This window comes from Anomaloglossus baeobatrachus, chromosome 9, assembly GCF_048569485.1.
Source record: "Anomaloglossus baeobatrachus isolate aAnoBae1 chromosome 9, aAnoBae1.hap1, whole genome shotgun sequence".
Taxonomy (NCBI): Eukaryota; Metazoa; Chordata; class Amphibia; order Anura; family Aromobatidae; genus Anomaloglossus; species Anomaloglossus baeobatrachus.
In genome coordinates, this window is record NC_134361.1 from 64,696,182 (window position 1) to 64,818,077 (window position 121,896).

At 46.5% G+C, this 121,896-nt stretch overlaps 1 protein-coding gene across 1 annotated transcript; it reads left to right on the forward strand.

Annotated features, from left to right (window-relative positions):
• The first annotated feature begins 10,636 nt into the window (after positions 1-10,636).
• Positions 10,637-117,090, forward strand: F9 (coagulation factor IX). The gene is made up of 8 exons (XM_075322671.1): positions 10,637-10,703; positions 20,264-20,427; positions 32,361-32,385; positions 44,768-44,881; positions 48,183-48,317; positions 51,931-52,157; positions 107,588-107,705; positions 116,540-117,090. The coding sequence occupies exons 1-8, from the start codon at positions 10,637-10,639 to the stop codon at positions 117,088-117,090; spliced, it is 1,401 nt and encodes a 466-aa protein (XP_075178786.1).
• The last annotated feature ends 4,806 nt before the right edge of the window (positions 117,091-121,896 follow it).

Below are 121,896 nucleotides of genomic sequence, written 5' to 3' on the forward strand. Positions count from 1 at the left end.
GATTTATGAAATGAAAATTAAAATGAAAGTTACGCTTTAAGAATTTTTCTTATGTTAGTTTTTGTCTCACAATTCCCCATTATTGTTCTGATCAGCAAAAGTGATCGTAGTTTACAGGCATAAAGTCCTCTACGGGGACTAGTAAAATCAATTAAAGTAAAGTTTAAAAAAAAATGAAAACTTAAAAAAACCTAATAGTTCAAATCACCCCCTTTCGCAACACTGAAAATAAAACAATAAAAAAAATTAAAAATTGGTATCACTGCATTCAGAAATGCCAGATCTATCAAAATATAAAATAAAGTAATCTCATTGGTACACGGCGTCGCGATAAAAAAAATTCAAATATCAAAATTATGGTTTTTGGCAGCCACAACATTCGTTGATGATCAGGTGATCAAAACATTGCATCTATGCAAAAATGGTATCAATAAAAACGCTAGCTCAGACACAAAAATTAAGCCCTAAGATTCCAAAAAATGAGAATGCTATAAGTCTCGGAAAATGGCGCAAAAACGCTATTCTTTCGTGGGACAAGCTTCTGAACTTTTTTTCACCCTTAGATAAAAGTAAACCTATAGATGTTGGTATCTACGAACTCGTACCCACGTGAGGCACCATACTGACATGTCAGTTTTACCATATAGTGAATGTGGTAAATAAAAGACTCTCAGAACAATTGTGCAAAAGTACTTGTTTTGCAATTTCACCCAATTTCACTTGGAATTTTTTGCCATTTTCCAGTACACTATATGGTAAAACTAATAGTTTCATTCAAAAGTACAATTCATCCCACAAATAACAAGCCCTCACATGGAAAGATTGATGGAATAAAAGTTATGGCTCTTGGAGGAAGGGGAGGAAAAATGAGAAACAAAAAATTGACGGTGGGTGAAGAGGTTAAAGCAGCTGCCTTGGTAAATCGTTTGTGGACAAGGGAATATGCAGACTGTGGTAGGATTGCATGCATTGCTAGTCGGGTTTGCATTTTTCTGCACCAATGGTTTTGCACAGGGCACTTGTATAATACTGTTCATTGACTCCTGTCTTACCAGATTATTGATTGTTTTACTTGATTTAGTGACTACACTCTGTTTGGGGGCACATTTGTTTTATATATTGCATATACACATATATACTAGTATCCCAGCCTCCACTCACTGCCCCCAGTCAGTACATGCAATCCCTCTCTTTGAGGTTCCTTTTTGGAGGAGTCACAACCCCCACACACTGGCCATGTGTCAAACACCCAGTCTCCATTTTTACACATGAGACACACCAATGGGCAGACGTATGTTGACAATAGCAGCACACGTGGATGACAAGGGGAAGTGCGGGGGAGGATGCAATCTGACTGGGATGGTCAGTAAGTCAGCGTCTTCTACAAGAATAAATACACAATATCTAATTATTTGGCAATCAATGACGGTCCACTGATGTGAAGGTTTGTCCATGTTGACTTCTGTCATCTTTCTCCAACATTTCAAATTTCTTTTGAAACCATTGTCCAATACTATTGATGTCCAAGCTCGGACTGGCTTACAGGAGAGCAGGGGTATCCCCCGTCGGGCCTAAGTGCAAGAGTTATCCTCATAAGGGTGCTTTACATGCTGCGACATTGCTAATGATATATCGTCGGGGTCACGTCGTTAGTGACGCACATCCGGCGCCGTTAGTGACATAGCAGCGTGTAACACCAAGGAGCGATGATCAACGATCACAAAAATGTGAAAAATCGTTGATCATTGACACGTCGCTCCTTTCCTTAATATCGTTGCTGCTGCAGGTACGATGTTGTTCGTCGTTCCTGCGGCACCACACATCGCTACGTGTGACACCGCAGGAACGACGAACATCTCCTTACCTGCGTCCACCGGGAAAGAAGGAAGGAGGTGGATGGCATGTTACGCCCGCTCATCTCCGCCCCTCCGCTTCTATTGGACGGCTGCCGTGTGACGCCGCACGAACCGCCCCCTTAGAAAGGAGGCGGTTCGCCGGCCAGAGTGACGTCGCAGGGGAGGTAAGTCCGTGTGATGAGTGTAAGCGATGTTGTGCGCCACGGGTAGCTATTTGCCCGTGACGCACAACCGACGGGGGCGGGTACGCTCGCTAGCGATTTCGGTACTGATATCGCAGCGTGTAAAGTACCCTTTAGCCCCAAATATGACTACTAGTTGGCCCAATACATTTGATTTACTATATACAAACAAAGCTTCATCTTATTACCCATTCAACTACCTAGTTTATTAATACATAAGGGCATAGATAAATTTGTGAACGAGGGTATTTTAATATTCGCATGTAGCCGGACAGTGGGTCATGGGGGTCAATATTACCGGTGGACCCTTGCACCCCACTTAGACACTGTTGGTGCTATAGAGAGGTAACTTCTTATGGGGGTTGAAGTTAAAGCTAGATTTCATATTCTTTTATTTTGTTCATATTCATAATCCTATACCATTGTCCATTATATATGTATAACTTTCTCCTATGTATATTAGTAGATAACTTATAATAATATCTTCCCTTTGGCAGATATTCCTTTTTTCCCAGTTGGTTATAGCAAAAAGATCTGGTGCTTGATAAATATTAAAACCATTGTGTATCCAGATACTCTACTTCACTTCAATTTGCCAATCATTGTAAAAAGGCTTGAGGTTTAGTATATAAAACAAGTATATAAACTATATATATAGCCTATTTTATTACCAGTACTATAAACCTCGCCTGGAGGCTGAGCACCGTCCTGAAAACTGAACACGCTATAGTTCGGCTTCTTATTACCAAACCACAGAGGAGGTTATGAACTGCAGCCAATTACATCTTCTGTACATCCAACACGCTGCAATTTTACACAGTTGATCTCTATGGCCTTTTATAGTTATAACGAAAGAAAGAAAAAGAAGCTGTTTGTAGTGTTTAGCTTGAAATTTTTACATGCTCAACGCCATGAAACTTTTTATTTTTATTTATTTTATTTTTTTTTATTTTATCAGCTATAGTATTAAAGAAAAAGCCTTAATCCAGATGAGATATATTTAGAAATGTACCAGCCATTAGCCTCACAGCTGACACTTGCGATCTCTGGATTCTGACATCATGTGAATAAAATTGATAGTGAAATACTGTATATTGCTTCTCCAATAACAGAGAACTTGGGGGTGATGTGGACATGACATGACATGAAATGAGATTCTAGACATCATCAAGTGAAGATAGCATTGGCTACAAGTGATGAGTGCATCGATCTGCGCCAACATTTCCATAATGTCCTGCAGTCATGACATCTTACGGATTATCATATTGCGTACAGTGGTGGTCAGTACTGGGCCATCACAGATCAGCAGTTCCCAGTGGGGTACAGTTTGTAAAGCAAATTAATTTTCCATTGCAAGAGTCACTGGGTAATTCTCTCTCTCTCTCTCCTGTAGAGTGTAACCTCTTATGTTCAGCATGGTCTTCTCTTTCTCCTGTTGAGTGTTATCTCTTATATTAAGCGTGGTCTTCTCTCTCCTGTAGATTGTAACCTATGTTCAGCATGGTATTCTCTCTCCTGTAGAGTGTAACCTCTTATGTTCAGCGTGGTCTTCTCTCTCCTGTAGAGTATAACCTCTTATGTTCAGCATGGCATTCTCTCCTGTAGAGTGTAACCTCTTATGTTCAGAATGGTCTTCTCTTTCTCCTGTTGAGTGTAACCTCTTATGTTAAGCGTGGTCTTCTCTCTCCTGTAGAGTGTAACCTATGTTCAGCATGGTATTCTCTCTCCTGTAGAGTGTAACCTCTTATGTTCAGCGTGGTCTTCTCTCTCCTGTAGAGTATAACCTCTTATGTTCAGCATGGCATTCTCTCCTGTAGAGTGTAACCTCTTATGTTCAGCATGGTCTTCTCTCTCCTGTTGAGTGTTAGCACTTGTGATCAGCAAGGTCCTCTTTCTTCTGTCGAGTGTAAGCTCTTATAGTAAGTGGGGTTCTCTCTCCTATAGAGTGTAAGCTCTTATGGTCAGCAGGGTTCTCTCTCCTGTGGAGTGTAAGTTAATATGGTCAGCAGGATCCTCTCTCTCCTGTAGAGTATAAGCTAATATTGTCAGCAGGGCCCTCTCTTCTGAACAGTATAAGTTCTTATGGTCAATGGGGTCCCCTCTTTTTCTGTAGTGTGTAAGTTGTTTTGGTCAGCAGGGTTCTCTCTCTCTCACTTTCTCTCTCCTGTAGTATGTAAGCTCTTATGTTCAACAGGATACCTCTCTTTCCTGTTGAATGTTAGTGATAGTGGTCAACAGAGTACTCTCTTTTCTGTAGTGTTTAAGCTCTTAAGTGGGGTCCTCTCTCTTCTTTATACTGTACGCTGTTATCGTCACCTCTTTTCTGTAGAGTGTAAACTCTTATGGTCATTGGGGACCTCTCTCTCACCTGTAGAGTGTAAGCCCTTATCATCAGGGGAGCCATCTCTTCTGTAGTGTGTAAGCTCTTATGGTCAGCAGGGTCCTCTCCCTCCTGTAGAGTGTAAGCTCTTATTGTCATTGGGGCCAGCTCTTTTCTGTAGTGTGTAAGATCTTATGTCAGTTGGGACCTCTCTCTCCTGTAGAGCGTAACCTCTTATGGTCACTGGGGTCCTCTCTCTCCTGTAGTGTGTAAGCTCTTATGGACAGTGGGGTCCTCTTGCTCTCTCCTCTTCTCTATGTATGTTTTCTGAGCAATTGCAATCTTTTTTGTTTTGAATTCTCACAATTTTGTCGAAAATGAAATTTTCTGTGAAGCCGGCGAGTTTCCCTTTCAAAAGATCTAATCATCTCTACCACTTCTGTCACTACAACTTGGGGCGTAGACAGGGAGTATTTTAATAGAGGCACAATGTGAGCGGAATTTGAAGAAGGGAAAAAGAACCTGTCTTCCCCTTCCCACTATTACCCCTCAATGAAGATGGAATTGCTGTCTGCTGATACTTTTCTTTACCAGAAGTGTCACGATTCCTCTCTGCAGAGCATCTTGCCTTTGGAGATGTTCTGCTGCACTTTCCTGTGTTACTAGCTAGCAGTTTGTTTCACAGCACAGGATTCCATGTTGGTGCTGCTGATTACTCAGGTGTTCCACCTTCCTGGTAATTGCTCAGGCTTCTTTACTGAGAATGCTCGCCTACGACCTCGCCAGTTGTATATTCTGGTTCTGCAGTTGTGCTGTTGGCTTGTGTCTCTGATAGTGTTCTGATCTTTGCTCTCAGATCCCGGACTGTTTGACTCCTCTCTGCCTGTCCCCTCTTCCTGCTGTGACCACCTACATTTTTGACTTCAGACCGTTACCTGACCACGTCTCTGCTTCTCCCCTGAATCTATTACGTAGTCTCCTGGATTTCTGACCTTCGGATATTGACTAGACTGCGCATTTGTTTTCTCCATGTGCTCATACGCGTCCTCCTGTTACCAGACCCCGGCTTCCCTGACTACTTCTCTTTCCATACTTCCCGTAAGTAGTGGCTAGTGTCACAAGAAGTTTCCATAGAGATAGGTTTAACTCTGTCACACTGAGACACGTTCTACGGCTCAGACGCCTCTTGGGAGAAGGAGGAGGCAGTTTTGTCCAAGGCCTTTGGAAGTACAGTGGATGGGGAAACGTGATCCAGTGTTTGGGGGTTGTGGTTGGAGCAAGGAAAGGTTTCTACTTTCTTCTTGTTAGCTTACTGTCTGGTGTTATTCAGAACAATTAGGGCAGAATAGGTCCATAAATAAAGCACCCAAGGAGTCTCAAATCTAATCTCAAATGCTAACCAAAATCTGAAATAGCTCGATTATTAACTGACTTCTATTATTCTTACTACAGTTAGGTCATTATAGTCACGCGTAAACCAATATGAAGCGTAAAGTGGCAAGTCAGGAGAAAACAATGTTATTTTTGTAATTCTTAGGACTTTTTGTAACCATCCACCTAAAAGCTTACTAATAGCGTCACCGAGCCAAGTCTCTGAATAGATGGACTAACCTGAGTCACGTAGACCATTACCTTATAAACATAATAGATTTCTCTCTTGTTTACCCCAGGAAATCTTTGTTAAAAATTAAACATGTCGTCTCTGGGAAACTCACATTTTCCATTAACAGAACATCAAACAATAGCGACAAATAAGGAAGCATCATTCTATGCAATAATACAGTAAGTGAACACATAGCATAGTTTAATCTATAGCACGTCCATTCATAAGAACCAATATACATTTTTTTTTTACATTTTATATATTAGATATTTCTGTCCTGTTTTTGTTACTTATTTTATCATTATATTTTAGTAGTTTGGTGTCAAGTCTCTAGGAGCTTGACTAATATGTCTTAATGAAAGAAGGAATTTACAAGACTGATAATTAAAGTATGATGTATGACAAGGTGACAAGGTTTTTAGTGACTTGAAAAGCAATAAAGAGAGTCTAGGAATCATGGAAACATTTGTGCAGTGTAAGGTTGATATAGTGTACAAAGAACAAGAAGTGGTAAAGACACTATACTTACCATTCTTATAATGAGCAATGAAGAGGAGCAGCGAGAATAGGTAAAGTAAGTTTACTTTCCGTTATTAATTTAAAGCATTTACATGGTTTTGAAAATATTTTTGGGGTGGACATCCCCTTTAAAGACAATCACTAACAGTTTGATGCTTGATGGTAACAGTCTTGTACAAAGGAAAGATGCTTGTTAGGTTCAACATGTTCTTAATAGAAAACAGCTGAATGTGAATAGAGGTTGGCAACAGCCAGATATAATGATCAACTGACACTTGTGATAGTCTGCTGTCAATTTTCTCAGCAGCATTTCCTCCAGTGTGAGAGTCTGCTGTCAATTTCCTCAGCAGCACTTCCTCCAGTATCACATTTTGCTGTCAATTTCCTCAGCAGCACTTCCTCCACTGTAACAATTTGCTGTCAATTTCCTCTGCAGCACTTCCTCCAGTATCACATTTTGCTGTCAATTTCCTCAGCACTTCCTCCACTGCTACAGTCTCTGTGTCACTCTCCTTGCTGTTCAACACATACACTCAATGCTAGTCACAGCCTTTCTCATGGTCACTTCTTGTAACAGCGATGTCCTGCAACAACTTATTTCGCAATTTAGTCACCCTTGCACCCTGCTTACTTATTTATTTCTTCATAGTTCCTAACGCTTTGACATTACTCTCCTAGCCTTCCTGGTGTGTCAATCCTCTTCCTGCACATGTATCTGCTTCCTAATACCATTAGATGCGGCAATCTCCTGGCCCTATCGGCAGTAACTTACCACATTATCTGGCTGCTATTTCTTTGCCTTGTCAATGGGTCACTGCACACCCACTCCTCATCCAGAGCCCAATAGAAACTTTTGGAATATCCCACCCATTTCTTCCTTGCCACCCCCTACTCTGGAAAAAAAAAAAACACTTTCTTGCCACATTTAAAAAAAATTTATATATTAAAATTTTAATAAGCACCAATCTATAGGGATGTCACATGATCCCTACTTGGACATGTTCCAGATATGTCTGCTGCTATTACCAGGAGCCACCATATTTTTTCTGCATGGTGCTGAAGGAAACATCACTTCCAAGATCTTTGGGTGGTGCATGTCCTGTCCAGCCAGAGAAACTTATATTGCTGAGACCTGTGATGACACCCTGTCAGGCAAAATAGGTGTGTGTTCTGTCCAGCTGCTTTGGAGGAGTAAAGAACTCCAAACTGTGCCCGATAGGGTACTACCATACCACACGTAAACTCCAAGTATACTGCTGGATTTAGCCAGTTATTGTTCTTGAAGCTCTTATCCTGCTTCTGGATGGGAACTTGACCTGACTCGGTTTGTTCTGCCACCATCCTGACTCTGACCTCAACTAGTTTGACCTCTCTATCTGACTTCCCGGTATCTAACCCCAGTTTACTCCATGGCTATGTTTTTATATATTAATTTTGTCTTGAATCTGCTTTGTCTTTTGATCTGGCTAATTGACTGTTCACTGCCAGCGCACGACATCATTCAGCAGCTAGTCCATAGACTAGCAAGCTAATAGTCTCTGTTGGAAGTCCAGATCCTTATACAGGGGTAAAAAAGTGAAGGCAGGCCAGGGTACCTCTGGGATGTTTTCAACAAGTGAAGTTCAGACAGCTCTGACCAATTGCTCAGTATAATGCAGCTGCGGTGCTCAGAACTACAGGCCAGTTCCTGGATCCATGGATAAGTCAAAAAAGATTTGTATCTGGCATCCGCAAATAAAAATCTCACCTTTATTAAATCAGTTTAAAACATGATAAAATCAAGCATAGACAGTATAGACAGACCAGTCTATGTGTTTCGGGCAAAGCCCTTAGTCAAGACTAAAGGCTACTTTACACACAGTGACATTGCTAGCGATGTCGCTGGTGAAAGTACCTGCCCCCATCGGTTGTGCATCACTGGCAGATTGCTGCCCGTGGCGCACAACATCGTTAGCCCCCATCACACATACTTACCTGCCTAGCGACGTCGCTGTGGCCGGCGAACAGCCTCCTTTTCAAGGGGGAGGTTCGGTCGGCATCACAGCGGCGTCACTAAGCAGCTGCCCAATAGAAGTGGAGGGGCGGAGATGAGCGGCCGGAACATCCCGCCCACCTCCTTCCTTCCTCATTGCCGGTGGCCGCAGGTACGATGTTGTTCCTCGTACCTGCAGTGTCACACATAGCGATGTGTGCTGCTGCAGGAACGACGAACAACCTGCGTCCTGCAACAGCAATGATATTTGAGATTAGCACAACGTGTCAATGATCAACGATATGGGGAGTAACTTTGTTCGTTAGCGGTCGTTTGTGCGTTTCACACGCAACGACATCGCTAACGAGGCCGGATGTGCATCACAAATTCCGTGACCCCAACGACCTCTTGTTAGCGATGTCGTTGCGTGTAAAGCCCCCTTTAGTCCTACGTTATGCACACTCACCGGCATTGAGATCCTGCGCAGGTGCACTTTGATCTGCCATGAGAAGGGCAGATGAGAGTATTATAGTGCACCTGCGCGGGACCTCAATGTTGGCTAGTGTGTATAATGTAGGACGTGCCATGCTCTCAGGCTTCAGAAGAAGGAGGACAAAGATGGCCTAAAGAGGAAGCACCAGTACCAGAGAATGGAGACGCCCATCCAACCAATCTGCACCACACTGCCCCTTAGGTGAGTATTATAAAGTGATTTTTACGTTCTACACAGCGGCCTGGGCTCTTATATACAGCATGTTAGATTGCTGTATATAAGGGCTCACTGGTGGTGGCCGCAGTTTATAGTCATCAAATCTAGTAACAGTTTCCCTTTAAGCCCTGAAGTAATGAATCTTAATCATTTAAGTGATACTCACCCCCGCTTGATAGCTAGCTGTGGTGCAACTGTTTCTATTTACTTCACAGATTTTCTAGCTGTACTGCAACCTACAGTTGTCTATTGTTAAATCTAACATCTATGGAATTTACTTATTTTATAGAGTTTAATATACTATTATAATATTAATTAATAGTTAATATAATATAATAATAATATTATAATTTAAGTATTAAATAGAACGCCTGACAGATTAATTACAAATGGAAGCAAACATTTAGTTGTAATATGTAACAAGTTTAAAACTATTATATCTTCACTAGAGCTAAAAGGAAGCCATGTCTTTTGCTTGGGCGTGCGGTGGCTCAGTGGTTAGCACTGAAGTCTTGGGGTCCTGGGTTCAAATCCCACTAAGGACAACATCTGCAAGGAGTTTGTATGTTCTCCCTGTGTTTGTGTGGGTTTCCTCCAGGTACTCCAGTTTTCTCCCACACTCCAAAAACATACCGATAGAGAAATTAGATTGTAAGCCCCAATGGGGACAGTGTTGCCAATATATGTAAAGCGCTGTGGAATTAACAGCGCTATATAAGTGAATAAATAATATTATTATTGCTTGCTAATGTTGGACATTTTTTTCATACTTTTTGCATGTGTAATATTGTAATATAATATAATGTCAATGTAATAGTTGCATAAATTGCACACATTTTACCACCATTTAATGCAAATATAAGAAGCAGAATCCAATCAATAATTTCTTATAGAGCCCACGTAATTCTGTTTTATGAACTCCGTGTATAATTGTAAATTAATTACCCTTCACTGTAGAATCTTTTTTATTTATCACTTTCTCTTTAGGTTCTTCTTCTCAGTGGCCCCCTAGGGAACATTAGTAGCAGAAAATTGACTAGTTTGTTCAGTAATGAAGCTATATTAAATTAAAATAATAGGAAAAAAAGGTATAAATAAATGCAAAAGGAAGTTTTGCTTGGTTATGACTTTTCGAGCTTGCATATAAATATTCATGTAATGCAATGATATAAAGAAATTCAGAGGTTTTTCAATGACAGCTCCAAAATTTCCGATTTTCTCGAAATGATAAATAGCAATGTTCCTGTTTGCTACCCTAATGTAATATATTGCAGATATTCCACCATTACCTGTCTAATGCTTTCCTAATAATACAGAAGGTACAACCAATGTGGTTTTTGTAATCTTGTTTCACCTTCAAAATAGAAATTTCAGCTGTAAACTAAGGTAAACAGAGGGAGTCCGTGGACTTCGGAATCATTGATCCTATCCTGGCTCCGGACTAATGTGCCAGTCAGTTCCTTCAAAGTAAAAAGATGGCATCTATTCCAATCCTTCTCATTATTTTTCTCCTGGGTTATTTCGGCAAGGCGGAAAAAGCAGGTTGGTTACCTTTCATTGTATCCCAATGTGTCCTTTTTTCCATGATCAAACATATGCGTTGAAATGATGATGTCCGGACAAACTGCCGGTATATTATGTTCTATCTAGTCGAGAAGTGTGCGTTCTAATGATTTAACATGGTCAAAATCTATTAAATATTTAATTCCCGGAAAAGCGTAATTTTCCATTTCCAGATAATGTTCTGTTCTAAAATAAGCACAAGTCAATTTAACCTTGCTCCGAGCACCTATAGTAATATTCATGTGTGTGACTGTGCTGCTCTCACTGGCTTGGAAACAAGAGAGCAATAATTAATAATATGGTACTAGTACAAGTATAGAGGCTATAAACTATATAGCTATTGTGATTGACCACAAAGTATATTTGTTAACCAATCAGAGTAAAGTACATCCGGAAAAATTCCCCAAAAAATATCCATAACCTTGACTAATCGTTTCTAAGGCGTGGAAGATCCTTCTACGTACTACTGATAGATGTCCCTATAGCGTGTTGCATTTTTCATGTTTCATACATGTGTGCTGTTGGGTTTTTATTAGTGATGAGCGAGTATGCTTGTTACTACTCGGTACTCGCACGAGTATCACTGTACTCGGGCTACTCGGCGGGGACCGAGTAATCTCGCGATACTCGTGCTGTACTCGTGGTCTTCATCCCTGCATGTTGGCGCTCTTTTGAGAGCCAGCCCTCATGCAGGGATTGGCTGGCATACCACTGCAATGCCACAGCCCTGTTAGTTGTGGAATTGCAGTGATTGGCCGGCCTGCACAGCGTGACCGAGCCTTTATACCGGCGGGCGCGCTGTGCTCTGCTCACAGCCATCCAGACAGTCAGTGCAGGGAGAGGGTCGCTGCTTCAGGGAAAGGTTTGCGGCCCTTTATAGCTATTTCCGTAGCAGGGCTGCAAACAGTGTGACCAGAAGTCCTTCTCAGGACTATTTTAGTTGTATTCAGGCAGGCAGGGTATAGCCAGGTCGGAGTACAGTAGCAGAGTCCTTCTCAGGACTATTGTTGCTATATACAGGCAGGGTATAGCCAGGTCGGAATACAGGCTAGTGACCAGAAGAGTCCTTGTCAGGACTATTGTAGCAGTATACAGGCAGGCAGGCAGGCAGGCAGGGTATATAGCCATTCCTAGTGGTGACCGTATACCAGCCTTCATCATATCTGGGGCTGGTGTACACAGTCTAAAACAGTCCAGATAGTGTCAGACTTCTCAGTAATTTTTTCTCCTAAAAACCTGTTAGGTTCTTAGTGCGTCCGTGCTTGCATTTAAAAACCGCACGTGTGTGCCTGTCGGTGGCAGCGTACAGGTGCACTTGTGTGCGTTTTTCACAAACTATTATCTAACGCACAAGTGTAGTGAATACACGTCAGCACAGCATTACAAAATGTGCAAGGGCGTTGGCAAGGAACAAGGAAGTGGACGTGATGGTGGTGCAGGCAGAGGCCGAGGTCGTGGGCAAGCTCTAATTTCGCCACAACAAAGGGCCACATCTAGTCGCTCGCACGTCCTGTCCCAAATTCTTGGGGACCGCAGCAGTACACCACTCTTGAACCAAGACCAGTGTCAACAGGTTGTTAGTTGGATAGCGGATAATGCTTCCAGTCAGATTGGCACCACCACAAACACTCTGTCTTCCACACGGTCAAGTGTCAGTAGCCGTGATACTGCACTGCACATTTCAGAACCTGCTCCTCCTTCCTACCACAAGGCTGAGTACACGTCCTCGGACATTAATGATCCCACACTTGGACACTCGGAAGAGCTGTTCACGTTTCAATTTGCACATTCTGGCCTCTCGCCAGCTCATGTTGAAGTGGGTCATGAGGAGATCGTATGTACAGATGCCCAAATATTTGAGCAGCCACATTCTCACGAAGTTGGCAACGTGTCTCAACAAGGGGTGGACGATGATGAGACACAATTGTCAGGAAGTCAGGAGGAGGAGCAGGGTGCGGAAGAGGAAGACGACGTGGTGGATGATCCAGTAACTGACCCAACCTGACAGGAGGATATGCAGAGCGAGGACAGCAGTGCACAGGGGGAGGGAGGCGTAGCATCCCAACAGGCAGTAAGAAGCAGGGTGGTGGCTCCAGGCAGAAGTCAGGCAACCGTTCCCCGGAACAACAACACGACACAAGGTGCCTGTACAAATGTTAGGTCTTCCCGAGTCTGGCAGTTTTTTAAGTTAGCTCCAGATGATTCTAAAAAGGCCATTTGCAACACCTGCCGTGCCAGCATCAGCAGGGGTACCAAAACTAGCAGCCTGACCACCACCAGCATGATCAGGCACATGTCAGCCAAGCACCCGACTTTGTGGGAAGTACAACAGAGTCGAGGTGCAGTGCTTGCTGATGTCACTGCTACGTCTTCGCTGGTTGTGCATGCGAGCCAATCCCCTGTCCATGCTGCCTGCGAACAAGCCTCCTCCGGTCCTGCACCTGCAGTTGCCTACGCAGAAATAACACCATCATCAAGCACGTCCTTGTCCCAGCGCAGCGTTCAGTTATCAATTCAGCAAACCTTTGAACGCAGGCGCAAATACACTGCCAACGCCCCACATGCCACAGTTCTAAATGCTAACATTTCGCGACTGCTTGCGCTGGAAATGTTGCCTTTTAGGCTGGTGGAGACAGAAGCATTCCGCGACCTGATGGCGGCAGCTGTCCCACGTTACACGGTCCCCAGCCGCCACTATTTCTCCCGGTGTGCCGTCCCCGCGTTGCATAACCACGTGTCACAAAACATCACACGTGCCCTGAACAACGCTGTTTCACCCAAAGTCCACCTAACCACAGACACGTGGACAAGTGCTTGTGGGCAAGGCCGCTACATCTCGTTGACGGCACACTGGGTTAATATTGTGGAAGCTGGGACCCAGTCTGAGTGAGGGACGGAACACGTCCTTCCCACACCAAGGTTTGCAGGCCCTACCTCAGTCAGGGTTTCACCCACACTCTACAGCTCCGGAATGTCATGCTCTTCAGCCTCCTCCTCCTCCTGCGCATCCTCATCCACTTTACCCTCCACACCAGTCCCAAGCTGGAAGCACTGCAGCACTGCCTCGGCGAAGCGGCAACAGGCTGTGCTGAAGCTAATCTGCATAGGTGACAAACCCCACAATGCAGAAGAGGTGTGGACAGCTCTGAAACAGCAGGCAGATCACTGGCTCACACCTCTGAACCTAAAGCCAGGAAAGGTCGTGTGTGACAATGGCCGGAACCTGGTGGCGGCTTTGAGGCGAGGCCAGCTGACACATGTTCCATGCGTGGCCCATGTGCTCAACCTCGTGGTTCAGCGGTTTCTAAAGTCATACCCAGAGCTGTCTGATCTGCTGGTAAAAGTTCGCCGCCTGTCTGCACATTTTCGAAAGTTACCTACTGCTTCAGCCGGCCTTGCCGGCTTTCAGCGCCGTTTGCATCTTCCGGCTCACAGACTGGTGTGTGATGTCCCCACGCGTTGGAATTCAACTCTGCACATGTTGGTCAGGATATGTGAGCAGAAGAGGGCAGTTGTTGAGTACCTGCATCACCTAAGCCGTCGGGAAATGGGTCAAACTCCACACATAACACCTGAGGAGTGGAGATGGATGTCCGACCTATGTACCATCCTACAAAACTTTGAGGACTCCACCAAGATGGTGAGTGGTGATGACGCCATTATTAGCGTCACCATACCGCTACTCTGCCTTCTAAAACGGTCTCTGCTCAAAAACAAACATGATGCATTGCAGGCGGAGCGCGATGAGTTGCAGCAAGAAACAGTAGTGGGTGTGGGTGATAACACACAGCCCAGCCTCGTCTCATCACAACGTGCAGTGGAGGACTATGACGAGGAGGATGAAGACATGGAGCAACTCTCCGGCCAAATTGAGGATATGACATGCACACCAGTCATATCCTCGGTTCAGCGTGGCTGGCCAGAGGACAGGGTAGATAAGGAGGAGGAGGAGGAGGAGGAGGACAGCATGTTCAGTCATCGTGTTGGTCAGGCTACTGAAGTCCTGGCTGTTAAGAGTCTGGCGCACATGGCTGACTTTATGGTAAGCTGCCTGTCTCGTGACCCTCGCGTTAAGAACATCTTGGCCGACAATCATTACTGGTTGGTAACACTGTTAGACCCACACTACAAGGAGAACTTTATGTCTCTTATTCCCGAGGCGGAGAGGTCAACCAAAATGCAGCAGTTCCAGAAGGCCATAGTCACGGAAGTAGGCAAAGCATTCCCCTCACAAAACGCTAGCGGCATAGGTCAGGAATCAGTGGACAACCAAGGCGTACAACCGAGAGAGGCACAAGTCCAATCCGCCAGAGGTAGGGGAACAGTCTTTAAGATGTGGGACAGTTTTCTCAGCCCCTCACGTACCACAGCCCCTGAGGTGCGGGGTAGTGCCACAAGAAATCCTAAGTTTGCCCAGATGCTCAAGGAGTACCTTGCAGATCGAACAACTGTACTCCGACATTCCTCTGTGCCTTACAATTATTGGGTATCCAAGGTGGACACGTGGCATGAATTGGCTCTCTACGCCTTGGAAGTCCTGGCCTGCCCTGCCGCTAGCGTTTTGTCAGAGCGTGTTTTTAGTGCCGCAGGTGGAATCATTACAGATAAACGCACCCGCCTGTCAACTGAAAATGCTGACAGGCTGACTCTGATCAAGATGAACAAGGGTTGGATTGGGCCAGACTTCACCACACCACCAGCAAATGAGAGCGGAATTTAAAGTTTGTAACGGGAATTTGCCATGTACCTCCACTCACCCATGGGTACACACTTCTGGACTTTGGATAATCGCTGGACTGCTCCTCCTTCTCCTCATGCGCCACCATGATGACCGTTACAATAGTTAGGCCTTTGTTTCATGTATACCCCCAGTGGTAAATTTTTTCGCCCATTCTTTGCAGAATGGACATTACAACGCCAGGAGACCCGCTCCTTTGCAATGGGAACAATGTTTTGAGGCCCTCATGCACGTCTCTATCCAGGGACAACGTGGAGCCTCCCAATTTTTGGCTGCCCTGCCTAAGAGCTATACTATAATACACCCACTTCCTGACAATGGACACTTAATGTTTTGAGGCCCTCATGCACGTCTCTATCCAGGGACAACGTGGAGCCTCCCAATTTTTGGCTGCCCTGCCTAAGGGCTATACTATAATACACCCACTTCCTGACAATGGACACTTAATGTTTTGAGGCCCTCATGCACGTCTCTATCCAGGGACAACGTGGAGCCTCCCAATTTTTGGCTGCCCTGCCTAAGGTCTATACTATAATACACCCACTTCCTGACAATGGACACTTAATGTTTTGAGGCCCTCATGCACGTCTCTATCCAGGGACAACGTGGAGCCTCCCAATTTTTGGCTGCCCTGCCTAAGGGCTATACTATAATACACCCACTTCCTGACAATGGACACTTAATGTTTTGAGGCCCTCATGCACGTCTCTATCCAGGGACAACGTGGAGCCTCCCAATTTTTGGCTGCCCTGCCTAAGGGCTATACTATAATACACCCACTTCCTGACAATGGACACTTAATGTTTTGAGGCCCTCATGCACGTCTCTATCCAAGGACAACGTGGAGCCTCCCAATTTTTGGCTGCCCTGCCTAAGGGCTATACTATAATACACCCACTTCCTGACAATGGACACTTAATGTTTTGAGGCCCTCATGCACGTCTCTATCCAGGGACAACGTGGAGCCTCCCAATTTTTGGCTGCCCTGCCTAAGGGCTATACTATAATACACCCACTTCCTGACAATGGACACTTAATGTTTTGAGGTCATCATGCACGTCTCTATCCAGGGACAACGTGGAGCCTCCCAATTTTTGCCTGCCCTGCCAAAGGGCTATACTACAATAGACCCACTTCCTTACAATAGGCACTTCAGGTTTACAGGCCCTCATGCACGTCTCTATCCAGGGACAACGTGGAGCCTCCCAATTTTTGGCTGCCCTGCCAAAGGGCTATACTACAATAGACCCACTTCCTTACAATGGGCACTTCAGGTTTACAGGCCCTCATGCACGTCTGTATGCAGGGGCATTGGTGAACCTCACAATTTTGGACTGACCTGGCAAAGGAAAATACTACAAAGACTCACTTCCTCAAAATGGGCACATTAGACTCAGAGGCCTTTATGTACGTCTCTTTTCAGGGACATCGGAGTGCCACACAATGTTTTACGTAAAATCTTTCATGTATTAATCTCAAAAAGTAACATACATTAGCTCTATCTCACTATTGGGTATGTGCCCTTAACATTTCCGCCATGAAAATTCATTTTGGTGTCATTTTGGAAGGTTTTCTGGTGAGTCCGTAAAAATGGCGTAAAACGCGGACAAAATTGTTCACAGCTGTGACTTTTCAGTGATAAATGCTTCAAGGGGTCTTCCCCATGCTGTTGCCATGTCATTTGAGCACTCTTCTGAGACTTTTGTGCCATTTTTAGGGTTTCTACATGCTGCCAGGGGTCATTTCACAAAAATACTCGCGTCTCCCATAGGATAACATTGGGCTCGGTGCTCGGGCCGAGTACACGAGTATCTTGGGATGCTCGGCCCGAGCCTCGAGCACCCGAGCTTTTTAGTACTCGCTCATCACTAGTTTTTATTGTTATTTATATGAACACTACAAAGTTGTGTTGGTCCAGGGATGACTCTCAGTATTGGCCTCTCAAATGGTCATGGTGAAGAGTTCAGTCCACCACTATCTTCAGCCAAGGGGCCGGGTGTCACGGGTTTATCACAGGTGACAGATAATAATCATGTGTTTTTGGGCCCTAGAAAGTCACAGTATTTGGCTGCACAAAAAGCGCCCTGACTAGTATAGGTAGCTTTTCTGCTGGATTCATCCCTTCCCCTTTTGGACCCAGGAGGAGCTCACCTTCCACCCAGCTGCTAATCATCAATGTTCTTCTGGTGCTTATATACCCCCTCCTTCCTTTGGACTGGTGCTGGTTATATTCTTCAGTTCATTCAAGCCCTGGGTGCTAGCAGGTGGCTTGTACTCCTCAGTGGTATCATTGATGAAAACTTTGCTGAACTACTACTTGAGTCATCTGCAGATAAGCTGTTCATGCCTTTTTCCCCTGTGTGTCCTCCTTGTGTAGTCTATAGTGCTTAGTGGAGTTAGCTAAAGTCATCTTATTCGTTCCCTATTTAGGGTCCAACATTAGGGATACATAGGGTCAGGTATCCAGCTCGGCGCATAGGTGCAGAACCTATCTAGGGTGGTGAGATACCCCAGGGACCAGCAGTAGGTTCGGCCATGGGTCACCATCTTCCCTTTCCCTAGACACAGGGTTTCCCTTTCCCTCCCTTTCGCCGTGCACTTGATACTTTCCCGTACCTAGCATGACACTGTGGCATTGATATCCCATACTAGGCAGTGGCCCTAATCTAAAATGGGGACCGTTTTGTGCCACAGAAGTCATAGTAGCGATCACAAAAAGCAAACACTCTGGAGGTCCCATTAGGAGTCAGCTACCTATGAAGGCTCTGAGGCTAAGTAACCCAAGTCCTTGACCAAGAGAGCACATATAGGAGATGAGTTCTAAACCACCTGCTTCAGTCTATAATGAAGTTGTAAGCTGTGACTAATCAAACTATTGACTCCTAAACATCCTCGCCCACAGAGACAGTCAAATCTGAAGGCCATCCCAATAGTTAGGCCCGTACAGTTTATATATTATCCCTTTACCATTGTGGTTTTGCTATAGTTAAGAGATGGTGATTGTTATGATGACGTGTTCTGGTTAAAATTAACCCAGTTAATCCTTTGTCTTGTTTAAAGGCACTTATTCAAGCCTTTTCAAAAAACAAAATGGGCCCCAATTTCCACCTCCACATCATTTATATGTCCATAAGGGAAATTCCTCCTTCCTTGTTTTCACAGGTTTTTCTTGCTATTAAGTAATCCTGGGAATGAGACTACCTAGGAATTACCTCTTCGTAGAAGCTTCATTGTCTTACATGGAATTGTCAATGACCTTATGGAAATGTTTTTGTAAAAGCCAAATTTTTCAGCCACAATTTTACCATTTCATGCCTTTTATGTCAGCATTCACTAATTCAGATGCATCTGTATGTTGTGGTTGCAGGGGTTACCGTCAGACCTGGGTTCTGGAGCTTAAGAGAGCTAAAAAGGTCCATGTGGTCTACATGAGAAATCGGGACTATTAAAGACCTGTGACCTGTGTTAGTTGAGGGCTTTGTTGGGGATTTGCATTGGTGCTCACAAGTAGAGCGGTTCTGTCGAGGCTCGGTTCGCCACATACAGCCAGCCATAAGCAGATCACTTCCGGGGAAGTGTGGGTTGGCTTTTTCAAATTTTTTTTTTTGTTGCATACTACATGTGATCATGCCGTTGTTACCCCCAGTCTGAACTATTCAAACACTGCAAGCGTCTTACACTGGGCTTAGCACCGAGTGTACCTGAGCACAGCTTTACTCGCACGAGTTTTGTTGGTGCGTGAAGCATCCAAACCCCGAACCTTGATTTTTAAATTTGGTGTTTGGTTTGAAAACCGAACCTCAAGTTCACTCATTTCTACTCACAAGCTTCAATTTACACCACTAGTTTGTACAATAATATACTTAAGACAGACAACACCCTCTCTTCACTTATATAAAAAGCTCAACCGGTGGTATACCCATTCTGTAACTCTTCATGGAACTCAAGGAAACTGCATAGACATTCCTATGTTCTCCATCCTCTAGCCAGGAAGCTATATGGAAGATTGGTGGCACTTTCCAAAAAACGTCTATAGCAGATACAAATATGATCATGTGAGACAGAAATTAGAATAGGAGAGCATTTTTAGTTGATATGTCTTGCTCATAGAGACATGTCTACTCTGATACAGTGTAACGTACTACAGCTGTCTGAAAGGTGGGCTAGATCTGTATGGAGGATTGCCGTTGTACAATGACTTACCTAGATGACAGTAGACTTCCCCTTTAAGAAATTACAATTTTTAGAAACTAGTGTCTTAGATTTAATTGACTTTGCTAATTAGAAATCATCTGACGAAACATGACTGGTTTACAAAACGTTGGTCTTATTCTCTTCCATTATTAAACCGTGATGGTACCAAACAGGGTTCAGAGGTTGCAGCTGCTGTCACCGCCATATTTCCATGAGGCATTTCAGAATCCTTTTTTTTTAATTGGTGGAGGTCGGAGTCCACCAGTCAGGATGTTATTACCTATCTTCAGAACAGGTGAAAATGTGCAATGTTGGCAATAATCAAAGAATTTTCTGAAGCTTGAAGCTATACACCCTAGACCTGAGGCAGACAAACTCTACAGGGCTAGAGGCACTGGCGCTGAAACAATTATGGACCCGGAAGGTCCATTTGGCTATAGCTCTATATGGAACTGCCCTTCAAGAGAGTCATTTGCTATTAGGGTGGGAGTAAATCTTAAAAAAAACTACTATTAACCTTATGTCACATGGTCATGGACATGTTCCTTACAGTTGGAGGGAAAGTTCTTCCACCAGATATTTATGTGTCTAATTGTTTTCTTCTCAGTGTTCCTGTCCGATAAATCTGCAAGCAGTGTACTGGTTAGACAAAAGAGATATAATACTGGTCGTTTGGAAGAGTTCATTGCAGGAAATCTTGAGCGAGAGTGTGTAGAGGAAACATGCAATTATGAAGAAGCAAGAGAAGTCTTTGAAAACGACGAGAAAACTGTAAGATAATGGTCATCAATCATTACAATGAATACACTCTAATTGCAGAAAAATATCTACTGTATATGCACTCTGGGTTTGGGAGTAATTGGTGTTGCCCTCAGAGTCAACTGAGGAAATCTACTTGGTGGTCTTACTGATGACTGTATAATCCATGCACTTTAGGCTAGAGCTACATGATGACATGTATTGCACAAGAGCAATTCTCAGACAAGACACCCAACCAAAAAAGATTTGTGCAACGTGCTGTCACAAGTCTATTTTAGAGGTGCCATATTTCTACATCACAAAATATTGGGTAAAATGTAGGATCAAGGAATGCACTGGGTGAGAACAGCATACATGACCTTTTGTATTGCTTCCTGTCTTGTGATATGTAGCGCCAGAGTCCCTGCAGGGACGCCGACTCACTCATCACCCTGGCCAGGTTGCTTCCTCCCCCTCTGCCCTGCAGGCATGTACGTGTGCTCCTGTTTCCTCCTTCTCCTGGGGCCTGTGCATGCAGCTCATGTCTCCCAGGAGTGTGCTTAGGGCACATGCGCATGCACCGACACTCCTCTTAAACTCCACTTAAAGAGCCAGCGTGCTGTTTTCAGGAAATTTCTCTCAGCTTATGGCTGAGAGGCACTATCTATTTAAGGCACCCTCCCATTAGGGGAGGTGCCTATGCAATGTCCTTAGTTTGTATGGCTACCAGTCTGCTAGCTAGTTGTCAGGTTCTGTTCTGTTGTTTCAGTCACCTGTACCTGCCTTCCTTACCTATCTGTCCGTGCTGTGCTCACTATACCTGTCAGTACCCGCCTGCTTGTCTACCCCAGCCATCTCACCTGTACCTGAATGCACCTGTGCCTATATCTGAGTCCATCTCCTGTCCTGAGGGTCAGCTGTCACAGTCCCAGTCACTGCTCTGGGAGTGGTACCTGGTGTCCACCTCATGGTAAGCACTTTTTTAAACCCCTCTTACTAAAGGGTAAGCCCAGGTCCCCCTGCAGTTCAATGGGTCCACTACTCCCGCTCACTGTCTCCACATCGGCCATGAGCATTACATTATGTAAGATGATCAAAATAGAATCATCTTTATTGCAGTGGTTTTAAACAATTTCTGTGACATGCATGCTGCTGTATGCAGTGAAATCTCCTGGGACTTTACTTTGTCTTTGGTCTGAATCTGTGTGTTCTGCATCATCCTGCTCAGTTCATCGCTTCTGCAGGATGTGATCTGGACACATCTAATTTCATGATGACTGGGCAAGGCTGGCTTCACAACCAATTTGACCTCATATTCAAGGGTCTATCAGGACCTCAAAAAGAGGAATTCAGACAGAACCCACAGATCGAGCCTTTTACTATAGTGAGGTTGATGGAGCCACGTGATACTCCATCTGGGCTCCATACCAGCAGTATTCATCTTTTTAGGTAGACAGAAAAGCTTGGTCTATCATGCTCCTACCCTATCATGCTTTTGTGTATGTCAAAAATAGACAAAACCCACTGGAAAAGAGACAAGATGGATGACAAAGTACTTATTGTAGGGAATAGCTCCATCAGGGCTCAGTTGGGCATTCTGTCTGAATTACTTTATTTTACTTTTTTTGGGTTCCATAATAAACCCCAGCCAGAGTCACCAATGTTGGGTCAATCGAGTGTAAATAAATTCAATGAATAGAAGTTAAAGATTACATAGGAGAAAAATAGGACATCTTTATAATTGAGAGCTAAATTCAGTGGGGAAGGACATGGTTTCATGTGTCTTCTACAATTTCTTTTTAATTCTTCCTTCATACATCAGTGATTTTTTTCCATACACAAGAAACGGAGCATTTTTGATCAGTGTGCGGGAACGTGTATAGGACAATATTACTGCAAGCAAGTTATCACAAGTCATCCACCCCTACGATATGGTATTCCAATGGGACTCTGTAGATAAAAGATACCATATAAGTAAAATAAGAAAACCCAGCTAACATCCAAGAGAGGCACAGAGGGCAAGCAGCCAAACCTCATAGTCATCCCAAAAAAAACATTACAAAACCGTATTGAGTCTTTTAATCCATGCAAAGTCATTTTCAAACTTTAATTTACTATGTTAGCTAATAGTTCTGTATTAGCAATTTACGGGAGGATGTGCCTTTTAATCATCTATATCCCAATCTTTGTTTAAAGGTTTGGTCTGACTCTACCCAAATTTGCTTCCTCAACTGGCCTGTTCTACGTTATTTGTGTGTGGTGCTAAATTTTATAATGGAGTACACCAGTCCAGCAAGAGTTAATTCCTGCTGGTTTCTGAACAGTTGGTTGGACCTCAGGCTGCTAATGATCATTCACAGTCGCCTTCACCGAATATAAGGTTCTGGATCCTGTTGCTGGTTGCCGGATATAGCTTCAGCATTGCTCCTGCATAACAGTCCTTATTGTTGTGATCTAGAGCTTGGTGACCTGTTGTGTGCTGTGGAAATATCAATGTTGTTAATTTATTTCCTCCCTGTGTTTACCTCCTCCTAGGTTCAGTCTCTCCCTTGTGTCTGGTTGCAGTGTGCATGAGTTTTGGTTCTTTCCTATGTCTGTGTGATTTGTGAGGTTTGCTTCTCCAGTTCTGGCCCTTTCCTTGGGTGGGGGGAGAGGAGGTATAAGATCAGGGCTTAAACAGTAATTAGGGACACACTGGGGGCCCAGACCTAGCAACCATCAGGCTTAGCTCTGGGATAAGGGACAGCTTAGGGTCCCTAGTTTGAGGGTCCGCTTAGAGGTCCATCTTCTATTACCCTGATTCTCCATGACAATAAGTGGGCCCACCGGGAGATTTACCTGTTCTCCAGCAGGCCAGTCCAAGCCTGCACATGGATGTTAACCATTCCTTTCATTAGATTCTATTTGTTCTATATACACACTGGAATGTTTAGATATAGTACAAAAGATATGGATATATTTTAAAATGCATGATGAACTGGCATACAAGGGTACTTTTTATAGGCATATCTCTGGTATGTGAACCTATTTGAACCACAGGACAGTCAATTGCACCACTTGACGCTGTTCACATGGACCATTAAAATTCTGAACGTATTGAAGACCGTTGGAGTCTCTGTACAGATGGTTGCTGGGTTATGACTAAAGGCTACTTTACACACTGCGATATCGGTCCCGATATCGCTAGTGTGGGTACCCGCCCCCATCTGTTGCGCGACACGGGCATACCGCTGCCCGTGCCGCACAACATCGCCCACAGCCGTCACACATACTTACCTGTCCGGCAACGTCGCTGTGACCGGCGAACCGCATCCTTTCTAAGGGGGCGGTCCGTGCGGCGTCACAGCGACATCACTGAAACGTCACTGAACCACCGCCCAATAGCAGCGGATGGGCGGAGATGAGCGGGACGTAACATCCCACCCACCTCCTTCCTTCCGCATAGCGGCCGGGAGGCAGGTAAGGAGAGCTTCCTCGTTCCGGCGGCGTCACACGCAGCGATGTGTGCTGCCGCAGGAACGAGGAACAACCTCGTTACTGCTGCAGTAACGAGATTTGAGAATGGACCCCCGTGTCGCCGATTAGCGATTTTGCACGTTTTTGCAACGATGCAAAATCGCTTATCGGTGTCACACGCAACGGCATCGCTAATGCGGCCGGATGTGCGTCACGAATTCCGTGACCCCAACGACTCCGCATTAGCGATGTCGTAGCGTGTAAAGCCCGCTTAAAGGCCCCGTCACACTAAGCAACATTGCTAGCAACATCGCTGCTAACGAACAACTTTTGTGACGTAGCAGCGATGTTGCTAGTGATGTCGCTGTGTGTGACATCCAGCAACAACCTGGCCCCTGCTGTGAGGTCGTTGGTTGTTGCTGAATGTCCTGGGCCATTCTTTAGTTGTTGCTGTCCCGCTGTGAAGCGCACATCGCTGTGTGTGACAGCGAGACAGCAACAACTAAATGTGCAGGCAGCAGGAGCCGGCTTCTGCGGAGGCTGGTAACCACGGTAAACATCGGGTAACCAAGAAGCCCTGTCCTTGGTTACCCGATATTTACCTTTGTTACCAGCCTCCGCCGCTCTCACTGTCAGTGCCGGCTCCTGCTCTGTGCACATGTAGCTGCAGGACACATCGAGTTAATTAACCCGATGTGTGCTGTAGCTAGGAGAGCAGGGAGCCAGCGCTAAGCATTGTGCGCTGCTCCCTGCTCTGTGCAGCTGCACCCTGTACTCTATACCCTATATATGTACCCTGTGCAGCTGCACCCGGTGTGCGCTGCTCCCTGCTCTGTGCACATTTAGCTGCAGCACACATCGGGTAATTAACCCGATGTGTGCTGTAACTAGGAGAGCAGGGAGCCAGCGCTCAGTGTGCGCTGCTCCCTGCTCTCTGCACGTGTAGCTGCGTGCGCTGGTAACCAAGGTAAATATCGGGTTGGTTACCCGATATTTACCTTAGTTACCAAGCGCAGCATCTTCCACGTGGCGCTGGGGGCTGGTCACTGGTTGCTGGTGAGCTCACCAGCAACTCGTGTAGCGACGCTCCAGCGATCCCTGCCAGGTCAGGTTGCTGGTGGGATCGCTGGAGTGTCGCAGTGTGACATCTCACCAGCAACCTCCTAGCAACTTACCAGCGATCCCTATCGTTGTTGGGATCGCTGGTAAGTTGCTTAGTGTGACTGGACCTTAAGAATCTGTACCCACAGGAGTGTTGATTTGATTCTTGTATTCAGTAGATAGATAATAATGGATGAATGGACAGAGCCTCTCTCCATACATCTGGTTATGGTACCAGGTCCATCCATTCGTTATACTGATGTACATTCATTTGAATGGTTACCATAAAGCTAATACTTTCTCTGTAGAGGTTGGCACAGGCAAAATGTTTGTCCAGTGGTTTTTCTGTACAATATCAGTTAGTCTCCAAGGGTTGTGAAAGCAGGACCCACTGCAATCAGCTCAACGTTGTAGCGTTAGTTATTAAAGGGGTGGTTCACTACTCTGCAACAGTGGCCACATCCCTGTAAGACTGATAGGGAAGGCCTTTTCTAAATACCTTGTTCAGCCAATTCTGCCTCTGAGAGGCACTATTGCGGACTGCTCATCCCAATGAAGTGACCCCCAGGCTCCGTGACCTCTGAGATCTGGTGATGTCACGTCAACTTCCAGTTGACCTGACATCACTGAGGCTGGCCCCAATCTTCCTAATTGATTGGGTTGTGGACGGTGTTTCGTCATTCATCACATTCCAGCGTCACAACCCAGCATCACCCCTGCTTGCAGTACTCTGCAGTGAAGGAGAGTGAGCGCAACATGCTGCGCTGTGATGAGCGGTGAAACATCGCTCTCAGCCCAGTCACTCAGGAAGACTGATGCCGGCTTCGGTGATGTCAGGTTAACTGGAAGTTTACATGACATCACTGGATCTCAGAAGTCACGGAGCCCGGGAGTCACTTCATGGGGATGAGTGGACCGCAATAGTGTCGGTCAAAGGCAGAATTGGCTGAACAACGTATTAGGCCACGTTCAGACACTCAGTATTTGGTCAGTATTTTACATCAGTATTTGGAAGCCAAAACCAGGAGGGGGTGAAAAATGCAGAAGTGATGCACATGGTTCTATTATACTTTCCCTGTGGTTGTTCCACTTCTGATTTTGGCTTCCAAATACTGATATAAATACTGACCAAATACTGAGCGTGTGACTGTAGCCTTAGAAAAAGCCTTCCCTATCAGTTTAAGGCCTCATTCATATGTCAGTATTTTGCATCAGTGTGTCATCAGTATTTGGATACCAAAAGAAGGAGTGTCTCCAAAACACAGAACAGGTGTCAGTCTTTCAATTATAGTTCTTATCTGCAAGTTCCACTCCTGGTTTTGGCATCCAAACACTGATGAAACACTGACGAAACACTGATGCAAAATACTGTCGTGTGAAAGAGGCCTTACAGGGATGTGGTCACTATTGCAGACTAGTGAACCACCCCTTTAATTAAAGGGGTGGTCTTCATGAGACAGTCCCTTTAGAGTTTGAAGCTGAAAGATACATATATAAATGGATGTGCATTAATGAAATCTGGTGCTGGGTAATCGTATTTAGATGTCAGAAAAGGAATGGTCAGTAAAGTCTCACATTTTAGAGGCTCCTATCAGTTTCAGTGCTAATAGCTGCTCTTTTTCTTCATTTCTATGGTCAATTAAGCCCTTGGTCTAATTCTCTGTAAAGCATATCTAATTAAGACGGCTGCGTCAAACCTAATGAAAATGCTCTTTTACATCTGACACAAAAGCAACAGGACACAAGAGAAACACATTAGTGCTCAGTATAAATAGTTTATTTATGCAGCACATTTATTCTCTGACGTAATATACAATTTAATCTACGGTACAATTTTCTGCCACATTCTCTTATTTTGTTTATTACATGAGAAGTAATGTTCTTCATTTAAAGGGGGAGTAGCAATCTCCTCTTTACATATCTGCAACTGAGCAGTGAGACGGGGCTGCACAGCAAATCGCAGCATAAAGCGAGTGAATAGGGTCAAAATTGGGACCCCTAAGATACCTGTGACAAGCATGTCCCAAATAGTCAGAAGCAGTTGGATTTTTGAGACTTCCTTGTACATGATTGCAGTATCTTGCAGGTATATATACAAAACTGATGTTTCAACCGGTTAAGTAGTGTTTTTCAAATGGTCGTTGGTTGATTCCCATTAAGGGTGCGGGAGCGCTATTCTGCAAGCAAGAATGAGTTAACCCTTTGTGTCAGCGTTCAGCTCTACAGGGATTTCTTGTCCCATGAAACACATATAGAAATAGGAACAAAACAGCGACTATATGAATAAGACCACTTAATCGGTTGAAACGTCACCAGTTTTGTCGTTCTTCCTTCGTATATATTCCCGCATCCAGCAAGTTACTGATTTATGCACCTGCACTTTTGGATTTTCTAATTGATGCAAATCAGAAAAAGAGTGTGCAGCGGATTGTCATTGTGGACCCCCTTCCGCTTGCACCTCAACGTATCAACGAGTGCCTGCCAAAATCTTCTCGCACTAAGACTAATAAAGCCATATGCTGCTGTGGCGCCCCTGAGGCTCCGGTAGCCACAGGGTACTGCGCCTCGTTAAGGTGCGGTACCCATCTCAGGTGAGGAAGGGTTTAAACATCGGTGTTGTCACATTTCATCTTACATACAGTTAGGTGCTTTCTCATGGGGTTTGGCTTTGGGTAGATGGTGGGGGGCCATCACAAGACATGGGACTTTCCAGTCTCCAGGAAAACCACCTGGGGGGAGGGTGCCACTTGCGGTTGAGGTAGGCGCAACTATCACACAATCTTCAGTCTAGTCGGGACCACAGTTCTGGCAACACAAATCACTTGGGACTCTTCTTCTTCACGGGGCCCGAGGCTTGGAGCGGGAGCTCAGCCCGGGTTCCTCACTCTAACGGGGACACCCTGCAGAAAGGACATTCTCTCTCTCTCTCTTTCTCTCTCTCTCAAACACCGGTGGTGGCTTTCCAATTTGCCTGGGATTGATCGGAGCCCGTGACTGCAGAGGCCAGTACCTGGGGTGCAGCATCCAATCAGTAAGTAAAGAAACTTGCAAGCGCAGCTGCTGACTGATACTCTGATTACTGAGGCCGACGCCCCGCTCTTTGGCACTCCCAGGGACTGCCATCCCCATCATCCTCCCAGGGCCCGCTCTGCCTGTGGGGAGCAACAACACCTTAGCTGCATTAACACCGGCCCCAGCGAGGATCCCTGCAGCGGCGGCTACATAGCTGGCCGTATACCACAGGTGGTGTCACGACAAACCATTCCAATCACCCAACTTTTCCCTCTATTTGTGTACGCCTTGGGGCAACGGAACCGGGCAAGGCCACCCATGACATCTCCAGACCTGACCCTCAATGGCTTGGCTATGAATAGGATAAGCCCTTTCCCCGTGGGATGCTACACTGCCGTAACCACATCTACATAACAGTAGGGATGAGAGGAAAGATCCCTGGAGGATCAAGATTGAGTCAAATTCATTTAAATTCACAGTTCACATGAATTCCAACATTTTGATTGGCTTTTCGTAAAATAAAAAATAAAAAACACCTAGCCATCACTATTTCCTACACAGCTGAGGACCAATAACATTATTTTGTGTTGGCTTTTGGGCTTCCCTATATTGTTGCCAGTCAGCATGGGAGTATGAGACTTTGTGCCTGCTCCAGATTAAATCACAGAGACTACGTACGTACGTACGTATGTAGAAAGCCATGATGAGACAGTCATGTATCAAAGCAGATTCCTCTTTATTTTTTTTTAGACAAAGTGCTTTTATGACATCATCATCAGTTAGCTATATAGGCATTTTTTGGATATAAATTGGCTCAGCTTATATCTTACATAGTGCTGGCATTAGAAATGAACTGAAAGAAGTTTTCAAGAGTTTTTGAAGCTGTATTTGAGGAGAATTTGGGCAGGGATCTGTGATAATAAAAGAAAAACTTCTCAAAAAAACTTAGCGTGGAACATAGAATTAGATCCTTTAAACATCGACATTAAGAATTTCGTGAGGTTTTTTTATTCATAAGACTAGAAAAGGGGATTTGTTACATGATGGACAAAAAAGTGCCTGACAGACCCCATTCACTATAGAGGTGCCCAAGTCAGAGCTTAAAAAGGTTGAAGCTTACCTTTAAGCAATTAGGTTAAAGAGAACCTGTCACTGGATGTTTATAATAGCTAATGGTCGGTGCAGTGCAGACTGGTCGGATGGGTGTCCCCGTTCTCCTGGGTCCGCACCTCCTCTTTCGGTCATCTTTGTACTCCTTCTGAAGCTAGTGTGAATGACGCATTCTACGTCATCTACACTAGCTGACATTGGGGTCCTGCGCATGCGCACTACAATACTTTGATCTGCCCTTCTCAGGGCAGATCAAAGTGCGCCGGCGCAGGACCTTAATGTCGGCTTGCGTGTATGATGTAGGACGCGTCATCCACACTAGCTTCAGAAGGAGGACAAAGATGTCTGAAAGAGGAGGTGTGGACCCGGAGAATGGAGACTCCCATCCGACCGGTCTGATCTGCACCAACCGTTAGGTAAGTATTATGAACATCCAGTGACAGGTTCCCCTTAAGGTCACTCAATTGTATTTTCTCCATCCTAGAAAAATGGTTTAATTATCCGGATCACACTCTGATCAATTTATCATCAGAGTTTGATCAAATGTGGAGAAGAATAAAAAAAAACAAAACAAAATTATTTTCTCAATTCTGTCAGTCCATGAAAATCAGACCACACTTGGATATCACCCTTTTTTTCACGGATCCATAGACTTCAATTGCCAAGTGGGATCTGATTTATGGAAGCAAATTTTGCACGATGTGATTTTTTTGGATCACTCGATCCAAAGAAAAAAAATCAGATGTGCACTGCCTCATGCAATATTATTGGTCCGAGTGTGATCCAATGTTTTATCAGATAGCACTTGGGCCGAAAATATGGTCGTCTTCATGAGCCCTAGGAGATAGGCTAGGGATAGGATCTAACGGGATGCAAATTTTGAGCACATCGACTAAATTAACTTTGGTAAATTTGCACTGTTAACCTAAAATTTATCAGAAAATTTAAAAACGTTGTAAATTCTGTCTATTTTGTAATTTGGAGTGTCTCTCAAAGAAAAAGGCTTTTTTTGTTAATCTTTTTTTACTATCAGTATCAAGTAACGTCTAATGCCAAAATGTTAAAATTACCAATTCCACATCTGAATATGCTTTTATACCATCATTATAGCATATTATTTTCCGGGGAAATGGCATTTTTTTCTGATATTTTAAGATAAAATACCTTTTTTGTGTCATTTTAGAAGCCTAGGTGGCAGGATGATTAGAGACTGACTCATTCTACATGACACTATTATTATAAGAGGATTAGAAAGGTTCTTCTTCTAAATTTACCGCTGCAAAAATCTTATTACTAAGGAAGTAACATAGAGTAGAAAATATGTTTTGATTCCAACCAAGAAATATGTTCATTAACTCTTTCAGGGAAGGACCATTTTTAGTTTTTGAAAAAGGAGATCCAGTGCTGACCAAAAGTCCAAAAATGTATTAAATATAGCTCTAAAATCCAGCAAGTGAAGGCTTATATCATGAAGAATCAGAACAACGCGTTTCGATGTTCAGGTCTTATGTGGGCTTTACACGTTACGATCTATCGTGCGATTGCACAAGCGATCGTACCCACCCCCGTCGTTTGTGCGTCATGGGCAAATTGCTGCCCGTGTCGCACAAAGTCGTTAAACCGCCATCACATGTACTTACCTGCTGAGCGACCTCGCTGTGGGCGGCGAACATCCTCTTCCTGAAAGGTTAGGGACGTTCGGCATCACAGCGACGTCACACAGCCGCCGCCCAATAGAAGCGGAGGGGCGGAGATGAGCGGGGCGTAAACATCCTTCCTTCCACATAGCCGGCGGGAGCCGCGGGACGCAGGTAAGCTGTGTTCATCGTCCCCTGGGTGTCACACGGAGCAATGTGTGCTACTCCGGGTACGATGAACAACCGGCGCCATGTTAAATAAACAATTTTTTAAAACTCAGCGTCGAGTACACGACTCATGATTTGTGAGCGATTCTGCGTTGCTCGGAGGTGTCACCCGAGACGACGTCGTGAACGATGCCGGATGTGCATCACGAAAACCGTAACCCCGACGATGCATCGCACGATAGATCGTCTCGTGTAAAGCCCGCATCAATCATGCGAGAACATGCTTAAGACCTGAACTTCGAAACGCATTGTTCTATCTAATTTTTCATGATATAATCCTTCACTTGCTGGATTTTATAACTATATTCAATACATTTTTGGACTTTTAATTTTCCTGGTCAGCACTGGATCTCCTTTTCTTATACTGATTAGTGGCCAAGCTATTCCATGCGCAGGACCTCTGGATCCAACAGCAAGTTACTGATCAGTGAGCTGGACTTTCTTTGCTTTATGTGCAATTTTAGTTTTTGTGCTTTTGTTCTTTTTCCTACCTTTCTTTAAAGAACAATATGAAATTCTATATTTTTTTTTTTGCCAGACGAGTTGTAATTTTGTTTAAATGACACCGTTCACTTTACCACATAATGTGCTGAAAAACAAATAAAAACACAAATGAGGTGAAAAGGTTAAAAAAAAATGCCTCCATTATTTCTTGGGGTACCTGTTTCCGATGTTTTTTGTATTGTAAAAATTGACCAGGCTTCATGATTCTCCTGTCACAGCACAGACTTAGGGAAGGTCCGGCACGAGGCAAAAACACACAACAACAGCAGTTACGTCCAGAGAAACAAGGGGTACATCGGGGACTCTATAACAATGGTGGGCCCTGATACTAGTGAGAGGGAACATGGACACCTCCTCCACTTACCTGCTGCTGTAGCTTGGACTCCTAGCCAGTACCTATACAAGTTCCTCACCTGTTGCCAAGCATGAACCTGAAGCCTGAGTCCCTACAATAGTTCTGGCTAGTGAGTGGACAGGTAAGGGACGCTAGTCCCACTGCTGCACTAAAACAACACACCAGGGAAGGAAGACAGACAGAAAATACAATGATAAACTGCTGCAGTCAGCACCCAGATTGCAGCCACCAGATCTACTACAACAGAGGGATACAGCAGCTCTTTCCATCTCCTGGCCCAGCATTCAAATGGTAAAGAACAACCGACATCCTTTGCTGGTAGCAGAGGGTATATAAAGGGACCGGGAGTGGTTTGCAATCGGAAACACCTGACAGCTGTACAAAGGCTTGTTTTCTGCAATAAGAGGTGTCATTTTTATTAGTAGAAATGTTGAATAGCTATGATAAAATGCTTTTTACTGCATTTTGGGGATTGTTGTTGTTTTTTTTTGGTTTTCTTTTTATTATTATTATTATTATTATTATAATCATTATTATTTTTTTTTTCTTTTTCCTTTCCTCAGCTGGAATTTTGGAAGCAGTACATTGGTAAGATTTATCTCTATTCACATTTACTCAGCTTATTTTATTTCTGTAAATTATGGAACATTACATTGCATTCACATTAATACTGGCTTATTTGTTTTAATTATTTCTATGCACAAAAAACTCTAATTAAAATGTATATATTCAGCAACAGCCCAGCTGCTATAATGAGATAAAGGTTCTCAAACACCACCAGTGAGGCAAACAACGCGGTTGCATACTGATGGCTGAACTATCCTAAAAAGTAAATTATTGCATAGAAGCTATTAACCTCTTTCATACTTTAATTATGTAGGTATAATGTAAAGAACACTTTTGGACCTTGCTGAAATCTGATAGAAAAGAATGATAAAATGTTTCTTATAGTTAAAGATATGACCTTCCGCACTCACACCAAACTTGCCAACTTTTACAAGTGATGGGGAGATTTTGTAATAAAGTATAAAACCCCCCAAATTATGGCATTTAAGGCACAAAACATAACTATATGTGATACTATTTATCTCATTCCAAAGACCACAGAATATAGACCTCATACTATCCCCTATAAAGTGCAACTACTGTACATATTAGGCCTTAGGCCCCCTTCACACGCACCTGAAAAAAACGTACTGTTTTTTCAAGGATGTATTAAAGGGGTGGTTTGCTCCCCGTGTGCCGTGTTTGTGGCACATGCGTGTTCTCCGTGTGTTATACGTAATAACACACGGAGAACGGAAAGCCCCGCCTTACCTGATTCTTCTGGAGCTGTCTGTGGTGCTGACTGACAGTGTCCGGCACAGACCACGCCCCGCTGACGCTGCTTCCGGCCCCCAGTGAAGAAGATGCGTTGTTCATATTCACTGGGGGCCAGATGCAGGTGGACAGCCGCGGCAGAGACTGCAGGGCTGGTGGAGGCGAGTATGTGTTTTTTTATTTTTAAAATGACACGTGCGTTTCTCCGGCGCATGTCACGTGGGACCGCATCCGTGTGGTACGTGTGCGGACCGCGTGACACCCGTGCTGCCGGAGAAAAATGGACATGCCTCCGTATGGAGCACACTGGTTCACGTCTGCTCCACACGGAGGCACGGGCCAATGGCTGAACACGTGTGTGCACATAAACCCATTGATTTTAATGGGTATATGTGTGCCCGTGTCTCCGGTACATGCGGAAACGGACCTAGCACGTACCGGAGGCACGGACGTGTGAAGGGGGCCTTAAACAAATAGATTCACCATTCATTAAAAATGAATAAAACCCCATCATTTTATCATTTTAAAGGGAATCTGTCAGCAGGTTTTTGCTATATAAGCTAAAGCCAGCATGCTGCAAGGGTTAAGACAGAAAATCCAGGCATGCCTGTGTTGTCACTGTCCAATCTTTTTTGTTTATTTGCCATGTTTGTTTTAGCAGACCCTTATCATTTCTGTGTGCCATGTTGTCCGGCACACCCCCTCCTCTGATTGACATCTCCAAGTCAATGTACAATCTCTATAAAGAGCCTAGTATGGGCGGAGACATCTCTGTCAGCTCTGCTAAATGACTAAAGCTAAAAATGCCCAGGGCTTAGCATTCAGAGAATAGCTAGATCTGTTGCAGCAAACAACAATGATTGTATCAAAACTAAACCAAGAAGCCCAGTAAGTGAAACAGCACTGGGATCAGAGTCTCTAGCCCTACACTATGCTATTTCCAGATTCATAGCAAAAACTTTTTGGAAAAAATTCCTTTTCATTCCATATGTAGCAATCAAACAAGATCTCTGGCTTATCATCCCATCTCCAGGATCTAATACTTATAGCCTACTTATATTTTTCAGGAAAGGCATCCAAACCTTCATTAGGTTCTAGACAGTCTAAATACATAAACCACACATAAGAACTCCATAAAATATTGATCCGTTAAAGGGAATCTGTCAGCAGGTTTCTGCTACTTTATCTGAGAGCAGCATAATATATACAGAGATTCTGAATCCAATGATATATCACTTAGATTACTGGCTGCAGCCGTTCTAACATAGCCAAATCTAAAAATTGTGGTTATCTACCAGAGCCCTGAGAGCTGCCCCCGCCTAGACCAGGCTCTCGATAGAGATTTTACATTGACAGTGAGGTGTCAGAGGAGGGGGCGTGCCGGACTGTCATACACGTGACATTGTAGTCCAGCAATGATAAGGGTCCCTGCTGCTTAAAAAAAGCAAATAAACAACAGATTGGACCTGGACAAGACAGGCATCCCTGAATTCTCTGTTTAAACCTTGCAGCATGCTGTCTTCAGATTACATAGCAAAATCCTGCTGACAGATTCCCTTTAAATAATAGAGAAATTCCCAGATCACTCCTTAGTCCAATACACATACCATAACCGTGGTCAGATTACCCCTTTATAGGAGGTGTCAGACCAGAAAATGAAACATTCCTCCCACTAGTCCACTAGTCCCAACATCAGGGTTTTGCCCGGATCACTGTGGAGTGAAGACTGCAGGAATGGGTAGAATAAAGTTTAATTCAAAGATGCATTGCCTATGGGATTTGTATGCTCTTCTAGGAGCCCGGGAAATCTTTTCTTTTCCTAGGAGTCTACATTACAGCTTACTTTAGATGGATTGAACTAGAGCAGAAAGAATTGTTGGTGTACTGATTCACAAGACATACATCTGCTGCTAGTTTTCATTGTCTTACCATATGATATATTTCTAGTATCTGACCACAATGACCTGACCTGACCTCAATTACTAAAAAAGGAGGCTGCACTACGAAAAGGAGTGTCAAGTATGATTGTCCATTTGTAGTGACCAAGTCATGGTCCCGGCTCTCACACTAACAGATGTTCAAAATGTAGACAATATTTAAAGTGTAATTGTCATTTTATTTGAATTTTCAAAGTAAACTGTTATATGTGTGTACATAGGGAATAACACTATTTATGGCCATTGTATGACTTGTACAAGGGACTACTGATAAGTCTTTGACTTTGTGATCTTTTTTTGTTTCTATGGTAACATCACATGAAAGCCTTATGTGTCTAATATATGTTTTCAATATTTTGTGTTTGTTGCATATGGCAACAGTGTTCTACGCACGCGGGAAAACCTTGTGTCGCGGGCGGAAGAGGGGACGCTGCGCTCTCCCACTGCTCGGGTCCGGCTGCCGCTGCTCCACGGCTGCTGCTGCTCGGTGGCTCGACCGATGGGCCGGATCCCGGGAACTCGAGCGGCGCTCTTCGCCCGTGAGTGAAAAGGGGTGGTTTGATGTTGGGGATATTGTCCGTGATGCCACCCACGGTTGTGGTGATTGTGTGGACACCACCGCTGCTCTGGACGGGGATCCCGGGAGCGGTGACAGGGAGCAGCTTTGTTGTTATTTCTCCCCTCCGTGGGTAGGGGGTTGGTTGTCCCAGGGCCCGGTGATGGGGTAGGGATGAATGACAGGTGGGTTGCGGGGCCTGGTGAGGTGCAGGGTCGCAGGGGCAGCGCTGTGCCGCACGGCACGGAGGTACTCACTCAGCCCAATGATGATGACACAGTTCACGGTAAAACAAGCGGCTGGATGGACGGGTCCCTCAGACGGCTGCGGTTTCTTCTTCCCTGTAGGTTGGTGATGACTGTCTCTCCCTGCACCTAAGTTCAATGTTGGTAGCGATGGGTTCCCACGGGTAACCCGCTCCCCGACTTGGATGTAGGCCGGAGGAGCCCCTTTTGCCCGCAGGCGCTGGCCCTGGAAAACGGTTGCCCTTGGCGGTGGCGGTGTCTCCCCTTCACGGTTGGACGGTTGCCTTCTATCGGGACTTGGCTGTTTGGAAACCCGGAGGTCCCCTTCACTAACGGATTTGGCAAATTAACGGCGACTCCAAGCCTTGCCGGGATCCGAAAGGCCCCTGCCAATGGTGCTGGCTTCTCTTTGTATGCCGGTCCAGTACCGCCGGGTCACCACCCGTACACGGTCCTTACGGCAGACTCCAATCGGCCTCCACTGCAGACGGTCACCACCGTCTGCCAACCTTGCTGCTCCGTCCGGGCCACACACCCGGACTCACTTCAGTCTGCTCTCTTGCCACTTCACTACTTCTCACTTTTCCTCCTTCCACTTTCACTGTCCAAGCTGATCTGCTCCTTTTCCCTCCTCCAGGACTGTGAACTCCTTGGTGGGTGGAGACCAACCGCCTGGCTCCACCCCCTGGTGTGGACATCAGCCCCTGGGGAAGGCAACAAGGGTTTTGTGTCTGGCTTAGATGTGCCTAACCGGGGTGTAGGGTGTGGTGGTGTTGTGCTCTGTGGCCCCTGGCTTGTCCAGGGCGACACACTTGCGTACTGCAGAAATTCTTTTGTAACCTTGGCCAGATCTGTGCCTTACCACAATTCTGTCTCTGAGCTCTTTGGTCAGATCCTTAGACCTCAAGAATTCTCATTTGGTGTGACATGCACTGTGAGCTGTGAGGTCCTATATAGACAGGTGTGCGCCTTTCCAAATCAAGTCCTATCACTTTAATTAAACAAGAAGATGTGTGTCAGCTCACCCCTCTTCACTGCCGGACTCCACACCGATGCAAGGAACGCCCTGGCCCGGGCGGAAGGCAACATCAGAAAGAACAGGAATCCAGCATCACGGAGAATGTGTAGAAGAATAAAATTTTTTTTTTTTTTTTTTTTTTTTTTTATTGGAATTATTCTTAAAAACAGGTATTCAATCCAGTAAGCACAGAGGCACAAGTATGGTAGCGGATTATCCAACGCGTTTCGACCAGAAGGTCTTACTCATGGCAATGTACTGTTTTTAAGAATAATTCCAATAAAAAAAAAAAAATTTTATTCTTCTACACATTCTCCATGATGCTGGATTCCTGTTCTTTCTGATATCACTTTAATTACACACAGCTGGACTCCAATGAAGGAGTAGAACCATCTCAAGGAGGACCACAAGGAAATGGACAGCATGTGACTTCAATATGAGTGTCTGAGCTAAGGGTCTGAATACTTATAACCATGTGATATTTCAGTTTTTCTTGTTTAATAATTTTGCAAAAATGTCTACATTTCTGTTTTTTTCTGTCAAGATGGGGTGCAGAGTGTACATTAATGAGAAAAAAATGAACTTTTTTGAATTGACCAAATAGCTGCAATGAAACAAAGAGTGAAAAATGTAAAGGGGTCTGAATACTTTCCGTACCCACTATAACTCGGAGTGCCTTCGCAAAACAAAAGTAGAGCCACCTTTGCAGATGATGACATGAAACGGATGACCCTGACTCTATACACTTATATTCAGTGAGACTGTACCCACCAGTCGGGTTCTTGGAGGGAATATGCATATTGCACAATTGTGATCATGTGACCACCATTCTCTGCTTAGAAGTGGTAAATCCTTGCAGTGCACAGTGCATGCACTGGGAGGATTTATAACGCTGCAGTCACATAGAGTAAATGGCACTTTACACGCTGTGATATCGATATCACTAGAGAGCGTACCTGCCCCCCGTCGGTTGTGCGTCACGGGCAAATCGCTGCCCGTGGTGCACAACATCGCTTACACCGGTCACACGGACTTACCTTCCCTGTGACGTCGCTGTGGCCGGCGAACCGCCTCCTTTCTAAGGGGGAGGTGCGTGCGGCATCACAGCAACATCACGCGGCAGCCGTCCAATAGAAGAGGAGGGGTGGAGATTAGCGGCTGGAACATGCCGCCCACTTCCTTCCTTCCTCATTGCCGGTGGATGCAGGTAAGGAGATGTTCGTCATTCCTGTGGTGTCACACATAGCGATGTGTGATGCTGCAGGAATGACGAACAACCAGCGGCATGCACCACCAACGATATTATGAAAAGGAACGACGTGTCAACGATCAACGATTTTTGACATTTTTGCGATCGTTGATTGTTGCTCCTAGGTGTCACACGCGATGTCGCTAACGATGCCGGATGTGCGGCACTAATGACATGACCCCGACGATATATCGTTAGCAATTTCGCAGCGTGTAAAGCACCCCTAACACATAGAGGGACAGAAGACATCATTTTTTACTGGACAACCCCTTTAATGGTGCACTACTAATGAGCTCTACTCATATGATTAGTTCGCCAAATTCTTGATATTGGCCCATTTACTACATAAGACTGTGTAGACAGGTAACGCATTTTATTTTTGCAAGAAAAATTATCCCTTCTGGCTCAACCAGAAGACTGTATAATCATTTAATTCATCACTGATAGGTTTTGCATACACAGAGGATTTGCCTACTGTCTTAGCGTATACAGGCCGAGCAGACACACATATGCTTCCTACTGAGAAACTAATACAAAAATCTCATATCATAAGAGGTCAGAGAGTTATTGCTTTGTTCACAAAAAGAACACGCTCTATGCAATAAATCATTCTGATAGAAACATGAATTCTTGAAATAAGTACTCTACATGCAAAGCGGCCTCGAGAATAATTGAATTGCAAGAGATAAAGAGCATTTGATTGAGATATCTGCGCAGAAATAAGAGTTTTGATCGTGTAATTAACTGCAATTTGGCAAAGTCTGCATTTATTATGATTATCAATGAGTTCCGTCTTGGTGACAGTCAGTGCCATCTATAAATCTCCTCGTCCTCGTATATTAAAAGTTGTGTTGTAATATAAATAACTAGAGATCGGAGAAACTTTTCAAATTCTACAGCTTTGCCGAATTTTTCCTGAAATTACAAATTTGCCCCAAATTGATTACCCTCAAATCACAAGTAAGCCAAAAGATGTGTATAACACTCCGAAGACCAACCCCTTTCAAGCTCTCAAAAGCAAAAATAGCTTGAGTAATGTCCAAGTGACCTCAGCATTTATGACTATGGGTAAAGGAATAGTGTCACGCAGTGACTACCGGGGTTCCACCAGGTACACGGCAACCCCCAGCAAGCGCCTCTATACAGAGGGTACACATTATAATGGTGGTCCCTTCAGCTAGGGAAAGGGGAGCAGGGTCAGTTCCTGAACTCACCTGAGACTAATCCCTGCACTTCCTGACGTCCCTATATGGGTTCTTTCACCCCGTCGCCAATTGCGTGCCTATCCCTGTCCCTCCCTGGTCTCAGCTACATTTAGTGCGTAGGGCAGCGGAAACGCTAGTCCCACTCTAGGTTAAAGACACAGAAATGATAAGACAGACAGGGGTAAAATAAACAGCAATCATACAAAGCACTCCAAACAACAATAGGTAATAATGAGGAACGAACCAGAGAGGAAAAACCACAGAGGACTAAGGAAGGGAAAACAACACAACTTTCTCGCAGCAAATGTTCTCAGAATGGCTTCCTGCTCCACAGCTCACAGGTTCCCTCTAGAGGCAAGAATAGCAGAAACTATCACCAGCAGTTACCTGGACTAGGGGGGAAGCCTTTAAAGCAGAGCTGATTAGCAATAGAGAGCAACTGACTATTGCTTACACTCAGAGTTTCAGGAGACCAGAGGATCTACTTAACCCAAGCAGTGCTGGATAAAGGAAAATCTGCACAGCCAGCAGTATTAACCTGAGCAAGTGTGGATGAAGCCCTGCGCTGTGATCTCCTGACACCAGAAATAGGAGAGACCACTCTGCATCATGGTAACTTTGTGACAAGTAGTAACTGTTTTTCACTGCTGTGCTATAACAAATTATCTGTTGAATTTGTTTAGTGTTCTATAGCTTCTCTTCCTACCTCTGAGAATAAGCAGTAAGCTCTGATGTCCTCTCACTATCCAGATCACACCAAAATGGCCGCTGCTTCCTATGCTTTTTTACAGACTATGAAAATCCCTTGTGATTGGCTGTGTTATCCCATGTCTGAGGTCATGTGAGCCCTCTCTGGCTGATGCAGTCTTCTGCAAAGTGTAAAATTCCAGCAGTCATTTTAGGCAAATCACAAAAAGTGAATTTGTGTTTCGAATTTTGAATTCTCAACTTGAAATAACAGAAAGTTTAGAAATCAAAACACAAATTGTATTAGAGGTTTGTACAACTACAGTATGTTTATCCCTTATACAGTCTGTGATGTATATATTTGTCACATGTTGCTGCAAGATATATGGAGCAGGTTGAAGAGTTGAGCCACTTCATACTCGGCAACTTCTGCTCCTATTGCATGGCTATCATCTGCCGTTGTTGCCGGCACTAGTGACCATCCCAATAAGATCACGCCAAGGGATGAATATACAATTCAAAACAGAAAAGGAAGAACCCAAAGACATCTGAAAAAGTAAAGTCCTCTGTTCAGACAAACATTGAGCCTGTATGATTTGTTGAAGGACGCCACAAAGAAGCCTCTGAATTAAAAAATACCACATTCACATAAATTTGTATGGGAACCCCTAAATGTTTCACATTTAGGGATAAGTGAATCTGTCAAAATTCAAATTGGGTAGAAAAACTGAATGGGAACAAAATTGCAGAAGACTATCAGGTTTGGCTATAAGGAATGTAAAAGGCAGGTGATCCCCCAGGCGGGTTGTGGGCAGGCATATCTCCAATGGACGACTGAAAATATCAGCTGCTGCTGCCTCGTGGCTATGGGATGAACTCCTCCAGAATAGTTGATCAATTTGGACAACGAATCCGCCGTATTCCAAACACCACTTCAATGTTCGTGCTACTTAGTGCAGCCCTCCGGCAGCTGTAACATACAGAAGATAATATGTGTAAAGTCCAAGACATCGAAACTCCTTGCATTAGCTAAAAACCTTATTTGATCCCAGCACACACTACAAAAATACAAAATGCAACGTTTCAGCCAACACAGGGTCTCTGGCTACCCATTAAAAAGATATCAATTGATCAATTTGGACAATATCACGATTTTAGGCTGCACTGCTGTATGGAATAATCCATAGGACCAAGATGAATTGAACGTTTTTTTATTTCCACAATGCATGTCAACTCTGGACCGGTGTCATTCTCAAGTATAAAAAACAATTGCCTAGCATGTGTTCAAGGGCAGGGGTTTTATATAGACTGGGAATGTAACTGAAGTTGAAGAAAATGTCTAATGTGTCGAAAGGAGGACAATCACCTTAAACATTTGTTGTCAATTAGGATTTGTGTTTGTAACGACCAAGTTACAGTCTGAAGAGAGTCGTGCCGTAAGGCATCCCAGAAAAATTTCAGAAGCTGAAATCCCATTTCCAGGGAGGAATGGTCAAAAAAAATCCTGAAATCCCTTTTCCAGGGAGAAATGGTCAAAAAAATCCTCTTCGACCCTGTGTAAATCTTCATTGTAGCCACACGAAATGTTTGTTGAAAGTGATTGCTGCTAAGTAGTGATGGGCGAAGGTGAACGGTAAAGTTCAGAGTCCATTCTGGACACCCTAGTGTCTGTGCGCAGACCGCGATCACTGACTTCTCAGGGAAGTCCGTGTTTTTGTTCGGGTTTGGCCACCCAGATAAAAAAAGAGGAAGCAAAATGGGGATTCAAGCAGGATAATTATACTTACCGAGTTTCCATACGGCTCTCAAACTTCTTCCGTGTGTGCTCATTAAAGGTTATGAATATTCACTGCTTCCCTGCCCACCCTCTGTGACATCATCTTTGATTGGTTGCAGTCAGACTGCCGGCGTGTCGGCGTCTATGATGGTTGCCCTCACACTAGCTGTCTGGGTCACCAGAGTGGAGTATAAAAATAAATAATTTGAAAACATGTCATAGGGTCCCCCGTATTTTGATACCCAGCTCAGATAAAGCAGAAATCTGGACACTGCAGCCCCCAGTTGTCTGTGTTATCTTGGCTTATCAAAATATGAGGGATCCCTTAAGGATTTTTTTAAATTATGTAAATACATAATTTAAAAAAAACGTAGTTGAGTCCCCCCAATTTTGATACTCAGCGAAAATAAAGCAAACAGCTGAGGGCTGGTATTCTGAAGCTGGGGAGACCCATGGTTATTGGGCCTCCTCAGCCTAAAAAAAGCAGCCCGCAGCCACCCCAGAATTGTTTCATCTGTTAGTTGTGCCAATCAGTTACCCAAGTCATCCTGATTGCCTTGGAGCGGTAGCAATTAGGGTAAAATAAGGGGTTAATGACAGCTGTGATTTGTCAAAAAAATCCCAGCTGCCACGAAGCCCTGGATTAATAATGGGTGTGGGGTCTATGATACACCCATTACTAATCGTGTAAATAAAAATAATTAAACAGACAGCACAAGGAAAAATCCTTTATTAAAAAAAAACAAAAAAAACTCTTTCTCCAATTTATTAACCCCCAAAAGACCCCGGTAGATCCAAGTAATCCACACTACAACATCCCACGCCAATCATGTCCCTGCTACATCTTGAAATCACAGTTTCACATTAGAAAACATGGACAATAACTGCGGCCTATTGGACACACTGAGGGAACTGCAATTGTGATATCAGTTACATCAACTGTGACCTCAGGTGAACTCAATGCCAGATTACCGGCTTAGGCTATGTGCGCATGTTGAGTATTTGGTTGCAGAAAATCTGTATCACCTGAGAGAAAAACATACCCGGAAGCAGAGTGAAAGCCACATGGAAACTCCGTAAGTATAATTGTCTTGCTATAATCACCATTTTGCTTCCTTTTAGAGACCCCTTGCCTTACTAACACCATTTTATAACACTTAAGTTGGGGTTCCTTAGACTTATATGGGGTTCGGCGTCTGCGCTCAAGTTTGGAGTAAAGTCTGGTCCCGAAAGTGATACATTTTTTTAAGTCCATCCGGACCCTCTGAATTCGAACATCTGGGGGTTCATCCATCTCTACTGCTAAGCAAGGATCTACAGGTTATTATATTCAGTGGTTTTCTTATTTACATCATCATTTTTGAACTTATGCCGAGTCATATATGCATATTTCCCTGGTGTTATAGTGTATAATATTTGTTAGTGTGTTTGTCTATAACAATGTGTTAGATAACATTCAGAGCACATAATTTTAGTAATCAGTGCAGAAATGTAATCATTTCCAAAGGGTTCACTTACTTTTTCTTATATAATCTCTCATTTTGCAATGACTAGACTTTACTTACATGAACCTGGAATCATAAGCTCTTGCACTAGATATGAGAGAATATACTTGAGTGGAATTTAATTCTACTTGAATCTTAAAAAAAAAAAAATCCACATTAGTCAAAATGAAAGTGGCCGCTGGCTGGCAATTTACTGAACCAAAAATTGCCATCAAATGTTTAAAAAAGCTTTATACTCACTTTACTGCTCACCTCTCGACCCCTACACTTCTCATCATCATCCTCATGATCCTCAGCTCATCTTCTGGTCACTGCCATCCACTCTGAAATTCTGCATATGAGCGCGTGAGGTCACAGTACACATCATGACCTGTTGCGCCCTTTCGCAGAACCCTCCTGGACCATATCAGAGGCGGCAGTTCCAAGCTAGTGAAAGGCATGAGGATTTCAGAGCAAGCGTCAATGATTAGGAGATAAAGCAAAGACCAGAAGGGTGATGGTGATGAGGGGAGGGGCTGAAGAGGTGAGTGGTAAAGTGAGGATAAGGATTTTTTTTACTTTTTTACATATTATATTTATTATTCTCTGGCTTTGTGGGAGACCCCGAAACACAATAAGGGAATGAACTTGTTTAAGAATTGATTTTCTCTGGGATAATCCGCATGAACAGGTGTGATCCGGTCATTTCTGTCTAACACCTAACAGTGGTGTCGATTTGTATGACTGTATGTAACAAACAATGGGGGATAGCGGGGAACCAGTGCTCCTAAGCTGTCCCTCAAGCTAGGGGGGCCTTAAGCTATCCCTAATCTCAGGGATACTCTTGATGGTGGAAAGGCCTGAGTCTCCTTCCTGGACCTGTTCCTGACCAGCTTTGACCTGATTCCCTCTCCCCTCCCCCCAGAGAGGGACAGGACAGGATTGGGATGAAACCCACTGATAAAGACAAACAAGGGAAAACTAAAACTATGTCACACAGTGCACACACACACACAAAGGTAAAGACAATAAGGGGTTCAGGAGGGAAAACAAGAGCAGAAAGGAAGTATAAAACAACAGCAGCACAACCGTACCAAGCAAAGAGCACAACTTTGATCAGTAAGTTTGGGACACCAAACCTCGTAGACGAACGTAGAATAAACTATAGCCTGTATGGGTGGAAGGTTTCAACCAGCATAAATAGGAGGGGGCAGATATGATAGGCTTCTCGACAACAAGTGACCAAAGGAGCAAGCAGACTAGCAGAGATTAACCCTTAATAGCCTGCCTATGCATCAGTATACAGCAGGCAAAGCCCGAGTCTGCCTTTGTTGATCCCATACAACAGAGGAACCATCAGGTGGAGTGTCAGAATCTGAAATCTGAACAGCGCCCAATGCCATCATGACAGTTGGCGCAGTTTGTACATAATTCTGTGCAGTTCTGAGCTTTCCTATTTTATTGCATCTGCTTATTTATTTTTTTTTCCTAGATGGAGATCAGTGCGTATCCAACCCTTGTTTACATGGAGGTGTATGTAAAGATGATGTGAGCGCCTACGTGTGCTGGTGTCAACAAGGATACCGAGGAAAGAACTGTGAACTGGGTTTGTATCAACCACCTGTGTTTACGCATAAATACATTCATTACCATAATGCAAATTATGTAATTGAATAATTGTGTTGACTTTCTAAGCGCTTTTGCACAAAGAGAAGTAAGAACACTGGAAAAGCAGAACTTGTAGATGACTAGAGATTACGCACTGGTGAAACGGCAGGTTCGGCCGGCGCTCATCTGATGTATATGGGCGCCTCTTTAAAAAACACAATAGTAATTTATCAGATCTGTAATTTAATGATAATTATTTTACAAAAGAATCAAATGTAAGTCAATGGAATGATTTTAATAGAGAATATTCTCTTTAAACCCGCCTTGTCAATAAGGGGATGTGTCCAGATGGCAACGCTCATTATCCCCATTCATTTTAATATTTAACTGCTCATACAATCTCCCATCATTTCATCCTTAGTGGTTATCTACTTCTGGCCGAACAGCTGCAGTTACACTATATGAGTTTACATAGTCTGGTAATTACTGTTTGATGAGATGCTTGTTACCACCATGTCTGAGTAAGCAATGATATGCTGGGTGCTGGCAGGTTTTTTTTGGTTTCTGTTGCTTCTATTGTTTTTCTAAATTGCACAGAGCCTATGACAGACTAAAATTCCTAGAACGTAAAAGGCTAAATAATAAGGTGCTGTAGAAACTTGGCACTAATATCTCGAGACCCCAAAGTCATCTACAAAAGTAGATCCCAAGGATGGTAACGTCGTGCCAAAAATGTAATTTTTCAAGATGGAGCTACCATATAGATGATTGCATTTCTTAAAGTGCATAGTTTCTATGAAGCGACATCACTAGAAGTTAAAGGGAATTTGTCATGTCTCTAAATTGTCATGGGGTATGTAATGATGGGACAGGTGACACTTGGCTGGCCATCAGACTAGAGTCCCTGCGCTGTCCCTTATTTCGGAGGTAGGTTTGGTGGTAACCAGATCTGAGCCCCCAGCATGACCCTAACTGCTGTCCGAGCCCTGATCTTACTCCCCCTCTCTCACACCCTTGGGGTGGGCCAGAAAACGCAAAGACAAAACCCCACAAAACAACACAGACAAGAGAGAACGGACACTCATACACACAGCACTCACAACACACAGGAGAGACAATATATGTACTGGGGAACAACGAAAAGGGAAGGCTGTAACGCACAACAGGGGAACGCTCACATCACCCAGAACTGCAGCACAGATAACCATACACAGGAAAATGAACAAGACTGGGAATCGCTGGAGCTAGAGCTGAAGCTATGATCTGCACATACAGAAAGGAAGCCATGCTTTCAATAGGGAGGATACAGTTGCAGAGGGCAATAAGCTCTTAGGTCCTGCTCTCCAGTCTGCAGGAATTAACTCCTGCAGAGCGGAAGACCAGTGAACCTGAACCAGCCAACATCTGGCTCAGGCTGAACAATACAGAAGCCTCAGGTTGCTTGTCAGGCTCTGTGGTGTGAACAGAGTCTGACAGCACCGTGCCCGCACTTGTGTGCAAAGCCGAATATGACATAACACAAATGTTATTAAAGGGTTAATTTCAGATTAATAGCATTACAATTCTATAAGGTTGCATTACTGAAAGTCTATGTTTTGAAAGAAATTAATTTTATTAATACTGGGAGATACCAGCTTTCAGTCATGGTGGCTACAGTCATTGATAAGTACAAAGTGAGTGTTGGGTGTAACCACACCCCCGGCACTTTGATTAATGGCTCACTCTGCAGCAAATCTGTGCAGAGCCAAGTGTCAGTCAAAATGTTAGGACATATTACAGCTACTGCTCACTGTGAACTAAGTGGTAACTGAAAACACACCAGTTGTGCTTCTATGACTGAAAGCCGGCGGCTCCTATGAGGAATAAAGTTAATTTTCTCCTGGTAGCTAAGCTTTCTGAAAAGAAGCTGGAAGGTATTGTAAAGCTGTTTACCTGCAGAATAATTCTATATATGAGGATAGTATTTGGGGACAGGACAGGTTCCCTTAAAGTGATGAGTTTATACATAATGTTGACATAATGCTTTTTGCAGTATGGGCTGGTTCATATGAATGTATAAATTGGTCAAGTGCAATCTGGTAAAAAGAAAAAAGGGATTGTACTAGGACCAATGTTATTAAAAAAAAAAAAAATCTGTAAGATGGGAAACCGGAAATGGTTCCGCAAACGAGTAAACAAAAAAATTACATGTTGATGACAAGTGAGAAAAAAATTGTCCCACTTTTCTGGTGAGAGGGAGGGAGGGGGAGAGAAAGATAGAGGGGGAGAGAGAGAGAGAGAGAGGAAGGGAGGGAGAGAAGGAGGGAGAAGAGGAGAAGAGGGAGGGAGAGAGGGAGGGAGAGAGGGAAAGAGGGAGAGAGGGAGGGAGAGAAGGAGGGAGAAGAGGAGAAGAGGGAGGGAGAGAGGGAGGGAGAGAGGGAAAGAGGGAGAGAGGGAGAGAGAGGGAGGGAGAGAAGGAGGGAGAGAGAGGGAGGGAGAGAGGGAGGGAGAGGGAGGGAGGGAGAGAAGGAGGGAGAAGAGGAGAAGAGGGAGGGAAAGAGGGAGGGAGAGAGGGAAAGAGGGAACGAGGGAGGAAGGAAGAGAGGGAGTGAGAGGGAGGGAGAGAAGGAGGGGGAGAGAGGGAGGGAGAGGGAGGGAGGGAGAGAGGGGGAGAGAGAGAGGGGGAGGGAAGGAGAGGGGGAGGGAAGGAGAGAGAGAGAGAGGGGGAGGGAAGGAGAGAGAGGGAAGGAGGGGGAGAGAAGGGGGGAGAGAGAGAGAGGGGGAGGGAGGGAGAGAGAGAGAGGGAGGGAAAGAGAGAGAGGGAGGAGAGAGGAGGACAATGTGGGACAGAGGGAGAGATATATATATACTGTGTGTATATATATATATATATATACATATATATATATATATATATATATATAATATATATATATATATACTGTATATATATATATATATATATATATATATATATACTGTATATATATATATATATATATATATATATATACTGTATATATATATATATGTATGTATATATGTATATATATATATATATATATATATATATATATACACAGTATATATATATATGTATATGTATATGTATATATATCCCGGTATATAACACCTAGTCCAGGGCTTGAGTGCCACCGCTATATCTGGATTCTGTGGGACCTTGTTTCCTGCAACACCAATTTGTCATAACTCAAACAAAGCTTTCCAAAGTTAATTATATTCGGAAAACAGAAAAAGCAAAAGCAAGACAACACACATACGGCAGATACTTTGACTAGATCATTTCTTCTCTCTTTCAGCGCTGCCTATTACTTGTACCATTAACAATGGCGCGTGCCAACAAATGTGCAAGGAAGATGCAAGTAAGAGAGTGATCTGTTCCTGCGCAAGTGGATACAAGTTAGGAGAAGATGGCAAGTCATGCGAGGAGGCGGGTAATCAGATTTGAATATTTTGGATATCAGGAGGGTCGATATAACAAACCATCCATCGTATTTCGTGTTGTATTCATAGCTTCAAGCTAATCAGAACACATCATACAAAGGAGGATCATTTCCTAAAAAAAAATGTAGCGGAAACTAAACTAAGAAATTAATTCAGTCCTTGTGCCCACAGGGTGTTTCACATGGGAAAAAAAAGCATTAAAAAACACACAAAAGCATGGAAAAAAAGCACATTTGTCAGCAGCTTTTTTCCTGCCATGACATGCTTTTTTGTGCTGAAAAAAAGCACTGTGGGCACATAGCCTAATAAAGGAAACCCCAAAATTTGTTATAGACAAAGGATATGCAAAAAAGATGTTCATTATTAGATACTTCAAAGCATGTAAAAAATCAAAACAATGTATACTTATCCTCTGCTACAGCACCATTATTTTGACGCCAGTCCTGGTATTCCTGGCAGGTTACATGACATTGTTGTATCATGTGACTGCTGCAGCTAATCAGTGGCTGCTGATTATCTGCAGCTCATTAATTTCCTGACAGAGAACATGGCCACTCTGACAAAATAGTAAAGACTGGATTCAATCAGTGATAACTGATTGGCTGCAGTGGTTACGTGACCCACCGGTAATAGCAGGACGTAGCACTTGATGGGTTACGTAGCGCTGCTGCAGGAGGTATTAATTGTTCATAGTTCCTATGAGGCACAGAAGTGATTAAACGGAATCTGTCAGCAGGTTTGCTGAGACACTAAATTCAGTAATGTGTCACTTATAAGGCTGTGTGCTGTTCTTTACATACAATGTGGATTTTATCCCCAGGTGATTATCAATGCCAAGACTACAGGGCTCGTGAGCAGTTGTCTGACCACACCCCCTCCTGTGATAATCAGCTGTTAATAAACAATGTAGCCAGAGAGCTGTGGAGCTTTCTAAGTTTGCTATATTTAAGCATTGTGATTGTGTCAGAACTGCTGCAGTCAGTAATCTAAGTGATTCATTGCTGGAATTAGGGTCCCTGTTCCTACACCATGCTGCACTCAGATGAGGCACCAAAAACCTACTAATAGATTCCCTTTAAGCAGGAGCTGTCTAATAGTGGATAACCGCATTAAAGATTTATTTACAAGTACATGTTTCCTCATTTTAATTGTATTGAGATAAAACAGGGTCAAAAGAAATTAATTGGTGGGTATCCAGAAATCATTTTAAGTGCATTTTTTATATTTAATGTTCCTTTAAATGGAACTCCTATATTTTAAACATGAAAGGGTTTGTCTACTACTTGAACAACCCTTTCTCATCCCCCATGTTTGGACCCATTAAATTGAACACGCTTATACTGTACTCACCTCCCATGCCGGTGTGGTTCCAACGGTGTCAGCACTCGCTCTCCTGTGAGGCTGTGATGACACGTGAGCCCTGCACCCAATCACCCCTATCTTCCTTCTCCTCGCCTTTAGATGAATGAGTAATAACCAGAAAGTGAGAGCCACGGCTGCCACTCACTTCCTGTAGTGAGAGCCACTGCTGACACTTCTTGCAGTGAGAACCATGGCTGCCACTCACTTCCTGAGGTGAGATCTGTGGGTGCCACTCACTTCCTGTAGTGAGAGTCGTGACTGCCACTCACTTCCTGTAGTATGAGCCGCGGCTTACATTTCCTGTAGTGAGAGATGCAGCTGACACTTCCTGTAGTGAGAGCCGCTGCTGACACTTACTGTAGTGAGAGCCGCGGAAGACACTTCCTGTAGTGAGAGCTGCAGCTGACACTTCCTGTAGTGAGAGCCGCAGCTGACACTTTTTGTAGTGAGAGCCGCAGCTGACACTTCCTGTAGTGAGAGCCGCAGCTGACACTTCCTGTAGTGAGAGCTGCAGCTGACACTTCCTGTAGTGAGAGCTGCAGCTGACACTTCCTGTAGTGAGAGCTGCAGCTGACACTTCCTGTAGTGAGAGCCGCAGCTGACACTTCCTGTAGTGAGAGCTGCAGCTGACACTTCCTGTAGTGAGAGCTGCAGCTGACACTTCCTGTAGTGAGAGCCGCAGCTGACACTTCCTGTAGTGAGAGTCGCAGCTGACACTTCCTGTAGTGAGAGCCGCAGCTGACACTTCCTGTAGTGAGACCCACAGCTGACACTTCCTGTAGTGAGAGCCGCAGCTGACACTACCTGTAGTGAGAGCCGCAGCTGACACTTTTTGTAGTGAGAGCCGCAGCTGACACTTTTTGTAGTGAGAGCCGCAGCTGACACTTTTTGTAGTGAGAGCCGCGGCTGACACTTCCTGTAGTGAGAGCCGCAGCTGACACTTCCTGTAGTGAGAGCCGCAGCTGACACTTCCTGTAGTGAGACCCACAGCTGACACTTCCTGTAGTGAGAGCCGCAGCTGACACTTCCTGTAGTGAGAGCCGCAGCTGACACTTTTTGTAGTGAGAGCCGCAGCTGACACTTTTTGTAGTGAGAGCCGCAGCTGACACTTTTTGTAGTGAGAGCCGCAGCTGACACTTCCTGTAGTGAGAGCCGCAGCTGACTCTTCCTGTAGTGAGAGCCGCAGCTGACTCTTCCTGTAGTGAGAGCCGCAGCTGACTCTTCCTGTAGTGAGAGCCGCAGCTGACTCTTCCTGTAGTGAGAGCCGCAGCTGACTCTTCCTGTAGTGAGAGCCACAGCTGACACTTCCTGTAGTGATAGCCGCAGCTGACACTTCCTGTAGTGATAGCCGCAGCTGATACTTCCTGTAGTGATAGCCGCAGCTGACACTTCCTGTAGTGATAGCCGCGGCTGACACTTCCTGTAGTGATAGCCGCGGCTGATACTTCCTGTAGTGAGAGCTGCGGCTGATACTTCCTGTAGTGAGAGCCGCGGCTGACACTTCCTGTAGTGAGAGCTGCGGCTGATACTTCCTGTAGTGAGAGGCGCAGCTGACACTTCCTGTAGTGATAGCCGCGGCTGATACTTCCTGTGGTGAGAGCTGCGGCTGATACTTCCTGTAGTGAGAGCCGCGGCTGACACTTCCTGTAGTGAGAGCTGCGGCTGATACTTCCTGTAGTGAGAGGCGCAGCTGACACTTCCTGTAGTGAGAGCCGCGGCTGACACTTCCTGTAGTGAGAGCCGCGGCTGCCGCTCACTTCCTGTTAATTACTGCTATGTATTTGCAGTCAATGTGAGGTCTGCATATCTTATATATTTATTACATTTTTAATTTAAAAACATAGAATTAGGTATTGAAAGAAAAGAAAAGAAAGGATTCTCTCTAAGTGCAATCATGGGCCACGGAAAACGGAGCCCGGATTGCACTTAGACAACCCACGTGTGCCGTGATTCACGGCACACGTAGGGACATGTGCGTGTTTTACACGCCAGTGAAAAACGTCAGTGTTTTTCACTGACGTGTGAAACGGGCCTTATAGGAATCAACCCTATTTTTATATAAAGTTATTTAAAGTACAGAAACATGGACCTCCGCTATGCCCATGTACTGTAACTGCATCCATGTCTTTTTGCAAATTGGTATTGATGATAAATTTTCCAAAAACATAAAAAAAGAGAAGGTGCAGAAATAAACCTCCATCTACTTCTGTCACGTAGATTTGTCTTGCTTTGTTTGTACAGTGCAATATCCCTGTGGAAAGGTTACTGCACCCGAAGCTTTACCAAAGGATGTCACCCGTTCTATCCTCGATCTCGAAGACTTTAATGTCACCTCTGTCATCAACCACAACTCGACAGAAAATCTCCAACCGGATGAAGCTCCAGTTAGCATTGTGCCGGTAACAGTCAATCCAAACGTGAGGATTGTTGGAGGGACAGACAGTCTAAAGGGAGAATTCCCATGGCAGGTACCGCAATATATCATCTCAATGTGATTTTCTCTATATCCTACAGTACAGTTACATGTATAGTGTATGGTGTTACCATGCCACTTTATTTATGTGTCCTGCATTAATATCACATTCAAATCAGGAAACATAGATGTTTTATTATGCGCTGGACAGGATGGCACTGTGCAAAAAGTGGCTCCAAAGGCACTAGTAGGCAGGTCAAATGCATATCAACCTATAGTCTAACATGTTGATCCAGAGGAAAGCAAAAATTTAATGAGGCCGATACTATTTGCCCCATATAAGGGGACAAATATCTTCCTGACTCAAATACGGCACTCATACTAGTTCCCTGGATCAATGCCCCATGACAAAATCTACTGCCCATAACTTGCAATTGTGACGCCCTGGGCAAGCCAGGGGTCACAGGTCATAACACCACCACACCCTACACCCCAGTTAGGAACACCAAGGCTAACCTAAAATCCTTGTTGCCTTCCTCCAGGGGCTGATGTCCACACCAGGGGGTGGGCCAGGCGGTTGGCTCCGCCCACCAAGGAGTACACAGCCCTGGAGGCGGGAGAACCAGGCAGTGCAGTTTAGGAGGAGGAAGTGGAAGGAAGTGGTAGAGGAGCTAAGGAGAGAAGCTGAAGAAAAGAAAAAGTGACGGTTAAGAAAGCCTGAAGTTGGTCCGGGTGTGTGCCCCGGACTGAGAACAGCAAGGTCAGCAGACGGCGGTGACTGTCTGCAGGGGTGACTGCTTGGAGGTTGCTGGAAGGACCGCGGATGGGTGGTGGCCCGGCGGTACCGGAGCGGTATACGAAGAGCAGTCAGCACCAGTGGCAGGCCTTTCGGATCCCGGCAAGGCTAGGAGTCGCCGTGAATTTGCCAAATCCGTTAGTGAAGGGGACCTCTGGGTCTCCCAACAAGCAAGTCCCGATTGAAGGCAACAGTCCAACCGTTACAGAGAGACACCGCCACCGCCAGGGCACCAGTTTCTCAGGGCCAGCGCCTGTGGGCAAAGTAGGGCTCCTCCGGCCCATATCCAAGCCGGGGAGCGGGTTACCGGTGGGAACCCATCGCAACCATCATCATCTTAGGTGCAGGAAAAGGGACCGTCACCGTCAACTACTGGGGAAAAGTAAGTGCAGCCGTCCGTGGGAACCGTCTTTCCAGCCGTGTGTTTTACCGAGAACTGTGTCATCGTCTCAGGCTGAGTGAGTACCACAGTGCCGCAAGGCACAGCGCTGCCCCCGCGTCCCTGCACCCCACCAAGCCCTGCATCACCCACCTTTTCACTGGGCCCCGGGACAACTACCCCCCTACCCACAGAGGGGAGGACTAACATCTAGCTGCTCCATACCATCACTCCCGGGATCCCCATACAGAGCAGCGGTGGTGTCAACAAATCACCACAACCGTGGGTGGCGTCACGGACAATAAACTATCCCAAATCCCAATCCCCTTTCAGTCACAGGCGAGGAGCGCCGCTCGAGTCCCCGGGATCCGGCCCATCGCTCGAGCCACCGAGCAGCAGCAGCAGGCCGCAGCAGCCGCAGCGGCAGCCGGACCTGAGCAGTGGGAGAGCGCGGCGTCCCCTCCTCCGCCCGCGACAACTTGGCATCACGAACAGGATCTTACCGCTCTGCCGTTGGGTAGAGCTGTGCCTTGTTACCGCCGGAGGTGTCCGGCCGGAAAATTTCAGAAGCCGCCATCTTTGGCGCGAAAAGTTCCCGCTCGAGCGTTTTCTCGAGTAGTGGAGGCGTGAAGGCCAAGACCCCGCCCCGATAGAGGAGGGGCCAGAAAGAGGCTAAGGGAGACGAAATGGCGACTGGTCGCATGTAGCCGCGGCTATACATATAAGGACGCTGGGACCCCACGATCCGCCGACCCCTGCAAAGAATGTCCGCTCCCCCTAGCTACGCGGAGGCTACCGAACCGGTGCCCGGGACAGCGGCATGGCTGAGGGCCCGGACGGCAGGGATCTGCCGGCACTACCGGGACCAGATCTGCCGGCTGATGGAACAGTGGACCGCGGAGGTGGAGGATGCAGCTGCAGTTGCACGAGTGTATGGAATGGAGGCCATGATGGAGGAGCTGGTGAGTGACCCACGCCCCTATGTCCCCGAGGGACCGGCCGCTGCGCTGAGGGACCCGGTCTACCCCTGGCCCCCATGCCACCTCCGCCCTCCTTGCCCGTGCACCGCGCTGCGCCTGGTCCATCGGGCGTACACCCCTTCGTGACCGTGGCCGAGAGAGTGACAAGCCTGGAAGCTGCGGCAGCTGGCGGCAACCCGCCTGGCGCAGAGACGGACGATAGTGATTCCGGGCCTGACACCGAGCCCGTTTCGGAGGAAGATGAAGGAGTCGTCGCTCTACAGGGCACGGAGGCCACTTACATCCCCCGGAGTGGAAACAACGGGTATCGGGCGGCCCTTCCTCGCCGCGCTTGCTATGCGCTGGAGGGGCTGGTGCCCGTGTTCTTCCACCCAGAGCCGGGTGAGGAGGACGAAAGTGCACAGTAAGGGCAGCGGAGTGCCGCTGCACAGTCCCCTTTGGGACCATCTGTGTGTTTTAAGTGTGTTTGAAAAAGTTTTGCAAAAATGAGAATGATAACCGAAGATTTACCTGATTGTCTACCGTGATTGGAAACCGGCTGTTGCCGGCACCGTTGTCCCCGTGGGGACCCCTTAGCTGCATAGAAACTTCTATGGACAAGCCCGTGAACTTGCAGGGCAACCACAAATGTTAAGTGGGTTGTAAATAAAAATATGTTGTTGCAGCAACCGTAACCGCCTCCGGAGAGGCAGGTGGGAAGGACAGATCCCGCTCGGGTACCTTGTGCAGGACTGGGGTCAAGGGGTGCTGCCTGGGTTTTAGGGGCAGCATCAGGGCCAGGTTACTTGGGTGGGAGAGAGCGGCAGCCGCAACCGTTTTAATGTTACCGTTTGCAACGTTTAAGTACCGAACCTCCCGATGTGGGATGATGTCATAAGTTGTATTATGTTTACCTTTTATATATTTACAGAAAATAAAACCGGTGTTGGACGGGCAGCCCGCGGACGGTTTGCATTTTGCTAAGGGGGAATGTGACACCCTGGGCACGCCAGGGGTCACAGGTCATAACACCACCACACCCTACACCCCAGTTAGGAACACCAAGGCTAACCTAAAATCCTTGTTGCCTTCCTCCAGGGGCTGATGTCCACACCAGGGGGTGGGCCAGGCGGTTGGCTCCACCCACCGAGGAGTACACAGCCCTGGAGGCGGGAGAACCAGGCAGTGCAGTTTAGGAGGAGGAAGTGGAAGGAAGTGGTAGAGGAGCTAAGGAGAGAAGCTGAAGAAAAGAAAAAGTGACAGTTAAGAAAGCCTGAAGTTGGTCCGGGTGTGTGCCCCGGACTGAGAACAGCAAGGTCAGCAGACAGCGGTGACTGCTTGGAGGTTGCTGGAAGAACCGCGGACGGGTGGTGGCCCGGCGGTACCGGAGCGGTATACGAAGAGCAGTCAGCACCAGTGGCAGGGGCCTTTCAGATCCCGGCAAGGCTAGGAGTCGCCGTGACTTTGCCAAATCCGTTAGTGAAGGGGACCTCTGGGTCTCCCAACAAGCAAGTCCCGATTGAAGGCAACAGTCCAACCGTTACAGAGAGACACCGCCACCGCCAGGGCACCAGTTTCTCAGGGCCAGCGCCTGCGGGCAAAGTAGGGCTCCTCCGGCCCATATCCAAGCTGGGGAGCGGGTTACCGGTGGGAACCCATCGCAACCATCATCATCTTAGGTGCAGGAAAAGGGACCGTCACCATCAACTACTGGGGAAAAGCAAGTGCAGCCGTCCGTGGGAACCGTCTTTCCAGCCGTGTGTTTTACCGAGAACTGTGTCATCGTCTCACGCTGAGTGAGTACCACAGTGCCGCAAGGCACAGCGCTGCCCCCGCGTCCCTGCACCCCACCAAGCCCTGCATCACCCACCTTTTCACTGGGCCTTGGAACAACTACCCCCCTACCCACGGAGGGGAGGACTAACATCTAGCTGCTCCATACCATCACTCCCGGGATCCCCATACAGAGCATCGGTGGTGTCAACAAATCACCACAACCGTGGGTGGCGTCACGGACAATAAACTATCCCAAATCCCAATCCCCTTTCACTCACGGGCGAGGAGCGCCGCTCGAGTCCCCGGGATCCGGCCCATCGCTCAAGCCACTGAGCAGCAGCAGCAGGCCGCAGCAGCCGCAGCGGCAGCCGGACCCGAGCAGTGGGAGAGCGCGGCGTCCCCTCCTCCGCCCACGACACAATAATATGTTTCAAGAAAGGAATCCAGGTCCTCATTGTACTTTAGAAGTAAATCAACCATTACTAGTGATGAGCAAGTGTGCTCGGCACTGCTCAGTACTCGATCAGGCATCGGGGTGCTCACAATGCTCAGTGCTCGATCAAGTACCACTAAGTCCCCATTCTGTTACCTGCCCTTACAGAGCCCACAGCTACCACAGTCCCCAGACATTGCCCGGCAACATCTTCCTGCCCACCACAGTCCCCGTTCTGTTACGTGCCCTGACTAGAGATGAGCAAACCAGCCGCGGTTCGGCTCGAGCTCGGTTCGCCGAACCGAGGTCCCGTTCGAGTTCGGTTCGGCGAACGTTCGACGAACCGAACTCGAACCAATAGGAAAGAATGGGAGGCAATCACAAACACATAAAAACGCATTATAAATGTACACATACAGTTAATAAACATTGCCATAACACTTACCGGTGCCCGCGATGCGTCCTGCACTCTGTCTCCTGTCACTATTCCTTCCGATGATCGCTGCGTCCACCCGATAACCAGCACTGACAGGACCTTCCGTGACGTCGTCAAAATAGCCATGTGACCAGTCACGTGGCTATTATCTCATTGGCTACAGACTGGTCACATGGCTTTGACGTCATGTCCTGTCCTAGGTCCTGTCATTGTACTCTCTGGTACACGGTGCACATTTGTGTATCGCCGTGTACCGGCGACATGCTCTAGCACACGGTCGACTCCCCATTCCGTTAGGGACCGGCTGACACAGCCGGTCATTAACGGAGATCACCGTTGCCATAGCAACGCAGTTAGCGGTGACGTCACCGCTAACCGCGGCTCCGGGAATCACATGATCAGAGCACCGTTGCTATGGTAACTCGTCTGTCAGCGTTACCGCTGTTACCGCTAACAGCCAGCAGCACTAATCTCTCACAGAGTGAAGGCTTCACGGGAAGCAGCGTCTTCCCCCATGCAGCAGTGATAGAGCAGAGCTGCATTTGTTGAACGAGAAAGACAGAAGACCATGGATCGTGGAGGGCTGACAGGGGGTAATAAAGATGGAGTCTCTAATGTGTCTGTGTATTTATTTCTATTAAAGTATTTTTTTCTCTGTGTGGTGTCTTTTTTTAACCCTTTATTGGAGATTCTTAATGGCCGGGTCCTGGCTTAATGCTAGCTACTTAAACAAAGCTAGTATTAACTCATTATTACCCAGCAAGCCACCCGGCTTCAGGGCTGTTGGAAGAGTTAGATACAGCGCCAGATGATGGCGCTTCTATGAAAGCGCCATTTTCTGGGGCGGCTGCGGACTGCAATTCGCAGCAGAGGCGCCCAGAAACCTCGGGCTAACCTGTGCTGCGGATTCCAATCCCCAGCTGCCTAGTTGTACCTGGCTGGATACAAAAATGGGGCGAAGCCCACGTCATTTGTTTTTTAATTATTTCATGAAATAAGTGAAATAATTAAAAAAAACGGGCTATTTTTGGTTCCCAGCCGGGTACAAATAGGCAACTGGGGGTTGGAGGCAGCCCGTGGCTGCCTGCTGTACCTGGCTAGCATACAAAAATATGGCGAAGCCCACGTCATTTTTTTGGTGGGCAAAAACTTCTGCATACAGTCCTGGATGGAGTATGCTGAGCCTTGTAGTTCTGCAGCTGCTGTCTGCTCTTCTCCATACAGACACACAGCAGCTGCAGAACTACAAGGCTCAACATACTCCATCCAGGACTGTATGCAGGAGTTTTTTGCCCCCTGAAAAAATTATGTGGGCTTCGCCATATTTTTGTATGCTAGCCAGGTACAGCAGGCAGGTACGGCTGCCCCCAACCCCCAGTTGCCTATTTGTACCCGGCTGGGAACCAAAAATAAAGGGAAGCCCTTTTTTTATTATTTCATGAATTTCATGAAATAATTAGAAAACAAATGACGTAGGCTTCGCCCCATTTTTGTGTCCAGCCAGGTACAACTAGGCAGCTGGGGATTGGAATCCGCAGCACAGGTTGGCCTGAGCTTTCTGGGCTCCACTGCTGCGAATTGCAGTCTGCAGCCGCCTCAGAAAATGGCACTTTCATAGAAGCGCCATCTTCTGGCGCTGTATCCAACTCTTCCAGCACCTGCCTGCTATACCTGGCTAGCATACAAAAATATGGCGAAGCTCACATCCTTTTTTTGTAGTTTTTTGGCAAAAAAATAAAAAATGCTTCCCTGGATTTTCCATTGCCAGTGAAGGTAACACCAAGCAGTGGGGGTTAGCAGCCAGTAGCTGCTTGGATTACCCTTAGCTAGCAATACAAAAAATGCAGCGGGAGCCCATATATATTTTTTTTTAACTATTTATTTAAATAACTAAAAACAAAATGGGCTTCCCTGTATTTTGATTGCTCGACATCACAGTGCTGTAAAAATAAATCTTTAAAAAAAATGACGTAGCGCTCCGCGGTATTTTTGATTCTCAGCGCAGATAAAGCAGACAGCTATGGGTTGCCACCCCCATCTGCCTGCCGTTACCTTGGTTGGCAATCAAAATACAGGGAAGCCCATTCATTTTTTCTATTTAAAAAATAGTTAAAAAAAAAATGACGTTGGGTCCCCCCATTTTTGATAGCCAGCTAGGGTAAACCAGACGGCTGTAGCCTGAAAACCACAGCTGGCAGCTTTACCGTGGTTGGGGATCCAATGTGGAGGTCCCCCCAGGCTCTTTTTTTTATAATTATTTTATAAATATTAATAATTACACAAAAAAAGTAGGGTACCCCTCAAATTGGATCACCAGCCAAGGTAAAGCGGACAGCTGTGGTCTGGTATTCTCAGGGTGGGAAGGTCCATAGTTATTGGGCCTTCACAGCCTAAAAATAGCAGGCCGCAGGCACCCCAGACGTGGCGCAAACACTAAAAGCGCCAATCCTGGCGCTTCACCCCAGCTCATCCCGTGCCCTGGTGCAGTGGCAAACGGGGTAATAAATCGGGTTGATACTAGCTGTAAAGTCACCTGAGATCAAGCCCAGCAGTTTGTGATGTCACGGCGTCTATTAGATACCCAACATCATAAACTGTCAGTACTAACAAAAAAAAATCGACAAAAGAAATTTATTTGAAAAAACAGTCCCCAAAACATTCCCTCTTTCACCAATTTATTGTAAGAAAAAAAATAAAGGGGTCCCACGACGACTCTGGACCGTCTAGAATATGGGGGGAGACACTCAGGGAACGTATCCCCCATTTTCTAGGAGTGCAGACCCATCATGTGAGGAGTGTGGGTGTAATGAATCTGCACTCACTCTCCCCGGGTCCACAGCAGCAGAGTCCATGTCGTAATGGTTGCTACCAAAGCTGCAATGCCCTACTCATGAGGTAAGGGCATGCCTAATCAGGAGAACTATTCTACATTTCCAAATATTGGTATTTGCTGATATTATTGCTATTCCACCTACTATATATTGGGGATAGGATCTTGGAGATGGAATACCCCTTTAAGTCCAGTTATCCAGCTGAATGAATACTTAACAACAGAGCTCGCTATTTAGATGTGTTTTCTTGTGGCGTATAACGGACTCTCATGTTTGGTAGTCGTTCAGCAGGGAAACTATAAAAGCAAATTCCTCCATTTGGAAATGTAGTATATAGCTCTCCTGATTAATTATGTTCCTTACCTCATGAGCAGGGCATTGCAGTAATAATAATAATTTATTCATTTATACAGCGTTATTAATTCCATAGCGCTGTATGTCTTTGGAGTGTAGGAGGAAACCGGAGTACCCGAGGGAAACCCACGCAAACACGGGGAGAACATACAAACTCCTTGCAGATGGTGTCCTTGGTGGGAATTGAACCCAGGACCTCAGCGCTGCAAGACTGCAGTGCTAACCACTGAGCCACCGTGCTGCCCATTTAGCTTACAGATGCATAACCACCACTCACTGTGTCTGAACACAGGAAGCTGAGCTGACAGCCGCTCTGTGCATGCGGCAGCGTCTATTGTGAAGGAGAGGGCCATGGGGGGATCAACACTGCACAGGTACCGTGGAACACCGGGGAACACCGGTGGGGTTATAGGGGGTGACCTGGCAGGGCCTGGGGAGGAGTTTTCTGTCGCATGTGTCATGGCACATGCGTCAGAAATCAGAGGAGTAGGGTGAATGCGGCCGGCGCGCTGCTGTGCGCGCGGCCATCTTGGATTTCTGGGGGGGCATCAGGGGGGGCACTTTGGCGACACCAGGGGACCAGAGGGGACCGGGGAGGAGATTTATCATGTTTGTTCATGCCAGATGGGAGATAAATAATTTTTTACCGACACTGTCATTTACTGTAACGTGATCATCGGTGTACGCTGTATACCTGTGATCACGTGAGCGGGGACCGGAAAAACCGTCCTGAATCATGATCTCCAGGGTCTCAGCTAGCCCTGAAACCCCGGAGATTTTCTGATGCCGTGGGGCGTTATTCACTTATTTCTGCCTGCTGTTTATAAACGGCAGATCAGAATAAGGCTACATTAACACGACCGATCCATTTTTGTGGTCTGCAAAAAACAGTCCGTTTTTTTTCACGGAGGCATCCGTGTGGCATCCATTTCCGTTCCGTAGACGGTCCGTATGTCATCTGTTTGTCATCCGTGTTCCTTCCGTTTTTTTTGTGTACTGCAAAAAAACTGAAGGAGGGAAAATACATAAATTTACCCAGGATCCATAGCTTCAGCCTACACGAGGTGGTCACATGTTCACTCCAGTGCCATTTTCTACTGCTTTTCACAGCGTAGAGCGCTCTGGTGATTGTTTTGTGCTTGTACACTTCATATCAGTCTTTTCTGTCATTATAATGGCGGAAAGACACATAATGTCCCACTCTCCTGCGTTTTGTAATTTTGCACCCTTTGGTGCCTTTCATGTGGCACTAAGGGGTGCTTAGCTTTGTATTTAGCCAAAAAAATGAAAAAAAAAATGACGTGGGGTTTTCCCTATTTTTGTAGCCAGCTAGGGTAAAGCAGACGGCTGCAGCCTGCAGACCACAGCTGGCAGCTTCACCTTGGCTGGTAATCCAAAACTGAGGGCACCCCACGCTGTTATTTTAAATTAAATAAATAATTTTAAAAAAAAAAACACTTAGGGGTCCCCCCAAAATTGGATCACCAGCCAAGGTAAAGCAGACAGCTGGGGTCTGATATTCTCAAACTAGGGAGGTCCATGGTTATTGGACTCTCCCCAGCCTAAAAATAGCAGGCCGCAGCCGCCCCAGAAGTGGCGCATCCATTAGATGCGCCAATCCTGGTGCTTTGCCCCAGCTCATCCTGTGCCTTGGTGCGGTGGCAAACGGGGTAATATATGGGGTTAATACCAGATGTGTAATGTCACCTGGCATCAAGCCCTGGGGTTGGTGAGGTCAGGCGTCTATCAGATACCCGACATCACCAACCCAGTCAGTAATAAAAAAAAATAGACGACAAACACATTTTTATTTGAAAAACACTCCCCAATGCATTCCCTCTTTAACCAATTTATTAGAAAGAAAAACAAATCCAGGTCCGGTGTAATCCAAGGGGTTGCCATGACGATCCACACTGTCCCAGTCAATGAAGAGCAGGATGTTCCCCATTGGCTGGGAGAGCAATGCAGTGACTTGAGCTAACATCAATAGGTCAGCCCAGGTCACTGCAGGGGATGACAATTGCTGCTGTCAGCGAGCTACATTACCTGCGCTGATCTCCTGCACTGCTGACAGCACCTGTCACTGAGTTCAATGACCTTCACAGCCAAGTATCGCGAGAGGCTCATGACGTCACCGCTAGTCAGTCTCGGGTCGGAAGCGAGAGAAGGTGATGTGACAAGCGGCGGCCATGGAGGACAGTGACAGCGCTGAGGTCGGGACTTCATCACCGCAGGTAAGCCGAGCGAGACCATGTGTGCAGAGTGCCAGGTGGGCGGAGCCTAGCGGGACCATGTGTGCAGAGTGCCAGGTGTGCAGAGTGCCAGGTGGGCGGAGCCTAGCGGGGAAATGTGTGCAGAGTGCCAGGTGGGCAGAGCCTAGCGGGACCATGTGTGCAGAGTGCCAGGTGGGCGGAGCCTAGCGGGACCATGTGTGCAGAGTGCCAGGTGGGTGGAGCCTAGCGGGACCATGTGTGCAGAGTGCCAGGTGGGCGGAGCCTAGCGGGACCATGTCTGCAGAGTGCCAGGTGGGCGGAGCCTAGCTGGACCATGTGTGCAGAGTGTCAGGTGGGCTGAGCCTAGCGGAACCATGTGTGCAGAGTGTCAGGTGGGCTGAGCCTAGCGGGACTATGTGTGCAGAGTGTCAGGTGGGCTGAGCCTAGCGGGACCATGTGTGCAGAGTGTCAGGTGGGCTGAGCCATGTGTGCTGGCGGCGGAGTGTGAAGTGGGTGGAGCCTAGCGGGGTCATGTGGCGCTGAGGACGTCAGTGTCATGGACTGCATGGCTGGGGACAGGTGAGAGTGTGTGTGTGTGTGTGTGTGTATGTATGTGTACATGCCGCGTGCAGGAGGGGGCGGAGCGAGCTGAGCGGGTAAGTGTCAGCTTCCTGCACACGTAACTAGGATAAATATCGGGTTACTAACCAAAGCGCTTTGCTTGGATACCCGATATTTATCCTGGTTACCAGCTTCTGGCAGGCTGCCAGCGATGGCTCCTGCACACTGTAGCTGTAAAAAGCCCTGCTTTTTGCTGCTAGAACCGTTCTCGAACGTAACTAGAACTATCGAACTTTAGCTAAAAGCTCGAGTTCTAGTTCGATCTAGAACAGTCCCCAAAATCACTCGAACCGCGAACTGGAGAACCGCGAACCGCGCTCAACTCTAGCCCTGACACAGCCCGCAGCTACCACCGTCCCCTTCATCCATGTGCAGCAGGCGCAGACATTGCCTGGCAATCTCTGTTCCATCTTCCAGGCCACCACAGTCCTCATCATCTGCGTGCAGCTGCCATCGCCCGCCAACTTCCATTCCATGTGAGTCCTCCAAATGTTCCCTCTGGTCAAAACAACTCTACGGTTAGTTCCATTCAAGTCCCCATTCCGGAATAGAGAGATAAGGATGCTTTACACGCTGCGACATCGCTAACGATTATCGTCGGGGTCATGTCGTTAGTGACGCACATCCGGCGCCGTTAGCGACATCGCAGCATGTGACACCGATGAGCGATGATCAACGAGCGCAAAAACGTGAAAAATCGTTGATCGTTGACACGTCATTCATTTCCTCAATATCGTTGCTGCTGCAGGTATGATGTTGTTCGTCGTTCTTGCGGCAGCAGACATCGCTATGTGTGACACCGCAGGAATGACGAACATCTCCTTACCTGCGTCCACCGGCAATGAGGAAGGAAAGAGGTGGGCGGCATGTTCCGGCTGCTCATCTCCGCCCCTCCTCTGCTATTGGACGGCTGCCGTGTGATGTCGCTGTGAAGCCGCACGAACCGCACCCTTAGAAAGGAGGCGGATCACCGGCCAGAACGACGTTGCAGGGAAGGTAAGTCCATGTGATGGGTGTTAGCGATGTTGTGCGCCACGGGCAGCGATGTGCCCATGTCGCACAACCGATGGGGGCTGGTATGCTCGCTAGCGATATCTGTACCGATATTGCAGCGTGTAAAGTACCCTATAGAGATTTATTTTAGAAGAACTTGGACTCAAGTGGAACTAACCATACAGTACTCTGGCCAGGGGTGAACAGCACACACAGAACTTAAGTTACTGGACTGGGCCATCACAAGTACTTACCTCCCGGACGACCTCGCTGTGGGTTGCGAACATCCTCTTTCTGAAGGGGGAGATACGTTCGGCGTCACAGCGATGTCACACAGCCGCCAGCCAATAGTAGCGGAGGGGCGGAGATGAGCTGGACGTAACATCCCGCCCACCTCCTTCCTTCCGCATTGCCGGCGGCCGCAGGTAAGCTGTGTTCGTTGTTCCCGGGGTGTCACACGTAGCGATGTGTGCTGCCACGGGAACACTGAATAACCGGAGCACAGAAGGAGGTCCAACATTTTGAAAATGAACGACATGTCAACGAGCAACAGTAAGGTGAGTATTTTTGCTCGTTCACAGTCGTTCGGAGGTGTCACACGGTACGACATCTTTAACGATGCCGGATGTGTGTCATGAATTCCGTGACCCAGATGACATATCGCACGATATATCGTACCGTGTGACGCCGGCATAAAGAATCTGCATCTGGGATTATGATTAAATGACTTTTCTCTAGACGTTGTGGATGCCCCCTTGTCTCTGGCACAGGCCTAGGTGTAAAAAGATCATTAGAAAGGTCTCAGTACTGTCCCCTTATATATTTGTACATTGTTATAAGATCACCCCTAAGCTTTAGTTTTTCCTAACTGAATAACCCCAAGTTTGATACCCTGTCTTTATTTTGCAGTCCACCCATTCCCTTAATAACTTTGGTTGCTTTTCTTTGCATCGGCTCTAGTTCAGTTATGTCCTTCTTATACACTGGAGACCAAAATTGTACACAGTATTCTAATTGTGACATTATAGGGGAAAAACTATGTTCTTAACATACCGTATTTTTCGGACTATAAGACGCACCGGGCCATAAGACGCACTCTGGTTTTAGAGGAGAAAAATAGGAAAATACAATTTTAAGCAAAAAATGTGGTCATGACACATTGTTATGGGGCGAGGATCTGCTGCTGACACTGTTATGGGGGTAATGTCCCCAAATTCTCTACTAAGGTACCCCATCCTGGTAATGATCCTCCTGCCTTGATTATGATCCCCGTCCTTGCATATATGTCCCTCATCCTTTTATATATTCCCATCCTGCTATATACCGCCATCATGGTATAGCCCCCATCCTGCTATATACTGCCATTCTGCTATATACTGCCATCCTGCTATATACCGCTATCCTGGTATATGCCCTCATCCTGCTATATATTGTCATCCTGGAATATGCCCCCATCCTGCTTTATGCTGCCATCTTGCTATATACCCTCATCCTGCTATATACCCCCATCCTTCTATATACTGCCATCCTAGTATATGCCCCCATCTTGCTATATACCACCATCTTGCTATATACTGCCATCCTGGTATATCCTCTCATCCTGGAATATGCCCCCATCCTGTTATATACCGCCATCTTGCTATATGCCCCCATCCTTCTATATACTGCCGTCCTGCTATATACTGCCATCCTCCTATATAGTGACATCCTGGTATATGCCCTCATCCTGCTATATTCCCCCATCCTGCTATATACCCCCATCATGCTATATACTGCCATCCTGGAATATGCCCTCATCCTGCTATATAACCCCATCCATCGTGCTATATAACCCTATCCATCCTGATCTATACCCCCATCCATCCTGCTATATACCCCCATCCATCCTGCTCTACACCCCGATCCATCCTGCTATATACCCCCTTCCATCCTTCTATGTGGCCTGTATCCTGTGGCACACAAAAAAATAAACGTTTATACTCACCTTTCCTCGCTCCATGCAGCATCGCTCCTTCTCCTGTCAGTGCCGGCAGCAGCGCCACTGACCTGTGTGGAGCCGTCACCATTGTCTGCAGCATCGCTTGTCCTCCTGTCTGCTTGTCAGCTGACCTGTGTGGAGACTAGCGGTTCGCACAGTGATGACGTCATCACTGTGCTCACCGCTCTCTACACACAGATCAGCTGTCAGGAGGACGAGCGATGCTGCAGACAATGGTGACGGGTGAGTATACTGATTCACTGCACCCCGCGCTGATGATGATACGCGAGGGGCAGTGAGTACAGCCGCACATGATCAATTCAGGCTGTAGTTGCCAGGGGTGATCATGCGGGCCGGCTGTTAATTATACGCGCACAATTATGCATGCCCATCATCCCGCCCACCTGTCAGCACCAGTTTCAGTGCTGAGGGATGATGGGTCGGAGGATGGGCGTGCATATGAAATGAGCAGGCCCACGTGGTCATGGCAGGCTACTACAGCCTGCTCATGCCACCGATGACCTGCTCCACTGCAGCACCCTCATTCCCCGCAGCCACATTCAGACTATAAGACGCACCCCCAACTTTCCCCCAACATTTCGGGGATAAAATGTGCGTCTTAAAGTTTGATAAATACGGTAAGCATCTGTGTCTCTTTTAATGCTTCCCATTATTTTATTAGTCTTGGCAGCAGATGCCTGGCATTGGTCACTAAAGTTAAGTTTGCCATCCACCCATACACCCAAGTCTTTTTCAGTGACAGTTTTACCTGAAGTTTTACCATTTAGTACATACAGTTGTGTTCAAAATAATATCAGTCCAGTATGACAAACCGTATTATTCACTGTTTTTGCTATAAATTATATTACCATATATCAAACAATGTATCAGTTGGTGGAATAGAAAACCACCAGACTCAGTATTCATGATCTGTAGATTTTTGAGTCTGTGTATTTGAATAATTAATTGAAGGGGGGAGGGTGTTAAAAATAATACCAGTGATGAGTTACATTAGTGAGGTCAATCATCTTGTGAAGAAACCAGTGTGTATCAGGTGGCCCTTATTTAAAGCTGAAGCCTGCACATGTACAAGCATTTCTCCTTGAAAGCCTCAGAAATATGGGTTGTCCAAGACATTGTTCAGAAGAACCGCGTACTTTGATTAAAAAGTTGATTGGAGAGGGTACAATTTATAAAGAAGTGCAAACAATGATCGGCTGTTCAGCTGAAATGATCTCCAATTAGGTCGGAACGATCAAGGACGTAGGGCCCGAGGGTCCAGGGGGCTCAAGGACCTCAACCAGTGGCACACCACCAATGGTGGCAAGCCACGCATTTGCTATTGGGCCCAGTGCCAGCACTGCCAATGCTCCCCCCTTGCGGGCACCCCGCCAAGGATTGTGTACCGCCCCAGGGCTCAGCCGGCAGCCGAGCCGCTCGGGTCCGGGCTCATTTGGTGGGTGGCTCGAGCGCCTCCGGACACGGGGGTCACATCGCTCTGAAAGGAGGCTGGTGCTACGTGAGTGGATTTCGGTAGGGAGGTTCTCGGCCGTGGTGTTTAGGGATGTAAGTTTGTGACGCCACCACGGGTTGTGGTGAGTGTGGACACCACCGCTGCCGTTAACTAGACTCCCGGGGATGGTATTGTGCAGCCTGGTGTTGACCCCTCCATGGGCAGCGGGTGATGGTCCTGGGGCCAGGTGGTTGCGAGGTGCGGGCGTGTTAGTGCGGTGCGATGCGCAGCCCGAGGGCACTGTTGTACTCACTATGACAGATACACCGGAGCCTCTGGTAAACCAAAAGGATGGTGGTCGGTGCTCGCAGCCGGCTGCATCTGGTCCCCGACCCGGTTTGGTGGTTCCCGCCTTTCTCTTGCACCTTGTTTTTGTAGATTTTGACTGCCTACGCCTCAGCGACGGTAGTCCGCTCCCCGACTTTATGTGTCGGGGAACCTGTTTGCCCACAGGCGCTGGCCCGTGGGATCTCTCTGCCAGTGCGGTGGCTTTCTATCACCCTCGGTGGGCTGTTGCCGTCTTTCGGGTCTTGGGACGGGAAAGCACCTAAGGTCCAGACCTCAATCAGTAAATTCGACGAGGTCCAGTGGCTTCAGGGCCTCGTTCTGGGTCCGAGTACCCCTCCTGGTGCTCCGGTTTCAAGTTGGTTCCCCGATTCGGTACCAGTGGGCCACTACCCTGTCCCAGTCCGTTACGGTTCCAGCAGCCGTCTTCCCGGCTCCTGCAGGTGGCAACCACCATCTGCCTCCTGGTCACAGGGTATCTGGGCTACGACCCAGATCCCTGACAGACGTTTACACTTTGCTGCTACTCCCTTTCACCTCCAAAACTGATCTGTTTTTGCTTTTCCCACCTCAGGCTATCTGAACTCCTCGGTGGGCGTGGCCAACTGCCTGGCTCCGCCCCCTGGTGTGAACGTCAAGACCTGAGAGGGGTGACTCAGGGTTTTTAGGTTGGCTGGGGCTACCTTGTTAGGGGATGGGTGTTTGTGCAAGGGCCTGTCTGTGACTACCTGGCTAGTCCAGGGCGTCACACTCACACTCTCAATTGTATCAGCACCACAGATGCTGATACAATTGAAAGCAATGATGAGAGAGTGAGCGTCGTGCTCCGTCTCTCATCATTCTACACTCTGTCTGTGGCACTTTGACAGTTCAGCACAGCAGAGCACGATGACGTCACTACTGTGCACCTGCTGTGCTGGGATGTGCAGAGCGGCAGAAAAGTGGATGCACTGAGGAGACAGGAGCAGCGGGGGAATGAGGAGAAGTGAGTGACTATATGTATTTAATCACGGTGGCCAGATGACTAAGGGGGTGCATTAAACGATATGGGGGTTGTATGCTAGTCTATGGAGGAATATGGGGGTACATAATGGTATATGAGGGCTCCCTAATAGTATATGGGGCCTATATAATACTATATGGGGGCTACATAATACTATATGGGGCTACATGATACTATATGGGGCCTACATAATACTATGTGGGGGCTACATAATACTATATAGGAGCTACATGATACTATATGAGGACAGATTTTGAGTATATAAAGACAAATTCAGACACTGCTATTTTCTGGAAGAGCCCAATGTTCATTTTTTGATGTTTTCTGTAAAGGAGTTAAAATTATATACATTTCTCTGCATGTTTTGCTTTGGAAAACTGTGTGCAGTGTTCACAATGCATGGAAATAAGAACTATTATAAAGATTTTGGGCTAAACTCATGTTTTTGAACACACTGCTATTATTTTGAGCACAACTGTAATTGTATATTTCCTATGCCAAAATGCACAAACTTACATTTATCCACATGAAACTTCAATTGCCATTTCTCAGCCCAAGCCTCCAGGTTACACAAATCCTTCTGTAATATTAAATTATCTTCCTCTGTGTTGATTAGATTGCAGTCTAGTTTCATCGGACATAGATCCAATAGTTGTCTGCTCCTGGCCGTGCCTGCTCGCTGTCCTGTCTTATCCACTTCTTTCAGGGCTCATTCAGACCCTTGGATTAACAGTACATGTGATCTATGAGTTCCAAACAGACAGCAGACAACAGACCACAGATAAACCAAAGTAAATGAATAAGCTACTTTACATGGACCTTCATGTGGACCTTCACGTGGACTTTCACATGGACCTTCACGTGGACCTTCACGTAGACGTTCACATGGACATTCACGTGGATGTTCACGTGGACCTTCACGTGGACTTTCAAGTGCACCTTAACGTGCAGCTGGGAGTACTCGGGGGCGATGGAGTGGGCAGCCAGGTATTTAACCCCTCCACGGGTAGGGGGGAATGCCCCAGGGCTCAGTGATGGTGACAGGGATGTGCCGTTGGGGAGGTAAGGGTCACTTGCGTACTCACTCAGTCCAATAATGCTGACACTGACAACTTAGTAAACCAAAGTTCTGGACACCGCTGCCGCTAAGGGGGAGCACGTTTGGGTTCCGTTTCTGCTGGTGCTGCCTGATGATCTGTGACTTTTCCCTTGGCACCTTGTTCTCTTCTTAGTTAGTCCCTATAGCTTGAAACTAGTCGGGTCCCGCTCCCCAGTGTGGCTAACTGTGGGAGTTTGCTCTTAGGGTTCACACTTGGGATTTCCTAGACCGTTTTAGTGGAAAGTCCGATCCCTCTCATTGCGCTAGTACCACGATTTTGGAGCGGGTGGACAGCGGATCTTGAAAGCTCCGTTCTCGTCAGGTGAATTGTCAGGTTGCCTGAAGCTACTCCCTGACCTAGGGTGCACGTATCCCGTCTTGCCCTGGTCCCAGCCCGGTGATGGTACAAGGCCGCCGGCTGTCCTCCATGACAAGGCCGTGCCCCTTGTCACGATCCCCTGCGACCGGGGGTCCAGCTCCTACCAAGCCTAGACCAACATCTGCTACCTAGTACTTCCAAGGAGCCCAGCTCCTAACCTCCTCTCTCCTTCACTTCCAACACACTACTCTGTCAAACACCTGACACTCCCCTCAACCAACCCCCCAAGTGGGCGACCCTATTCCACTCAGGCCGTCCACTGGTGTGTCTGGTGGGTGTGGTGCAGAGTGTTCTTAGGATTTTGATTAGCTGGTTTTGGCAACACCATTGGTTAGGGACCCGTAACCAAGGAGGAGGTGGATATTGCACAGAAGGGCAGATTGCACAATACCCTGTGACAACCTGATAGGCCAGGGCATCACAATCATATATGAAATTAGATTTTTTTAATGGGGCTTTAGAGAGGGGTTGAAGTAAGGGAACATCCACAGAAGCTCAGTGTACAGGTGAGAAAGAATCCAAGGATTCAGAAAGTTCACATCACACAGACTGTAAAATATGACAGTGTGGATAGGAAGAAAAGCACACACATACTGTAGATGGAAACTGGATACCACACAACGGAGAAACAGGACATTCTGGTATCCTCCATTTTGATACAGGTAAAATATATCTTTGTACGATATATACAAAGATATATTTTACCATGTGTCACAACGGAGAAGAGCAGTCTCATGAGCTATGGAAGAGGAAATCCGTCCAGCAATAGGCAAATTACTGAAAACTGGGAAAAAAGTCTGAGAACATTCAGGAAATAGCAGTAAGTTGTAAATTAAATATTAGAGTCTGAAGATTACAGCCTGAAATGTAGTGCAACTATTTATCTCAATGTCTCAGATTAGCAAAACATTTTTCTCGAAAACAACACAATTATTGCCATGGGTGTGATGGGATAACTAGGAACAGGGGACACTAAACTGACCCTCAGGCTAGGGAAACCCTAGCTGACCCTGATCCCAAAGGTACGTCTGAAGGTGACGATGTTTGGGCCGCCTTCCTTACCCTACTCCTGAACAACGCTGGTCTAGTGGCCCCCCCTCCCTCCACCCAGGAAATGGCCATGTCAGGGGAGATTAATCCCACACAAATAAACAGATGGGGAAAAAACAAAACTCAAACTCACAGCAATCACAGAGGTGTAGACAATACATGATCAGGAGGAAACTAATGGAAGTAATTAGACAACAAGAGTATTTCCACAACAGACCAACCAGCGCACAGAAGTTCACCAGCAACAGGATAATAAAGCACAAGGACAGGGATAGCATAAGCTATCATCAGCATGGAAGAACAGGCTCCAACATCTTGAAAAGGGCAGAAGCGACTGTGATAGGTCTCCTGCAACATGTGACTGAAGCAGTAATCCACAAGCTAGCAGAAATTAACTCCTGCAAGCCCGATTACTAACAAAAGCACAGCTGTCTACGCCAGAGCCGGTCTGTGCAACTCAAAAGCATCATGTGGAGTGTCTGACTCTGATGTGTGAATAGTGTCAAATGTAGTCCAGACACTCAGTGAGTCTTGACTCAGACACAGTGTGACAATTATTGCCTATATCTGGTATTACATTTTAGTTTATAGTAAATGCAACTGAGTTGTAATACCCGTAGCATCTCATGAACAAGGGGAACAGAGACCCTGACTCTTTAAAGCAATTTCACCAGAATTCTGGTGTAAATTACTTTTACAAATGCCAAAAATTTGGCACAACTTGGAGGTGGGGTGCAATAGGGGCATGGCAAGGGCATGATACCATGGCTTGTCTAGCTCATGACCAACTGTGAAGTTCCTTATGCCAGAACTCTTACTCTAGTCAGGCATTAGTGTAAGACTCCTGGTGTAGTATGCCACTTAGCAGATGCTCCTAATTAATGATGAACCTCGTGTGGCGCCCTGAGGCTCCAGTCACCACTGAGTATTGCACCTTATTTAAGGTGCGATATTCACCTCGGGTAAGGAGGGAGTTAATCACCGGTGTTCCACATTCACACTTTACATACAGCTTAGGAGCCTTTCCAAAGGGGGGAATGGCTCAGGGTAGATAGGGGGGTGGCCATCACGAGGCATGGGACTTCCCTGGTCACTGAAACCAGCCACCTGGGGGGCGGGTTCCACTTGGGGTAGAAGTAGGAGCAAACTCACACAATCTTCAGTCAGTCTACCCGGGACACCAGTTCTGGGACATGACACCAGTTCTGGGACATGACACCATCACCTCACTTCACGAGGCCTGCGGTTTGGAGAGGAGCGCTCAGCCCAGGTTCCTCACGGCTGGAAGGGCAACTCTGATAAAGGACTTTCTTCTTTCAAACACTGGTGACTGCTTCTGACTTATCCGAGGTCGACGAGGCACATCACAGCGAGTGACCAGTACTACCCAGGCGAGCGACGCAAAGAGTGAGTAAAGACACCTGGAACCGCAGCATCTGACTTAGACTCTTATTACCGGCACCGGTGCCACACGCCTCGACGCCAAAGGCCATCGCCATCACTACTGCCCTCCTCAATATTCCTGGGGCCCGCTCCACCTGTAGAGAGCAATACCATCTTTGGCTGCTATTACCATCCGCCCCAGAGGACAGTGACAGCAGCGGCGACTAATCCCTGGCTGCGTACTGCAGGTAGCGTCACGACAATCTTCCAATTACAACCCCCATCATCCTCCCTCCTTATTGGTGTACACCTCGGGGCACGAAGCCGGGCAGGCCACCACGACATCCCAGATCACCACACCGGCCCGGTGACGAGTAACTCAGGTACGAGACCCGTTCCTGATTCACCCTGCCCCATGGGTGCTACACTTTCACCTCTTCATGAATCAGGAGCACCTAACTCCACCACACCCTCATCAAGACCGGCACAGTTTCTAAAATATGGAGCAGACCTTTTTTCTAATATCAGAAAAGCTGTTTAAACCGCAGTGCATAAAAACCTGTCAACTGACCTTGATGTTTATTCTCTGTGATGGGAAATTGGATTATTATAGACAAAAGGTCACTGTGACTGTCAGTGTTTGCACAGCGTGATCACATCATTACGTCCCTATAGATGCTAAGTCAGTACTTTGTTTAAATATTTACTTGTGGATGATTACTAATTTTTCCAAGAACAATAAACCACATTGATGTGAAATTCGCAGCCTGTCAATTTGTGCTGTGGATATCGCCACGGATTCTACACTGAAGTCTGCAATGGAGAGGTCTCATGCAGGGGCGGACGTATCAGGGGGTACGAGTGTGACGCCCCTGGACTATCAAGTCGTCACAGGGTATTGCACAATCTGCTCTCCCGTGCAGTATCCACCTCCCTCTTGGTTATGCGTCCCTAACCAAATGGTGTTGCCTACATCAGCTAATCAAATCCTAGATACACCCTGCACCACACCCACCAGACACACCAGTGGACGGCTTGAATGGAATAGAGTCGACCAACTGGGGGGTCAGGGAGGGGAGGTGAGAAGTGTAGTCAGTGAGTCAGAGTAAGTCGGAGAGAGAGTTGGGGAGTGGTGGTGAGAGTAGCCCTCGAGTTGTGAGGAGCTCTGAGGAGGTCTGGAGCGGGGACTCCCTTAAGGAAACTGTCTAGGTGGCAGACGGTGGTCTGGGCCTAGAGGAGTTGGACCCCCAGTCGCAGGGGATTGTGGCAAGGGACTTGGGTCTGTCGAGCAGGACAGCCAGTGGCCTTGCACCATCACCGGTCTGGGACCAAGGTACGACTGGGTACGTGGACCCTAGGTCGGAGAGTAGCTGCATTCAACCCGATAATTTACCCGTGGAGAACGAAGCCTTCAAGATTCGTTGCCAACCGCTCCAAAATCGGGACACTAGCGCAACGAGGGGGATAGTACTTTCCATCCAAAACGGTCCAGAAAATCCCAAGAGTGAGCCCTGAGAGCAAGCTGCCACACTTATCCACAGTGGGGAGCGGGACCTGGCAAGTTTCACACTACCGGGACCACCAGAGAAGTAAACTTAGTTCCAGGAGGCAGGTCACAGATCACTAGGCAACATCATTGGGGACGGTACACAAACTAGCTCCCCTCAGCGGCAGCGGTGTCCAGAGACTTGGTTTATGCAGTTGTCGGTGTCTGCTTAATGGACTGAGTGAGTACAAAAGTGATCCCTGCATCCCACGGCCTTGTCCCCACACCGAGTCCCGGGGCATTCCCCCCTACCCGTGGAGGGTCACACTGGCTGCCCCATTCCATCATCCCCGGGTACTCCCAACTGAAGCGGTGGTACTCGAAATTACCACATACCACGGGTGGCGTCACAAACTCTAAAAATCCCTTGTAAATACCCCCTTCATTTGAGTGGCCGCATGACCCCCCGGCTCCGGAGACCCTCGAGCCACTGAGAACCCGGATCCGAGCAGCTCGGCTGCTGGCACGGGGACGGCACACGAGTGTTAAGGGGGCCACATCCAGTTCCAAAGCTTTAATAATGGGAAACAACATGTGCAAAGATGAAAGAAAAAAAGAAGAAAGGTCAGTCTGTCCGGAAAAAAAAATATCTGATCCATCTTGCTCAGGAGGTTGAAAAAGAGAAAGCAGTTTTGTCTTTTGTTGACACTTTATTGTTTACAAAACTATGGATCTTGTTCACTACAGTGTTTAAATAGGAAACTTGTACTGCCCTCTTCTGGGTGAACGTCTGAACTACACAAACCTGCAGCCTTTACACTGTATATTTCTCTTCTAGACTTTATATGATTTTTACATTAAAATCACTTCCATCCGTTACTCATTCTTTCCATTATAGATTTACAAAGCAATGTTTACAAACATATGAATAATGTAACAATGACCTTCAGCCAATGTCTACTAATAACTGACAAATAAATGCAAAACTGCTGTTGTCTCACGCTTGTGTGCTTTGTTCTTTTTAGAGAGACTCCCTTAGGGGTACTGCTGCTTTCTGCCCTAAGATAAGCTGCTATCAATAGGGGAACAATGTGCAGTCATAATCTTATGTAGATATACTGTATATAGGTGCCCATTGTTTGCTGTCGATGCTAATAACCCTTTGTGACTGACACAAACCACAAACCAAAGAAATAAACCGTGTGCAGAATTATTAAGCAAGTTGTATTTTAGAGGATTTTTTTTTATTATTGATCAATAACTATGTTCTCAATCAATCCAAAAGACTCATAAATATCAAAGCTTAATATATTTGGAAGTTGGAGTGGTTTTTTTTTTTTAGATTTGGCTATCTTAGGCCTGAAACACACATCCGTGAAACACGTGCGTGTTTGGTCCGTTTCCGTGTATACTGAAGACACTGCCAAACGTGCACCAATGTTATTGTATGATAAAAGCTCCACGTGCGTTTTTGATGCATGTCCGTTTGTCCGTGTCCGTGATCCGTACCTGTGTGCGTTTTGCACGGCAGCATGTCCGTTTTCTGCACGCAACACGCAGCACAGACCCAATGAAAGTCAATGGGTCTGTGCGCACGTCCGAGTGACACGGACGCATCTCTGTTTGCTCCCTGTACGTTTTGTGCTTTTTTCATGTGATGTCGGTCTTTTTTCTTTTTCTGTTTCGTTCTCTCCCTCAGTCCGTCGGTCGGTCTCTATGTCTGTCGGTCGGTCTCTCTGTCTGTCTGTCCCTCTAGCTGTCTGTCGGTCAGTTCCCCCCCTCTCTCATACTTACCGTTCCCCGATCTCCGGCGCGGCTCTGCACGGCTGTTATAAAAACTTCGGCGACTTTTACTATTTTGAAAAAGCCGGCCGCCCATTAATCAATCTCTTATTCCCTGCTTTACCCGCCCACCGGTGCCTGTGATTGGTTGCAGTCAGACACGCCCCCCACGCTGAGTGACAGCTGTCTCACTGCACCCAATCACAGCAGCCGGTGGGCGTGTCTATACTGTGCAGTAAAATAAATAAATAAATAATTAAAAAAATGGCGTGCGGTCCCCCCCCATTTTAATACCAGCCAGATAAAGCCATACGGCTGAAGGCTGGTATTCTCAGGATGGGGAGCTCCACGTTATGGGGAGCCCCCCAGCCTAACAATATCAGCCAACAGCCGCCCAGAATTGCCGCATACATTATATGCGACAGTTCTGGGACTGTACCCGGCTCTTCCCGATTTGCCCTGGTGCGTTGGCAAATCGGGGTGATAAGGAGTTATTGGCAGCCCATAGCTGCCAATAAGTGCTAGATTAATCATGTCAGGCGTCTCCCCGAGATACCTTCCATGATTAATCTGTAAGTGACAGTAAATAAACACACACACCTGAAAAATCCTTTATTAGAAATAAAAAACACAAACACATTCCCTCATTACCAATTTATTAACCCCGACAAAGCCCTCCATGTCCGGCGTAATCCATGGACCTCCAGCGTCTCTTCCAGCTCTGCTGCATGGAGGTGACAGGAGCAGCAGAAGACACCGCCGCTCCTGTCACCTCCACGCAGCTAATGAGATGAGTAGCGCGATCAGCTTCTGTCAGTCAGGTAACACGCGGCCACCGCTGGATGCAGTGGTGGCCGCGGGTAACCTCAGTGACAGCTCAGCTGATCGCGCTACTCACCTCAGTTGCTGTGTGGAGGTGACAGGAGCGGCGGTGTATTCTGCTGCTCCGGTCACCTCCATGCAGCAGAGCTGGAAGCGACGCTGGAGGTCCGTGGATTACGCCGGACATGGAGGGCTTTGTCGGGGTTAATAAATTGGTAATGAGGGAATGTGTTTGTGTTTATTTCTAATAAAGGATTTTTCGGGTGTGTGTGTTTATTTACTGTCACTTACAGATTAATCATGGAAGGTATCTCGGGGAGACACCTGACATGATTAATCTAGGACTTATTGGCAGCTATGGGCTGCCAATAACTCCTTATTACCCCGATTTGCCAACGCACCAGGGCAAATCGGGAAGAGCCGGGTACAGTCCCAGAACTGTTGCATATAATGTATGCGGCAATTTTGGGCGGCTGCTGACTGATATTGTTAGGCTGGGGGGCTCCCCATAACGTGGAGCTCCCCATCCTGAGAATACCAGCCTTCAGCCGTATGGCTTTATCTGGCTGGTATTAAAATGGGGGGGGACCGCACGCCGTTTTTTTTAATTGTTTATTTATTTATTTATTTTACTGCACAGTATAGACACGCCCACCGGCTGCTGTGATTGGGTGCAGTGAGACAGCTGTCACTCAGCGTGGTGGGCGTGTCTCACTGCAACCAATCACAGGCGCCGGTGGGAGAGAAAGCAGGGAATACGAGATTGTTTAATGAGCGGCCGGCTTTTTCAAATTAGAAAAAGCCGCCGGAGCAGTGTGAATGCCGTGCAGCACCGGTGATCAGGGATCGGTGAGTATGAGAGAGGGGGGGACACTTCAGCCACTCGGGGGATTAGTGGTTACTGGTGAATCCTTCACAGGTGACCGCTAATCAGTACACGGCACAGACAGAGCCGCGGCATGACAATGAAGTCGGGTGAAGTTCACCCGAGTTCATTCTCATCCCGCTACTCTGTCTTCCGACATGTAGTAACGACATTTTGCATCACACACGTACATTTCACACGGACAACACACACACATGTCAGTTATTTCACTCACGCACACACGGACATTCCACACGCACATACGGCTAGCATACGGGATACACACGCAGGCCACACATACCATAAAAACGGACCTAAAAAACGGAAAACGGACCCGAAAAACGGCCTGTTTTACACGGACGTGGTTTTCACGGATGTGTGTTGGAGCCCTTAGGAGGATATCTGTTTGTGCAGGTAACTATTACTGTGCAGAATTATTAGGCAACTTAATAAAAACCAAATATATTTCCATCTCACTTGTTTTTTTTCGCCAGGTAAACCAATATAACTGCACAAAATTTAGAAATAAACATTTCTGACATGCAAAAACAAAACCCCAAAAAATTAGTGACCAATATAGCCCCCTTTCTTTCTGATGACACTCAACAGCCGACCATCCATAGATTCTGTCATTGCTTGATCTGTTTACGATCAACATTGCGTGCAGCAGACACCACAGCCTCCAGACACTGCTCCGAGAGGTGTACTGTTTTCCCTCCCTGTAGATCTCACATTTTATGAGGGATCACAGTTTCTCTATGGGGTTCAGATCAGGTGAACAAGGTGGCAATGTCATTATTTTTTCATCTTTTAGCCCTTTACTGGCCAGCCACGCTGTGGAGTAGTTGGATGCATGTGATGGAGCATTGTCCTGCATGAAAATCATGCTTTTTTTTAAATGATACCGACTTCTTCCTGTACCACTGCTTGAAGAAGTTGTCTTCCAGAAACTGGCAGTAGGTCTGGGAGCTGAGCTTCACACCATCCTCAACCCGAAAAGGTCCCACAAGTTCATCTTTGATGATACCAGCCCATACCAGTACCCCACCTCCACCTTGCAGGCGTCTGAGTCGGAGTGGAGCTCTCTGCCCTTTACTGATCCAGCCTCTGGCCCATCAAGAGTCACTCATTTCATCAGTCTATAAAACCTTTGAAAAATCAGTCTTAAGATATTTCTTGGCCCAGTTTTGATGTTTTATGTTATGTTTATTGTTCAGAGGTGGTCGTTTTTCAGCCTTACTTACCTTGGCCATGTCCCTGAGTATGGCACACCTTGTGCTTTTTGATACTCCAGTAAAATTGCAGCTCTGAAATATGGCCAAACTGGTGGCAAATGGCATCTTGGCAGCTTCACGCTTGATTTTCCTCAATTCATGTTCAGTTATTTTGCGCCTTTTTTGCCCAACACGCTTCTGGCGACCCTGTTGGCTATATGTCATAAATTGCTTCATTGTTCGGTGATCACGCTTCAAAAGTTTGGCAATTTCAAGACTGCTACATCCCTCTGCAAGACATCTCACAATTTTGGACTTTTTAGAGCCCGTCAAATCTCTCTTCTGACCCATTTTGCCAAAGGAAAGGAAGTTGCCTAATAATTAAGCCCCCTTATATAGGGTGTTGAGGTCATTACACCGCACCCCTCCTCATTACAGAGATGCACATCACCTGATTTACTTAATTGGTAGTTGGCTCTCAGCCTATACAGCTTGGAGTAGCACAACATGTATAAAAAGTATCAAGTAATCAAAATACTCATTTGCCTAATAATTCTGCACACAGTGTAAATGGGCTGGCACTACTAAATAAAGCAGGTAAAAAGGGAACCTGTCACCAGGTTTTCCCCATATAAGTACAGCCAGCATATGTAAACTCTGTTACAGTATTCTAGAATGCTGTATATATGTATATATGTTCCCAAAATCCGTTGGAACTTTGCACGATAATGGAGTACAGATTCAACATTGACAGTAGCCAAAACATACTCTGGTTGCCACTCAAAGTCAGACTATAATGAAGACTATTCTGTCATTTTTTTAAAGATATTTTTACATATTTTATCTGAGTATACATTTCAAATAGGATTAGCTGAACCTATCCACGCTATAGAAGGACGTCCTGGTGGAGATATAACTGATTTACGAACATTAGGGATAAGGTACCAATATGTTTTTTTTTAATTCAACCTCAGGGGAAAACTATTCTTCTTGCAGAGACTGACAAACCAATCTGTTTGTCAGTGATGAGGAGTCGTATAGCTGCAATGCTCCTCTGGGAAATATTCAAATTGTCTCTTCAGGGAGGAAGGAGACGAACTCTAGTGCCACCTATTGGAGGTAGCAATCCTAAAAGTCAAAAGTGACTCTCCAACGAGCCTTTTCATATGACCTAGGATCATTCAGCCAGATCAGTCTCATACTTTGCACTGACGAGGGACAATCATCCCGAAACACCATGTCTGCAAATTGAGATTCTAATCTGGCATAAATCCTAGGTCATATGAAAAGCTCATTGGAGAGTCACTTTTGACTATTAGGATTGCTACTTCCAATAGGTGGTGCTAGAGTTTGTCTCCTTCCTCCCTGATGAGACAATTTGTTTAATTCAACCATAATTTTTACTGCAAATCTTTTAGTTAATGTCCCATTTTCAATGGCTCTCCTATGAATGGTTCTCCTAGTACTATTCCAGTATTCATCATGAATAATGAGCCTAATGCAACTCAACAAGGAACTCGAGCATTTTTCTGGGAAATATTCAAGAAAAATGCTTGGGTTCTCCCATTGACTTGCATTAGGTTCATTATTCGGGACGAATATCGGAATAGTACGGTACTAGGTATTCGATACGATTAACCTGAACCCAAATATTTTAGTATTCACTCATCACTAAAAATCAGCAGAGGCAAAAATGTAATTCTTTTACAATAGTGATGTGCATTTCTGTCATAATGCTAAGATTGATGACAGGATACAATTAGTATTTTGTCCTGATGTGGTTGTGCCACAAGCCACGTTTCCTAGTTCTTCCAGAGAACTGCTTAAGTGTCACACCCATAATGTTGCTTCTTTTGCTTCACACGACCCCTTCCGATTCTTCTCCTAAGGCCTAAGACACACGGCGTAAAAATCGTAGAGTGGAATGCAATAAAACATCGCATTCCACTCGGACCAATATTAGCCTGTGTGCCAGCACCCATGAGCGATTATTTTCTCAGCCCTAATCGGACCGAGAAAACAATCGCAGCATGCTGTGGTTGTAATGTGATCCTAGTTTCTCTCGCACCCATACAAGTCTATGGGGCGAGAGAAAAATCGCACTGCACTCGCAGTACACCGGTGTACCGCGAGTGCAGGGCGAGAATGGCAATAGCCGGCAACGGAGGAGAGAGGGAGATAAATCCCTCCCTCTCCTGCTTCCTGCCAGCCCACCCCTCCTCAGAGTCAGCCCTTCCCTCCACAGCACCGGCCCGCCCCTCCTCAGCGTTGGCCCGCCCTTCGCAGCTGAGGTCCGATGGCATGATCAGACCTCAGTCGCAGTGACACTTGCATGACACTCGGCTCCCGCTGTGCTGCCAGCATGAGACGAGTGTCATCCGGGGATCGCACTAGTCCCCCGTGTCGCCCTGGCCTAAAGGTGGTGCATTCATTTCTGCCATGAGGCTAGTTGTATTTTTCCTTGTTTGAATTATGGTCTTGATCTTAACTGGAGTTAGATTCAAATTCAGTGGTCAAGTAATCCACATTTCTTTTTTGTTGCCACTGATGTACATATCTATGATGTTTTGGTCTTCTAATATTCCAATAAATGAATTTCCCAAAGTTAGGCTATGTGCCCATGTGACAATGTACCCGCGGATTTTGCCGTGGAAAACCTGCTGATTTATCTGGATTTTCTAGATAAATCCGCAGGTTTCAGCATGTACAGACACTCCCCATGTTATCTTATGGGACATGGGGAGTGCTGTGTCCATGCTGCGGTATGTGCGGCTGCGGAATATGCTGCGGATGTCCCACAGCCACACATAACTGCATGTCAATTATTCCTGCGGAATTACCTGCGGATGTCCCGCCTTTCCACTATGGAGATAGAGGCCGGGACTTCCACAGGTAATCCACATGAATGTCCGCAGGTTTACCGCAGCTATTTCGCTGGAATCCCACAGCAATGGATAACTGCGGATACCGGGGAGCTGCTGCGGGAAACCTGTGGACGTACATGCGGATATATCCGCAGGTATTTTCTCCCGTGGGCACGTAGCCTAAAAGTTCTGTTTACCCCTTAAAAATGTGTCTCTTTCGTTCCTTTATTTCGGCTTGTATTGGTACAATTCTCCTGTTATATTTCTTTACCCCACTGTTATACTGTGCATCTGTCAATCTTGACTTTAATTCCAGCTTCACTCTTTGTAATCCCTCTTTAACCTTTTGATGTTCCCTTCTGTCCTTTTTAATACCAGATGTGTAAGTTTAAGAAAGTGTTTAAGAGGTTGATTGGTTCCATCCTGCTACAAATTCACTATCATCTTGATACTGCCATACTTGTTTGTAGAATACGCAGACCACCAGTTGCTATTTTGTGAGATCCAGAACAATTTAATTTCTCGTTCTATCGATGATATTTTCCAGTTATATAATGCTCGTTATCTGAATTTCATTTTTGAAATTACATTGCAAAAAAAATGCATCTATATCCTTTTTCCCTGCTATAAGTGCGGCTGTGTCACGCTAGGTATGGGGAAGTGCCAAGTGAGCGCCGAAAGGTAAGGGAAGGGGAACCCTGCATCTAGGGAAGGGGGAGATGGTGACCCATGGACAATCCTACTGCTGGTCCCTGGGGTCCCTCACCACTCTAGATAGGTTCCGCACCTATGTGCTGAGCCAGATACCTGACCCTAGGTATCCCTAGTGCTGGACCCTAAATAAGGAACAAGTGAGATGAGCTCTTCGTCAACCCCACATGGTCAGTCTGGACATGAGAGCTCAAAGTGTTGGTAATTATGTGTGTGTCTGTTGTGCTTAACTTGTAGTCCCTTTGCAGTGAAGTCAAAGCAGAGTCTCATTACATCCCACACAGGAGTAGTTCAGAACAGACAGGTTGCTGCTGTGTGATAAATAATGACACATCTGATCTAACTACAGATCGATTACAAGTTGTTTGAGCACAGCAGACATAAGAGCGATTACTCACATGCTCAGTAATCAGAAGTTCTGGTAGAATGTGGCACAGCTAAACTCCGCTGCACTGGTCTTCCTCTAACATTGCCTCAAGCAGGATGTTGGAGAGGGCGATCATAGTCACGTGTTCTTACATCTCCGACAATGAGAAGTCTGCTCTGTGCTGTGGTGGGGGCGTGTTGTTTTTCCTCTGATGATTGCTGCCTGCTCATGATTGGTCCAGAGGGAGAAGAAGTACACACCCCCAGTGAGAACCATCAGATACCACCCACCTGGACTTAAAAAAGTTAATTCATTAGGTGCCAAATACTTTGCAAATATCAATAGAGAGGTAAAATATATATAATTTATTTATTTCTTTTTTTATTCTGCTCTGCGGCCACTATTATGTTATATCCTGTTTACAGTTCACCATGAACAATTTGGTGAAAGGTACTCTTTAATGCACCCTGTGCAAAGGTCTCTCTGTAAGGATGGATGTACGAACTTCACTTATTTACCTCTTAAGAGTACACATAGCATTCAGTGGATGCTTTGGAGCTTACAGCTGAACCCCCACAAAAATGTGACCTATGCTCTGATGAGGCCATTGACTGATGCAGACATAGCCACAGTGTACTCTGTTGTGCATGTTTTTTGGCCATATATGCCTAAAAATCTTCTTACAGATATTTTGACTGTATATATTACAGCAGTCTACAATAGGGAATTATTAGCTTTTTTTCCACTATTTGGTTTGATCGACAGTATGGCTGTGGATCATCAAGGCCGGAGACCTTCACACCGATCTTGTTGAAAGTGTGAGATTACTGATTCATTAAGAGGTACACAATGAATCAGGAACGTCTGACAAGTAGATCGCCCCTCTATACAAGTCTTAAGGGTGCTTTACACGCTGCGACATCGCTAGCGATAGCTAGTGATGTCATGCGCGATAGCACCCGCCCCCGTCGTTCGTCCGACATTTGGTGATCGCTACCTTAGTGAACATTATTGCTACAGCAGAGTCACATGCACATACCTTTTCAGCGACGTCGCTGTTGATGCCGAACAATCCCTCCTTCAAGGGGGAGGTGCGTTCGGCGTCACAACGACGTCACAAAACGGCTGTCCAATAGAAGAGGAGGGGTGGAGATGAGCTGCCGGAACATTCCGCTCACCTCCTTCCTTCCTCATTGCCGGAGGACACAGGTAAGGAGATGTCCGTCGCTCCTGCGGTGTCACACATAGCGATGTGTAACGCCGCAGGAACGACAAACAACCTCGCTACTGACCAGACAACCATTTTTGGTAAATGAACGACGTGTCACAGACCAACGACTTTTGCCTCTTTTGCAATCGTTTAAGGTCACTCATAGGTGTCACACGCTGCGATGTCGCTAACGACGCCGGATGTGCGTCACAAACACCGTGACTCCGACGATATATCGTTAGCAATGTTGCAGTGTGTAAATGGCTCTTAACTGCCTGCTGGAGTAAGATTTGTGTTGTACAGAACACTGCTGCTTAAAATTAATTTAATGAATGGACTCATTCACGTCCCACCCCAGCTACACCCACTTTGTCGGAACTGGGTGAAAATGGCATTAGAGCGAGAAAAGTTGCAATATTTGAATTGAACTTTTTTAATTCAATTGAGGCCTTTCTTGAACTTTTGTAGTGAATTAACTATTACATCATCATGTGGCAGAGCGTTCCATAGTCTCACTGCTCTTGCAGTAAAGAACCTCTATTAATACTGCTGTTAGCTAGATTTATTGAAGAGAGCTGCTGGAGAAAGGAGAGTGTAATACAGTGATTATTGCCTTATACTTCTTGCTGCTGCAATGTAAAATAATCTATTCTATTCTTTAATAATACCTTTGTAAACTGCACTTAGGGATACTTTACACATTGCGACATCGCTACCGAAATGTCGTCGGGATCACGGTTGTTGTGACGCAATTCCGGCGCCGGTTGCGACATCGCAATGTGTAAATTCTAAGTGTGACGATGAACGAGCACAAAACAGTCAAAAATCGCTGATCTGTGTCACGTCGTTCATTTTCATAATGTCGCTCCAGCTGCAGGTACGATGTTGTTTGTCGCTCCTGCTGCAGCACACATCGCTATGTGTGAAGCCGCAGAAACGACAAACATCTCCTTACCTGCGTCCACTGTCAATACGCTTCCATTAACCGGTCGCTTAGTGACGTCGCGGTAACGCCGAACGCACCTCCCCCTTGAAGGAGGGATTGTTCGGCGGTCACAGTGATATCGCCGACAAGGTATGTGCGTGTGATGCTGCCGTAGCGATAATGTTCGTTACAGCAGCGATCACCAGATATTGCATGTGCGACAGGGGCGGGTACTATTGCGCTCGACATCGCTAGCCGATGCTAGCGATGTCGCAACGTGTAAAGTACTCCTTAGTATAGGGCTAGCTGCTGGAGAAGGGATAGTGCATTAGAGGCATCTAGGCAGGGATTATGTCCTTGCTTCTTTAGCATAAAACCAAAAATCACAGTGTATCAAATAATTATTTTCCCCACTGTATGTGTATTTTTATATTTTTAATACCTTTATTTTTATGGGGCAAAAAGGGGGTGCTTTGAACTTTTATGTTTAAAAAAAAAAAATCATATTTTTTTACTTTTCTCAATAGTCCCCTCACTTTATACTGACCAATGACTAAAGTTGTGCCTCTATGTCTGAAAGCCAGAGGCTGCCGGGAAAAATAAAGTTTATTTCCTCCTGGCAGCTGTGCTTTCAATGGGGCAGCCACACAACTTTAGAACACTATAAACCTGCAGATTAACCCTCTATGTGCAGGTTAATAGCATTTGGGGACCTGACAATTTCCCTTTAAGATAACTTTTGCCACAGGGCAAATTGCTCAAGCCAAATGTGTATTTTAGACTTTCAGCAAGCTGCACTGCTTACTGAAAATTTAGTCTGGGGTGGCCCTCTTTAACAAATGAACTGGGACATGATTGTGTTGACTTCTGAGTATTATGCCATTTTCACATGTCTACCATTTCTGATGTCAGGACACTCAAGGACAGTCTGAACAGCCTAATATGTGCCTATGAGACTTCAGGGTTGGGAACTGGAGACCTATGGTGCTACCTAATGGATAACCCTTGGATGGGCTTCTAGGCCTAAGAAGGTCCCAATGCTCCTCTAAGGCCTGAAACACACATCTGTGAAAAAACACGGACGTGTGTTACGTCCGTTTTTCGGGTCCGTGTTCCGTTTTTGTGTCCGTTTTTATGGTCCATGTGGCATCTGTGTGAACTGCGTATGCTAGCCGTGTGTGTGTGTGGAATGGCCATGTGTGCGTGTGAAACTTAACTGACGTGTGTGTGTGTTGTCCGTGTGAAATGTCCGTGTGTGATGTAAAATGTAGTTGCTACATGCCGGCTGACATCAGACAGAGTTGCGCGATGAGAATAAACTCGGGTGAACGTCACCCGACTTCATCCTCATACCGCGGCTCTGTCTGGGTGTCATGTACTGATTAGCAGAACACACACAATATGGCACAAAGAGGCACCAGACTTATGAATAATAAATAAATAATTAATATGGAATAGACCTTGATGTGTGCAAAAAATACAATATTTATGTATTTATAAAGGGTGGCAAAACACTCACAATTTTAAAATCATTTAAAATCAGACATAAACACTAAACACTGCCTCCAACATGGGACATATGAATTGCATAGACAAGCATATTGAGGGTAAACACAACAAAACTGCCCCCTATCTGGGTATTCTTATACAAAATCAAGTATATACTCCATCTATGCTAAAATTGTGCTTGTATTGCATCAAGTTGTTACTGGATATCCTGAGACTGTCACCAAATGGTATATAACAAAGGCTAAACTAGCCAAAAATAATAACAATGAGTCCAAACAGTCACTAAGGAAGGTTACCAAAAACTGCAATACAAGGTCCCGGAGTCACAGTGTGAGAGCCCGACGCGTTACGCCAGTCACGCTGGCTTCATCAGGAGACCGCTAATCCCCTGAGTCACTGAAGTGAGCAGCGCGAATAGCGCTGCCGTCACTCAGGTTACTCGTGGCTAGCTGGATCCTCCCCCCGTGACCGCAACTCACCTGTGACTTAATCGCTGTCACTCGGGCGACTTGCAGTCACAGTTGGAGGATTCAGCGGTGGCCGCGAGTAACCTGAGTGACAGCACAGCTGATCGCGCGGCTCACCTCAGTTGCTGCGTGGAGCTGTCAGGAGCGGCGGTGTTCTTCTGCAGCTCCTGTCACCTTCATTTAGCAGAGCTGGAAGCAAAGCGGGACCTCCATGGATTACGCCGGACCTGGATGGGTATTTGGGGCATAATAAATTGGTGAACGAGGGGTTTTTTTTAGTGTTTATTATTTCAAATAAAGGATTTGTCGTTGTGTGTGTTTATTTACTGTAACTTACAGATTAATCATGGAAGGTATCTCTGGGAGACGCCTGCAATGATTAATCTTGGACTTAGTCACAGCTATGGGCTGCTATTAACTCTTTATTACCCCGATTGCCAATGCACCAGGGCAATTCGGGAAGAGCTGGGTAGAGTCCCAGAACTATCGCATCTAATAAATGCGGCAATTCTGGGCGGCTGCTGGCTGATATTGTTAGGCTGGGGGGCTCCCCATAATGTGGAGCTCCCCATCCTGAGAATACCAGCCTTCAGCCGTGTGACTTTACCCTGGCTGGTATCAAAATGGGGGGGGACCGCACGTCGATTTTTTTTTTTAATTATTTTTTTTTTTTTTTAATGCATAGTATTGACCCGCCCACTGGCGGCTGTGATTGGCTGCAGTGAGACAGCTGTCACTCAGCGTGGGGGCGTGTCTGACTGCAACCAATCATAGGCGCCGATGGGCGGGGAAAGCAAGGAATACTAGATTGATTAATGAGCGGCCGGCTTTTTCAAAAAAGGAAAAGCCACCGGAGTTTAGTGAACAGCCATGCAGCGCCGCGTAATAAAGAGTTAATGGCAGCCCATAGCTGCCACTAAGTCCAAGATTAATCATGGCAGGCGTCTCCCCAAGATACCTTCAATGATTAATCTAAAAAATTACAGTAAATAAACACACAACGAAAAATCCTTTATTTGAAATAATAAACACTAAAAAAAAAACCTCGTTCAACAATTTATTATGCCCCAAATACCCATCCATGTCCGGCGTAATCCACGGAGGTCCCGTGTCGCTTCCAGCTCTGCTACATGAAGGTGACAGGAGTGGCAGAAGAATGCCCCCACTCCTGACAGCTCCACGTAGCAACTGAGGTGAGAAGCGCGATCAGCTGTGCTGTCACTCAGGTTACTCACGGCCACCGCTGGATCCTCCAACTGTGACAGCAAGTCTCCCGAGTGACAGCGATGAAGTCACAGGTGAGTTGCGGTCACGGGTGGAGGATCCAGCTAGCCGCGGGTAACTGCGCTGCTAACTTCAGTCACTCAGGGGATTAGCGGTCACCGGTGAGTCCTTCACGGGTGACCGCTAATCAGTACACGACACAGACAGAGCCGCGGTATGAGGATGAAGTTGGGTGAAGTTCACCCGAGTTCATTCTCAGCGCGTGTCGCTGTCTGCTGTCAGCCGACATGTAGCAACTACATTTTACATCACACACGGACATTTCACACGGGCAACACACACACACACGTCAGTTAAGACATTCGACACGCACACACGGCTAGCATACGCAGTTCACACAGATGCCACACGGACCATAAAAACTGACACAAAAACGGGACACGGACCCGAAAAACGGACTAGAGATGAGCCACCCCCCTAGAGTTCGAGTTCGGTTCATCGAACGGTGCCCCGTTCGCCAAGCCGTTCGTTGAACCGTTCGACGAACTCTCGAACCTCATTGGAAACAATGGGAGGCAATCACAAACACATAAAAACACCTGGAAAATACCCTCAAAGTTGTCCAAAAGGTGACAAACAACTCCCAAGACAACACAAACACATGGGAAAGTGACAAGACAAATACTCATGCGAAAACTAAATAGCTGGACGAGGAAAAAGTGGAGGAGACACAGATATAGGCATGGCATGACCTTCTAAAATCATGTAAAACACAGCAAGGGGACTCCAAGCAGACTCTCCCTTTTTTCCAAAAATTGGGCCCCAAAGACACCACTTCAGTGGCAGCAGTTGTGCCCCAGTTGCAAACAGGATGTTTTGATTTGCATCAAGCACATTCCAAAATACGCCAGCCTTCGCTGTCGTCCGGATGACGTCTAGAAAAGTCTTTGCTGATCCCAGATCTGTTCATCTTGGATTCTTTTTAACCCCTTCACGACCGCGGGCCGTAAAATTACGTCCTATTTTAACGTGACTTAACGACCAGGGACGTAATTTTACGGCCTAAACTTCATTTGATTGCCGTGGCCATAGCAACGGCTTTCAAATGATGTCCCCTGCTGTTTCTTACAGCAGGGGACCTTTGCTTGACCCCAGGGGGGGTGGCATCGCCACCCCCTATCGACGATCGATGTGATTGGCTGTTCAAATCTGAACCGCCAACCACATCGATCGCACTAATTTCGGCAAAAATAATGCCCGAATTAGTGCGATCCTGTGAGATCCAGCTATGAGATGCCGCAGCTGCTGCAGCATATCATAGGTGGACCTCAAACATGCCGCCCCCAGCCCCTGCAGCACTGATTGGAGCGATCGTGCTATGACGCGCAATCGCTCCAATCAGTGTGCAGTGGGGCGGTCTGATCTGCCGGTGGCCGCCCTCCCCAGGCCTGTGCTGGCCTGCGAGCCCTCCCCCAACATGGCTGCAGCGTGGAGTGGCTGGTACTTTTGGTACCACGCCACCGCTGCTGCTGCCGCCGCCGCCTCTGATGTCTCCGCCGCTGCAGCTCTAATGGTAAGTATTCCGCTCCCTGCGCGCTCCCGTGAAGGCCCCTGCGCGCTCCCGTGAAGGCCCCTGCGCGCTCCCGTGAAGGCCCCTGCCCGTGCCCCCCCCCGATCTGCCCCCCTACGCCCCGATCTGCCCCCCTACGCCCCGATCTGCCCCCCCGGCATCCCGATCTGCTACCACCGCTGCTGCTGCAAAGTGAGTACTGTGCTCACTTTGCAGCCCGTGCGCGCTCCCGTGGTGCCCCTGCGCGCTGCCGTGATAGCCCCTGCCGTGCCCCCCCCGCGATCTGCTCCCCCCAACCACCCCCCCCCCCCCGACATCCCGATCCGCTCCCCCTGCGATCTGACTGCCTCCCCCATTATTTCTATTCTGCTTCTGCAGCTCCCTCTCCGGTCTCCCCCTCTGCTCTCCCCCCCTCTCCCTCTGCTCTCCCCCCCCTCCCCCTCTGCTCTCCCCCTCTGCTCTCCCCCCTCCCCCTCTGCTCTCACCCCCCCCTCTCCCCCTCTGCTCTCCCCCGACGTCCTCTTACCTGTCTTCACCGGCCTGATCACATCTGCGTCCATCGCTGGGTCCTTCCTGGGCATTCTGCTGATCTGCCTGCTGCTCCTGTAAAGCTGTCCATCTCTCTGCCATCTATTCCTCTGCAGCTCTTCTGGTCAGTGATCCTCCTGCTAGTCCTCTGGGTACTGTGAGTATAACTTTTTTTTTTTTTTTCCGTATCCCCTGTCCATTTTTACACCTCATCCGTCCGTGCGTCCCGCCAAGCGCTGATCAGGGATGCAGATAACGGATCGGCATCCCTGCTCAATTTTTGGCGTGACTTTTTTTTCCGTATCCCCGACGCTTTTTGTATCGCATCCGTCCGTGCGTCCCGCCAAGCGCTGATCAGGGATGCAGATAACGGATCGGCATCCATGGTCAATTTTTGGCGTGACTTTTTTTTCCGTATTCGCGACGCTTTTTGTATCGCATCCGTCCGTGCGTCCCGCCGAGCGCTGATCAGGGATGCAGATAACGGATCGGCATCCCTGCTCAATTTTTGGCGTGACTTTTTTCCGTATTCGCGACGCTTTTTGTATCGCATCCGTCCGTGCGTCCCGCCGAGCGCTGATTAGGGATGCAGATAACGGATCGGCATCCCTGCTCAATTTTTGGCGTGACTTTTTTCCGTATTCGCGACGCTTTTTGTATCGCATCCGTCCGTGCGTCCCGCCAAGCGCTGATCAGGGATGCAGATAACGGATCGGCATCCCTGCTCAATTTTTGGCGTGACTTTTTTCCGTATTTGCGACGCTTTTTGTATCGCATCCGTCCGTGCGTCCCGCCAAGCGCTGATCAGGGATGCACATAACGTATCTGCATCCATGGTCAATTTTTGGCGTGACTTTTTTTTTTTCCGTATCCCCGACGCTTTTTTTTATCGCATCCGACCGTGCGTCCTGCAGCGGCCGATCAGTGCACTGCGTTTGAAAAGTCAAATGGCGCTCCTTCTCTTCTGAGCCCCGCCATGCGCTCAAACAATTACTTTCCACCACATATGAGGTATCTGCGTACTCAGGAGAAAATGCACAATACATTTTATGGTGCATTTTTTCCTGTTACCCTTGTGAAAAAAAAAGCTACCTAGTTGAAGCAACCATTTTGTGGTAAAAAAAAAAAAAAATTCTTTTCACGGCTCAACGCTATAAACTTCTGTGAAGCCCCCAGGTGTTCAAAGTGCTCACCAAACATCTAGAAAAAATATTTGAGGGCTCTAGTTTCCAAAATGGTGTCACTTGTGGGGGAGCTCCACTGTTTAGGCACCATAGGGGGTCTCCAAACGTGACATGGCGTCCGCTAATGATTCCAACCAATTTTGCTGTCAAATGGCGCTCCTTCTCTTCTTAGCCCCGCCATGCGCCCAAACAATTACTTTCCACCACATATGAGGTATCTGCGTACTCAGGAGAAAATGCACAATACATTTTATGGTGCATTTTTTCCTGATAGCCTTGTGAAAAAAAAAGCTACCTAGTTGAAGCAACCGTTTTGTGGTAAAAAAAATTTTTTTTCTTTTCACGGCTCAACGCTATAAACTTCTGTGAAGCCCCCAGGTGTTCAAAGTGCTCACCAAACATCTAGAAAAATTATTTGAGGGCTCTAGTTTCCAAAATGGTGTCACTTGTGGGGGAGCTCCATTGTTTAGGCACCATAGGGGGTCTCCAAACGTGACATGGTGTCCGCTAATGATTCCAACCAATTTTGCTGTCAAATGGCGCTCCTTCTCTTCTGAGCCCCGCCATGCGCCCAAACAATTACTTTCCACCACATATGAGGTATCTGCGTACTCAGGAGAAAATGCACAATACATTTTATGGTGCATTTTTTCCTGTTACCCTTGTGAAAAAAAAAGCTACCTAGTTGAAGCAACCGTTTTGTGGTAAAAAAAATTTTTTTTCTTTTCACGGCTCAACGCTATAAACTTTTGTGAAGCCCCCAGGGGTTCAAAGTGCTCACCAAACATCTAGAAAAATTATTTGAGGCCTCTAGTTTCCAAAATGGGGTCACTTGTGGGGGAGCTCCATTGTTTAGGCACCTCAGGGGGTCTTCAAACCCGACATGGCGTCCGCTAACAGGTGCAGCTAATTTTGCACTCAAAAATTCAAATGGCGCTCCTTGCCTTCCGAGCACTGCTGTGTGTCCAAACATTTGATTTCCACCACATATGAGGTATCTGCGTACTCAGGAGAAAATGCACAATACATTTTATGGTGCATTTTTTCCTGTTACCCTTGTGAAAAAAAAAGCTACCTAGTTGAAGCAACCGTTTTGTGGTAAAAAAAATTTTTTTTCTTTTCACGGCTCAACGCTATAAACTTTTGTGAAGCCCCCAGGGGTTCAAAGTGCTCACCAAACATCTAGAAAAATTATTTGAGGCCTCTAGTTTCCAAAATGGGGTCACTTGTGGGGGAGCTCCATTGTTTAGGCACCTCAGGGGGTCTTCAAACCCGACATGGCGTCCGCTAACAGGTGCAGCTAATTTTGCACTCAAAAATTCAAATGGCGCTCCTTGCCTTCCGAGCACTGCTGTGTGTCCAAACATTTGATTTCCACCACATATGAGGTATCTGCGTACTCAGGAGAAAATGCACAATACATTTTATGGTGCATTTTTTCCTGTTACCCTTGTGAAAAAAAAGCTACCTAGTTGAAGCAACCGTTTTGTGGTAAAAAATTTTTTTTTTCTTTTCACGGCTCAACGCTATAAACTTTTGTGAAGCCCCCAGGGGTTCAAAGTGCTCACCAAACATCTAGAAAAATTATTTGAGGCCTCTAGTTTCCAAAATGGGGTCACTTATGGGGGAGCTCCATTGTTTAGGTACCTCAGGGGGTCTTCAAACCCGACATGGCGTCCGCTAATGAGTGCAGCTAATTTTGCGTTCAAAAATTCAAATGGCGCTCCTTCCCTTCCGAGCTCTGCCGTGCGCCCAAACAATTGATTTTTACCACATATGGGGTATCAGCGTACTCAGGAGAACATGCACAATAAATTGTATTGTGTACTTTCTCTTTTCTCCCTTGTAAAAATGAAAATTTTATGGCTAAAGTAACATTTTTGTGTTAAAAAGTAAAATTTTCATTTTTTCCTTCCACATTGCTTTGGTTCCTGTGAAGCACCTAAAGGGTTAATAATCTTATTGGATGTGGTTTTGAGCAGTGTGAGGGGTGTAGTTTTTAGAATGGGGTCACTTTTGGGTATTTTCTGTCACCTCGGCCTCTCAAAGTCACTTCAAATGTGATGTGGTCCCTAAAAAAATTATTTTGTAAATTTTGTTGGAAAAATGAGAATTTGCTGATGACCTTTGACCCCTTCTAACTTCCTAACGGAAAAAAAATTTGTTTCGAAAATTGCGCTGATGTAAAGTAGACATGTGGGAAATGTTATTTAGTAACTATTTTGTGTGACATATCTCTCAGATTTATGGGCATAAATTTTCAAAGTTTGAAATTTGCGAAATTTTCAAAATTTTCGCCAAATTTCCTAAATTTTCACAAATAAACGCAAAAAATATCGGCCTAAATTTACCACTGACATGAAGTACAATATGTCACGAAAAAACAATGTCAGAATCGCCAGGATCCGTTGAAGCGTTCCAGAGTTATAACCTGTCAAAGTGACACTGGTCAGAATTGCAAAAAATGGCCCGGTCATTAGGGTGTTTTAGTGGCCGGGGGTGAAGGGGTTAAAAACAATGCAGGGTTACTCCAAGCAAAAATTGGGCCACACAGACACCCCTTCAGTGGCATCAGTTGTCCCCCAGTTGCAAACTTGACAGGTTGATTTGCATGAAGCACATTCCAAAATATGCCAGCCTTTACTCTCCCCAGGATGACACAGGGGTAGTAAAGTCCTTGCGGATCCATGACTTGTTCATTTTGATGAACGTTAGTCTATCTACATTGTCACTGGACAGACGCGTGCGCTTATCTGTCAGCACACACCCAGCAGCACTGAAGACACGTTTAGAGACAACGCTGGCAGCTGGACACGACAAGATCTCCAAGGTGTAAGTGGAGAGCTCTGGCCATTTTTCAAGATTTGATGCCCAAAATGAGCAAGGCTCCAGTTGCACAGTCATGGCATCGATGTTCATTTGGAGATACTCCTGTATCATCCTCTCCAGCCGTTGACTATGTGTCAGACTTCTTGTCTCTGGTGGCCTTGCAAAGGATGGTCTAAAAAAAATTATGAAACGATTCAATAAAATTGCTGTTACCAGCACCAGATACGGTACTGCTGGTACGGTTAGACTGTTGATGACGAGACCGTCCCATGTTTGTCAAGTTACAACTGGGAGAATCACTCCGTGCACCACTGGTGTTTGGTGGAAAAGCCAAGCTAAGATTGAGTAACAGCTTCTGCTGATACTCCTGCATACGTGCGTCCCTTTCTATGGCTGGAATTATTTCACAAAATTTGGACTTGTACCGGGGATCTAATAGTGTGGCAACCCAGAAGTCATCATCACTTCTAATTTTGACAATACGAGGGTCATGTTGTAGGTAGTGCAGCAAGTAGGCGCTCATGTGTCTTGCGCATCCATGCGGACCAAGTCCTTGCTGTGTTTGTGGCATAGAGGTGCTAACCGTTCTTTCTTCCTCTGACATCTCCCCCCAACCTCTTTCAACTGAAATGTGACCAAGGTCTCCCTCATCTGCTGAGTCTTCCTTGTCCATGGACAGTTCATCCTCCATTTCTTCATGGTCTCCTGCACCTTCCTCAACATTTCGCCTGCTACCATGCGCCCTTGTTAATCCCTCTCCCCCACTGTCCCATGCCTGCCGCGTTGGTGATGAACGTCTGGACCTTGGTGATGTTGTTGTGTCTTGCGCATATGAATCCTCCTGTACTTCCTCCCCTTCCTGTTGAACCACCCCCTGACTACGAATAGTGTTTAGCGTGTGTTCCAGCATGTAAATGACTGGAATTGTCATGCTGATAATGGCATTGTCAGCGCTAAACATATTTGTCGCCATGTCGAAACTGTGCAGAAGGGTGCATAGGTCCTTGATCTGAGACCACTCCATCAGGGTGATCTGCCCCACCTCTGCATCTCATTGGCCCAGGCTATACGTCATGACGTATTGCACCAGTACTCGGCGGTGCTGCCACAGTCGCTGTAACATGTGGAGAGTCGAATTCCAGCGTGTCGGCACATTGCATTTCAGGCGATGAACCGGCAGGCCGAAAGACTTCTGGAGCGATGCAAGTCGCTCAGCTGCGGCGGTTGAACGGTGGAAGTGGGCAGAGAGTGACCGTGCCCTGTGCAGAAGGTCATCTAGCCCGGGATAGTGTGTCAAAAATTGCTGGACAACAAGGATCAACACGTGAGCCATACAAGGCACGTGTGTCACCTTGCCCAGGCGAAGGGCCGCACCCAGGTTTGCAGCATTGTCGCACACGGCCTTACCTGGCTGCAGGTTGAGTGGAGACAACCATTTATGAAACTCGGACAGCAGAGCTGCCCACAACTCAGCCGCTGTGTGACTCTTATTTCCAAGACATTTCAAGCTAAAGACCGCCTGATGCCGTTGCGCTCTGCTACCAGCATAGTAAGGAGGTGTGCGGGATTCCTTGTGCGCAGTTACAACGGTGGTGGCCTGACCAGGCAGGCTTGGGGCGGAGGTGGAGGACCCAGACGAGGTTGAGGAGGCAGAAGCATTGGAGGAACTTACAGAGGATTGACGCACAAGTCGTGGGGACGGCAAGACTTGTTCAGCAGACCCTTCTCCATCTATCACCATAGTTACCCAGTGCCCAGTCAGCGACATGTAACGCCCCTGTCCATGCTTACTGGTCCAAGTATCGGTGGTGAAATGCACCCGTTCACACACAGAGTTTCTCAAGGAAGCGGTGATGTGTGCGACATGCTGGTGTAGCGCAGGCACACCTTTCTTGGAGAAGTAGTGGCGACTGGGCATCTGGTACTGGGGCACTGTGACGGACATAAGGTCTCGAAAATCCTCTGTGTCCACCAGGCGGAAAGGCAGCATTTCGGTAGCCAAGAGCTTACAGAGGGATAAAGTCAACTTAGCTTTGTCATGGGTCGGAGGAAATGGCCTTTTATTTGTCCACATCTGAGGGACAGAGATCTGGCTGCTGTGTGTAGACGGTGGTGATTATGGTGTCCCTGGAAAAATGCAGGTTTGTGAGGAAAGTGCAGGTGTAGACATGATCTTGCCTTCATCCAACGTTGGTGCTATTGATGTCTGAGAGAGCTGTACACACGCACTTGTTTCCCCTTCCAAACAAACTGACGACCTAACAAGCAAACTGCCTGTTGCGGTTACAGTGGTGGAAGGTGTGTGTGGAAAACCAGGTGTGACAGCTGTCCCCCCAGTAATAGAAGATGAAGAGCGCACGGATGCACTGGAAGGGGCAGGCGGTGGTTGGGCCGCTACGCTAGGCTGCATTGCAGCACAGTGAGCTTCCCACTGGGAATTATGGTTGGTATTCATGTGACGATTCATGGAAGAAGTTGTCAAACTGGTGAGCTTTTTGCCTCTACTTATAGACTCACGACAAATTTTACAGATCACATGATTTGGGAGATCCTTTGCAAGGTCAAAAAAGGACCAGGCTAGGCAAGGCTTAGAGGACATGCGACCTGCAGAGCCACCCCGACTTGTGCTCAGAGGCAGAGTGGTGGCTGAGGATGCAGTTGTAGACATGCTACCAGTACTCCGACTCTGTCCAGGAATGCGCAAGGTAACTTCGTCGTCAGTTGCATCCTCCTCCCCCGCCTCTGTTGACCTCCTCAAGTGCCTGACTGTGGGTTGACAGTAAGTGGGATCTAGAACTTCATCATCAAGCGTTGTGTTTGCACTTCCCTCGCCCTCAGACCTAGCCTCTTCCTGCCCTGACCGAATATTTAAGTTGTCATCCCAATCTGGTATCTGCGTCTCATAGTCATCAGTATGTTTCTCATTGTCTCCACCAACAGGTGTTACAGTTTGGGAATGAGGGTCTACATTATACTCAGAAAGTTGGTCACAGGGCCTGAATCTGAGTCACAAAGGTTCTGGGCATCACTGCAGACCATTTCCTGGTCTGAACTCACTGTAGCTTGGGAGCAGACCTCTGATTCCCAGGCTATAGTGTGACTGAACAGCTTTGCAGACTCAGCCATCTCTGGTACACCATACTGTGCAGGGCGGGTGGAGACTTGAGAACTGGGAGAAAGCAAGTGTGATTGGGATGACAACTCAGAGGACTGGGGTTTTTTTATGTGGTAGTTGAGGTGGAGGAGAGGGCACTTGTTGGAGCACTTGAGATCCATTCTAGCATGTTACTTTTTTGTGCATCATCTACCTTTGTTACAGTTGTTCGGGTCCGTAAAAGAGGGAGCACATCGGATTGTCCACGGAAAGTAGTAGACATCTTACTTTTGCTGGAAGATGGCTTATCTTCAGCAGATGGTAATGTAGCTTTGCCACCTTTCCCATGGACACAAACTTTTTTTCCTTTTCCAACACGCCTGTTCCCCTTTCCACCAGCATCTGTCCTTTTGCCACTCATTTTGTTAGCGACAAGATTAGTCACTTAATATGTGGTAGCAAAAATTGAGAGGTGGTGTAGATTGCAGCGGTGGTCTAGCTTTATTGTCAGCTGAAGAACCAACACTGACTATCCCTGACAATGCAACTATGGCCTTAAAACTGGCAGCACTGTTTGCTATAAAAATAGCGTAGCAAAATGTGCATGAGGGTTGAATGCAGAGGTGCTGGAAAATGCTTGGCAGCAGTGGGACACAAAATTAGTAGAACAGCCACTTTTTGGATGCCACTTATGTCCAGCACTGTTTGCTATAAAAATAGCGTGGCAAAAGTGGGCAGGAAGGTACAGTGACCGGGTTCTCTGGGTTAGTGGACATGAAAGGAAGCCTCACTTTCTATCCCTCCTAATGGTGAAATGCAGCAAGGAATTCCCTGACCTTAGGTACACAGACGCTGTTATCTGAAGCTGTATACAGCGTTTCCACGGACCTGACTGTCACCTATGGCTCTGAGCCTAAGAAAATGAGCCCTGAAAAGGACTGAAATAAACTTCTGCCCCTAATTGGTAGAGCGCTGTGTGTATAGCGTACACAGCCGGAGCGGCGCCAGGAGCTGCATGAGCGGTGACTGTCACCTACACGCAGAAAGCAGATAATGGTGCCGTGAGGGAAAATGGCCGTATTTATAATGCAAGGACATGTGACATGGACAGCCTATGACACATGCCCTTGCTTGTCTGGCAAAAAAGACCACTTACCTGTGTGTGTGTCTGGGATTGGCTGACATGCTGGCCCGCCCCACTGCACGTGCGCTTAGGGGAAAAAAAAATGGCGATCGCCATTATCTCAGCAGCACTGATCTAAATGCGCCACCCCCGCACACTATACGCTGAAATTAGATAATAGTGTCAATCACAGTGACTCACACTATTACAGTGAAAAGCCAGCTAGTAAATAGCTAGGCTTTTTGCTGATCGAACCGTTCTCGAACGTAACTCGAGCTATCGAGCTTTTACCATAAAGCTCACGTTCGCGTTCGATCTCGAGCACCCCCCAAAATCACTCGAACATGAAATTGGCGAACCTCGAACATCGCTCAACTCTAAAACGGACGTAACACACGTGCGTGTTTTCTCACGGATGTGTGTTTCAAGCCACAGAGATGCATCCGTGTCACGTTATTGTGCGCACAAACCCATTGACTTTCATGGGGTCCGTGTGTACGCGTTCCGTGCTAGAAACGGACATGCTTTCGTGCAAAACGGAAACACATACGCATCACGGACACACGGACCTTATGGAATAACGCACGTGTGACCTCAATGATAGATTAACATTTGTGCATGTTTGTCCGTGTCTCCGGTACATACGGAAACGGACCAAACACGCACGTGTTTCACGGATGTGTGTTTTAGGCCTAACACATACACTTAAACCAATACATTAGTGTTAGGTTATTTTTTCCTCCTTAATCCTTTTTTTAGACCGATCATTTCTTCCTTTGTCAGTATTCTTCATTAGCTGAGATGATCCTCTGTTGTAATCTGTTCTTGACATGTTGCTATTTTTACGCATATTGATCTTTTTGTTATAGCACGTCGCCTTCATTTTCCACTCTTCCAATTATACTATTTTATTATCCTGTAGATAATGGTGCATTTTTCTCTGATGGCACTAAGTGGATAAGACATGAAATCTCATAATATTTCTCATCGTTTCAACCATGACTGTGGTTTAGCATTAGCCTTTTTAGCATAGAAAGGTTTTTTTGTTTTCATTCATTACATTCAGTTTCTCGGGCATGTCCTTACACACCGTGTTCCACAATGAATGTTTCATTTGATTTCTATAAAAGATAACATGGAAATTGCAGCAGCAGGAATAAGGAGTATGTTGTATGTTCATTACTAACCTTAAAGGGAATCTGTGACCAGGTTTTTGCTCCCCATCTGAGAGCAGCATAATGTAGATACAGAGACCCTGATTCCAGCAATGTGTCACTTACTAGGCTGCTTGCTGTCAATTTGATTCAATCACTATTTTATCAGCTTGAGATTTAGCAGTCCTCTGAATTCTGAGCTCTGTATAAGGCCGGTTTTACACTTGGGTTGTTTTGACGTAAACGGAATCCGTCACTAATGTAGTACAGTTCATTTATTTACAGTTGAAGCGCGACACCATGCGGGTTGTGTGTTTCATGCAGTACCTGCATGTGTCCACAAGATGTCGCGTTTCCGCTGTAAATAAATTAACTGTACTGTATGTGTGACAGAAGCCGTTTCCGTCAAAACAACGCAAGTGTGAAACAGCCCTAACCCTGTCTACATCACTGTATAACCCACCCACACCACTGATTGGCAGCTTTTAGTGCACAAAGTTGCTAATCAGTGGTGGGGGTGGGGTTATATGGAGCTTATGAATAGAAATTACTATCTGCCAGCAGGTTTACTAGTCCTCTAGTTATGATGTCTTGCTGAAAAAACACTGATTTTATGAAAACTAGACTAAGCAGCCCAGTAAGTGACAAAATGTTAAAATTAGGGCCTTTCTGCCTAAACTATGCTGCTCTCAGATTACATGACAAAAACCTGGTGACAAATTTCTTTTAAGAATTAGGCTGATTATACACATAAGATAGAAGACAGCGAAAAGTTGTGGCAATCAGCTATTATACTGAACTCCATTTACATGTATGATCAGCTCAGATGAGTGCTCAGTACTGGAAAAGGTGAATAAAGCTCTGCTGGACACGTGTGGCAGTGGCTTATCACTTCCGAAAACAACTATTGGGCATGTTGAAAAGCAACTTATCTCTCCCAATATCCTCCATTGGAAAACCTTTAACACAATAGATGTCAACGGGTTTAGTTGACATTAAAGGAATATACCACCACGTTGATGTTGATGTTCTATCCTTAAGAAAGGATATCAATAACACATACTCAATATCGCCACATGTGAATAGTGTAGCACGCGAAATATGAACACTCCATCATACTCTATAGTAAAGCTCCCGGTAGTGCAGATCTGGTGAGATCCAAGTAATACTGACAAAAACTATCCGAATAGCCAATGTTAAGGCACATGGATGGTAGGAATTTGCTCAGTATTCTTCTCAATATTAATAAGCTAAAGTGGAGAGTCACTAAGCATCAACAGCTTACTATCTGACAAACCAGTCCCATGTGTATGTGTACCTATGGTCGTTTACCCCCTGAGGACATCAATGTTTTTTTTATAAATGTGTGACATGAGCTTCTTATGCCGTTATTGTAACATTTTGGAATCCCTCATGGCCGCAGTACTGCAAAAGGTCACAAGATGTCACTGTTCTCCTGTTCACTCCTGTATAGTAATGAGTGAGGATTTAGGTCTGTTTAACAACAAACAGCAGGGAACGGGACAGTTATGACAGGGTTAATGGCAGAGCAGGCCCACAGTGGGGAGTAGTAAGGGGATATATGGAGGAAGTACTTTTCTTCATAGTCCTTTTTCAGGACAGCCAGAGGTTCTGCCAATGGGAATATTTGTCAGGCACTCATAAAGGAGTGTGTTGGCGTTTTATAGGATCATCATATAGCTTTAAGCACAAATGTTCTGGTTGTGGGGTAACCCATAGTTTCTCCAAATTCTTTAAAAAAGGAAAGCAAAAATCTGGGGAAGCTGCAGGTAAGAGGGACAACGCCAGTGAGAATAGAATGGATGAACCAGTATCTATAAATCGTATTTTTCGGATTATAAGACGCACTTTTCCTCCCAAAAATTTGGGAGAAAAATGAGGGGTGCGTATTAAAATCCGAATATAGATTTACCTGGGGTCCTGTCTGTGCGGCGATCGGGCGGCCGGATGCCTATGGCTGCGTGCAATAGGCTGGGTACCTGTGCTTGTGTGCGGGTTGCAGCCGGGTACCTGTGAATGCGTGCGAGCGGCAGCCGGGTGCCTGTGCGGGCGGCAGTCGGGTGCCCGTGCCTGCGTGCGGGCGGCAGCCGGGTGCCTGTCGGTGCCGGCTGCCTCTCTGTCTGTGCAGGTGGGCAGGCGGCTGTGCAGCAGGTTTCCCAGTGTGTCCGCGGTCCCAGTTTCAAATGATGGCGCCGGGAGTCAGCGTGTGCGCAGATGGAGCCCTTGGATGAGAGCTCCATCTGCGCATGCGCCGCTCCAGGCGCCATCATTTGAACCGGGACCGCGGACACTGGGACACTCACCGCAGCGGCCTTCTGCACTAATCACCCGCCACCACGGACCTGGCTGCACCTGGCAGCACGGACCCTGCCGCACCTGCCACCACGGACCCCGCCGCGCCTGCCACCACGGACGCCACCACCACTGACCCGCCGTGCCTACAAGCACAACCTCTGCCTCCTGTGACCCCGCTTCACCACCACTACTGCCCCTCTCCAGTAAGACAACACCGGAGTATAAGACGGACCCCATTTTTATTTTTTTCTACCTTTTTTATGTCTAAATTTGGGGTGCGTCTTATAATCCGATGCATCTTAGAAAGTAAAAAATACGATAGTTATCCGGATGGAGCAGCGGCAAGTTTTTTAGGCGATTTTCTTGTTACCCCCCCCCCCCCGACCCATTTTACAAAGGTTATTCCTACTCACAGGGTCCATTAGGAATGTAAGGAGATGTTTGTCGAGGCTCATGCTGAAGACTTGGTGCCTCCAGTTTGATCTGTAGATCTCCTTTGTTCGGTTTGGTCTCCAGTATCAGTATCATTTGATGAGTGAGAATGTGACAAATCTTCGACTGCCTCATTATTCTTTATGGAGAACATTATCATCTTCTAAATTATAAAATAATTTGTGATGTTCTGGCGCAAGTTCCCCAAATTAATTTAGCATTTAAACCCTGTGGGTAAGTTTACTGTATTAATGAAGACTCCCTAGGTTTAATCACTAGCTCGCCTCTTTGGGAATCAACTCAAAACTAAAATCCATAGTAATTATCACTCTATGAATAGCTTAAATGAAACAGAAAAAAAATTGTGCAATGTCTTCCTTCACTGTTTTTGCATACACTCGAGTATTGTAAATCTAACAATGCACTGTAAAATCAATGTGGAATGAATGATATTGTACTGCTTTACAAGACGATGGAAGGATTATAAATTCATTGAGAGAGTTTGTGCCTAGACCTGAAATATTGAGCTCATTGGTAATGTGTATATAGAGTGGCGCGAGGCGGAAGTCATGGGTGAGGGATTGACTCCTACATAAAATTCCTGGTCCTGGCTAAGTGTGTGGACTCTAGCCGTGTGGGCTGGGGAACCCATGTATGTCACATACTGTCGCTGACACCGGCTGGCCAGGACTGTCACACAAGGAGACCGATAGTTCACTTTAAACCACAACTCTATACTGTACGGTCCATTCTCGTTCAAAACTTTGCATTCCCGATAACGGCATACATCTTCCAGCATGTTACAGTTTTACTCAGACACATTTCAGCTTCTCTCTGGGTTGTGTCTGATCTAACTGGTTCCATGAGTTCCAGTACAACCCAGTTGAGCGTTACAGTGTGCACCGTGATGGTCACTTTTCTTTCCCGCAGTCCCACATCCAGTCTCCTTAAGGATCCCATAATGAACAGAGCAAAGCTTTACACTCCTGGATGTCTAGCGGAAAACCACTCAGTTGGTGGACTACATTCACATGCCAGTTGAGGTTAACCCAGTGTCTTCATAGTTAAGGGGCCTGGCCACTAGAGACATGCACTGGTAGAGCTCACCCAGTACCTTGATGGTTTAAGGAGCCCAGTTGCTCGTATTCCATCCTCTGCCTCCCATAGTTTGGGGCCACTCCATTTGAGTATCGTTCTCTACTTACAATGCTGTTCACACCCTGTTTCTCCAGCCACACTCAAGGTGCACACTATCTTGCCATTTGTCTCCTACTCTTTATTGCCTTGAAACACCCACTATATGTGATCCTCACGACCGTCCGGCTGTAGGTCTGTCCCTTTCACTCATAAGGGCTTCACTGATTCCTTCTGGAATGAACAGTCACCTTCCCTCTCAGCTGACCCCTCCGAGAGTGGGCTAGTCCCTACACTTAACCATTTCTATCCCAGCCATCAGTTGCTGGGCATACTTAATGTTACATTACTTTACACCCTATCCTAATACACATTCATTACATTACACAGGAACATTACACATCGCATTATCAATGGTTATCACACTCTCCATCGCAATACATTACACTTCACATGACACGACACGGCGCGATTTGTGTCTTCAGGAGTAGAAATGTTGCGGGCAGAGGAGGGGACGCCGCGCTCTCCCACTGCTCGAGTCCGGCCGCTGCTGCGGCTGCCGCTACTCGGTGGTGGCTTGAGTGGTGGGCCGGATCCCGGGGACTCGAGCGGCGCTCCTCGCCCGTGAGTGAAAAGGGGATTGATTGTGGGGATTTATTGTCCGTGATGCCACCCACGGTTGTGGTGATTTTGGTGACACCACCGCTGCTCTGTATGGGGATCCCGGGAGCGGTGACTGGGAGCAGCTGAGTTGTTAGTTCTCCCCCTCGTGGGTAGGGGTTGGTTGTCCCGGGGCCCGGTGATGGGGTAAGGATGGGTGATGGTAGGCGGGTTGCGGGGCCTGGTGAGGTGCAGGGTCGCGTGGGCAGCGCTGTGCCGCACGGCACGGTGGTACTCACTCAGCCTGAGACAATGACACAGTTCACGGTAAAACACACGGCTGGAAAGACCGGGTCCCTCAGCCGCAACGGCCGGTCCCTCGGGGACACAGGGGCGTGGGTCACTCTCCAGCTCCTCCATCATGGCCTCCATTCCATACACCCGTGCAACTGCAGCTACCTCCTCCACCTCCGCGGTCCACTGCTCCATCAGCCTACAAATCTGGCTCCGGTAGTGTCGACAGATCCCTGCCGTTCGGGCCCTCAGCCATGCCGCTGTCCCGGGCACCGGCTCGGTAGCTTCTGCATAGCTAGGTGGAGCGGACATTCTTTGCAGGGATCAGCGGATCGTGGGGTTCCAGCGTCCTTACTTGTAGAGCCGCGAGCTACATGCGGCCAGCCGCCATTTCGTCCCCCTTAGCCTCTTTCCGGCTCCTCCTCTATCGGGGCAGGGTTTTGGCCTGCGCGCCTCCACTACTCGAGGAGACGCTCGAGCGGGAACTTTTCGCGCTAAAGATGGCGGCTTCTGAAATTTTTCGGCCGGACACCTCCGGCGGTAACAAGGGGCACCTCCACCAGACGGCAGAGCGGTAAAATCCTGTTCGTGATGCCAAGTTGTCGCGGGCGGAGGAGGGGACGCCGCGCTCTCCCACTGCTCGGGTCCGGCCGCTGTTGCTGCTGCGGCTGCCGCTGCTCGGTGGTGGCTCGAGCGGTGGGCCGGATCCCGGGGACTCGAGCGGCGCTCCTCGCCCGTGAGTGAAAAGGGGGTTGATTGTGGGGATTTATTGTCCATGACGCCACCCACGGTTGTGGTGATTTTGGTGACACCACCGCTGCTCTGTATGGGGATCTCGGGAGCGGTGACAGGGAGCAGCTGAGTTGTTAGTTCTCCCCCCCGTGGGTAGGGGTTGGTTGTCCCGGGGCCCGGTGATGGGGTAAGGATGGGTGATGGCAGGCGGGTTGCGGGGCCTGGTGAGGTGCAGGGTCGCGGGGGCAGCGCTGTGCCTCACGGCACGGTGGTACTCACTCAGCCTGAGACGATGACACAGTTCACGGTAAAACACACGGCTGGAAAGACGGGTCCCACGGACGGCTACTGTTGCTTTTCCCCGGCAGGTTAACGGTGACTGTCCTTTCCCTGCACCTAGTCCTGCTGTTGGTTCCAATGGGTTCCCACCGGTAACCCGCTCCCCGGCTTGGATATGGGCCGGAGGAGCCCCTTTTTGCCCGCAGGCGCTGGCCCTGAGAAACTGATGCCTTGGCGGTGGCAGTGTCTCTCTCACTCGGTTGGACTGTTGCCTTCAATCGGGACTTAGTTGTTTGGAAACCCAGGAGGTCCCCTTCACTGATGGATTCGGCAAATTCACGGCGACTCCAAGCCTTGCCGGGGTCCGAAAAGCCCCTGCCAATGGTGCTGGCTTCTCCTTGTGTACCGGTCCGGTACCGCCGGGCCACCGCCCGTCCACGGTCCTTACGGCAACTCCGATAGGCCACTCCTGCAGACGGTCACCGCCGTCTGCCAACCTTGCTGTCTCGCCCAGGGCACACACCCGGACGCAGTCAGATTGTTGCTCCTGTACCACACTTTTCCTTCTTCTCCTTTTCACTTCCCTAGCTTATCTGCCGCTTTTCCTGCCTCCAGGACTGTGAACTCCTTGGTGGGCGGGACCAACCGCCTGGCCCACCCCCTGGTGTGGACATCAGCCCCTGGAGGAAGGCAACAAGGGTTTTGTGTCTGGCTCAGATGTACCTAACCGGGGTGTAGGGTGTGGTGGTGTAATTACCTGTGACCCCTGGCTTGTCCAGGGCGTCACAGAAACGTGACAGCCATAGTGAACCACTCTTACATGTAGATAAATTGAACTCTAAACTGGCTACTAGATGGACAAAACATCTTGGGAGTTATATGTCATGTCCCTACCAGAGTCCGCTCCTGCTTCGATCACCAGGTGGTGCCATGTTCCCACTGTGGATAGTGCTGGTGATAGGAGTGAAGTCGGTACTAGTGGCTCTGGTTGGCGCAGGCTCCGCTCATCCACTAGGCTGGGTTTCCCTGGGACCTGCAGTACCACTGGCTGACTGTAGGTGGCATGTGTCTTCCAGCTGAAGTTACCACATTTCAGCTACAGCCAATAGGAAGACACCACACCCTTCTAAATCCCCTTCCTGTCTGTTGGTCACTGACAGAGATAGTTCTGAATTCCTGCTTCTTGGTTCCCGTCCCGCTCTGTTCTGTATTGTGATTCCTGTGTTTTGACTTCTGTCTGTTCTCTGACCACCCTCCTGCCTGCCGTTTTTGTACCTCACTACCCGATCCGGATTTGACCTCTGCCTGGTTTTCTGATTACATCCTTGCCTGCCTGATTTTGTCCATGTTCTGCTATTCCTGGTTTGACCCTGCCTGACTACTACTCCCATCGGACTGCAGCCTACCACAGGTAGTGATCTCCAGGGTCCTGTGTATTTCCAAATCCTTGTATAGGGGTTAAAGGGTTTCAGTGTTCTCAGGGTCCTGTGGTTTCCCTCTAGCCGGTCCGTTACAGCCAGTCTGAGTCATTGGTGCCAGGCAGACTTTACATTATGGAAGACGTAGAGCCTTCTACACTAACCTATATTGCCTCTATGTCACGATTTTGGAAAATTGCAATAAAAAACTCACAGCAGTTCCATAATGTGAATTCAGTCTTACATTCCTTCCTTACTTCAGAATTTCTAATATTAAAGTAACTGTGAAAACAGAATTTTGCTCTGTAATGCGATAGCAGCATGGTGTAGGTGCAAAGACCCTGATTACAGTGATGTGTCACTTACTAAGTTTTGTTTTTGTTTCAATAAAATCCAGTATTTTATCAGAAGATTTCATTACAGGACTACTTGTCCTGGCTTTGATTTGCTGGTTTCTGACAATATACAGTGTACACAGAAAGCTGCCAATCAGTGGTGTGGGCAGAGTTATACACAGCTTAGCATTTCAAGATCTGCAGAAGAAAAAATGTGATTCTATCACAACTGCTGCACCCAGCAAACTAATTGCTGGAATCAGGGTCTCTTTTTCTACATCATGCTGCTCTCAGACTACATAGCAAAAAGCTGTCTAAAGATTCTTTTTAATAGGAAGAAACATGGAGATTTTACATATGGAGCCCCATATATCTTGGAACATGATCATGGCTTTCATATCTACATCAATGCACTCATGTCATATATACTGTACAATTACATATATAAGTAAACATATAGTGGAGCCCATTGCAGCCGTGTTCATGGAGATCCACAATATCTGTAGTGTATACTTATACTCGTTTTTTTTTTATAGGTTCATATTGTCAACAAGGCCGGTGAAGGCTTCTGCGGTGGATCCATCGTGAATGAAAAATGGATCGTAACTGCAGCCCATTGCTTTCTTCTACCTGGTGAATATAGAGTAGTTGCAGGTAAAAGTACAATTTATGTAATAAAAGAGGTTGTACAGGAAAATAAATACATTTGCTACCAAAAACAGCCCCATACCTCTCCATAGGTTTTACAACTCAGCCCTATTTAATTTGATCCAACTGAGATGTAATACCAGAGCCAACGTGTGGACAGGGGAACGACTTTAACCCCTTCACCCCTGGGCGGTTTTCCATTTCCAAAGTGCAATTGCATGATAGTTTTGGGGGTTCACTACATGGTAGTTCACTATATGGTAAAACTGACAGCTCCGTATGATGTCTGCCATCGGTACGAGTTTGTAGACACCAAACATGTATAGTTTTACTTTTATCTAAGTGGGGGAAAAAAATGCAATCCAAAAAAAGAATATTGCTTTTGTCACCATTTTCTGAGACCCATAACGTTCCCATTTGTCAGGACCATGGGGCTCAGCAATGGCTTATTTTTTGTATCTCGAACTGACATTTTTAATTATACCGATTTTGTGTAGATGCGTTGTTTTGATCACCTGTTCTTGCATTATAAAGAAATGTTGTGTTGACCAAAAAAACGTAATTTTGGCGTCTGGAATTTTTTTTTTTTTTTAATCAACTTTTTATTTTTGAAAAAAGATTTTAAACAAGTTTTACAATAAATCAGAAACAGATAGACATGTAAAGAAAACATTTCCCAGGTATGCCATTAAATACACTATGCAATAAACAGATATAGTATCGGGTAGAAAAAAGAAAAAGGAGGGGGAATCCCCCAGCACACTTCGGCTGTGGAAAGGGGAAAGAAATTAACACCACGTAATCGGGCTCAAATCTGGAACGTATTTACAAAATCATCCCACAGAGACCATATCTTTACAAATCCATCCATTGTGTTGTGGAGCTGGGCCGTCAACCTCTCCATATTTCTCACATCTTTTATTCTAGCATAAAGATCCGAGATTGACGGCGGAGCCACCCTCTTCCAGAATAATGATATTAGACATTTGGCAGCGGTGAGAATATGCAGGAGAAGCCTTAATTCAGATTTGCTTAAAGACGAAGGGAGAGCGTTTAGTAGATATACCACCGGATCCCTACTCAGATCTCTACCCACCAATCTACCCATCAGGGACTCCACCCCCTCCCAAAAACCATCGATAGCTGGGCATGTCCAGAATATATGATATAAAGAAGCTCCCCCATGTCCACATCTCCAACATTCATCTGGATAGGAACGGTTGAACTTATGCAGAAGCTCTGGAGTGTGATACCATGTCATAAGGACTTTGACTTGGTTCTCCTTATAGAGAGTGCTGACTGAGGACCGAAATGTCCTAGCCCATATCACCGACCAGAGTGCTTCCGATATAGGTCGACCGATCCAGCCCTCTCATCTCTTCATATATGTGTGCTTAACTATCTCTAAAGAGTTCCCTCTTGACAGTATGTTGTAGATGGCTGAAATCAGACCCTTAGTTGAAGTGCGCCCCGAACAGAGGGCCTCAAAAGGTGAGGGACGACATGACGCCATCTGCCCTCTGATGGTCGAGAAGAAATGCGTAATCTGTTGGTAGGAGAAATGTAGGTAGAGAGGTAATCTATACTGGTGTCGTAGGTCTGAGAATGTCTTTAATTTTAAGGTGACTGGGTTAACAATGTCACGGAAACAGTACAAGCCCGCCTTTGCCCATTGCCCGACCACCCCCGAGCTCATGCCCTCTGTCAAGTGTGGAGTGAACAGGAAGGGAGTCAGTAGGGAAGACTGCGTTGCCAATTGGAACTTTATCCTGCACTGCCGCCACAGCTCCCTTATAAATGCCATTGGGCCTAAAAGATCTCTCGAATGAGTTTCACTAGGGCGGCCCCGGATTAGAGAGCTTGGGTGGAAAGGTGCCATCCAGAGCTTCTCAATCTCCGTCCATTTATTATATGCTGGCAGGTTTGTCCAAGAGGCCAGAGTACGTAAATGAGAGGCATAATAATAGAGTATAAGATTCGGGCACGATAGACCCCCTTTTGAACGTGGTGCACACAATACTGAGTCTGGGATGCGATGTCTCCCCGAGTGCCAGATAAATTGCATAAGCATTGACTGGACTCTTTTCAACACCCCCATAGGGACTCGTACCGGGAGTGTTTCGAAGAGGTACAGAAATTTCGGGATTATTGACATTTTAATTGTGGCTATTTTGCCTAGAAAAGAGATCTGCAGGGAAGACCATTTCTTTAAGGTATTTTCAACGTCTCGAATCAAGGGTGGGAAATTTGTTTGATATATTGTTTTGTAACTGGGGGTTATTTTAACCCCTAAGTATCGCAGGAAGTCCGAGCGCCAGGAATACTTAAAGTTTTGCTTAAGGGACCGCACTTTACATTCCGGGATGTTAATGGGTAATGCCTCCGTTTTATCTGAGTTAAGTTTATATCCCAAGAACCTAGCATACTGGGCTAAAACTGCATGCAGGTTTGGCAGTGAGACCACAGGGTTAGTCAGGGACAACAAAACATCGTCCGCAAATAAAGCCACCTTAAAGGATTTTTCCCGAACTTTGACCCCCATAATATCTGGGTTAAGCCGAATTTGAGCTGCCAACGGTTCAATGCTAAGAACATATAAAAGAGGGGACAGTGGGCATCCCTGCCTCGTTCCATTTCTGATAGGTAGGGATTCTGAGTGAGCGTGAGGGAGGTGAATTGTCGCTGCTGGACACGAGTATAAGCCTCTTAATGCCGAGACATATGGCCCCGACAGTCCGAAATGGCCCAACACCGAAAACATGAAGGACCAGTCCAGCCTGTCAAAGGCCTTTTCCGCGTCCAAGCTTAGAAGCAGAGCCTCCCCTCCCTCTCTGTTCACCACCTCCACCAAGTCCAGAATCCTACGTGTGTTATCTCCCGCCTGACGGTAGCGAACGAACCCAACCTGGTCTTTATGGACCAAGTACGGGAGCCAATTATTTAGACGTTCAGCTAAAAGTTTAGTAAATATCTTGAGGTCCGAATTTAGGAGGCTAATCGGGCGGTAGCTCGCACACTCCATCGGGTCCTTACCGGCTTTGGGAATAATAGTTATATAGGAATGTAGGAATGTATTTGGAATATCTACGCCCTCCATGAACAGATTGAAGAGGTGTGTTAGGTGAGGAGACAGCTCTTCTATAAAAGTCTTGTAGTATAGGTAAGTGAACCCATCAGGACCCGGGGCTTTATGACCTGGCAGGTCTTTGATCACTTGTTGTATCTCATCTGGGGATATTTTCCGATTGAGTTCCTCCACCGCCTCTTTGGACAACTTTGGGAGGTGACAGGTGGCCAAGTAATCATTCACTATTTTTGCTCTGTCTGGTTGGGACATTGGGAATGGCGAGGGGATAGAGTACAATGATGTGTAATAAGCTTGAAACAATTGGGCCATTTTTGTGGGGTCATATTGAGGGATACCCGAAGTGTCTTTTATCGCGCAAGGGGCAGTAGTCGTCGTTTGGTCTCTGAGTTTTCTGGCTAGCATCGTGTGCGGTTTATTCCCATATTCGTAATATTTCTGGCAGGAGTACCGGAGGAGTTTTTCTACGTGACCCTGCGTAATCTCTTTCAACTTAGATCTCAAGTCTATCACTTTTTTCAGGCGAATCCTAGAGGGACGGGTACAGAGCTGCTCCTCTGCTGCACGTAAATCCTTTTCATATTGGCGATAGAGCTGTTGAGAATCCTTTTTAATCCTAGAGGAGAGGGCTATGCACTCCCCCCTAATAACTGCCTTGTGGGCTTCCCATATCAGCGGGAAGGATGGGGGTGACTGAGAATTTTCCTTAAAATAATTCTGTATGACCCGCCGGAGGGATTCTCGGGAGGAAATGTTAGTTAATAAAGATTCACTAAGTCTCCAGTGGGTTCTCTTTAGAGGGGCAGTCATCAGGTTCAGAAATACCGATACGGGGGCATGGTCTGACCAGGTGATGCTACCAATCTGTGCCTGCTGAAGTGCTCTAAGTGTGGGGATATTGCCAAAGAAGTAGTCTATTCGACTATGTGAGTTGTGCGGGTGTGAGAAGAAGGTGAATTATCTTGCTGTTGGGTTGTCTATTCTCCAGAGGTCATACAATTGGTGTTTACGGATCAGCCTGCGGAAACCAACAGATAATTGTGATGATCTATGTTGACTTACGGGGTGTGCGAGTGCATGCAATTTATCAGCATTCTCCGAGAACACCATGTTAAAATCCCCTCCTATAATGTGTATGGCCCCACGATCTGCTGAAAGACGCGCCAAGACAGATGAAACAAATTTAAGCTGATTGACGTTAGGGGCATATAGGTTACAGAGGATTAGCCGTTTCCCACTCAAAGTTCCCCTGACAATCAGATAGCGGCCTAACGGATCTGCCTCACACTTGCTCACCTGAAATGGGCAAGTGCGGGAAATCAATATGGCCACCCCTGCTCTCTTCTTTGAGTTTGTGGCTGAAAAGGATTGAGGAAACCAATGGCGGGCAAAGCTAAAAGACCCCTTGTTTGTAAAGTGTGTTTCTTGCAGAAACACCACTGCCCCCTTGACTTCCGCATCTCCTGGAGGACCAGCCTCCTCTTCACATCAGAATTCAACCCCTTAACATTAAGACTCATTATCTTCGCCATCCCATGACCTCTAGATGTGCTCGTGTGAAGGCTAATATCTGGGACTGTCGTTTAGTGTGCGTGGCAGGTGATCCCCCTGAACCCCTCTGTGATATAGCAGATATATTTTGATAAGTGGCATACCTGTGGATCTTACCAAGACCTAATATAACAAATTCAAACATAACTATGTTCAACTATAAAATAGAAATTTTCAGTTATGAGATAAGTATACGGCAGTCAAAACTAACCGCCCACTATCCCAATACCAGAGTCAACTTATATTTACTCAGAATAGAGAGTATTACACTGGATATAACCTGCACTATAAACTAGAGTGCGAAAAAATTTAGTACGACTCTGCCAATGGGTAGGTGGCAAAACTCCACAAGTCCGGCACACTGGCCCCACTCCCCCCCCCCCGGGATCATCTAAAACGGAGAAATCACAAAGATATGGAGAACTATATAGTTAAACCCATTAGGACGAAGTAACTTCTACAGGTAACCATAAGTTCACAGGAGAGCTTAGTCAAGTAGGTTCTTCATTCCTTGGGCTCTTGGAGTGTCATTTGCGCGACGTAGTAGCCGATTGCCAGGTCTTTGGAAGTGGTGGCATCTGCTGGGGCATACTCCAATCTGGCAAAAATCTGGAAGAGGGAGGTCAAAGGCCCGGCAAAAAGGCTCAAGATCAGTGGGGGCCCGAAGGCAGGCCTGCGTCTCTCCTCGCCGTGCAGTGAGGCTAAACGGAAACCCCCATCTGTAGAGAATGTTGTTATCCTTCAAAGACAAGAGTAGTGGGCGGAGGGCCTTCCTCTGCTGGAGTGTTAACCACGAGAGATCTTGGAATAGCTGGATTTTGGTACCTCGGTACATCACTTGTTTTGGCGGTCGTGCTTTAAACATTAATTCCTCTTTAAGTTGAAAGTCAGTGATATGGCAGATAATATCCCTTGGGTTCCCTTTCAGATTTTTAGGGCGTAAAGCCCTATGTGCTCTATCAATGGGAATTGGATGGTCAGGAGGTTGCTGCAGAAGTGAGTTGAATATAGTCTGCAAAATTATTATGACATCCTCCTTTGCTTGGGACTCGGGTACGCCTCTGACCCTTATATTATGGCGTCTGCCTCTGTTGTCCAGATCCTCAATATGACGCTGCAGCTCCCTTATGACGTCAGCCTGAGAGGAGGTTTGGGACTGGAGGTGACGGATGGTTGTTCTAGCTTCCGTATGGTCGTTTTCCAGCTGGTTTATTCTTTTAGAGATGGAAATGACATCCTGTCGGACCGCTGCTATTTCAGATCTACAGGCAGGCATGCTTAACCTCAGAAATGAGTGTTTGAAAATTCTTCTTGGTAGGGAGCTGTTGGACATGCTCCCACCACTCAGCAGGTAGGCACATAGGTTGTGTGATGGAAAGGCTGGCCCCTGCCCTCTCTTGGGCCCTCTGCCTAGTGTTATCTACCCCTGGTGGATCAGAGGGGGACCCGGGGCTCCAAAGTCCTGGGCCCTTTATTACTTTGTGGGGTCTTTGGGGCCTAGGGATGAGAATCTCATTGTGCAGCATTGGTGGTTCCAGTGGAAAAGACAGGGAGTCATTGCCCGGCACTGTGTCACTGTCCCATGGGGGCCTGGGGACGCCAGCACTCTGCAGGGCCTCATACGCGCCCCCCAAAGCCTCCCCGCTGTCTCCTGACATATTCTCCATTCTCCTACTTCTTCTGCCCTCCAGTCCCTGCTCCCCTGCGTCCCACTCCAAGCCACTCACCGCACTCAGTGTGGCGTCCACGTGGGACGCGGGGCTCCAGCCGCCGCCGCGCTCCAGTACCTCCAGAGGGGGGAGGGGTGGCATCATCTCCGCCGTCCTCATTTGGCTCCCAGGGCTCGTTTCTAGGGAGAGCTGCAGTCGCTCACCTGGCCTGGGAGATCGGGGATATTCCGGGTCATCCGGCTCACCGCCTCCACGCTCCTGCTGGGCCACAGGTGAGTCCCCGTGCGTCTTCCCCGCCGCCGCCATCTTGACCGCGAGGGGAGCTTCCATCCCGCCGGCGCTCTCCGGATTCCGCTCCTCAGTCCCTCTGCCCTCTGCGGCACGTACCGGCAGTCCCCGTACAGTCTCCTCCGCTGGTGCTGTCGGGCGAGGGGAGAGATGATGAATCACCTCCCCGGCTCGGGCCTCCTCCTGCTCCTGCTCGCCGGGCGACTCCCTTGTTAGGTAGGAGTTCAGGGTGAATGCTGCTGGGGTCCCTGGGTCTTTAGACATCTTTGGGGGCTTCTTTTTCCCCATTTCGGATCCTCCAAGCTGGTGCTAAAGTGCTATTTATGATCCCGGGTGAAGGAGCTCAGGACTCAGGCGTCTTGTCTCATGGAGTTCCGGACACGCCCCTCTGGCGTCTGGAATTTTTTTTCTCATCACACCGTGTACCAATCAGATGAATTAATTTTATATTTTGATAGATTGGGCATTTCTGAACACAGAGATACCAAATATGTGTATTGTTTTTAATTGTTTTATTTTCAATGGGGCGACAGGGGGCGACAGGGGGTGATTTTAACTTTTTAGGGTTTTTAATTTTTTTCATTTTTTAAAAACTTTTTTTTACATTTTTTATTTATTTTACTAGTCCCCCTAGGGAACCTTATCACTGCACAGTCCGATTGTCTGTGCATTTCTGCTGATCAGAGCGATGCTTTGCATCATCGCTCTGATCAGCAGAAATGCTCATCTCATGCAAGTGCCAGCACTCTGTCAGCACCCACGGGAAGTGAGTCATGGCAGCGTCAGGGGTCATCAGCTGACCCTGCGCTTCCATAGCAATGAATTGGCACCCTGTGATGGCATCATGGGGCCGCTGATGGCGGCAGGGAACGGCGCAATCCATGCTGCAGCCCTTTAAATTGTGCTGTGTTTGACAGCGCAATCTAAGGGGTTAACAGGTGTGGGTGGATCTCTGATCCACCTGGGCCTGTTAGCCACACATGTCTGCTGATCAGATCAGCAGACATGTGCAGGAAATATTGCAGGCTCACCCCCGGAGCCCGTGGTAACTGAAATTCAAAAGATCAAAACATTGACTGTGGCCATGCTATGCAGCCTACATCCAATCCCCACTCCTGATTGGACGCCTTGGCTCTATCAGATGACAGGGCACTCCAGCACCAGGAGAATCTGCCTAGAACCTCTGGGGAGGTTACAGAGTTGGCTATTATTTATAATCTTCAAATTTGTTAATCGTGAATGAAAAAGTATTTTCTCAATCAATCTAGCTCCCTTTTTGTTAAAAAGTTCATTTTTATACAACAAATATCTACAAATAGAGATCTACCCTATTTCGTATTGTAAAGATAGTAGAAGATAAGTAATTAATAATGTCATGCAAATGTGCTCGGCACTGCTTGATACTCGATTGAGCTCGAGGTGCTCGGGTACTTGCGGGTCTTTAATGAATATCACGGGTGCTTGGATGTTTCATCAATGAAACAACAAACACAAAGCACAGGCTGGCTTCACGGCAAGACTGGAGAACCATTTGCAGTCTTTGAATGGCTCTCACTGGGGGTTAAAACAACATTTTTGGATGCACTGTGCCTAAAAAGAAAAAAACCTAGTCCTCCATTCCCCTAGAAATGCTCTGTTTATAACTTGCTGTATGTAGTGGAAGAGTCGGACTGCCCAATTATTGATTTCCATTATACTTGTTACTTGAGCCCTTTTAGATCTTCTGACCTGTTTGGCTTGAGTCATGAGGACCTGAGCATTTTAGTACTCGCCCATCACTAGTAATTAACAACCAACATCTACTACAAAACAAGAAATTTAGGTAGTCATTCACCGTCAGTTCCATCTAGAGGCATACCCAGAAGCTCCAGATTCCCTACTGAGAAATCCTTAAGACAATCACCACCTACTATAGGGCATTTATATTTTGGATGTCCTTATCTGTCCCACAGGACCTTAGGGGATTCAGATCTATTTGCTACCTTTGTACTTCTATAACTATAGACGTGACAGGTGGCAAAAAGTAATATCTTGGGTATGAAATGATTTGATCCAATTACAAGACATAGATCATGCCATTGAAAACTGTTGTCCGGTAAATGGCTTCTTGTATCTGGTCTACTCAAGGTTCCATCATGTTTTCTAACTTTTTCAAAGAGTGCTTTTAGCAAAGTGAGGACAAAACTGGTAGTTAGTAACCTTTTTCTGTTTTGTTTTTTTTTTGTTTTTTTTTTTACTTTGAACAGGAGAATATAACACCGAAGTTGAGGATGGGACTGAACAATATCGGAAAATAGCCCGAGTTATCACACATGTGACCTACAACGCAACCAAGAGTAGATACAATAATGACATAGCACTTGTAGAGCTGGCCGACCCCATCAAATTGAATGACTACGCTAGACCAATCTGCATTGGAAACAGAGATTTCACGGACCAACTTGTGAGAACTGTATCATACAGCTGGGTCACTGGATGGGGGAATGTAAGATTCTTAGGTAGACCAGCCATAAAGCTTCAGAAGCTCGCCGTGCCCTTCATTGACCGAGCTAACTGCAAGAAGTCTAGCCGATTCTTTGTGTCCACAAATATGTTCTGTGCCGGCTATTCGGATGAAGAGAAAGACTCATGTCAGGGGGACAGTGGCGGTCCACATGCATCTGAATTTAGAACTGTTTGGTTTCTGACTGGAATTACTAGCTGGGGTGATAAATGTGCAGAGAAAGACAAATATGGAGTCTACACTCGAATTTCCCGATTCACTGACTGGATACTGAGCACTACAAAGCTTTCCTAATCCCGGCTTGGATATTTTCTCTTTATGACTTCAGCACTCATGGAAACATGCAGCTTATAAAATAGTATGATTCATCGTGAAATGTTTAATTTTAGCCAAGAAAATTAAAAAGTTAAAGAGTTGCTTGGATTATCAGCTAAATATTTTGCTATAGGTAATCTCTCCTAAGCCGCGGCTACAGAAAGAAATGTTAGCTGAGAGTCTGAGCTTTGTGCGGTCTGATGAGAGAAATGTCATGGTATAAAGTGGAAACTGTTCTCAGTAAGACTTCAAATATATTTAAAAGCGATAGTGATGTTAGTAGAATGTGCATCTGGCTGAATTGTTCAATATAAGGTTAAATAAGACCAGTGTCCGACTGGTTACCGGAGAAGCCGCCAGTAATACCAGGCCTGGCTGCGGTTACCTGAATTGAACTCTGGAACTCTAACCTGAGCTCCGGAGTGCAGCTTGGACTGAACTCAGGGTTTGCAGGACTGAACTGCAAGTGCCAACTGGTTCCCCGGCGATTGCGCTTCAGTTCATGTCACAGCTGCGGACAGGCCGGGCTGAACTCCGAAGCTCTCACTTGAGCTTTGGAGTTCAGCCCGGCCTGTCGGCTGCTGTTATGAACTGAACTGCAATTTCCAGGGAGTCAGTCGGCACTCGCGGTTCTGTCCTGCAAACCCACAGTTCAGTCCAGGCTGCACTCTGGAGCTCAGGTGAGAGCTCCAGAGTTCAATGCAGGTATCCGCAGCCAGGAGTGGTATTACTGGCGGCTTCTCCGGTAGCCAGTCCGACACTGAATAAGACAATAAGCAAAGCCTAAAGGGGGTGTTAAACTCAGCACCCGCACCCGCCCCCGTCGTTTGTACGTCACGGGCAAATTGCTGCCCGTGGTGCACAAAATCGTTTGGAGCCATCACACGGACTTACCTGCCTAGCGACATTGCTGTTGCTGGCGAACTGCCTCCTTTCTAAGGGAGCGGTTCGTGTGGCGTCACAGCGACGTCACTAAGTGGCCGCCCAATAGAAGCGGAGGGGCGGAGATGAGCGGGACGTAACATGCCGCCCACCTCCTTCCTTCCTCATTGCCGGCGGCCGCAGGTAAGCTGTAGTTCGTCATTCCCGAGGTGTCACACATAGCGATGTGTGCTGCCTCGGGAACGACAAACAACCTGCGGGCTCTACAATCAATGATTTTTTAAAAATGAACGACGTGTCAACGATGGACGATAAGGTGAGTATTTTCCATTGTTAACGGTTGTTCCTTGCTGTCACACGCAACGACGTCGCTAACGATGCCGGATGTGCGTCACGGAATCTGTGACCCCGGCGATATATCGTTAGGTACGTCGTTGTGTGTAACGGGGCCTCTAGACTGTACCTGAGCAATCTCATTTCAGGCTAATTTTACAAAAATGCTGTTTGAACACCATTATAGCAATAACATTTTTTAAGTGAATCCGTCACCAGATTTCACAATAAAACCTAAAAGGATCTCATCAACTTTGTTGCAGCATATTTGCAATAAGTTCTTTTAAAAAATTGTTTGATGTTTGGCTTTTACAGCTTCTACATATCACAGTACACAGCTGGTGGCAGAAAAAGTCATCAAAGGATAGGTCATCAATGTCTGATCGGCCGAGGTCTGACACCCCACACCCCCACCGATCAGCTGTCTCCGGTCCCGGCGGCGGCAGCAGACAACTGGAAATACTCAGTTCAGGCGCTGCTCCATCTTCTGATAGTGGCTGTGGCCAGGCACATCTGCCTCCCTTCCAAATCAATAGGAAGCAGATATATAGTACCCGGCTACTGTCAGAAGATGGAGCAGCCCCGAAACTGAGCATTTCTGGTTGCCGCCACCGCCGGGACCAAGAATGGCTGATTGGCATAGGTGCAGGGTGTCGGACCCCGAGTGATCAGACATTGATGACCTATTCTAAGGATAGCCCATGAATGTAATATAAGAGCCCGGTGGTAGTGGCTGCAGCTTATACGCCAAAAAAGTGGTGACAGGTTCCCTTTAATAAAAGCAATTGATTTGATTGAAGATTTGGACGAGTTTGCTGGATATCCTTTTTTTCTACCCTTGGAATAGTACTAGTTATACAGAAAGCATAATCCGAACCCGAATTTATCACTATTCACCCATCACTAGTAAGGATTCATTCAGAAGTATGGGGTTTTTTTCACATATGGAAAAAGCAGACCAGGTTTCATCAGTGATAATTTTTTCAGCGTTTCATGTAATTTTCGGCAGTGTCATCCGAGCTTCATCCAAGCTCGGTACAAGTGTTATCAGTTTATTTCCAATAAGAAGAAAAAAAAATCTCCACCTTCTCCTATCAAGCAGTCCATAAAAATGGACAGTATTTGGAATCCGATTTTTTCACAAATCCATAGACCTGCATTGCCGCTTTTGAGCCCACGCTCAGAACAATACTGGACATGTCTCCACATTTTTGCGCAGACAGCTCAGTTGGCAAAAAAAAAAAAAAATTGTACATGTGAACAGCCCCATAGACTATACTAGGTATAAGGTCTATCCATGGAAAACACAAATGGAACTAATACGCGAGAAATGGACGTTGAATGTGCCGTAATGCCACTTTTCTGAAGGTCCTGGACCTGCAATACTCTGTAAATCTAAATGAAAAAAAAAATGCGCTTCATCTTTTGATATGCTTTAATACATCAAAATGAAAAATTGGGGGAGAAGTGAATATATGATCTTGATAATACCATATTATGTGTATGTTATCCTTCCATCCTACAAGACTCCAAAATCATCACTGAAAATTCAGTTTGTCATGTTGTTGATCAAAACAGGCCATTTCCTATCAAGTCGGATTTTTTTCCCCAAAAATTGCCTGCATGTGTGGTCTATCAAATGAGCATTGCTTATGTTAGTTTTGTACATAAAATACTATATCAATTGTAACCGAATAGAAACAAGAGAACGAGAGTATTATATAATGCAAATTATCACAAATGTTTATTAGACAATACAAAATTCAAAAAACACACACCAAGAAAAAAATGGCCATGATTAAAAAATTGCCCATAAAAACAGCAGCACGGAAGGGGAAATCAAACCCTGGGTATGGGAGCAACGATGATGTCAGAATATATAAACACCCATGTAAAAAAATTGATTATTAGTACAAGACACTATAAACAAATTTTGTTATTGTATATAATTGATAAACACCCCAATCTAGGGAGGACAGCATACGGCCCAAGCAAATTGCACATCCTAAAGTATCAAAAACACACAGAGGAGGTAAACATAAGAGCCGCGCTGGCCAAAGTGTGTATACTAAGTCACATGAATAGCATAAACTGCTATGTGCAGTAATTAGAAGTATCCCAATGAAAATGCCCCCAAGCCATCCAACGTACGTTTCAACAAAGATAGATACCCGTGTGGCTAGGGCTTCAACAGGGAGGAGAGGCCACTGTGTGTTTTTGTTGATACTTTTTTAGGATGTGCAATTTGCTTGGGCCATATGCTGTCCTCCCTAAATTGGGGTATTTAAACAAATTTTGTTATTGTATATAATGGATATATTGTCTTGGACTAATAATCAATTTTTTTACATGGGTGTTTATATATTCTGACATCATCGTTGCTCCCATACCCAGGGTTTGATTTCCCCTTCCATGCTGCTGTTTTTATGGGCAATTTTTTAATCATGGCCATTTTTTTCTTGGTGTGTGTTTTTTGAATTTTGTATTGTCTAATAAACATTTGTGAGAATTTGCACTATATAGTACTCCCGTTCTCTTGTTTCTATTCATGTAATGGAGTAAGTGCTGGCCACGGATTGTTCCTATCTTGGGGCATCCGTAGACCTACATAATTATACATGGTTATGAGGAATATTATTATCAATTGTAACCGGCACAGGAATATTACTGGACGGAGTATGCTGCAGCAACCTAGCTGCTGCGCTAACTCAGCTAAGGGAAGTTGCCTAATCCTTTAGTAGGGGGAGACAGCCTGAGGAGCAACATACTGTGTTGTGAGCTGGACATGGACGATGGTGCAAACTAAAGACCAGTGACTGGAGATTCAAGCACTGGTAGGGTTGTGTCAGGGATTAGTCAGCCCCGAGACGGGCAAGTGTTTATTATTTTGTATTGCATGCTTGTTTGCAATTCTCTGGCTGCAAAATAAAAATCTTGCATTTACTTTACATGGACTGTTTTCTGTCTGTCACTACCATGCCACCCTATAACATCCCCAGCGTGTTACACAACCTAGTCAGATGATTTTCTGGCACAGTATCACAGATATTACAATTTACATTTGAACATGTTTCATCTATTTCACGTAAAGCCTCCAAGGAAATGACTGGTATTTTCATAATTGTCTCTCCAGGAAAGGAGACAAACTCTAGCGCCACCTATTGGAAGTAGCAATCCTAAAAGTCAAAAGTGGCCTTTTAACAAGCCTTTTCATATGACCTAAGATATATGCCAGATATGAATCTCAATTTGCAGACACAGTGTTTCGAGGTGATTGCCCCTCGTCAGTGCAAAGTGTGGGTAACTGATCTGGCTTATGAGAAGCTACGTGGGGATCACGGAAGAAGACTATTCTCCTTACGGAGACCTGACAAACCAGTCTGGCTGTCAGTGGTGAGGGGACTTATAGCTGCATTTTCATGTATTTGTTCACAATGACATAAAACTCAAGAAGAGTCTGTACCCAGTTAGACAAAATACAAGCTCTATATACAGTATTAGTGACTGTCTCATCTATTCTTTAGCTACTTTATTAAATTACAGAAATATATTCTTCAGATTGAATCCGGG

What these genes read in the sequence shown, in the direction of transcription:
- F9 (XM_075322671.1), top strand. Translation starts at nt 10,637, where the DNA reads ATGGCATCTATTCCAATCCTTCTCATTATTTTTCTCCTGGGTTATTTC. An exon ending in CGGCAAGGCGGAAAAAGCAG is followed by an intron (nt 10,704 to 20,263) that starts GTTGGTTACCTT and finishes TTTTCTTCTCAG; the next exon opens with TGTTCCTGTCCGATAAATCT. An exon ending in TTGAAAACGACGAGAAAACT is followed by an intron (nt 20,428 to 32,360) that starts GTAAGATAATGG and finishes TCCTTTCCTCAG; the next exon opens with CTGGAATTTTGGAAGCAGTA.